Below are 142,782 nucleotides of genomic sequence, written 5' to 3'. Positions count from 1 at the left end.
AGTTGTGCCTAGGGGGGCATATTGGGGAGGGAATGCTGTCACCTCCAGGTAGGTGTTTGTCCCCCTGTGTGCTGAGGGTGTCAGGTTCTTGTCCAGTTCTGGCATTTAGGTCGCCACAGACTAGTACATGGAAATGATTGATTGTCTCTCCCTCTGTCTCTCTCTCTCTCTCTCTCTCTCTCCCTCCAGGTACTGGCTGAAAGGCCCCAAGGCTGGCACCAAGGAGGTCATCATGAGCAATATGCCTGGTTACCCTGACAACATCCGTCTTAGCGACCGTGGAACCTTCCTGGTTGGCATAACGACCACACGCTTCAGGAAGCTCATGCCTCCATTCCTGGACCTGATTGGTCCGTACCCAGCGGTCAAACGCTTTCTGGCTAAGGTTAGTTTCACCTTCATCATCATCATCATCATTCTGTGTTGTGAACAGTGTTAATGATTAGTGTTGTAAGGCTCTAGTCTTCATGGGTTTTTGTTCATATATCTGGCAGCTACATAGCAGAGCCATGGTATTATATACAGTGGGGTCTTTCACATGACTGCCAATGTCCAAGAGAATGACACAACGCTGAAACCTCTCTCCCACGCCCCTGTGTGTATCAGGGGGTTAGGGGTGTGTATCAGGGGGTTAGGGTTAGGGGTGTGTATCGGGGGTTAGGGGTGTGTATCAGGGGGTTAGGGGTGTGTATCAGGGGGTTAGGGTTAGGGGTGTGTATCAGGGGGTTAGGGGTGTGTGTCAGGGGGTTAGGGTTAGGGGTGTGTATCAGGGGGTTAGGGGTGTGTGTCAGGGGGTTAGGGTTAGGGGTGTGTATCGGGGGGTTAGGGGTGTGTATCAGGGGGTTAGGGGTGTGTATCAGGGGGTTAGGGGTGTGTGTCAGGGGGTTAGGGGTGTGTATCAGGGGGTTAGGGGTGTGTATCGGGGGTTAGGGGTGTGTATCAGGGGGTTAGGGGTGTGTATCAGGGGGTTAGGGGTGTGTATCAGGGGGTTAGGGGTGTGTATCAGGGGGTTAGGGTTAGGGGTGTGTGTCAGGGGGTTAGGGGTGTGTGTCAGGGGGTTAGGGGTGTGTATCAGGGGGTTAGGGGTGTGTGTCAGGGGGTTAGGGTTAGGGGTGTGTGTCAGGGGGTTAGGGTTAGGGGTGTGTATCAGGGGGTTAGGGGTGTGTATCAGGGGGTTAGGGTTAGGGGTGTGTGTCAGGGGGTTAGGGGTGTGTATCGGGGGTTAGGGGTGTGTGTCAGGGGGTTAGGGGTGTGTATCAGGGGGTTAGGGGTGTGTATCAGGGGGTTAGGGGTGTGTGTCAGGGGGTTAGGGTTAGGGGTGTGTATCAGGGGGTTAGGGGTGTGTATCAGGGGGTTAGGGGTGTGTATCAGGGGGTTAGGGGTGTGTATCAGGGGGTTAGGGGTGTGTATCAGGGGGTTAGGGGTGTGTATCAGGGGGTTAGGGGTGTGTATCAGGGGGTTAGGGGTGTGTGTCAGGGGGTTAGGGGTGTGTATCAGGGGGTTAGGGGTGTGTATCAGGGGGTTAGGGGTGTGTATCGGGGGTTAGGGGTGTGTATCAGGGGGTTAGGGGTGTGTGTCAGGGGGTTAGGGTTAGGGGTGTGTATCAGGGGGTTAGGGGTGTGTGTCAGGGGGTTAGGGGTGTGTATCAGGGGGTTAGGGGTGTGTGTCAGGGGGTTAGGGGTGTGTGTCAGGGGGTTAGGGGTGTGTATCAGGGGGTTAGGGGTGTGTATCAGGGGGTTAGGGGTGTGTGTCAGGGGGTTAGGGGTGTGTATCAGGGGGTTAGGGGTGTGTATCAGGGGGTTAGGGGTGTGTATCAGGGGGTTAGGGGTGTGTGTCAGGGGGTTAGGGGTGTGTATCAGGGGGTTAGGGGTGTGTATCAGGGGGTTAGGGGTGTGTATCAGGGGGTTAGGGGTGTGTATCAGGGGGTTAGGGGTGTGTGTCAGGGGGTTAGGGGTGTGTGTCAGGGGGTTAGGGGTGTGTATCAGGGGGTTAGGGGTGTGTGTCAGGGGGTTAGGGGTGTGTATCAGGGGGTTAGGGGTGTGTATCGGGGGTTAGGGGTGTGTATCAGGGGGTTAGGGGTGTGTATCAGGGGGTTAGGGGTGTGTATCAGGGGGTTAGGGGTGTGTATCAGGGGGTTAGGGGTGTGTATCAGGGGGTTAGGGGTGTGTATCGGGGGTTAGGGGTGTGTATCAGGGGGTTAGGGGTGTGTATCAGGGGGTTAGGGGTGTGTATCAGGGGGTTAGGGGTGTGTATCAGGGGGTTAGGGGTGTGTATCAGGGGGTTAGGGGTGTGTGTCAGGGGGTTAGGGGTGTGTATCAGGGGGTTAGGGGTGTGTATCAGGGGGTTAGGGGTGTGTATCAGGGGGTTAGGGGTGTGTGTCAGGGGGTTAGGGGTGTGTATCAGGGGGTTAGGGGTGTGTATCGGGGGTTAGGGGTGTGTATCAGGGGGTTAGGGGTGTGTATCAGGGGGTTAGGGGTGTGTATCAGGGGGTTAGGGGTGTGTATCAGGGGGTTAGGGGTGTGTATCAGGGGGTTAGGGGTGTGTATCGGGGGTTAGGGGTGTGTATCAGGGGGTTAGGGGTGTGTATCAGGGGGTTAGGGGTGTGTATCAGGGGGTTAGGGGTGTGTATCAGGGGGTTAGGGGTGTGTATCAGGGGGTTAGGGGTGTGTGTCAGGGGGTTAGGGGTGTGTATCAGGGGGTTAGGGGTGTGTATCGGGGGTTAGGGGTGTGTATCAGGGGGTTAGGGGTGTGTATCAGGGGGTTAGGGTTAGGGGTGTGTATGGGGGTTAGGGTTAGGGGTGTGTGTCAGGGGGTTATGGGTGTGTATCAGGGGGTTAGGGGTGTGTGTCAGGGGGTTAGGGGTGTGTATCAGGGGGTTAGGGGTGTGTATCAGGGGGTTAGGGGTGTGTATCAGGGGGTTAGGGGTGTGTATCAGGGGGTTAGGGGTGTGTGTCAGGGGGTTAGGGGTGTGTATCAGGGGGTTAGGGGTGTGTATCAGGGGGTTAGGGGTGTGTATCAGGGGGTTAGGGTTAGGGGTGTGTATCAGGGGGTTAGGGGTGTGTATCAGGGGGTTAGGGGTGTGTATCAGGGGGTTAGGGGTGTGTATCAGGGGGTTAGGGGTGTGTGTCAGGGGGTTAGGGGTGTGTGTCAGGGGGTTAGGGGTGTGTATCAGGGGGTTAGGGGTGTGTATCAGGGGGTTAGGGGTGTGTATCAGGGGGTTAGGGGTGTGTGTCAGGGGTTTAGGGGTGTGTATCAGGGGGTTAGGGTTAGGGGTGTGTATCAGGGGGTTAGGGGTGTGTGTCAGGGGGTTAGGGGTGTGTATCAGGGGGTTAGGGGTGTGTATCAGGGGGTTAGGGGTGTGTATCAGGGGGTTAGGGGTGTGTATCAGGGGGTTAGGGTTAGGGGTGTGTATCAGGGGGTTAGGGGTGTGTATCAGGGGGTTAGGGGTGTGTATCAGGGGGTTAGGGGTGTGTATCAGGGGGTTAGGGGTGCGTATCAGGGGGTTAGGGGTGCGTGTCAGGGGGTTAGGGGTGTGTATCAGGGGGTTAGGGGTGTGTATCAGGGGGTTAGGGGTGTGTGTCAGGGGGTTAGGGGTGTGTATCAGGGGGTTAGGGGTGTGTATCAGGGGGTTAGGGGTGTGTATCAGGGGGTTAGGGGTGTGTGTCAGGGGGTTAGGGGTGTGTATCAGGGGGTTAGGGGTGTGTATCAGGGGGTTAGGGGTGTGTGTCAGGGGGTTAGGGGTGTGTATCAGGGGGTTAGGGGTGTGTATCAGGGGGTTAGGGGTGTGTGTCAGGGGGTTAGGGGTGTGTATCAGGGGGTTAGGGTTAGGGGTGTGTATCAGGGGGTTAGGGTTAGGGGTGTGTATCAGGGGGTTAGGGGTGTGTATCAGGGGGTTAGGGGTGTGTATCAGGGGGTTAGGGGTGTGTGTCAGGGGGTTAGGGGTGTGTGTCAGGGGGTTAGGGGTGTGTATCAGGGGGTTAGGGGTGTGTATCAGGGGGTTAGGGGTGTGTATCAGGGGGTTAGGGGTGTGTGTCAGGGGGTTAGGGGTGTGTATCAGGGGGTTAGGTGTGTGTCAGGGGGTTAGGGGTGTGTATCAGGGGGTTAGGGGTGTGTATCAGGGGGTTAGGGGTGTGTATCAGGGGGTTAGGGGTGTGTATCAGGGGGTTAGGGGTGTGTATCAGGGGGTTAGGGGTGTGTGTCAGGGGGTTAGGGGTGTGTATCAGGGGGTTAGGGGTGTGTATCGGGGGTTAGGGGTGTGTATCGGGGGTTAGGGGTGTGTATCAGGGGGTTAGGGGTGTGTGTCAGGGGGTTAGGGGTGTGTATCAGGGGGTTAGGGGTGTGTATCAGGGGGTTAGGGTTAGGGGTGTGTATCAGGGGGTTAGGGGTGTGTATCAGGGGGTTAGGGGTGTGTATCAGGGGGTTAGGGGTGTGTATCAGGGGGTTAGGGGTGTGTATCAGGGGGTTAGGGGTGTGTGTCAGGGGGTTAGGGTTAGGGGTGTGTATCAGGGGGTTAGGGGTGTGTATCAGGGGGTTAGGGGTGTGTGTCAGGGGGTTAGGGTTAGGGGTGCGTATCAGGGGGTTATGGGTGTGTATCAGGGGGTTAGGGGTGTGTGTCAGGGTGTTAGGGGTGTGTATCAGGGGGTTAGGGGTGTGTATCAGGGGGTTAGGGGTGTGTATCAGGGGGTTAGGGGTGTGTGTCAGGGGGTTAGGGTTAGGGGTGTGTATCAGGGGGTTAGGGGTGTGTATCAGGGGGTTAGGGTTAGGGGTGTGTGTCAGGGGGTTAGGGGTGTGTGTCAGGGGGTTAGGGGTGTGTGTCAGGGGGTTAGGGTTAGGGGTGTGTGTCAGGGGGTTAGGGTTAGGGGTGTGTATCAGGGGGTTAGGGGTGTGTATCAGGGGGTTAGGGGTGTGTATCAGGGGGTTAGGGTTAGGGGTGTGTATCAGGGGGTTAGGGGTGTGTGTCAGGGGGTTAGGGGTGTGTATCAGGGGGTTAGGGGTGTGTATCAGGGGGTTAGGGTTAGGGGTGTGTATCAGGGGGTTAGGGGTGTGTGTCAGGGGGTTAGGGTTAGGGGTGTGTATCAGGGGGTTAGGGGTGTGTGTCAGGGGGTTAGGGGTGTGTATCAGGGGGTTAGGGGTGTGTGTCAGGGGGTTAGGGGTGTGTATCAGGGGGTTAGGGGTGTGTATCAGGGGGTTAGGGGTGTGTATCAGGGGGTTAGGGGTGTGTATCAGGGGGTTAGGGTTAGGGGTGTGTATCAGGGGGTTAGGGGTGTGTATCAGGGGGTTAGGGGTGTGTATCAGGGGGTTAGGGGTGCGTATCAGGGGGTTAGGGGTGCGTGTCAGGGGGTTAGGGGTGTGTATCAGGGGGTTAGGGGTGTGTATCAGGGGGTTAGGGGTGTGTGTCAGGGGGTTAGGGGTGTGTATCAGGGGGTTAGGGGTGTGTATCAGGGGGTTAGGGGTGTGTATCAGGGGGTTAGGGGTGTGTATCAGGGGGTTAGGGGTGTGTGTCAGGGGGTTAGGGGTGTGTATCAGGGGGTTAGGGGTGTGTGTCAGGGGGTTAGGGGTGTGTATCAGGGGGTTAGGGGTGTGTGTCAGGGGGTTAGGGGTGTGTATCAGGGGGTTAGGGGTGTGTATCAGGGGGTTAGGGGTGTGTATCAGGGGGTTAGGGGTGTGTATCAGGGGGTTAGGGGTGTGTATCAGGGGGTTAGGGGTGTGTATCAGGGGGTTAGGGGTGTGTATCAGGGGGTTAGGGTTAGGGGTGTGTATCAGGGGGTTAGGGGTGTGTATCAGGGGGTTAGGGGTGTGTATCAGGGGGTTAGGGGTGTGTATCAGGGGGTTAGGGGTGTGTGTCAGGGGGTTAGGGGTGTGTGTCAGGGGGTTAGGGGTGTGTATCAGGGGGTTAGGGGTGTGTATCAGGGGGTTAGGGGTGTGTATCAGGGGGTTAGGGTTAGGGGTGTGTATCAGGGGGTTAGGGGTGTGTGTCAGGGGGTTAGGGGTGTGTATCAGGGGGTTAGGGGTGTGTATCAGGGGGTTAGGGTTAGGGGTGTGTATCAGGGGGTTAGGGGTTTGTGTCAGGGGGTTAGGGGTGTGTATCAGGTGGTTAGGGGTGTGTGTCAGGGGGTTAGGGGTGTGTATCAGGGGGTTAGGGGTGTGTGTCAGGGGGTTAGGGTTAGGGGTGTGTATCAGGGGGTTAGGGGTGTGTGTCAGGGGGTTAGGGGTGTGTATCAGGGGGTTAGGGGTGTGTATCAGGGGGTTAGGGGTGTGTATCAGGGGGTTAGGGGTGTGTATCAGGGGGTTAGGGTTAGGGGTGTGTATCAGGGGGTTAGGGGTGTGTATCAGGGGGTTAGGGGTGTGTATCAGGGGGTTAGGGGTGTGTATCAGGGGGTTAGGGGTGCGTATCAGAGGGTTAAGGGTGCGTGTCAGGGGGTTAGGGGTGTGTATCAGGGGGTTAGGGGTGTGTATCAGGGGGTTAGGGGTGTGTGTCAGGGGGTTAGGGGTGTGTATCAGGGGGTTAGGGGTGTGTATCAGGGGGTTAGGGGTGTGTATCAGGGGGTTAGGGGTGTGTATCAGGGGGTTAGGGGTGTGTGTCAGGGGGTTAGGGGTGTGTATCAGGGGGTTAGGGGTGTGTGTCAGGGGGTTAGGGGTGTGTATCGGGGGGTTAGGGGTGTGTATCAGGGGGTTAGGGGTGTGTATCAGGGGGTTAGGGTTAGGGGTGTGTGTCAGGGGGTTAGGGGTGTGTATCAGGGGGTTAGGGGTGTGTATCAGGGGGTTAGGGGTGTGTGTCAGGGGTTTAGGGGTGTGTATCAGGGGGTTAGGGTTAGGGGTGTGTATCAGGGGGTTAGGGGTGTGTGTCAGGGGGTTAGGGGTGTGTATCAGGGGGTTAGGGGTGTGTGTCAGGGGGTTAGGGTTAGGGGTGTGTATCAGGGGGTTAGGGGTGTGTGTCAGGGGGTTAGGGGTGTGTATCAGGGGGTTAGGGGTGTGTATCAGGGGGTTAGGGGTGTGTGTCAGGGGGTTAGGGTTAGGGGTGTGTATCAGGGGGTTAGGGGTGTGTGTCAGGGGGTTAGGGGTGTGTATCAGGGGGTTAGGGGTGTGTATCAGGGGGTTAGGGGTGTGTATCAGGGGGTTAGGGGTGTGTATCAGGGGGTTAGGGTTAGGGGTGTGTATCAGGGGGTTAGGGGTGTGTATCAGGGGGTTAGGGGTGTGTATCAGGGGGTTAGGGGTGTGTATCAGGGGGTTAGGGGTGCGTATCAGAGGGTTAAGGGTGCGTGTCAGGGGGTTAGGGGTGTGTATCAGGGGGTTAGGGGTGTGTATCAGGGGGTTAGTGGTGTGTGTCAGGGGGTTAGGGGTGTGTATCAGGGGGTTAGGGGTGTGTATCAGGGGGTTAGGGGTGTGTATCAGGGGGTTAGGGGTGTGTATCAGGGGGTTAGGGGTGTGTGTCAGGGGGTTAGGGGTGTGTATCAGGGGGTTAGGGGTGTGTGTCAGGGGGTTAGGGGTGTGTATCAGGGGGTTAGGGGTGTGTATCAGGGGGTTAGGGGTGTGTATCAGGGGGTTAGGGTTAGGGGTGTGTGTCAGGGGGTTAGGGGTGTGTATCAGGGGGTTAGGGGTGTGTATCAGGGGGTTAGGGGTGTGTGTCAGGGGTTTAGGGGTGTGTATCAGGGGGTTAGGGTTAGGGGTGTGTATCAGGGGGTTAGGGGTGTGTGTCAGGGGGTTAGGGGTGTGTATCAGGGGGTTAGGGGTGTGTATCAGGGGGTTAGGGGTGTGTATCAGGGGGTTAGGGGTGTGTATCAGGGGGTTAGGGGTGTGTATCAGGGGGTTAGGGTTAGGGGTGTGTATCAGGGGGTTAGGGGTGTGTATCAGGGGGTTAGGGGTGTGTATCAGGGGGTTAGGGGTGTGTATCAGGGGGTTAGGGGTGTGTATCAGGGGGTTAGGGGTGTGTATCAGGGGGTTAGGGGTGCGTATCAGGGGGTTAGGGGTGCGTGTCAGGGGGTTAGGGGTGTGTATCAGGGGGTTAGGGGTGTGTATCAGGGGGTTAGGGGTGTGTGTCAGGGGGTTAGGGGTGTGTATCAGGGGGTTAGGGGTGTGTATCAGGGGGTTAGGGGTGTGTATCAGGGGGTTAGGGGTGTGTATCAGGGGGTTAGGGGTGTGTGTCAGGGGGTTAGGGGTGTGTATCAGGGGGTTAGGGGTGTGTGTCAGGGGGTTAGGGGTGTGTATCAGGGGGTTAGGGGTGTGTATCAGGGGGTTAGGGGTGTGTGTCAGGGGGTTAGGGGTGTGTATCAGGGGGTTAGGGTTAGGGGTGTGTATCAGGGGGTTAGGGTTAGGGGTGTGTATCAGGGGGTTAGGGGTGTGTATCAGGGGGTTAGGGGTGTGTATCAGGGGGTTAGGGGTGTGTGTCAGGGGGTTAGGGGTGTGTGTCAGGGGGTTAGGGGTGTGTATCAGGGGGTTAGGGGTGTGTATCAGGGGGTTAGGGGTGTGTATCAGGGGGTTAGGGGTGTGTGTCAGGGGGTTAGGGGTGTGTATCAGGGGGTTAGGTGTGTGTCAGGGGGTTAGGGGTGTGTATCAGGGGGTTAGGGGTGTGTATCAGGGGGTTAGGGGTGTGTATCAGGGGGTTAGGGGTGTGTATCAGGGGGTTAGGGGTGTGTATCAGGGGGTAGGGGTGTGTGTCAGGGGGTTAGGGGTGTGTATCAGGGGGTTAGGGGTGTGTATCAGGGGGTTAGGGGTGTGTATCAGGGGGTTAGGGGTGTGTGTCAGGGGGTTAGGGTTAGGGGTGTGTATCAGGGGGTTAGGGGTGTGTATCAGGGGGTTAGGGGTGTGTGTCAGGGGGTTAGGGTTAGGGGTGTGTATCAGGGGGTTAGGGGTGTGTATCAGGGGGTTAGGGGTGTGTGTCAGGGGGTTAGGGGTGTGTATCAGGGGGTTAGGGGTGTGTGTCAGGGGGTTAGGGTTAGCGGTGTGTATCAGGGGGTTAGGGGTGTGTGTCATGGGGTTAGGGTTAGGGGTGTGTATCAGGGGGTTAGGGTTAGCGGTGTGTATCAGGGGGTTAGGGGTGTGTGTCAGGGGGTTATGGGTGTGTGTCAGGGGGTTAGGGGTGTGTGTCAGGGGGTTATGGGTGTGTGTCAGGGGGTTAGGGGTGTGTATCAGGGGGTTAGGGGTGTGTGTCAGGGGGTTAGGGGTGTGTATCAGGGGGTTAGGGGTGTGTATCAGGGGGTTAGGGGTGTGTGTCAGGGGGTTAGGGGTGTGTATCAGGGGGTTAGGGGTGTGTGTCAGGGGGTTAGGGGTGTGTATCAGGGGGTTAGGGGTGTGTGTCAGGGGGTTAGGGTTAGGGGTGTGTATCAGGGGGTTAGGGGTGTGTATCAGGGGGTTAGGGGTGTGTATCAGGGGGTTAGGGGTGTGTGTCAGGGGGTTAGGGGTGTGTATCAGGGGGTTAGGGGTGTGTATCGGGGGGTTAGGGGTGTGTATCAGGGGGTTAGGGGTGTGTATCAGGGGGTTAGGGGTGTGTATCGGGGGGTTAGGGGTGTGTATCAGGGGGTTAGGGGTGTGTATCAGGGGGTTAGGGGTGTGTATCAGGGGGTTAGGGGTGTGTATCAGGGGGTTAGGGGTGTGTATCAGGGGGTTAGGGTTAGGGGTGTGTGTCAGGGGGTTAGGGGTGTGTATCAGGGGGTTAGGGGTGTGTGTCAGGGGGTTAGGGTTAGGGGTGTGTATCAGGGGGTTAGGGGTGTGTATCAGGGGGTTAGGGGTGTGTGTCAGGGGGTTAGGGTTAGGGGTGTGTATCAGGGGGTTAGGGGTGTGTATCAGGGGGTTAGGGGTGTGTGTCAGGGGGTTAGGGGTGTGTATCAGGGGGTTAGGGGTGTGTGTCAGGGGGTTAGGGGTGTGTATCAGGGGGTTAGGGGTGTGTATCAGGGGGTTAGGGGTGTGTGTCAGGGGGTTAGGGTTAGGGGTGTGTGTCAGGGGGTTAGGGTTAGGGGTGTGTATCAGGGGGTTAGGGGTGTGTGTCAGGGGGTTAGGGGTGTGTATCAGGGGGTTAGGGGTGTGTATCAGGGGGTTAGGGGTGTGTGTCAGGGGGTTAGGGTTAGGGGTGTGTGTCAGGGGGTTAGGGTTAGGGGTGTGTGTCAGGGGGTTAGGGGTGTGTGTCAGGGGGTTAGGGTTAGGGGTGTGTATCAGGGGGTTAGGGGTGTGTATCAGGGGGTTAGGGGTGTGTATCAGGGGTTAGGGTTAGGGGTGTGTATCAGGGGGTTAGGGGTGTGTGTCAGGGGGTTAGGGGTGTATATCAGGGGGTTAGGGGTGTGTGTCAGGGGGTTAGGGGTGTGTATCAGGGGGTTAGGGGTGTGTATCAGGGGGTTAGGGGTGTGTGTCAGGGGGTTAGGGGTGTGTATCAGGGGGTTAGGGGTGTGTGTCAGGGGGTTAGGGGTGTGTATCAGGGGGTTAGGGGTGTGTATCAGGGGGTTAGGGGTGTGTATCAGGGGGTTAGGGGTGTGTGTCAGGGGGTTAGGGTTAGCGGTGTGTATCAGGGGGTTAGGGGTGTGTGTCAGGGGGTTAGGGTTAGGGGTGTGTATCAGGGGGTTAGGGTTAGGGGTGTGTATCAGGGGGTTAGGGGTGTGTGTCAGGGGGTTAGGTGTGTGTGTCAGGGGGTTATGGGTGTGTGTCAGGGGGTTAGGGTTAGGGGTGTGTGTCAGGGGGTTAGGGGTGTGTATCAGGGGGTTAGGGGTGTGTATCAGGGGGTTAGGGGTGTGTATCAGGGGGTTCGGGGTGTGTATCAGGGGGTTAGGGGTGTGTGTCAGGGGGTTAGGGGTGTGTATCAGGGGGTTAGGGGTGTGTATCAGGGGGTTAGGGGTGTGTGTCAGGGGGTTATGGGTGTGTGTCAGGGGGTTAGGGTTAGGGGTGTGTATCAGGGGGTTAGGGGTGTGTGTCAGGGGGTTAGGGGTGTGTATCAGGGGGTTAGGGGTGTGTATCAGGGGGTTAGGGGTGTGTATCAGGGGGTTAGGGTTAGGGGTGTGTATCAGGGGGTTAGGCGTGTGTATCAGGGGGTTAGGGGTGTGTATCAGGGGGTTAGGGTTAGGGGTGTGTGTCAGGGGGTTAGGGGTGTGTATCAGGGGGTTAGGGTTAGGGGTGTGTATCAGGGGGTTAGGGTTAGGGGTGTGTATCAGGGGGTTAGGGGTGTGTGTCAGGGGGTTAGGGGTGTGTATCAGGGGGTTAGGGGTGTGTATCAGGGGGTTAGGGGTGTGTGTAGGGGGTTAGGGGTGTGTATCAGGGGGTTAGGGTTAGGGGTGTGTATCAGGGGGTTAGGGTTAGGGGTGTGTATCAGGGGGTTAGGGGTGTGTGTCAGGGGGTTAGGGGTGTGTATCAGGGGGTTAGGGGTGTGTATCGGGGGGTTAGGGGTGTGTATCAGGGGGTTAGGGTTAGGGGTGTGTATCAGGGGGTTAGGGGTGTGTATCAGGGGGTTAGGGGTGTGTATCAGGGGGTTAGGGGTGTGTATCAGGGGGTTAGGGGTGTGTATCAGGGGGTTAGGGGTGTGTATCAGGGGGTTAGGGGTGTGTATCAGGGGGTTAGGGGTGTGTATCAGGGGGTTAGGGTTAGGGGTGTGTGTCAGGGGGTTAGGGGTGTGTGTCAGGGGGTTAGGGGTGTGTGTCAGGGGGTTAGGGGTGTGTGTCAGGGGGTTAGGGGTGTGTATCAGGGGGTTAGGGGTGTGTATCAGGGGGTTAGGGGTGTGTATCAGGGGGTTAGGGGTGTGTATCAGGGGGTTAGGGGTGTGTATCAGGGGGTTAGGGGTGTGTATCAGGGGGTTATGGGTGTGTGTCAGGGGGTTAGGGTTAGGGGTGTGTATCAGGGGGTTAGGTGTGTGTGTCAGGGGGTTAGGGGTGTGTATCAGGGGGTTAGGGGTGTGTGTCAGGGGGTTAGGGGTGTGTGTCAGGGGGTTAGGGGTGTGTATCAGGGGGTTAGGGGTGTGTATCAGGGGGTTAGGGGTGTGTGTCAGGGGGTTAGGGTTAGGGGTGTGTATCAGGGGGTTAGGGGTGTGTGTCAGGGGGTTAGGGGTGTGTGTCAGGGGGTTAGGGGTGTGTATCAGGGGGTTAGGGGTGTGTGTCAGGGGGTTAGGGTTAGGGGTGTGTGTCAGGGGGTTAGGGGTGTGTATCAGGGGGTTAGGGGTGTGTGTCAGGGGGTTAGGGGTGTGTATCAGGGGGTTAGGGGTGTGTGTCATGGGGTTAGGGGTGTGTATCAGGGGGTTAGGGGTGTGTGTCAGGGGGTTAGGGTTAGGGGTGTGTGTCAGGGGGTTAGGGGTGTGTATCATGGGGTTAGGGTTAGGGGTGTGTGTCAGGGGGTTAGGGGTGTGTGTCAGGGGGTTAGGGGTGTGTATCAGGGGGTTAGGGGTGTGTGTCAGGGGGTTAGGGGTGTGTATCAGGGGGTTAGGGGTGTGTGTCAGGGGGTTAGGGTTAGGGGTGTGTGTCAGGGGGTTAGGGGTGTGTGTCAGGGGGTTAGGGGTGTGTATCAGGGGGTTAGGGGTGTGTGTCAGGGGGTTAGGGGTGTGTATCAGGGGGTTAGGGGTGTGTGTCAGGGGGTTAGGGTTAGGGGTGTGTGTCAGGGGGTTAGGGGTGTGTATCAGGGGGTTAGGGGTGTGTATCAGGGGGTTAGGGTTAGGGGTGTGTATCAGGGGGTTAGGGGTGTGTGTCAGGGGGTTAGGGGTGTGTATCAGGGGGTTAGGGGTGTGTGTCAGGGGGTTAGGGGTGTGTATCAGGGGGTTAGGGGTGTGTGTCAGGGGGTTAGGGGTGTGTATCAGGGGGTTATGGGTGTGTATCAGGGGGTTAGGGGTGTGTGTCAGGGGGTTAGGGTTAGGGGTGTGTATCAGGGGGTTAGGGGTGTGTGTCAGGGGGTTAGGGGTGTGTATCAGGGGGTTAGGGGTGTGTGTCAGGGGGTTAGGGTTAGGGGTGTGTATCAGGGGGTTAGGGGTGTGTATCAGGGGGTTAGGGGTGTGTGTCAGGGGGTTAGGGGTGTGTATCAGGGGGTTAGGGGTGTGTATCAGGGGGTTAGGGGTGTGTATCAGGGGGTTAGGGGTGTGTATCAGGGGGTTAGGGGTGTGTGTCAGGGGGTTAGGGGTGTGTATCAGGGGGTTAGGGGTGTGTGTCAGGGGGTTAGGGGTGTGTATCAGGGGGTTAGGGGTGTGTGTCAGGGGGTTAGGGGTGTGTGTCAGGGGGTTAGGGGTGTGTATCAGGGGGTTAGGGGTGTGTATCAGGGGGTTAGGGGTGTGTGTCAGGGGGTTAGGGGTGTGTATCAGGGGGTTAGGGGTGTGTGTCAGGGGGTTAGGGGTGTGTGTCAGGGGGTTAGGGGTGTGTATCAGGGGGTTAGGGGTGTGTGTCAGGGGGTTAGGGATGTGTGTCAGGGGGTTAGGGGTGTGTATCAGGGGGTTAGGGGTGTGTGTCAGGGGGTTAGGGGTGTGTATCAGGGGGTTAGGGGTGTGTGTCAGGGGGTTAGGGTTAGGGGTGTGTGTCAGGGGGTTAGGGGTGTGTATCAGGGGGTTAGGGGTGTGTATCAGGGGGTTAGGGGTGTGTATCAGGGGGTTAGGGGTGTGTGTCAGGGGGTTAGGGGTGTGTATCAGGGGGTTAGGGGTGTGTGTCAGGGGGTTAGGGGTGTGTATCAGGGGGTTATGGGTGTGTATCAGGGGGTTAGGGGTGTGTATCAGGGGGTTAGGGGTGTGTATCAGGGGGTTAGGGGTGTGTATCAGGGGGTTAGGGGTGTGTGTCAGGGGGTTAGGGGTGTGTATCAGGGGGTTAGGGGTGTGTATCAGGGGGTTAGGGTTAGGGGTGTGTATCAGGGGGTTAGGGGTGTGTATCAGGGGGTTAGGGGTGTGTATCAGGGGGTTAGGGGTGTGTATCAGGGGGTTAGGGGTGTGTATCAGGGGGTTAGGGGTGTGTATCAGGGGGTTAGGGGTGTGTGTCAGGGGGTTAGGGGTGTGTATCAGGGGGTTAGGGGTGTGTGTCAGGGGGTTAGGGGTGTGTATCAGGGGGTTATGGGTGTGTATCAGGGGGTTAGGGGTGTGTATCAGGGGGTTAGGGGTGTGTATCAGGGGGTTAGGGGTGTGTATCAGGGGGTTAGGGGTGTGTGTCAGGGGGTTAGGGGTGTGTATCAGGGGGTTAGGGGTGTGTATCAGGGGGTTAGGGTTAGGAGTGTGTGTCAGGGGGTTAGGGGTGTGTATCAGGGGGTTAGGGGTGTGTGTCAGGGGGTTAGGGGTGTGTATCAGGGGGTTAGGGGTGTGTATCAGGGGGTTAGGGGTGTGTATCAGGGGGTTAGGGTTAGGGGTGTGTGTCAGGGGGTTAGGGGTGTGTGTCAGGGGGTTAGGGGTGTGTGTCAGGGGGTTAGGGGTGTGTGTCAGGGGGTTAGGGGTGTGTATCAGGGGGTTAGGGTTAGGGGTGTGTATCAGGGGGTTAGGGGTGTGTATCAGGGGGTTAGGGGTGTGTATCAGGGGGTTAGGGGTGTGTATCAGGGGGTTAGGGGTGTGTATCAGGGGGTTAGGGGTGTGTGTCAGGGAGTTAGGGGTGTGTATCAGGGGGTTAGGGGTGTGTGTCAGGGGGTTAGGGTTAGGGGTGTGTGTCAGGGGGTTAGGGGTGTGTGTCAGGGGGTTAGGGTTAGGGGTGTGTATCAGGGGGTTAGGGGTGTGTGTCAGGGGGTTAGGGGTGTGTATCAGGGGGTTAGGGGTGTGTATCACGGGGTTAGGGGTGTGTATCGGGGGTTAGGGGTGTGTATCAGGGGGTTAGGGGTGTGTATCAGGGGGTTATGGGTGTGTATCAGGGGGTTAGGGGTGTGTATCAGGGGGTTAGGGGTGTGTATCAGGGGGTTAGGGGTGTGTATCAGGGGGTTAGGGGTGTGTATCAGGGGGTTAGGGGTGTGTGTCAGGGGGTTAGGGGTGTGTATCAGGGGGTTAGGGGTGTGTGTCAGGGGGTTAGGGGTGTGTATCAGGGGGTTTGGGTTAGGGGTGTGTGTCAGGGGTTTAGGGGTGTGTATCAGGGGGTTAGGGGTGTGTGTCAGGGAGTTAGGGGTGTGTATCAGGGGGTTAGGGGTGTGTGTCAGGGGGTTAGGGTTAGGGGTGTGTATCAGGGGGTTAGGGGTGTGTGTCAGGGGGTTAGGGGTGTGTATCAGGGGGTTAGGGGTGTGTATCAGGGGGTTAGGGGTGTGTGTCAGGGGGTTAGGGGTGTGTGTCAGGGGGTTAGGGTTAGGGGTGTGTATCAGGGGGTTAGGGGTGTGTATCAGGGGGTTAGGGGTGTGTATCAGGGGGTTAGGGGTGTGTGTCAGGGGGTTAGGGGTGTGTATCAGGGGGTTAGGGGTGTGTATCAGGGGGTTAGGGGTGTGTATCAGGGGGTTAGGGGTGTGTGTCAGGGGGTTAGGGTTAGGGGTGTGTATCAGGGGGTTAGGGGTGTGTATCAGGGGGTTAGGGGTGTGTATCAGGGGGTTAGGGGTGTGTATCAGGGGGTTAGGGGTGTGTGTCAGGGGTTTAGGGGTGTGTATCAGGGGGTTAGGGGTGTGTGTCAGGGAGTTAGGGGTGTGTATCAGGGGGTTAGGGGTGTGTGTCAGGGGGTTAGGGTTAGGGGTGTGTGTCAGGGGGTTAGGGGTGTGTGTCAGGGGGTTAGGGTTAGGGGTGTGTATCAGGGGGTTAGGGGTGTGTGTCAGGGGGTTAGGGGTGTGTATCAGGGGGTTAGGGGTGTGTATCACGGGGTTAGGGGTGTGTATCGGGGGTTAGGGGTGTGTATCAGGGGGTTAGGGGTGTGTATCAGGGGGTTATGGGTGTGTATCAGGGGGTTAGGGGTGTGTATCAGGGGGTTAGGGGTGTGTATCAGGGGGTTAGGGGTGTGTATCAGGGGGTTAGGGGTGTGTGTCAGGGGGTTAGGGGTGTGTATCAGGGGGTTAGGGGTGTGTGTCAGGGGGTTAGGGGTGTGTATCAGGGGGTTTGGGTTAGGGGTGTGTGTCAGGGGTTTAGGGGTGTGTATCAGGGGGTTAGGGGTGTGTGTCAGGGAGTTAGGGGTGTGTATCAGGGGGTTAGGGGTGTGTGTCAGGGGGTTAGGGTTAGGGGTGTGTATCAGGGGGTTAGGGGTGTGTGTCAGGGGGTTAGGGGTGTGTATCAGGGGGTTAGGGGTGTGTATCAGGGGGTTAGGGGTGTGTATCAGGCGGTTAGGGGTGTGTGTCAGGGGGTTAGGGTTAGGGGTGTGTATCAGGGGGTTAGGGGTGTGTATCAGGGGGTTAGGGGTGTGTATCAGGGGGTTAGGGGTGTGTGTCAGGGGGTTAGGGGTGTGTATCAGGGGGTTAGGGGTGTGTATCAGGGGGTTAGGGGTGTGTATCAGGGGGTTAGGGTTAGGGGTGTGTATCAGGGGGTTAGGGGTGTGTATCAGGGGGTTAGGGGTGTGTGTCAGGGGGTTAGGGGTGTGTGTCAGGGGGTTAGGGTTAGGGGTGTGTATCAGGGGGTTAGGGGTGTGTATCAGGGGGTTAGGGGTGTGTATCAGGGGGTTAGGGGTGTGTATCAGGGGGTTAGGGGTGTGTATCAGGGGGTTAGGGGTGTGTATCAGGGGGTTAGGGGTGTGTGTCAGGGGGTTAGGGGTGTGTGTCAGGGGGTTAGGGGTGTGTATCAGGGGGTTAGGGGTGTGTATCAGGGGGTTAGGGGTGTGTATCAGGGCGTTAGGGGTGTGTGTTAGGGGTGTGTATCAGGGGGTTACGGGTGTGTATCAGGGGGTTAGGGTTAGGGGTGTGTATCAGGGGGTTAGGGGTGTGTATCAGGGGGTTAGGGGTGTGTGTCAGGGGGTTAGGGGTGTGTATCAGGGGGTTAGGGTTGTGTATCAGGGGGTTAGGGGTGTGTATCAGGGGGTTAGGGTTAGGGGTGTGTATCAGGGGGTTAGGGTTAGGGGTGTGTATCAGGGGGTTAGGGTTGTGTATCAGGGGGTTAGGGTTAGGGGTGTGTATCAGGGGGTTAGGGGTGTGTATCAGGGGGTTAGGGGTGTGTGTCAGGGGGTTAGGGGTGTGTATCAGGGGGTTAGGGGTGTGTGTCAGGGGGTTAGGGGTGTGTATCAGGGGGTTAGGGGTGTGTATCAGGGGGTTAGGGGTGTGTGTCAGGGGGTTAGGGGTGTGTATCAGGGGGTTAGGGGTGTATCAGGGGGTTAGGGGTGTGTATCAGGGGGTTTGGGGTGTGTATCAGGGGGTTAGGGGTGTGTATCAGGGGGTTAGGGGTGTGTATCAGGGGGTTAGGGGTGTGTATCAGGGGGTTAGGGGTGTGTATCAGGGGGTTAGGGGTGTGTGTCAGGGGGTTAGGGGTGTGTATCAGGGGGTTAGGGGTTTGTGTCAGGGGGTTAGGGGTGTGTATCAGGGGGTTAGGGGTGTGTGTCAGGGGGTTAGGGGTGTGTATCAGGGGGTTAGGGGGGTGTATCATGGGGTTAGGGGTGTGTATCAGGGGGTTAGGGGTGTGTATCAGGGGGTTAGGGGTGTGTATCAGGGGGTTAGGGGTGTGTATCAGGGGGTTAGGGTTAGGGGTGTGTGTCAGGGGGTTAGGGGTGTGTATCAGGGGGTTAGGGGTGTGTATCAGGGGGTTAGGGGTGTGTGTCAGGGGGTTAGGGGTGTGTATCAGGGGGTTAGGGGTGTGTGTCAGGGGGTTAGGGGTGTGTATCAGGGGGTTAGGGGTGTGTGTCAGGGGGTTAGGGGTGTGTATCAGGGGGTTAGGGGTGTGTATCAGGGGGTTAGGGGTGTGTGTCAGGGGGTTAGGGGTGTGTATCAGGGGGTTAGGGTTAGGGGTGTGTGTCAGGGGGTTAGGGGTGTGTGTCAGGGGGTTAGGGGTGTGTGTCAGGGGGTTAGGGGTGTGTATCAGGGGGTTAGGGTTAGGGGTGTGTGTCAGGGGGTTAGGGGTGTGTGTCAGGGGGTTAGGGGTGTGTGTCAGGGGGTTAGGGGTGTGTATCAGGGGGTTAGGGTTAGGGGTGTGTATCAGGGGGGTTAGGGGTGTGTATCAGGGGGTTAGGGGTGTGTATCAGGGGGTTAGGGTTAGGGGTGTGTATCAGGGGGTTAGGGGTGTGTATCAGGGGGTTAGGGGTGTGTATCAGGGGGTTAGGGGTGTGTATCAGGGGGTTAGGGGTGTGTATCAGGGGGTTAGGGTTAGGGGTGTGTATCAGGGGGTTAGGGGTGTGTATCAGGGGGTTAGGGGTGTGTATCAGGGGGTTAGGGGTGTGTGTCAGGGGTTTAGGGGTGTGTATCAGGGGGTTAGGGGTGTGTGTCAGGGAGTTAGGGGTGTGTATCAGGGGGTTAGGGGTGTGTGTCAGGGGGTTAGGGTTAGGGGTGTGTGTCAGGGGGTTAGGGGTGTGTGTCAGGGGGTTAGGGTTAGGGGTGTGTATTAGGGGGTTAGGGGTGTGTGTCAGGGGGTTAGGGGTGTGTATCAGGGGGTTAGGGGTGTGTATCACGGGGTTAGGGGTGTGTATCGGGGGTTAGGGGTGTGTATCAGGGGGTTAGGGGTGTGTATCAGGGGGTTATGGGTGTGTATCAGGGGGTTAGGGGTGTGTATCAGGGGGTTAGGGGTGTGTATCAGGGGGTTAGGGGTGTGTGTCAGGGGGTTAGGGGTGTGTATCAGGGGGTTAGGGGTGTGTGTCAGGGGGTTAGGGGTGTGTATCAGGGGGTTTGGGTTAGGGGTGTGTGTCAGGGGTTTAGGGGTGTGTATCAGGGGGTTAGGGGTGTGTGTCAGGGAGTTAGGGGTGTGTATCAGGGGGTTAGGGGTGTGTGTCAGGGGGTTAGGGTTAGGGGTGTGTATCAGGGGGTTAGGGGTGTGTGTCAGGGGGTTAGGGGTGTGTATCAGGGGGTTAGGGGTGTGTATCAGGGGGTTAGGGGTGTGTATCAGGGGGTTAGGGGTGTGTGTCAGGGGGTTAGGGTTAGGGGTGTGTATCAGGGGGTTAGGGGTGTGTATCAGGGGGTTAGGGGTGTGTATCAGGGGGTTAGGGGTGTGTGTCAGGGGGTTAGGGGTGTGTATCAGGGGGTTAGGGTTAGGGGTGTGTATCAGGGGGTTAGGGGTGTGTATCAGGGGGTTAGGGGTGTGTATCAGGGGGTTAGGGGTGTGTATCAGGGGGTTAGGGGTGTGTATCAGGGGGTTATGGGTGTGTATCAGGGGGTTAGGGGTGTGTATCAGGGGGTTAGGGGTGTGTATCAGGGGGTTAGGGGTGTGTGTCAGGGGGTTAGGGGTGTGTGTCAGGGAGTTAGGGGTGTGTATCAGGGGGTTAGGGGTGTGTGTCAGGGGGTTAGGGTTAGGGGTGTGTATCAGGGGGTTAGGGGTTTGTGTCAGGGGGTTAGGGGTGTGTATCAGGGGGTTAGGGGTGTGTGTCAGGGGGTTAGGGGTGTGTATCAGGGGGTTAGGGGTGTGTATCAGGGGGTTAGGGGTGTGTATCAGGGGGTTAGGGGTGTGTATCAGGGGGTTAGGGGTGTGTATCAGGGGGTTAGGGTTAGGGGTGTGTGTCAGGGGGTTAGGGGTGTGTATCAGGGGGTTAGGGGTGTGTATCAGGGGGTTAGGGGTGTGTATCAGGGGGTTAGGGGTGTGTGTCAGGGGGTTAGGGGTGTGTATCAGGGGGTTAGGGGTGTGTGTCAGGGGGTTAGGGGTGTGTATCAGGGGGTTAGGGGTGTGTGTCAGGGGGTTAGGGTTAGGACCGTCATCTTTTGAATATTGGCTGCCCAATAGTAAAGCAGTACATGTGGAAGTGCCAATCCTCCATCTTGTCTCCTTCTTTGAAGTATTGCTCTACGTACAGTGCCTTGCAAAAGTATTCAACCCCCTTGGCGTTTTTCTTATTTTGTTGCATTACAACCTGTAATTTAAATTTGATTTTTATTTGGATTTCATGTAATGGACATACACAAAATAGTCCACATTGGTGAAGAGAAATGAAAAATTCTAAAAAAATTAATAACGGGAAAGTGGTGCGTGCACATGGATTCACCCCCTTTGCTATGAAGCCCCTAAATAAGATCTGTTGCAACTAATTACCTTCAGAAGTCACATAATTAGTTAAATAAAGTCCACCTGTGTGCAATCTAAGTGTCACATGATTTGCCACATGATCTCAGTGTATATATACACCTGTTCTGAATGACCCCAGAGTCTGCAACACCACTAAGCAAGGGGCACCACCAAGCAAGCGGCACCATGAAGACCAAGGAGCTCTCCAAACAGGTCAGGGACAAAGTTGTGGAGAACTACAGATCAGGGTTGGGTTATAAAAAAATATCAGAAACTTTGAACATCCCACGGAGCACCATTAAATCCATTATTAAAAATTGAAAGAATATGGCACCACAACAAACCTGCCAAGAGAGGGCTGCCCACCAAAACTCACGGACCAGGCAAGGAGGGCATTAATCAGAGAGGCAACAAAGAGACCAAAGATAACCCTGAAGGAGCTGCATAGCTCCACAGCGGAGATTGGAGTATCTGTCCATAGGACCACTTTAAGCCGTACACTCCACAGAGCTGGGCTTTACGGAAGAGTGGCCAGAAAAAAGCCATTGCTTAAAGACAAAAATAAGCAAACACGTTTGGTGTTCGCCAAAAGGCATGTGGGAGACTCCCCAAACATATGGAAGAAGGTACTCTGGTCAGATGAGACTTTTTGGCCATCAAGAAAAACGCTATGTCTGGCGCAAACCCAACACCTCTCATCACCCCGAGAACACCATCCCCACAGTGAAGCATGGTGGTGGCAGCATCATGCTGTGGGGATGTTTTTCATCGGCAGGGACTGGGAAACTGGTCAGAATTGAAGGAATGATGGATGGCGCTAAATACAGGGAAATTCTTGAGGGAAACCTGTTTCAGTCTTCCAGAGATTTGAGACTGGGACAGAGGTTCACCTTCCAGCAGGACAATGACCCTAAGCATACTGCTAAAGCAACACTCTAGTGGTTTAAGGGGAAACATTTAAATGTCTTGGAATGGCCTAGTCAAAGCCCAGACCTCAATCCAATTGAGAATCTGTGGTATGACTTAAAGATTGCTGTACACCAGCGGAACCCATCCAACTTGAACGAGCTGGAGCAGTTTTGCCTTGAAGAATGGGCAACAATCCCAGTGGCTAGATGTGCCAGGCTTATAGAGACATACCCCAAGGGATTTGCAGCTGTAATTGCTGCAAAAGGTGACTCTACAAAGTATTGACTTTGGGGGGTGAATAGTTATGCCCGCTCAAGTTTTCAGTTTTTTTGTCTTATTTCTTGTTTGTATCACAAACATTTTTATTTTGCATCTTCAAAGTGGTAGGCATGTTGTGTAAATCAAATGATACAAACCCCCCAAAAATCCATTTAAATTCCAGGTTGTAAGGCAGCAAAATAGGAAAAATGCCAAGTGGGGTGAATACTTTCGCAAGCCACTGTATCCTAGGTGATTTGCCTGCCCAGATAAAATGACTGATGAGCTTATCCAACTTGGTAAAAAATGATTTTGGCAGAAAGATCAGAAGACATTGAAAAAGGTATAGAAACCAAGGTAAAATGTTCATTTTAACAGATTGGATTCTGCCAGCTAAGGACAGAGGCAGAATATCCCAATGTTGTAAGTCTGCTTTAACTCGTGTGACTAGACTTGTAAAGTTAGTTTTATGGAGGGTAGCCAGAGAATGTGTTACATTCACACCTAAATAGGAAAAACCTGAGGCCGACAGACGGAAAGGCAGGGCTCCAGGGGGAATCTGCTTGGCAGCAGGGTTGACGGAAAGGCAGGGCTCTAGGGGGGAATCTGCTTGGCAGCGGGGTTGACGGAGAGGCTGGACTCCAGGGGGAATCTGCTTGGCAGCGGGGTTGACGGAAAGGCTGGGCTCCAGGGGGAATCTGCTTGGCAGCGGGGTTGACGGAAAGGCAGGGCTCCAGGGGGAATTTGCTTGGCAGCGGGGTTGATCTGAAAACATTCACTTTTCTGAATGTTCAATTTGTAACCTGAGAATGATCCAAATGTGTTTAAAATATGCAGTATGTTATCGACAGAGTTCACAGGGTTAGTGATATATAATAGTAGATCATCTGCATACAGTGACACTTTGTGTTCTTCACCAGCTCGGTGGATTCCAATGAATGATGATGATAATTTAAGGCCAAGGAAAGCAGTTCTATCGGAAGTGCAAAAAGGAGCGGGGACATGGGACACCCTTGACGGGTCCCTCTGGAGAGGGGGAAGTATTTTGAGTGTTGAGAGTTGATGTGTACGCTAGCCGTAGGAGCAGAATAGAGCAGACGTATCCATGAGATGAAACTGGACCCAAAACCAAATCTTCCCTAAATCTTAAATAAATAATCCCACTCCACCTGGTCGAAAGCCTTCTCCGCATCAAGAGAAACAACAATTTCGAGGTCTGGAGAGACAGAAGGAGAGTACAATGTTCAAAAGACGGTGTACATTGGAAAACATTTGTCGCCCTTTGATGGAACCCGTTTGATCATCAGATATGACATCCTAGAAGGTTCCAACCGGCATGCTAGAACCTTAGCTAATAATAGTTTAACATCAGCGTTCAAAAGTGAAATGGGCCGATATCCACCACATTCTGCCGGATCTTTATCTTTCTTGAGTATAAGTGAGATGGAGGCTTGAGTTAGCGCCGGGGGGGGGGGGGGGGGGGGTCAGCCCTGTGAACCTATCTACTAGTAATGGGGTCAGTTGATCTGATAATTTTTTATACAAATCGACAAGGAAGCCATCAGGCCTGGGGCCTTGCCACATTGCATTACCTTTAGACCCTTTGTTGTCTCATCTAGATGCAGAGGGTTGTCCAGAACTTTACTCATGTCCATATCAATGGATGGAATATCCAAGTTATCTAAAAAGTTGTCCATAGCCGTATTGTCTGATGGGGGTTTGGATTTGTAGAGGTTAGAATAAAAATGACACAAAAGTTGAATTATTATTATTAGAGGGATCACTACGGGAAGAGTCGTATACCTGAGAGATAAGATGAGATGCTGACTGGCGTTTAGGTTGGTGTATGAGATGCTGACTGGCGTTTAGGTTGGTGTATGAGATGCTGACTGGCGTTTAGGTTGGTGTATGAGATGCTGACTGGCGTTTAGGTTGGTGTATGAGATGCTGACTGGCGTTTAGGTTGGTGTATGAGATGCTGACTGGCGTTTAGGTTGGTGTATGAGATGCTGACTGGCGTTTAGGTTGGTCTGCCAAAAGGCGGCTGGCCTTGTCACCATATTTGTAGTACTTCCCCTTTGTTCGCTCCAACAGAAACTCTGCTTTATCAGTGGAAAGCAGATTAAATTGAGTTTGAAGTTTCAGCCTCTCTGCATATAATTCAGGGGATGGTGAAGTTGAATATTGGCAGTCTATTGACAGGCTTCAGTCCACCAGTTCTTGACGTTTCAGTTTTGCTTTGTTTGACATAATTACATTTACATTACATTTTAGTCATTTAGCAGACGCTCTTATCCAGAGCGACTTACAGGAGCAATTAGGGTTAAGTGCCTTGCTCAAGGGCACATTTACGTCATTTAGCAGACGCTCTTATCCAGAGCGACTCACCAATTGGTGCGTTCACCCTATAGCCAGTGGGATGACCACTTTACAATTTGGGGGGGGGGGTGGGGGGGGGGTGGGGGGGGGTAGAAGGATTACTTTATCCTATCCCAGGTATTCCTTAAAGAGGTGGGGTTTCAAATGCCTCCGGAAGGTGAGCATTGTAAGAAAGTATCTTTCCCCGTAATACAGCTTTGGATGAATACAGTGTCTCCCGAGTGGTGCAGTGGTCTAAGGCAGCTTTGGATGAATACAGTGTCTCCCGAGTGGTGCAGTGGTCTAAGGCAGCTCTGGATGAATACAGTGTCTCCCGAGTGGTGCAGTGGTCTAAGGCAGCTCTGGATGAATACAGTGTCTCCCGAGTGGTGCAGTGGTCTAAGGCAGCTCTGGATGAATACAGTGTCTCCCGAGTGGTGCAGTGGTCTAAGGCAGCTCTGGATGAATACAGTGTCTCCCGAGTGGTGCAGTGGTCTAAGGCAGCTCTGGATCAATACAGTGTCTCCCGAGTGGTGCAGTGGTCTAAGGCAGCTCTGGATCAATACAGTGTCTCCCGAGTGGTGCAGTGGTCTAAGGCAGCTCTGGATGAATACAGTGTCTCCCGAGTGGTGCAGTGGTCTAAGGCAGCTCTGGATGAATACAGTGTCTCCCGAGTGGTGCAGTGGTCTAAGGCAGCTCTGGATGAATACAGTGTCTCCCGAGTGGTGCAGTGGTCTAAGGCAGCTCTGGATGAATACAGTGTCTCCCGAGTGGTGCAGTGGTCTAAGGCAGCTCTGGATGAATACAGTGTCTCCCGAGTGGTGCAGTGGTCTAAGGCACTGCATCCCCGTAATACAGCTTTGGATGAATACATCAATGTTGGTTGGAATAAAGTCACAGAGTTCTTAGTTGGACAATAGGGCCGTGTTAAATCTCCAATTCGACTGTACTCGTTTGTGAATCACTATTGCTGTTCCCCTGACTTTGCCGTTAAAATTAGAATGAAAAACCTTTCCAACTCATGCTTTACACAATCTAGTATGGTCGTTAACACGTAGGTGCGTTTCTTGAAGAAATGCGATATCAGTATTCAGGCTCTTCAGATGTGAAAATACTCTGGAGCATTTAATTTGCCTGTCAGGGGTGCTGAAGGTGGGTGTGGTGCAGGAATCAAGCGCAGGACGCAGAAGCTTAGTCCAAAAGACTTTAGTGAGTTATTCACGTAGTACACGAGAACCATAAGCCCGGAGGCGAAATAAAGGCGCACACAGGCGTCAAACAAAAGGCGCACTAACATGTGGGAAAACCTCTCCAAACAACGGAGGGAAGTACGTAGCTCAGAACACCAAAACAGAAGAGCAATCACACACAACACCATACACACACAACGAGAACTAAATAGGACACTAATGAGGACTAACTAGACACAGGTGTACAACATCCAGACAAAACCAAACGAACATGAAACATAGATCGGTGGCAGCTAGTACTCCGGGGACGACGACCGCCGAAACCTGCCCGAACAAGGAGGAGGAGCAGCCTCGGCCGAAACCGTGACATTGCCCCCCACAACCGTGAATGTTCCATGTCACCAGTCTGACTGGAAGCCCCAAAATACCCCCCTGACTTGTTGAACTAGACATTAATCCTTATAAGAGGAGAAGTCAAAATACCATCCTGACTTGTTGTTGAACTAGACATTAATCCTTATAAGAGGAGAAGTCAAAATACCACCCTGACTTGTTGTTGAACTAGACATTAATCCTTATAAGAGGAGAAGTCAAAATACCACCCTGACTTGTTGTTGAACTAGACATTCATCCTTATAAGAGGAGAAGTCAAAATACCATCCTGACTTGTTGTTGAACTAGACATTAATCCTTATAAGAGGAGAAGTCAAAATACCATCCTGACTTGTTGTTGAACTAGACATTAATCCTTATAAGAGGAGAAGTCAAAATACCATCCTGACTTGTTGAACTAGACATTAATCCTTATAAGAGGAGAAGTCAAAATACCATCCTGACTTGTTGAACTAGACATTAATCCTTATAAGAGGAGAAGTCAAAATACCATCCTGACTTGTTGAACTAGACATTAATCCTTATAAGAGGAGAAGGGAGATTGAGGGAGGAGTAGCATGAAAAAAACCTTTAAAAAAGGAAACTCAAATCCTTTAGAGAAACGGAAACAGAGCACAAGAATCCTTGGGAAATCCTCTGATGCAGCACTCCATCACTCTCCTTCTTGGTCAAATAGCCCTTACACAGCCTAGAGGTGTGTTGGGTCATTGTCCTGTTGAAAATCAAATGATAGTCCCACTAAGCCAAACCAGGTGGGATGGCGTATCGCTGCAGAATGCTGTGGTAGCCATGCTGGTTAAGTGTGCCTTGAATTCTAAATAAATCACAGACAGTGTCACCAGCAAAGCTCCCCCACACCATAACACCTCCTCCTCCATGCTTTTACGGTGGGAACCACACATGCAGAGATCATCCGTTCACCTACTCTGGGTCTCACCAAGACACAGCGGTTGGAACCATAAATCTCAAATTTGGACTCATCAGACCAAAGGACAGATTTCCACCGTTCTAATGTCCATTGTTCGTGTTTCTTGGCCCAAGCAAGTCTCTTCTTATTATTGGTGTCCTTTAGTAGTGCTTTCTTTGCAGCAATTTGACCGTGAAGGCCTGATTCACGCAGTCTCCTCTGAACAGTTGATGTTGAAATGTGTCTGTTACTTGAACTCTTTGAAGCATTTATTTGGGCTGCAATTTCTGAGGCTGGTAACTCTAATGAACTTATCCTCTGCAGCAGAGGTAACTCTGGGTCATCCTTTCCTGTGACAGTGTCAAGGCGTCAGTGTGATGCGGTAGGACGAAGTCAGGCGAAGGACACAGAGCTAATCGAAAACGTATCTTAATGAACATACCTCCACGCAGGGAGGAAACAAACCCGCTCACATATGACAACCAAAACATGAACAAACACGCACAACACACAGTGTGAGACAGAGGGTTAAATAGGGATGACATAATTACATAACGGGAAACAGGTGAGACCAATACAGACAGAACCAGTAGAACTACTAGGAATTACTAGGACTAACGTTACTCCCATAATACAGGCAAGTAGTTTTGGAAAAATGGACCTCGCAGTTAAAGGTGACACAGAGACGGGCAGGATAAGTCAGCCCAAAGCGGATTCCCTTCTTGTACAGAGTGGACTTGATGTCATTGAATGCGGCCCATTTCTTCGCCAGGCTAGAAGTGAAATCCTGGTAGAACTTGATCTTTTGGAAAGTGATGTCGCCATGTTCCCTTGCCCACCGAAGGACGAGCTCCTTTTCTTTGTCTTGATGGAACCGCTGTCGGCCGCCTGGGCCAGGTTTCGGTGCCATGCTGCGGTGGGTTCTATCAAGTTCAGGAAGATTGGGAAAAGCCTCATTGCCCAAAACCTCCTTGAACAGCTCCGCCATGAACTGGGTTGGAGATCCTGTCTCAGAATCCTCTGGCAGTCCAATCACGCGGATATTCTGGCGTTTTGAACGTGAAATCAAATCCAGCCACTTTGTAACCTGGACCATTACAGTAGTGAGTCACTGAGTCACTTTGTAACCTGGACCATTACAGTAGTGAGTCACTGAGTCACTTTGTAACCTGGACCATTACAGTAGTGAGTCACTGAGTCACTTTGTAACCTGAACCAGGTGTCTGTGACGGACAATACAGCTCGGCTTGGAACGCTGCTCATCCAATCAGCATCCAGGATCCAAACAACCAGTTTTATAATGCTGATGGAATGTCTGCTTTTAATTCCATTTAGTACTCAGTCCTGTTCTGGAATGTACTATGCTATAGTAATATTATAGTATAGTACAATGGTATAATGCTAATAGTTCTGGTGGTTGTTTCCAGGTTTAACATGATACAGTATCCTGCTTGTATCCTGTGTTGTGGTGGTTTTATTCCAGGTATATGCACTGAGTGGACAAAACATTAAGGACACCTGCTCTTTCCATGACAGACTGACCAGGGGAATCCAGGTGAAAGCTATGATCCCTTATTGATGTCACCTGTTAAATCCACTTCAATCAGTGTAGATGAAGGGGAGGAGACCGGTTAAAGAAGATTTTTAAGCCTTGATACAATTGAGACATGGATTGTGTACGTGTTCCATTCAGAGGTTGAATGGGCAAGACAACATATTTAAGTGCCTTTGAACGGGGTATGGTAGTAGGTGCCAGGCGCACCGGTTTGTGTCAAGAACTGCAACGCTGCTGGGTTTTTCAGACTCAACAGTTTCCTGTGTGTATCAAGAATGGTCCACCACCCAAAGGACATCCAGCCAACTTGACACAACTGTGGGAAGCATTGGAGTCAACATGGGCCAGCATCCCTGTGGAACGCTTTCGACACCTTGTAGAGTCCATGACCCAACAAATTGAGGGAAAAAGGGGGTGCAACTCAACATTAGGAAGGTGTTCCTAATGTTTGGTATACTCAGTGGATCTCTATGATATAATGATATTCATATTAAAGCCTGTAACCTGTGTTCTGTTTTATTCCAGGTGGTTCCTCTGAGCTGGTACAACATGTTGTTGCCTAGATACGGCCTGGTGTTGGAGTTGGGTGGTGAAGGGGAGGTGGTGGGGAGTCTCCATGACCCTACAGGCACCCTGACCTGGGCCGTCAGCGACGTGTTCCCCCACCAGGGGAGACTCTACCTGGGTAGCACCGACCTGCCCTTCCTTCCTGTCCTGGAGGACTGGAGCTAACCGCTAGCTATCTACTGTAGATAACATGGAGGACTGGAGCTAACCGCTAGCTAGCTATCTACTGTAGATAACATGGAGGACTGGAGCTAACCGCTAGCTATCTACTGTAGATAACATGGAGGACTGGAGCTAACCGCTAGCTAGCTATCTACTGTAGATAACATGGAGGACTGGAGCTAACCGCTAGCTATCTACTGTAGATAACATGGAGGACTGGAGCTAACCGCTAGCTAGCTATCTACTGTAGATAACATGGAGGACTGGAGCTAACCGCTAGCTAGCTATCTACTGTAGATAACATGGAGAACTGGAGCTAACCGCTAGCTAGCTATCTACTGTAGATAACATGGAGGACTGGAGCTAACCGCTAGCTATCTACTGTAGATAACATGGAGGACTGGAGCTAACCGCTAGCTATCTACTGTAGATAACATGGAGGACTGGAGCTAACCGCTAGCTATCTACTGTAGATAACATGGAGGACTGGAGCTAACCGCTAGCTAGCTATCTACTGTAGATAACATGGAGGACTGGAGCTAACCGCTAGCTAGCTATCTACTGTAGATAACATGGAGGGACTGGAGCTAACCGCTAGCTAGCTATCTACTGTAGATAACAGACTGGAAGGAAGAGAAGGTACAGCAGAAGTGGTCCTAACCACTGATCCAGGACCAGGGATTCTCCTTTACCTATAAGGTTAGGAACTGTGGTTAGGACCAACTTCTGCCGCAGGCCTCTCTTACCAGGCCTGGGGGGAAGGGGTGAAAGGAGCAAGTTACCTGACTGTGACGTGTCCAGAGACTGCAGCAGTGATACCTGCCCATGGCCCTGGGTCTATTGCCAATCACAACCAGGTATCGTTTTCAGTCCATAGGGACAGGTTTCAGTTGATCTGCGACCTTTGTAATACAGATCATTTGGTTCCACAGTGCACTGAATGACCAAGAGACTGTTCAACTGAAAAACCATGTCTTTAGTTAGTTAATATGTTGGTCTAAAGTGTCTCCTCTGACCCGTACAGGGGACAGATTCTGTTGTAACTAGCCATGCTGGTTAGGCATCTGTCTGATGGGTGTTATAGGGGTCTAACCCAGCTGTAGTTAGTGTCTCCTCGGACCTCTACAGGGGAAGGAATGTTTTTGATCCAACAGACGATAAGGAAGGATGTTTTAAATGATCATAACATTGTTGTTATCTTTTGCCATAACTATCTGAAAGACCACTTAATAAAAAAACACTAATAATATCACAATTTTACTGTTCTGTGGACTCAGCTGATCTGAAGACATAAAGCGTATCTCAAGATATACCTGGTACTAACGTGTTGTTATTAACAAGATATACCTGGTACTAACGTGTTGTTATTAACAAGATATACCTGGTACTAACGTGTTGTTATTAACAAGATATACCTGGTACTAACATGTTGTTATTAACTAGATATACCTGGTACTAACGTGTTGTTATTAACTAGATATACCTGGTACTAACATGTTGTCATTAACAAGATATACCTGGTACTAACGTGTTGTTATTAACAAGATATACCTGGTACTAACGTGGTGTTATTAACAAGATATACCTGGTACTAACGTGTTGGTATTAACAAGATATACCTGGTACTAACGTGTTGATATTAACTAGATATACCTGGTACTAACGTGTTGTTATTAACAAGATATACCTGGTACTAACGTGTTGTTATTAACAAGATATACCTGGTACTAACATGTTATTAACAAGATATACCTGGTACTAACGTGTTGGTATTAACAAGATATACCTGGTACTAACGTGTTGTTATTAACAAGATATACCTGGTACTAACGTGTTGTTATTAACTAGATATACCTGGTACTAACGTGTTGTTATTAACAAGATATACCTGGTACTAACATGTTATTAACAAGATATACCTGGTACTAACATGTTGTTATTAACTAGATATACCTGGTACTAACGTGTTGTTATTAACTAGATATACCTGGTACTAACGTGTTGTTATTAACAAGATATACCTGGTACTAACATGTTATTAACAAGATATACCTGGTACTAACGTGTTGTTATTAACTAGATATACCTGGTACTAACGTGTTGTTATTAACAAGATATACCTGGTACTAACGTGGTGTCATTAACAAGATATACCTGGTACTAACGTGTTGTTATTAACTAGATATACCTGGTACTAACGTGTTGTTATTAACAAGATATACCTGGTACTAACGTGTTGTTATTAACTAGATATACCTGGTACTAACGTGTTGTTATTAACAAGATATACCTGGTACTAACATGTTATTAACAAGATATACCTGGTACTAACGTGTTGTTATTAACTAGATATACCTGGTACTAACGTGTTGTTATTAACAAGATATACCTGGTACTAACGTGGTGTCATTAACAAGATATACCTGGTACTAACGTGTTGTTATTAACAAGATATACCTGGTACTAACGTGTTGTCATTAACAAGATATACCTGGTACTAACGTGTTGTTATTAACTAGATATACCTGGTACTAACATGTTGGTATTAACAAGATATACCTGGTACTAACATGTTGGTATTAACAAGATATACCTGGTACTAACGTGTTGTTATTAACAAGATATACCTGGTACTAACGTGTTGTTATTAACAAGATATACCTGGTACTAACGTGTTGTTATTAACAAGATATACCTGGTACTAACGTGTTGTCATTAACAAGATATACCTGGTACTAACGTGTTGTCATTAACAAGATATACCTGGTACTAACGTGTTGTCATTAACAAGATATACCTGGTACTAACGTGTTGTTATTAACAAGATATACCTGGTACTAACGTGTTGTCATTAACAAGATATACCTGGTACTAACGTGTTGTCATTAACAAGATATACCTGGTACTAACGTGTTGTCATTAACAAGATATACCTGGTACTAACGTGTTGTCATTAACAAGATATACCTGGTACTAACGTGTTGTCATTAACAAGATATACCTGGTACTAACGTGTTGTCATTAACAAGATATACCTGGTACTAACGTGGTGTTATTAACTAGATATACCTGGTACTAACGTGTTGTCATTAACAAGATATACCTGGTACTAACGTGTTGTTATTAACAAGATATACCTGGTACTAACGTGTTGTCATTAAGAAGATATACCTGGTTCTAACGTGTTGTTATTAACTAGATATACCTGGTACTAACGTGTTGTTATTAACAAGATATACCTGGTACTAACGTGTTGTTATTAACTAGATATACCTGGTACTAACGTGTTGTCATTAACAAGATATACCTGGTACTAACGTATTGTCATTAACAAGATATACCTGGTACTAACGTGTTGTTATTAACAAGATATACCTGGTACTAACGTGTTGTTATTAACTAGATATACCTGGTACTAACGTGTTGTTATTAACTAGATATACCTGGTACTAACGTGTTGTTATTAACTAGATATACCTGGTACTAACGTGTTGTTATTAACTAGATATACCTGGTACTAACGTGTTGTTATTAACTAGATATACCTGGTACTAACGTGTTGTTATTAACAAGATATACCTGGTACTAACGTGTTGTCATTAACAAGATATACCTGGTACTAACGTGTTGTCATTAACAAGATATACCTGGTACTAACGTGTTGTTATTAACTAGATATACCTGGTACTAACGTGTTGTTATTAACAAGATATACCTGGTACTAACGTGTTGTTATTAACAAGATATACCTGGTACTAACGTGTTGTTATTAACAAGATATACCTGGTACTAACGTGTTGTTATTAACAAGATATACCTGGTACTAATGTGTTGTTATTAACAAGATATACCTGGTACTAACGTGTTGTTATTAACAAGATATACCTGGTATTAACGTGTTGTTATTAACAAGATATACCTGGTATTACAGTTTTTCTCCATTGGTTTGGCTCATTTCTTGAAACAGAAATTACATTCTCAAAACTACATGGACAAACCTCCAAACCACTTGGCAATTGTTCACAACAGAATTGAATTTGTCATTCATTTCATCAAATTGCAAATGTCTAAGTACATGTCTCAATGTCTCAGTACATCTTTGCAAATGATTAAGTACAGGTAGCCTACATTTAGCACAATTTCCAAGTGAATAGATCTTGTTGATCTAAACTGATTGTTGATTCTCAGTCTAATGGTTGTTCGCTCCAAAACGTGTCAGCGTCATTTCATTGTATAAGTCATCACATGCACAATAGTCTGTTCAATTGTCAAAATTAGTCAAGAACATAATACCATGAATACCATATATGAATCCCTTGGAACATTTGATAAATTTATTACAGCAATTGACAGTCAGGTGAAACTAGAACTTGACTAACGAAGGAGGACTTTCACACATCTCAGATGACCAATCAAACAGTATGTTTAGTTACCTGACAGGTGCTGTCCATGACTGTGAATGCTGCCAAACATGTATGTAAAGAGCTTGACCATGCAGGACCAGTACAATTTCTGAACATGGAGGCACCTGGCCAAGTAAATGAACAAGGGCAACTGCCTGCTCGAGGAAGAGGAAGAAGAAGAGGAGGAGGAGGAGTAAGGGTGCGTGGTGGTGGAATAGGGGGAAGAGGCCGAGGAGCACGAAGACACCATGCTGTCCCGGATGAAATTCGGGCCACAATTATAGACCATGTCATCAACCATGGCCTCACAATGGCGGAGGCAGGTCGCCGAGTGCAGCCTAATGTGCCTCGCTCAACAGTCTCCTCCATCATCCAAACCTTTCGCAGGGAAAACAGGTATGTAGTCAGTCAATGATGGAATTATATGTTGTATAGGACAGGACACTGTGCATAGAGCAAGAAATATATTTATTTACATATTTACCTATTCATTTAGTGTGTGTGTGTGATAGGCCTACAGTAATATCTTACCTCAATGGGATGTTATGATACTAAAAATGACAAGAAAAACATTGGAGAAAATAAACTATGGAATAGTTTATTTTCTACAGTATTGATGATACAGTTTACAGTAGTATTCCAGTCACTGTGCAGTGATGCATTAGAATTGTGGTAAAGTTACTGTAAGTAAAACAACAATACAATTACATAGGTAACTCATTCTGTAAGGAATACATAAGGTATACATTACGAATGGAGTGTTGTCCTTTGACTTCTATATCTAGGATTGGACGACAACCTTGCACAGGTGGCAGAGGAAAACTTCTCAATGAACAACAAGAACAAGAGATCTGTAACATGGTGATGGCAAATAATGCCATCACATTGAGACAGATCCGCGCTGCAATCCTACAAGACAATGCCATATTCCAAAATGTCAACTCTATAAGCATCTCCACAATAGACCGGATATTGAAGAAGCATCAGATGACAATGAAGCAAATTTACAGGGTACCATTTGAGAGGAACTCTGATAGAGTGAAAGAGCTGCGGTACCAGTATGTACATGTAAGTCAGTTACTGGTTGTCCATCATTATAACATTTTTACAATTAAGCAGTGGTTCCCAAACTTTTTTGGCTTCAGTACCCACTTTACCTGATTTGTGTATCCAGGTAATCGAGGTATGGAAGTATTTGATTTATCTGACTTCAACATTTCGCCTAAAAACTGCAGCTTACTGTATGATGCAATTATCATTATAATCCTTATTTTGAAGAATATAACATACAATAAGAAAAGGGGTCAAAGAGCTGCAATTAGTGCCTCCCATGTAAATCTATCTAATACTGTGGGTTTTACTGTAACATTTCAGTAAGTCTAGTCATTGATGATTTCCCCCCTCCCCTTTCTGTCAAATACCCCCTGTAGTACCTCTGCATAGGGGTACATGTACCCCAGGTTTGGAACCACTGGAGTAGTGGCCAGTAGTATATTGAACTTGTGGAGAACATAGAACATTCCTATGTAATTGTCTGTAACTGTAGTGTATGACTCTTCTGTATGACTGATTTGATGTTTTCTTTTTTTACGCTATTGTAGAGAATAATGGCATTGGAAGGAAACGAGACCCATCACATCCTCGTGTTTGTGGATGAAGCTGGCTTCAACCTGGCCAAGGGCCGAAGACGTGGCCGTAATATTATTGGCCACCGGGCCATGGTGGATGTCCCAGGCCAGCGAGGGGGCAATATAACTATGTGTGCTGCCATATCGGAGAATGGTGTGGCCACTCACATCCCCAGTCTTGGCCCATACAATACACAGAAGCTCCTCATCTTCTTGGACCGCCTTCATGTTGATTTGATCCCTGAAAATGAGAGCGGTCTCGTAGGGCCTCACCTACCACAATATGTCATTGTATGGGACAATGTGAATTTCCACCGTGGCCCACTCATCAGGGCCTGGTTCACTACTCATCCAAGGATGGTCATGGTGTTCCTACCACCTTACTCTCCTTTCCTCAATCCTATTGAGGAGTATTTCTCCGCTTGGAGGTGGAGAGTGTATGAGCATCGGGCTCAAGATCAGAGGTCCCTGCTCCATGCAATGGACGCTGCGTGTGAGGATATTACAGCAGATCAGTGTAGGGGATGGTTGCGACATGCACGCCGTTTCTTCCCTCGTTGCATCGCAAGGGAGAATATACGCTGTGATGTGGACGAGAATCTGTGGCCAGACAGACAGCAGCGTGTGGATGGCCAGGAGGGTGAGGACAGCGACCAGTGAAGAACTGTTAGTTGTGAAACTCCAGCTTTATTTACAGCACTGTAGGCTGCATATAATTTTCATTGTTTTTTGTTTGTGTGTTTATATTACAGTATATTATGCTGTATACATTTTATTTTTACTCTGATGTATGGAAGTTACTTTATGTGTGTGAATGATAATGGTTACAATTTCCTTGGCAGTATGAGTGCAATGTGTGATGTCAAACCTTGGAGGCTACTCTTACCCTAAAATCCTATTTATTTTTTTCAGTTTTATACACAATTGTATTCTGTTAGCTAGACAAAAAACAGTACAGTAACCATTGTCAATGAAGGACTGGGCTAAGACTGAAAGGTGGACATGAGGGATATTTCAATGGTCCTCTGCCATAGTGACAAAACATCTAAACATTTTGACTTGCAGTGCTTACACAATGCCAAAGGGACGAAGCATTTTGGGGGCACTGACTGTTTAAATGAGAAGGAAATTTAGTTTTGACACATGCGTGAACTGTTTTGGGAGAGGTATGAGCTTTTGCAGGTGAACCATGGTGTTGTGCCGAACCATCCACGTTATTTTGGCTAAAGCACCAAGAGTGTTGAGAACGTCCGGTCTGTTTCAAGAAATGAGCCAAAGCAATTGAGAAGGATCTTTGCCATTTTCGTGGCACTGACTCCTTATATGGGAAAGGAATTTAGTTTTGAAGCATGAGTGAACAGTTTTAGGAGAGATATGAGCTTTTGCAAGTGAGCTATAGTGTTGTGCTGAACTGTAAGACTGTTTTGCCAAATGATCTTAGAGTTTTGAGAATGTAATTTCTGTTTCAAGAAATGAGCCAAACCAATGGAGAAAAACTGTAACGTGTTGTTATTAACAAGATATACCTGGTACTAACGTGTTGTCATTAACAAGATATACCTGGTACTAACGTGTTGTCATTAACAAGATATACCTGGTACTAACGTGTTGTCATTAACAAGATATACCTGGTACTAACGTGTTGTCATTAACAAGATATACCTGGTACTAACGTGTTGTTATTAACAAGATATACCTGGTACTAACGTGTTGTCATTAACAAGATATACCTGGTACTAACGTGTTGTTATTAACTAGATATACATGGTACTAACGTGTTGTTATTAACAAGATATACCTGGTACTAACGTGTTGTTATTAACTAGATATACCTGGTACTAACGTGTTGTTATTAACAAGATATACCTGGTACTAACGTGTTGTTATTAACAAGATATACCTGGTACTAACGTGTTGTTATTAACAAGATATACCTGGTACTAACGTGTTGTTATTAACAAGATATACCTGGTACTAACGTGTTGTTATTAACTAGATATACCTGGTACTAACGTGTTGTTATTAACTAGATATACCTGGTACTAACGTGTTGTTATGAACAAGATATACCTGGTACTAACGTGTTGTTATTAACAAGATATACCTGGTACTAACGTGTTGTTATGAACAAGATATACCTGGTACTAACGTGTTGTTATTAACAAGATATACCTGGTACTAACGTGTTGTTATTAACTAGATATACCTGGTACTAACGTGTTGTTATTAACAAGATATACCTGGTACTAACGTGTTGTTATTAACTAGATATACCTGGTACTAACGTGTTGGTATTAACAAGATATACCTGGTACTAACGTGTTGTTATTAACTAGATATACCTGGTACTAACGTGTTGTTATTAACTAGATATACCTGGTACTAACGTGTTGTCATTAACAAGATATACCTGGTACTAACGTGTTGTTATTAACAAGATATACCTGGTACTAACGTGGGTCATTTGTCCTGATCTTGTCTACATTTTCATCTGATTGTCCCACATTTCCAGAAATGTCAACACATGGTATCGTCTCTTATCTATCCACTGTCTCTGCATTGTGCCCACATTTCCTGGTCCCTTATGCAAATCATTTCACAGCTAGTCTTTCCAAATAATATTTATTTATTGTAAGATGTAAGGTGACAGTGCATTCGCAAAGTATTCAGACCCCTTGACTTTTTCCACATTTTGTTACGTTGCAGCCTTATACTAAAATGGATTAAATTGTTTGCCGCTGAAAAACATCCCCACAGCATGATGCTGCCACCACCATGCTTCACCGTAGTGATGGTGCCAGGTTTCCTCCAGACGTGACGCTTGGCATTCAGGCCAAAGAGTTCAATCTTGGTTTCATCGGACCAGAGAATCTTGTTTCTCATGGTCTGAGAGTCTTTAGGTGCCTTTTGGCAAACTCCAAGCAGGCTGTCATGTGCCTTTTACTGAGGAGTGGCTTCCGTCTGGCCAGTCTACCATAAAGGCCTTATTGGTGGAGTGCTGCAGAGATGGTTGTCCTTCTGGAAGGTTCTCCCATCTCCACAGAGGAACTCTGGAGTTCTGTCAGTGACCTTCGGGTTCTTGGTCACCTCCCTGACCAAGGCCCTTCTCCCCTGATTGCTCAGTTTGGCCGGGCGGCCAGCTCTAGGAAGAGTCTTGGTGGTTCCAAACTTCTTCCATTTAAGAATGATGGAGGCCACTGTGTTCTTGGGGACCTTCAATGCTCCAGACATTTTTTGGTACCCTTCACCAGATCTGTACCTCGACCCAATCCTGTCTCGGAGCTCTGCGGACAATTCCTTCGACCTCATGGCTTGGTTTTTGCTCTGACATGCACGATCAACTGTGGGACCTTATATAGACAGGTGTGTGCCTTTCCAAATCATGTCCAATCAATTGAATTTACCACAGGTGGACTCCAATCAAGTTGTAGAAACAGCTCAAGGATGATCAATGGAAACAGGATGCACCTGAGCTCAATTTCGAGTCTCATAGCAAAAGGTCTGAATACTTATGTAAATAAGGTATGTTTATTATTTTAAATAAATTTTCAAAAAAAATTAAAACCTGTTTTCGCTTTGTCATTATGGGGTATTGTGTGTAGATTGATGAGGATTTATTTGTACTTAATCCATGTTAGAATAAGGCTGTAACGTAACAAAATGTGGAAAAAGGGAAGGGGTCTGAATGCACTAAGATACATATTGATGTAGTCAGTCAACGTTTCCCAACCCTGGTCCCCAAACAGTACACATTTTTATTGTAACCCTGGACAAGAGCACCTGATTTTGGTATTTTGGTATTTTATTAGGATCCCCATTAGCTGTTTGCGAAAGCAGCAGCTAATCTTCCTGGGGTCCACACAAAACATGAAACATGACATAATACAGAACATTAATAGACAAGAACAGCTCAAGGACAGAACTACATACATTTTAAAAAAGGCACACGTAGCCAACATATCAATACACACACACAAACTATCTAGGTCAAATAGGGGAGAGGCGTTGGTCAACTAATCATCAAACCCTCAATGAGTTGGTGTGTTTGTCAAGAACTACAACAAAACTGTGTACTGTTGGGGGACTGGAGGACCAGGCTTGGGAAACACTGGTCTACACAATGTCTGTCTGACTACCTCCGGAGCTGGGCAGGATGATCTGTCTGACTACCTCCGGAGCTGGGCAGGATGATCTGTCTGACTACCTCCGGAGCTGGGCAGGATGATCTGTCTGACTCCCTCCGGAGCTGGGCAGGATGATCTGATCACGATGTGTCTTTTGACTGTCTACACCGGTCTAAAAATGTGGGCACAATCAGCGTGTGGACCAGATCAGGACAAAGGATGCAATTTAGAACCAGGTGTAAAACGGGGCTAGGGTCTCTTCCTCATGACTTCCTGCTCTGACTGAGGTTCACCACTATGACCAGTAGAGGGCAGCAGAGAGGCAAGGAGCAGAGAGAGAACAGCAGTGGTCTCGAAAACATTTCTCGTTCCCCAACCCTGCTCCGTTTCAGACTTTAGCTCCAACACACCTGGTTCTGGCAGTGTTCCTGTTTGAGGTAAGTTAGTGCTGTGCTGGAACAAAAGCCTGCACCCTCTCTCTAGGACCAGGGTTAGTGACCGCTGAGGTACAGTGAGGGAAAAAAGTATTTGATCCCCTGCTGATTTTGTACGTTTGCCCACTGACAAAGACATGATCAGTCTATAATTTTAATGGTAGGTTTATTTGAACAGTGAGAGACAGAATAACAACAACAAAATCCAGAAAAACGCATGTCAAAAACGTTATAAATTGATTTGCATTTTAATGAGGGAAATAAGTATTTGACCCCTCTGCAAAACATGACTTAGTACTTGGTGGCAAAACCCTTGTTGGCAATCGCAGAGGTCAGACGTTTCTTGTAGTTGGCCACCAGGTTTGCACACATCTCAGGAGGGATTTTGTTCCACTCCTCTTTGAATGGCGCCGGAGAAGATGGCTGCCGTTTTACAGCCCTCTAACCAATTGTACTATTATGTGTGTTTTTCCGCGTTATTTGTAATTTATTTTGTACATAATGTTTCTGCCATCGTCTCTTATAACCAAAAAGAGCTTCTGGATATCAGGACAGCGATTACTCACCTCATATTGGACGAAGATTTTTTCTTCAACGAGGCGGCCGCGAAGGATATCCTACAGACACCCGACAAGGCCCAAATCCCCGTCATTCGCAGGAGAAAGAGACGGAGATATCGTGGACGTAGGTCGGGGTGCCTTGTAAGGATCCAACGGCGAGCGAGTAAAATGCCTCTCCCATCAATCCTATTAGCCAATCTTCAATCATTTGAGAATAAATTGGATGACCTACGATTACGGTTATCCTACCAACGGGACATAAAAACTGTAATATCTTATGTTTCACCGAGTCGTGGCTGAACGACGACATGGACAACATACAGCTGACGGGATGTACGCTACATCGGCAGGATAGAACGGCTGACTCCGGTAAGACAAGGGGTGGCGGTCTGTGTATATTTGTAAATAACAGCTGGTGCACAAACTCTAATATTAAGGAAGTCTCAAGGTTTTGCTCGCCTGAGGTAGAGTATCTTATGATAAGCTGTAGACCACACTATTTACCAAGAGAGTTTTCATCTATATTTTTCATTGCTGTCTATTTACCACCACAAGCAGGCAGCGCTCCTAGTGGGAAACTTAAATCCGTTCTACCTAATTTCTACCAGCATGTTACAGTGGGGAAAAAACGTATTTAGTCAGCCACCAATTGTGCAAGTTCTCCCACTTAAAAAGATGAGAGAGGCCTGTAATTTTCATCATAGGTACACGTCAACTATGACAGACAAAATGAGGAAAAAAATCCAGATAATCACATTGGAGGATTTTTAATGAATTTATTAGCAAATTATGGTGGAAAATAAGTATTTGGTCAATAACAAAAGTTTCTCAATACTTTGTTATATACCATTTGTTGGCAATGACACAGGTCAAACGTTTTCTGTAAGTCTTCACAAGGTTTTCACACACTGTTGCTGGTATTTTGGCCCATTCCTCCATGCAGATCTCCTCTAGAGCAGTGATGTTTTGGGGCTGTCGCTGGGCAACACGGACTTTCAACTCCCTCCAAAGATTTTCTATGGGGTTGAGATCTGGAGACTGGCTAGGCCACTCCAGGACCTTGAAATGCTTCTTACGAAGCCACTCCTTCGTTGCCCGGGCGGTGTGTTTGGGATCATTGTCATGTTGAAAGACCCAGCCACGTTTCATCTTCAATGCCCTTGCTGATGGAAGGAGGTTTTCACTCCAAATCTCACGATACATGGCCCCATTCATTCTTTCCTTTACACGGATCAGTCGTCCTGGTCCCTTTGCAGAAAAACAGCCCCAAAGCATGATGTTTCCACCCCCATGCTTCACAGTAGGTATGGTGTTCTTTGGATGCAACTCAGCATTCTTTGTCCTCCAAACACGACGAGTTGAGTTTTTACCAAAAAGTTCTATTTTGGTTTCATCTGACCATATGACATTCTCCCAATCCTCTTCTGGATCATCCAAATGCACTCTAGCAAACTTCAGACGGGCCTGGACATGTACTGGCTTAAGCAGGGGGACACGTCTGGCACTGCAGGATTTGAGTCCCTGGCGACGTAGTGTGTTACTGATGGTAGGCTTTGTTACTTTGGTCCCAGCTCTCTGCAGGTCATTCACTAGGTCCCCCCGTGTGGTTCTGGGATTGTTGCTCACCGTTCTTGTGATCATTTTGACCCCACGGGGTGAGATCTTGTGTGGAGCCCCAGATATAGGGAGATTATCAGTGGTCTTGTATGTCTTCCATTTCCTAATAATTGCTCCCACAGTTGATTTCTTCAAACCAAGCTGCTTACCTATTGCAGATTCAGTCTTCCCAGCCTGGTGCAGGTCTACAATTTTGTTTCTGGTGTCCTTTGACAGCTCTTTGGTCTTGGCCATAGTGGAGTTTGGAGTGTGACTGTTTGAGGTTGTGGACAGGTGTCTTTTATACTGATAACAAGTTCAAACAGGTGCCATTAATACAGGTAACGAGTGGAGGACAGAGGAGCCTCTTAAAGAAGTTGTTACAGGTCTGTGAGCTCCAGAAATCTTGCTTGTTTGTAGGTGACCAAATACTTATTTTCCACCATAATTTGCAAATAAATTCATTAAAAATCCTACAATGTGATTGTCTGGATTTATTTTTCTCAATTTGTCTGTCATAGTTGACGTGTACCTATGATGAAAATTACAGGCCTCTCTCATCTTTTTAAGTGGGAGAACTTGCACAATTGGTGGCTGACTAAATACTTTTTTTCCCCACTGTAAATGTGCAACCAGAGGGAAAAAAACTCTAGACCACCTTTACTCCACACACAGAGACGCATACAAAGCTCTCCCTCGCCCTCCATTTGGCAAATCTGACCATAACTCTATCCTCCTGATTCCTGCTTATAAGCTAAAACTAAAGCAGGAAGTACCAGTGACTCGGTTAATAAAAAAAAGTGGTCAGATGACGCAGATGCTAAGCTACAGGACTGTTTTGCTAGCACAGACTGGAATATGTTCCGGGATTCTTCAGATAGCATTGAGGAGTACACCACATCAGACACTGGTAAGTGCATCGACGATGTCGTCCCCACAGTGACCGTATGTACATACCCCAACCAGAAGCCATGGATTACAGGCAACATCCGCACTGAGCTAAAGGGTAGAGCTGCCGCTTTCAAGGAGCGGGACTCTAACCCGGACGCTTATACGAAATCCCGCTATGCCCTCCGACGAACCATCAAACAGGCAAAGAGTCAATACAGGACTAAGATTGAATCGTACTACACCGGCTCTGATGCTCGTCGGATGTGGCAGGGCTTGAAAACTATTACAGACTACAAAGGGAAGCACAGCCGCGACCTGCCCAGTGACACAAGACTTCCAGACGAGCTAAACCACTTCTATGCTCGCTTCGAGGCAAGCAACACTGAAGCATGCATGAGAGCACCAGCTGTTCCGGATGACTATGTGATCACGCTCTCCGTAGCCGATGTGAGTAAGACTTTTAAGCAGGTCAACATTCAGATGGATTACCAGGACGTATACTCCGAGCATGTGCTGACCAACTGGCAAGTGTCTTCACTGACATTTTCAACATGTCCCTGACTGAGTCTGTAATACCAACATGTTTCAAGCAGACCACCATAGTCCCCGTGCCCAAGGACTCTAAGATAACCTGCCTAAATGACTACCGACCCGTAGCACTGACGTCTGTAGCCATGAAGTGCTTTGAAAGGCATGGCTCACATCAACACCATTATTCCAGAAACCCTAGACCCACTCCAATTTGCATACCGCCCCAACAGATCCACAGATGATGCAATCTCTATTGCACTCCACACTGCCCTTTCCCACCTGGACAAGAGGAACACATACGTGAGAATGCTATTCATTTACAGCTCAGCATTCAACACCATAGTGCCCTCAAAGCTCATCACTAAGCTAAGGATCCTGGGACTAAACACCTCCCTCTGCAACTGGATCCTGGAGGTAAGGGTAGGTAACAACACATCTGCCACGCTGATCCTCAACACGGGGGCCCCTCAGGGGTGCGTGCTCAGTCCCCTCCTGTACTCCCTGTTCACCCATGACTGCATGGCCAGGCACGACTCCAACACCATCATTAAGTTTGCCGACGACACAACAGTGGTAGGCCTGATCACCGACAACGATGAGACAGCCTATAGGGAGGAGGTCAGAGACCTGGCCGTGTGGTGCCAGGATAACAACCTCTCCCTCAACGTGACCAAGACAAAGGAGATGATTGTGGACTACAGGAAAAAAAAAGAGGACTGAGCACGCCCCCATTCTCATCGACGGGGCTGTAGTGGAACAGGTTGAGAGCTTCAAGTTCCTTGGTGTCCACATCACCAACTAACTATCATGGTCCAAACACACCAAGACAGTCGTGAAGAGGGCACGACAAAGGCTATTCCCCCTCAGGAGACTGAAAAGATTTGGCATGGGTCCTCAGATCCTCAAAAAATTATACAGCTGCACCATCGAGAGCATCCTGACTGGTTGCATCACCGCCTGGTATGGCAACTGCTTGGCCTCCGACCGCAAGGCACTACAGAGGGTAGTGCGTACGGCCCAGTACATCACTGGGGCCAAGCTTCCTGCCAGCCAGGACCTCTATACCAGGCGGTGTCAGAGGAAGGCCCTCAAAATTGTCAAAGACTCCAGCCACCCTAGTCATAGACTGTTCTCTCTGCTACCGCACGGCAAGCGGTACCGGAGTGCCAAGTCTAGGTCCAAAAGACTTCTCAACAGCTTCTACCCCCAAGCCATAAGACTCCTGCACAGCTAATCATGGCTACCCAGACTATTTGCACTGCCCCCCCACCCCATCTTTTTACGCTGCTGCTACTCTGTTAATTATTTATGCATAGTCACTTTAACTCTACCCACATGTACATATTACTTCAACTACCTCAACTAGCCGGTGCCCCCGCACATTGATTTGAGATCTTCTCCAAGTCATTAAGGTTTCGAGGCTGACATTTGGCAACTCGAACCTTCAGCTCCCTCCACAGATTTTCTATGGGATTAAGGTCTGGAGACTGGCTAGGCCACTCCAGGACCTTAATGTGCTTCTTCTTGAGCCACTCCTTTGTTGCCTTGGCCGTGTGTTTTGGGTCATTGTCATGCTGGAATACCCATCCACGACCCATGGTCAATGCCCTGGCTGAGGGAAGGAGGTTCTCACCCAAGATTTGACGGTACATGGCCCCATCCATCGTCCCTTTGATGCGGTGAAGTTGTCCTGTCCCCTTAGCAGAAAAACACCCCCAAAGCATAATGTTTCCACCTCCATGTTTGACGGTGGGGATGGTGTTCTTGGGGTCATAGGCAGCATTCATCCTCCTCCAAACACGGCGAGTTGAGTTGATGCCAAATAGCTAGATTTTGGTCTCATCTGACCACAACACTTTCACCCAGTTCTCCTCTGAATCATTCAGATGTTCATTGGCAAACTTCAGACGGGCCTGTATATGTGCTTTCTTGAGCAGGGGGACCTTGCGGGCGCTGCAGGATTTCAGTCCTTTACGGCGTAGTGTGTTACCAATTGTTTTCTTGGTGACTATGGTCCCAGCTGCCTTGAGATCATTGACAAGATCCTCCCGTGTAGTTCTGGGCTGATTCCTCACCGTTCTCATGGTCATTGCAACTCCATGAGGTGAGATCTTGCATGGAGCCCCAGGCCGAGGGAGATTGACAGTTCTTTTGGGTTTCTTCCATTTGCGAATAATCGCACCAACTGTTGTCACCTTCTCACCAAGCTGCTTGGTGATGGTCTTGTAATCCATTCCAGCCTTGTGTAGGTCTACAATCGTGTCCCTGACATCCTTGGAGAGCTCTTTGGTCTTGGCCATGGTGGAGAGTTTGGAATCTGATTGATTGATTGCTTCTGTGGACAGGTGTCTTTTACACAGGTAACAAACTGAGATTAGGAGCACTCCCTTTAAGAGTGTGCTCCTAATCTCAGCTCGTTACCTGTATAAAAGACACCTGGGAGCCAGAAATCTTTCTGATTGAGAGGGGGTCAAATACTTATTTCCCTCATTAAAATGCAAATCAATTTATAACATTTTTGACATGCGTTATTCTGGATTTTGTTGTTGTTAGTCTGTCTCTCACTGTTCAAATAAACCTACCATTAAAATTATAGACTGATCATTTCTTTGTCAGTGGGCAAACGTACAAAATCAGCAGGGGATCAAATACTTATTTCCCTCACTGTACATGTTTAACTATGACTGTGGTAAGATCTCGGTTTTCCAACAGTACATTTTAAACACACTGAAAAAAAAATGCCACGAACCAGGCAGTGATTTCAGAATACCTTTAGTTTATTGGACAAGCAACGCAAGCCAGAAATGTATAACAATTGTATAACAAAAACTACTAAATCGGGGGGAAAAAATGTGCAAAACCATGGAACCGTTTGGACAGATTGGAAAGTGCATCAGTGAGCTGAGACAGAGGGTTAGGGACAATGGATACTGAGATGGTTGGATTTATGTGATTGACAGGTTAGCTGTGTGATTGACAGGTTAGCTGTGATTGACAGGTTAGCCGTGTGATTGACAGGTTAGCTGTGTGATTGACAGGTTAGCCGTGTGATTGACAGGTTAGCTGTGTGATTGACAGGTTAGCCGTGTGATTGACAGGTTAGCCGTGTGATTGACAGGTTAGCCGTGTGATTGACAGGTTAGCCGTGTGATTGACAGGTTAGTATGTGATTGACAGGTTAGCTGTGTGATTGACAGGTTAGCCGTGTGATTGACAGGTTAGCTGTGTGATTGACAGGTTAGCCGTGTGATTGACAGGTTAGCCGTGATTGACAGGTTAGCCGTGTGATTGACAGGTTAGCCGTGTGATTGACAGGTTAGCTGTGATTGACAGGTTAGCTGTGTGATTGACAGGTTAGCCGTGTGATTGACAGGTTAGCCGTGTGATTGACAGGTTAGCCGTGTGATTGACAGGTTAGCCGTGTGATTGACAGGTTAGCCGTGTGATTGACAGGTTAGTATGTGATTGACAGGTTAGCTGTGTGATTGACAGGTTAGCTGTGATTGACAGGTTAGCCGTGTGATTGACAGGTTAGCCGTGTGAGTGACAGGTTAGCTGTGTGAGTGACAGGTTAGCTGTGTGATTGACAGGTTAGCCGTGTGATTGACAGGTTAGCCGTGTGATTGACAGGTTAGCCGTGTGATTGACAGGTTAGCCGTGTGATTGACAGGTTAGTATGTGATTGACAGGTTAGCTGTGTGATTGACAGGTTAGCTGTGATTGACAGGTTAGCCATGTGATTGACAGGTTAGCTGTGTGAGTGACAGGTTAGCTGTGTGAGTGACAGGTTAGCCGTGTGATTGACAGGTTAGCCGTGTGATTGACAGGTTAGCCGTGTGATTGACAGGTTAGCCGTGTGATTGACAGGTTAGCCGTGTGATTGACAGGTTAGTATGTGATTGACAGGTTAGTATGTGATTGACAGGTTAGTATGTGATTGACGTTTATTTCTGTAAAATAGCTAAATGCACCCTGTAGCTAGCTAGCAATAAAGATGTTGCTGAAAAGATCAGGAGTTATAGTCAACAAGAAACTATCTGGGAATTCCAAACACACAAAGTTGATGCTGGTTGCAAATCTCTGACCTTACAGCCACGGCAGCACATCATCATAACATATTCAGTTAGTTTAAAAGGCCCTCCGTCTCCCTGACCGCTCCACTGTTTCCGGCCGTACCACTACAGATACATGTCTCAGAACTGTAAGGTCTGTAAATATGTCCAAATGACGCCACAACAGTACATACAGTGATCTCCAAAAGGATTGAGACAGTGACACATTTCTGTTTGTTTTGGCTCTGTACACTCCAACACTTGATACAATGACTGTGAGGTTAAAGTGCAGACTGTCAGCTTTAATTTGAGGGTGAACCGTTCAGAAATTACAGCACTTTTTGTACATAGTTCCCCCCCCCCCCCCCATTTTAGGGTACCAAAAGTATTGGGACAAATTCACTTGTGTGTGTATTAAAGTAGTCCAAATGTAAGTATTTGGTCCCATATTCCTAGAACACAATGACTACATTAACCTTGTGACTCTACAAACTGGTTGGATGCATTTGCTGTTTGTTTTGGTTGTGTTTCAGATGATCTTGTGAAATGAACGGGAAATAAAAGTGTCATTTTGGAGTCACGTTTATTGTAAATAAGAATATAATGTTTCTAAACAGTTCTACATGATTAAATGTGGAATTATTCACGCTTCATTCTGGATTAACCGTAACCATGGTAGCATCCACATTAATGTAGAACTGTTTAGAAACATTATATTACTATTTACAATAAAAGTGACTCCAGAATGACCCAATCCATTATCTCTAGTCCTGCTGTAGCCGGTCACGACTTGTTAATGATTTGGAAAAACAGCTGATTTGTAGTAATTTATTTTACTCACATAATTAGCGAACACAACATGTCAAATTAAATCAGTCAAACCATGTCTTAAAATTAACAGAATCACTGGGTGCTACTGTACACACACACACACACACACACACACACACACACACACACACAGGGTAGACGGGGTGTGTTGTGTACAGACAAAGGCCTCCCTGTTAAAAGTGCTGTAGTGTGGAGTGGACAGCAGGTCCCCCTCTGACCCCAACTGGGCTGAAGTCTCAGCCACTAGGTAACAGCAGGATGGGCTCAGACAGCCCTCCTCTCTCTCTCTCTCCTCCCTCTCTAGGTAACAGCAGGATGGGCTCAGACAGCCCTCCTCTCTCTCTCTCCTCCCTTTCTCTCTCTCTCATCTCCTTATTTCAGGCCCCGTCTCAGCCTGTTGCTCCGGTGGCTCCTGTTACTGAACATCAGACGAGGATCAAAATTATACCTGCAGAGAGAAGAGGAGAGGAGAGGGTTAGAGCTGGGTGGTCTGTAGAGAGGAGAGGGTTAGAGCTGGGTGGTCTGTAGAGAGGAGAGGGTTAGAGCTGGGTGGTCTGAGGAGAGGAGAGGGTTAGAGCTGGGTGGTCTGAGGAGAGGAGAGGACAGGGTTAGAGCTGGGTGGTCTGTAGAGAGGAGAGGGTTAGAGCTGGGTGGTCTGAGGAGAGGGTTAGAGCTGGGTGTTCTGAGGAGAGGAGAGGGTTAGAGCTGGGTGGTCTGTAGAGAGGAGAGGGTTAGAGCTGGGTGGTCTGAGGAGAGGAGAGGGTTAGAGCTGGGTGGTCTGAGGAGAGGAGAGGGTTAGAGCTGGGTGGTCTGAGGAGAGGAGAGGGTTAGAGCTGGGTGGTTGGTCTGTGTACTGTGCGTGGTGGTGGTGGTGGTGTCGTTGGTCTGTGTACTGTGCGTGGTGGTGGTGGTGGTGTCGTTGGTCTGTGTACTGTGCGTGGTGGTGGTGGTGTGGTGGTGGTGTCGTTGGTCTGTGTACTGTGCGTGGTGGTGGTGTGTCTGTGCGTACCGTGTGTCGTAGACTCCAGGGGTCCTACAGGACGGTCCAGAACAGGACTGCAGCATCATCAGTCTGTGGTTCATCTTCTCCAGGACCTCCTGGTCAATGGTCTTCGCCAGGTTACTGAGCTGGTAGGGGTCTGCTGTCATGTTATATACCTCTACAAACACCTGGGACACAGACAGACAGACAGACAGACAGACAGACAGACAGACAGACAGACAGACAGACAGACAGACAGACAGACAGACAGACAGAGAGAGAGAGAGAGTTAGTTAGTAGGGTGGACTGGCGGCCATGTTGAGTGTCCCCATAGCAGTAAAGCAGGAACTTCATTCTATTTCTATGGGTGGACTGGCGGCCATGTTGAGTGTCCCCATAGCAGTAAAGCAGGAACATCATTCTATTTCTATGGGTGGACTGGCGGCCATGTTGAGTGTCCCCATAGCAGTAAAGCAGGAACTTCATTATATTTCTATGGGTGGACTGGCGTCCATGTTGAGTGTCCCCATAGCAGTACAGCAGGAACTTCATTCTATTTCTATGGGTGGACTGGCGGCCATGTTGAGTGTCCCCATAGCAGTAAAGCAGGAACTTCATTCTATTTCTATGGGTGGACTGGCGGCCATGTTGAGTGTCCCCATAGCAGTACAGCAGGAACTTCATTCTATTTCTATGGGTGGACTGGCGGCCATGTTGAGTGTCCCCATAGCAGTAAAGCAGGAACTTCATTCTATTTCTATGGGTGGACTGGCGGCCATGTTGAGTGTCCCCATAGCAGTACAGCAGGAACTTCATTCTATTTCTATGGGTGGACTGGCGGCCATGTTGAGTGTCCCCATAGCAGTAAAGCAGGAACTTCATTCTATTTCTATGGGTGGACTGGCGTCCATGTTGAGTGTCCCCATAGCAGTACAGCAGGAACTTCATTCTATTTCTATGGGTGGACTGGCGTCCATGTTGAGTGTCCCCATAGCAGTACAGCAGGAACTTCATTCTATTTCTATGGGTGGACTGGCGGCCATGTTGAGTGTCCCCATAGCAGTAAAGCAGGAACTTCATTCTATTTCTATGGGTGGACTGGCGGCCATGTTGAGTGTCCCCATAGCAGTACAGCAGGAACTTCATTCTATTTCTATGGGTGGACTGGCGGCCATGTTGAGTGTCCCCATAGCAGTAAAGCAGGAACTTCATTATATTTCTATGGGTGGACTGGCGGCCATGTTGAGTGTCCCCATAGCAGTACAGCAGGAACTTCATTCTATTTCTATGGGTGGACTGGCGGCCATGTTGAGTGTCCCCATAGCAGTAAAGCAGGAACTTCATTCTATTTCTATGGGTGGACTGGCGGCCATGTTGAGTGTCCCCATAGCAGTACAGCAGGAACATCATTCTATTTCTATGGGTGGACTGGCGGCCATGTTGAGTGTCCCCATAGCAGTACAGCAGGAACTTCATTCTATTTCTATGGGTGGACTGGCGGCCATGTTGAGTGTCCCCATAGCAGTACAGCAGGAACTTCATTCTATTTCTATGGGTGGACTGGCGGCCATGTTGAGTGTCCCCATAGCAGTACAGCAGGAACTTCATTCTATTTCTATGGGTGAGACATATACACATCCCTAACACAAACATATTGTGACTAAAGGTGATAGTTCTCTCCCTCTGTTACCTCGTTGTCATCAAACTCGCAGTACTGGAGGTTGGTAAAGGGGCTGACGGTCCGAACGCAGGCGTACGTGTTGTTAAAGGAATCCTCACACACACAGTCAGGGAAACACTCGGAGACCCCCGGGCCCAGCAGGGGGCAAGCTGGATCAGCCACATCAGACCCCTCCCCTTCATACTCCACCAGGAAGTCTGTCCTCCAGGTTGAGCTGTTCACTGATCCCCCCTGACACACACAGAACACACACACAGGATTCAGATGAATACCAGTTACACACTGTTCACAGAACACACAACTACCACCATGTCTAGACTGTGTTGTACTAGACTGTGTTGTACTAGACTGTTGTAATAGACTGTGTTGTACTAGACTGTGTTGTAATAGACTGTGTTGTAATAGACTGTGTTGTAATAGACTGTGTTGTACTAGGCTGTGTTGTACTAGGCTGTGTTGTACTAGACTGTGTTGTACTAGACTGTTGTAATAGACTGTTGTACTAGACTGTGTTGTACTAGACTGTGTTGTACTAGACTGTGTTGTACTAGACTGTGTTGTACTAGACTGTTGTAATAGACTGTGTTGTAATAGACTGTGTTGTACTAGACTGTGTTGTAATAGACTGTGTTGTACTAGACTGTTGTAATAGACTGTGTTGTACTAGACTGTGTTGTACTAGACTGTGTTGTAATAGACTGTGTTGTACTAGACTGTGTTGTAATAGACTGTGTTGTACTAGACTGTGTTGTACTAGACTGTTGTACTAGACTGTGTTGTACTAGACTGTTGTACTAGACTGTTGTACTAGACTGTGTTGTACTAGACTGTGTTGTACTAGACTGTGTTGTACTAGACTGTGTTGTACTAGACTGTGTTGTACTAGACTGTTGTAATAGACTGTGTTGTACTAGGCTGTGTTGTAATAGACTGTGTTGTACTAGACTGTGTTGTACTAGACTGTGTTGTACTAGACTGTTGTACTAGGCTGTGTTGTAATAGACTGTTGTACTAGGCTGTGTTGTACTAGACTGTGTTGTACTAGACTGTGTTGTACTAGACTGTGTTGTAATAGACTGTGTTGTAATAGACTGTGTTGTAATAGACTGTGTTGTAATAGACTGTGTTGTAATAGACTGTGTTGTAATAGACTGTGTTGTAATAGACTCTGTTGTACTAGACTGTGTTGTACTAGACTGTTGTAATAGACTGTGTTGTACTAGACTGTGTTGTACTAGACTGTGTTGTACTAGACTGTTGTACTAGACTGTGTTGTACTAGACTGTGTTGTACTAGACTGTGTTGTAATAGACTGTGTTGTAATAGACTGTGTTGTCATAGACTGTGTTGTACTAGACTGTGTTGTACTAGACTGTGTTGTAATAGACTGTTGTACTAGACTGTGTTGTACTAGACTGTGTTGTACTAGACTGTGTTGTACTAGACTGTTGTACTATACTTGTTGTACTAGACTGTGTTGTACTAGACTGTGTTGTGTCAGACTGTTGTACTAGACTGTGTTGTACTAGACTGTGTTGTACTAGGCTGTGTTGTACTAGACTGTGTTGTAATACTGTTGTAATAGACTGTTGTAATAGACTGTTGTAATAGACTGTGTTGTACTAGACTGTGTTGTACTAGACTGTTGTACTAGACTGTGTTGTAATAGACTGTTGTACTAGACTGTGTTGTACTAGACTGTGTTGTACTACACTGTGTTGTACTACACTGTGTTGTACTAGACTGTGTTGTACTAGACTGTGTTGTACTAGACTTGTTGTAATAGACTGTGTTGTACTAGACTTGTTGTACTAGACTGTGTTGTAATAGACTGTTGTACTAGGCTGTGTTGTACTAGGCTGTGTTGTACTAGGCTGTTGTCATAGACTGTTGTCATAGACTGTGTTGTAATAGACTGTGTTGTACTAGACTGTTGTACTAGACTGTTGTACTAGACTGTGTTGTACTAGACGTTGTAATAGACTGTTGTACTAGACTGTGTTGTAATAGACTGTGTTGTACTAGACTTGTTGTAATAGACTGTGTTGTAATAGACTGTTGTAATAGACTGTGTTGTAATATACTGTGTTGTACTAGACTGTGTTGTACTAGACTGTGTTGTACTAGACTGTGTTGTACTAGACTGTGTTGTACTAGACTGTGTTGTACTAGACTGTGTTGTACTAGACTGTTGTACTAGGCTGTGTTGTACTAGGCTGTGTTGTACTAGGCTGTGTTGTACTAGGCTGTTGTCATAGACTGTTGTCATAGACTGTGTTGTAATAGACTGTGTTGTACTAGACTGTTGTACTAGACTGTGTTGTAATAGACTGTTGTACTAGACTGTGTTGTAATAGACTGTGTTGTAATAGACTGTTGTACTAGGCTGTGTTGTACTAGGCTGTGTTGTACTAGACTGTGTTGTACTAGACTGTTGTACTAGACTGTGTTGTACTAGACTGTGTTGTACTAGACTGTGTTGTACTAGACTGTTGTACTAGACTGTGTTGTACTAGACTGTGTTGTACTAGACTGTGTTGTAATAGACTGTGTTGTACTAGACTGTGTTGTACTAGACTGTGTTGTACTAGACTGTGTTGTACTAGACTGTGTTGTAATAGACTGTGTTGTAATAGACTGTGTTGTAATAGACTGTGTTGTAATAGACTGTGTTGTACTAGACTGTGTTGTACTAGACTGTGTTGTACTAGACTGTGTTGTACTAGACTGTGTTGTACTAGGCTGTGTTGTACTAGACTGTGTTGTAATAGACTGTGTTGTAATAGACTGTGGTGTACTAGACTGTGTTGTACTAGACTGTGTTGTACTAGACTGTTGTACTAGACTGTGTTGTACTAGACTGTGTTGTACTAGACTGTTGTACTAGACTGTGTTGTACTAGACTGTGTTGTAATAGACTGTGTTGTCATAGACTGTTGTAATAGACCGTGTTGTACTAGACTGTGTTGTACTAGACTGTGTTGTACTAGACTGTGTTGTACTAGACCGTGTTGTACTAGACCGTGTTGTACTAGACTGTTGTACTAGACTGTGTTGTACTAGACTGTGTTGTACTAGACTGTGTTGTACTAGACTGTGTTGTACTAGACTGTGTTGTAATAGACTGTGTTGTAATAGACTGTGTTGTCATAGACTGTGTTGTCATAGACTGTTGTCATAGACTGTGTTGTAATAGACTGTGTTGTAATAGACTGTTGTACTAGACTGTTGTACTAGACTGTGTTGTACTAGACTGTGTTGTACTAGACTGTGTTGTACTAGGCTGTGTTGTACTAGGCTGTTGTCATAGACTGTTGTCATAGACTGTGTTGTACTAGACTGTGTTGTAATAGACTGTGTTGTACTAGACTGTGTTGTAATAGACTGTGTTGTAATAGACTGTGTTGTAATAGACTGTGTTGTACTAGACTGTTGTCATAGACTGTTGTCATAGACTGTGTTGTACTAGACTGTGGTACTAGACTGTGTTGTACTAGACTGTGTTGTACTAGACTGTGTTGTAATAGACTGTGGTGTACTAGACTGTGGTGTACTAGACTGTTGTACTAGGCTGTGTTGTACTAGACTGTGTTGTACTAGACTGTGGTGTACTAGACTGTGGTGTACTAGACTGTGTTGTACTAGGCTGTGTTGTACTAGACTGTTGTACTAGACTGTGTTGTACTAGACTGTGTTGTAATAGACTGTGGTGTACTAGACTGTGGTGTACTAGACTGTTGTACTAGGCTGTGTTGTACTAGACTGTGTTGTACTAGACTGTGGTGTACTAGACTGTGGTGTACTAGACTGTGTTGTACTAGGCTGTGTTGTACTAGACTGTTGTACTAGACTGTGTTGTACTAGACTGTGTTGTACTAGACTGTGTTGTACTAGACTGTGTTGTAATAGACTGTGTTGTACTAGACTGTTGTAATAGACTGTGTTGTACTAGACTGTGTTGTAATAGACTGTGTTGTAATAGACTGTGTTGTACTAGGCTGTGTTGTAATAGACTGTGTTGTACTAGACTGTGTTGTACTAGGCTGTGTTGTACTAGACTGTGTTGTACTAGACTGTGTTGTAATAGACTGTGTTGTAATAGACTGTGTTGTAATAGACTGTGTTGTACTAGACTGTGTTGTACTAGACTGTGTTGTACTAGACTGTGTTGTACTAGGCTGTGTTGTACTAGGCTGTGTTGTAATAGACTGTGTTGTACTAGACTGTGTTGTACTAGGCTGTGTTGTACTAGACTGTTGTAATAGACTGTGTTGTACTAGACTGTGTTGTACTAGGCTGTGTTGTACTAGACTGTGTTGTAATAGACTGTGTTGTACTAGACTGTGTTGTACTAGGCTGTGTTGTACTAGACTGTGTTGTAATAGACTGTGTTGTACTAGGCTGTGTTGTAATAGACTGTGTTGTACTAGGCTGTGTTGTACTAGGCTGTGTTGTAATAGACTGTGTTGTACTAGACTGTTGTACTAGACTGTGTTGTACTAGACTGTGTTGTACTAGGCTGTGTTGTACTAGGCTGTGTTGTAATAGACTGTTGTACTAGACTGTTGTACTAGGCTGTGTTGTACTAGGCTGTGTTGTACTAGGCTGTGTTGTAATAGACTGTGTTGTACTAGGCTGTGTTGTAATAGACTGTGGTGTACTAGGCTGTGTTGTACTAGGCTGTGTTGTAATAGACTGTGGTGTACTAGGCTGTGTTGTACTAGGCTGTGTTGTACTAGACTGTGGTGTACTAGGCTGTGTTGTAATAGACTGTGTTGTAATAGACTGTGTTGTACTAGGCTGTGTTGTACTAGGCTGTGTTGTAATAGACTGTGGTGTACTAGGCTGTGTTGTAATAGACTGTTGTACTAGGCTGTGTTGTACTAGGCTGTGTTGTAATAGACTGTGTTGTACTAGGCTGTGTTGTACTAGGCTGTGTTGTAATAGACTGTGTTGTACTAGGCTGTGTTGTACTAGGCTGTGTTGTAATAGACTGTGGTGTACTAGGCTGTGTTGTACTAGGCTGTGTTGTACTAGGCTGTGTTGTAATAGACTGTGTTGTACTAGGCTGTGTTGTAATAGACTGTGGTGTACTAGGCTGTGTTGTACTAGATTGTGTTGTACTAGACTGTGTTGTAATAGACTGTGGTGTACTAGACTGTGGTGTACTAGACTGTGTTGTACTAGACTGTGTTGTACTAGACTGTGTTGTACTAGACTGTGTTGTACTAGACTGTGGTGTACTAGACTGTGGTGTACTAGGCTGTGTTGTACTAGACTGTGGTGTACTAGGCTGTGTTGTACTAGACTGTGTTGTACTAGGCTGTGTTGTACTAGACTGTGTTGTACTAGACTGTGGTGTACTAGACTGTGGTGTACTAGACTGTGTTGTACTAGACTGTGTTGTACTAGACTGTGGTGTACTAGACTGTGTTGTACTAGACTGTGGTGTACTAGACTGTGGTGTACTAGACTGTGGTGTACTAGACTGTGTTGTACTAGACTGTGGTGTACTAGACTGTGGTGTACTAGACTGTGGTGTACTAGACTGTGGTGTACTAGACTGTGGTGTACTAGACTGTGTTGTACTAGACTGTGTTGTACTAGACTGTGTTGTACATTTACATTTACATTTTAGTCATTTAGCAGACGCTCTTATCCAGAGCGACTTACAGTTAGTGAGTGAATACATTTTATATATATTTTTATAATTTTTTTCATACTGGCCCCCCGTGGGAAACGAACCCACAACCCTGGCGTTGCAAACGCCATGCTCTACAAACATCCCTGCCGGCCATTCCCTCCCCTACCCTGGACGACGCTGGGCCAATTGTGCGCCGCCCCATGGGTCTCCCGGTCGCGGCCAGCTACGACAGAGCCTGGATTCGAACCAGGATCTCTAGTGGCACAGCTAGCACTGCAATGCAGTGCCTTAGACCACTGTGCCACTCGGGAGATCGCAGTGGTCTAAGACTGCGTTGTACTAGACTGTGTTGTACTAGACTGTGTTGTACTAGACTGTGTTGTACTAGACTGTGTTGTACTAGACTGTGTTGTAATAGACTGTGTTGTACTAGACTGTGTTGTACTAGACTGTGTTGTAATAGACTGTTGTAATAGACTGTGTTGTACTAGGCTGTGTTGTAATAGACTGTGTTGTACTAGACTGTGGTTTTGTGTACTTGGTGTGATAGTATAGTTGTGGTTGCTGTATGGATTCTCACCAGGACAGGCAGGAAGGACATGCCATCCATGGTAGTCTTGTTGACGTTATAACCAGCCATGTCCAGGATGGTAGGACCCAGGTCAACGTTCTGGACCGCTAGCCCGGTGGTCTGGTTAGGCTTGATGTTGGGCCCTCGGATCAGTAGAGGAACTCTTATATCAGACTCATACAGCTGCCTCTTATCCAGGGGGAGAGAGAACTGACCTGGGGGGAGAGAGCTGCCTCTTATCCAGGGGGAGAGAGAACTGACCTGGGGGGGAGAGAGAGCTGCCTCTTATCCAGGGGGAGAGAGAACTGACCTGGGGGGGAGAGAGCTGCCTCTTATCCAGGGGGAGAGAGAACTGACCTGGGGGGGGAGAGAGCTGCCTCTTATCCAGGGGGAGAGAGAACTGACCTGGGGGGGGAGAGCTGCCTCTTATCCAGGGGGAGAGAGAACTGACCTGGGGGGGGGGGAGCTGCCTCTTATCCAGGGGGAGAGAGAACTGACCTGGGGGGGAGAGAGCTGCCTCTTATCCAGGGGGAGAGAGAACTGACCTGGGGGGGAGAGAGCTGCCTCTTATCCAGGGGGAGAGAGAACTGACCTGGGGGGAGAGAGCTGCCTCTTATCCAGGGGGAGAGAGAACTGACCTGGGGGGGAGAGAGAGCTGCCTCTTATCCAGGGGGAGAGAGAACTGACCTGGGGGGGGTGAGAGCTGCCTCTTATCCAGGGGGAGAGAGAACTGACCTGGGGGGAGAGAGCTGCCTCTTATCCAGGGGGAGAGAGAACTGACCTGGGGGGAGAGAGCTGCCTCTTATCCAGGGGGAGAGAGAACTGACCTGGGGGGGAGAGTGAACTGACCTGGGGGGGAGAGAGAACTGACCTGGGGGGGGAGAGAGCTGCCTCTTATCCAGGGGGAGAGAGAACTGACCTGGGGGGGAGAGAGCTGCCTCTTATCCAGGGGGAGAGAGAACTGACCTGGGGGGGGAGAGAGCTGCCTCTTATCCAGGGGGAGAGAGAACTGACCTGGGGGGGGAGAGCTGCCTCTTATCCAGGGGGAGAGAGAACTGACCTGGGGGGGAGAGAGCTGCCTCTTATCCAGGGGGAGAGAGAACTGACCTGGGGGGGAGAGAGAACTGACCTGGGGGGGGAGAGAGCTGCCTCTTATCCAGGGGGAGAGAGAACTGACCTGGGAGGGGGGGGGGAGAGTCAGCGGAGTGACAGCTATCCTCTTAGAGGTGGAGATGTTTACTTTTCTGTATGCGGTGTGTGTGGGGCATGAGTACCTGTGTCTGTGTGTGTGTGTGTGTGTGTGTGTGTGTGTGTGTGTGTGTGTGTGTGTGTGTGTGTGTGTGTGTGTGTGTGTGTGTGTGTGTGAGAAATGAGTACCTGTGTCTGTGTGTGTGTGTCTGTGTACCTGTCTGTGAGAGGTGTGTGTACCTGTGTGGTATCCGTTGTCTGAGGTGAAGATGATGTAAGTGTTCTCCAATTCACCTCTGACCTCTAACCTCTTAACCACCTTCTCCACCAGGTCATCCACTGACAGCAGAGTACGCCACCTAGTGGGGGGGGGGGGGAGACACACATTATAACTCATAAAGGTGACTCGTTTCAGGAAACTAGGCGTATGTCGCACATCACTAGTTCACAGGAGAGGCATTTAAACAATTTTTTTTTTTTTTTATCAATATGCGTTTTTGGGCAGAAATGCCTTCTGGAACGTGAACTTTCATGTGCCTTAATAACAAACTTGTATGGGATCTGTAAATACAAATACAATTCTTAAATTACGAGCCCGGTTGGTTTAACCACGGAAACAGAGAATAACCTTCCCGCTAGCCATGATTGGCTGAGATAATGGATGGACTGGTCATGCTGAGAGATGAGTTCGGATTGGCAGAACTGCAAAAAACACCTGTCTCCGGATTACATCTTCAAACTAAGGGCAACCATGGCATCCGTGACAGAGAGGGAGAAGTGTCCATCCATGTATACGGGTAAGAGAGTCTAGCTAGCTACATTTTCAGATATTATATGTTTCAAATTTTGTCAGAAAATCGTTTTCAATGCAAGTTAAAGCGTACTGTTAGCTAGCTAGCTAACGTTAGCTGGCAGACTCGCTAGCTAACGTTACGTGTATAATCTGTGTAGTAATATTATCGTATCTCAGAGCCATTTGTATTGCTAGTTATAGCCTAATGTTAGCTAGCTAGCTAACATTGAACCTAGTTGGTTAGCTTTAGCTACCTGTAGATTCATGCAGGGTAGTAACGAGTTGTGATTATGATTAATTGTTTAGCTAGCTAGCTACATGTGTAAACAAAAGACTCCACTATGCAAGTAACCATTTCAATGTACCATTTACACCTTCTGTATCCTGTGTATGTGACAAATAAACTTAAAATGGGATATAGTGTGTGTTTAATAATAATAATAATATGCCATTTAGCAGACGCTTTTATCCAAAGCGACTTACAGTCATGTGTGCATACATTTTTACGTATGGGTGGTCCCGGGGGCAGTTTACCAGAGATGGTAATGTAAAGAACAACATGATCTGCACCAAAGTCATATTAGGAAATAACGTTAAGCCAACGAGGCAGTGTCCAAGTTCTACACTTCTCTGGTAGAATGCCCTGCTTTTATGGCTGAGAACTGTGGTCCTCTGTAGCTCAGCTGGTAGAGCACGGTGCTTGTAACGCCAGGGTAGTGGGTTTGATCCCCGGGACCACCCATACGTAAAAATGTATGCACACATGACTGTAAGTCGCTTTGGATAAAAGTGTCTGCTAAATGGCATATTATTATTATTATTTAGTCCCACTCCCAACTGTAAGCTATTTTCTGTAATTAGCTCACCATTAACTTGTAAATAATGACCTTATTGTGAGTTTATTTTCCTGTAATAATGAATACAAATTAGCCAATGTAAAGACGTTGTCAGCTATATGATATGGTCATTATTTGAACTGGCTAGCCAGCTAACTTAACGTTAGCTAGCTGGCTAACAAGCTAGAAACGAACCAAAACATTGTTTAGAAAGTTGCTTTTAGTTGCCTGGTTTGCTAGATTGACATGGGGTGGGAAAGGGAACCAGCTCCAGAAGAGTAAAAGAGGAGGTGGTGGTCCGGGAGGAAGAGGAAGAACAGGAGGAGGAGACAGGAGGAGAGAGAAGACAGGAGGAGGAGAGAGAAGACAGCAGGAGGAGGAGGAGGAGGAGGAGAGAGAAGACAGCAGGAGGAGGAGGAGAGAGAAGACAGCAGGAGGAGGAGGAGGAGGAGGAGGAGAGAGAAGACAGGAGGAGGAGGAGGAGAGAGAAGACAGCAGGAGGAGGAGGAGAGAGAAGACAGCAGGAGGAGGAGGAGAGAGAAGACAGCAGGAGGAGGAGAGAGAAGACAGGAGGAGGAGGAGGAGAGAGAAGACAGCAGGAGGAGGAGGAGGAGAGAGAAGACAGCAGGAGGAGGAGAGAGAAGACAGGAGGAGGAGGAGGAGGAGAGAGAAGACAGCAGGAGGAGGAGGAGGAGAGAGAAGACAGCAGGAGGAGAGAGAAGACAGCAGGAGGAGGAGAGAGAAGACAGCAGGAGGAGGAGAGAGAAGACAGGAGGAGAGAGAAGACAGGAGGAGGAGGAGAGAGAAGACAGCAGGAGGAGGAGGAGGAGAGAGAAGACAGCAGGAGGAGGAGGAGGAGAGAGAAGACAGCAGGAGGAGGAGAGAGAAGACAGGAGGAGAGAGAAGACAGGAGGAGGAGGAGAGAGAAGACAGCAGGAGGAGGAGGAGGAGAGAGAAGACAGCAGGAGGAGGAGAGAGAAGACAGGAGGAGGAGAGAGAAGACAGCAGGAGGAGGAGAGAGAAGACAGCAGGAGGAGGAGAGAGAAAACAGGAGGAGGAGGAGGAGGAGAGAGAAGACAGGAGGAGAGAGAAGACAGGAGGAGGAGGAGAGAGAAGACAGCAGGAGGAGGAGAGAGAAGACAGGAGGAGGAGGAGAGAGAAGACAGCAGGAGGAGGAGGAGAGAGAAGACAGCAGGAGGAGGAGAGAGAAGACAGGAGGAGGAGGAGGAGAGAGAAGACAGCAGGAGGAGGAGAGAGAAGACAGCAGGAGGAGGAGGAGGAGAGAGAAGACAGCAGGAGGACGAGGAGAGAGAAGGCAGGAGGAGAGAGAAGACAGGAGGAGAGAGAAGACAGGAGGAGGAGGAGGAGGAGAGAAGACAGCAGGAGGAGGAGGAGGAGAGAGAAGACAGGAGGAGAGAGAAGACAGGAGGAGGAGGAGAGAAGACAGCAGGAGGAGGAGGAGAGAAGACAGACGGAGGAGGAGGAGGAGAGAGAAGACAGGAGGAGAGAGAAGACAGGAGGAGAGAGAAGACAGCAGGAGGAGGAGGAGGAGAGAGAAGACAGGAGGAGAGAGAAGACAGGAGGAGGAGGAGAGAGAAGACAGGAGGAGGAGGAGAGAGAAAACAGGAGGAGAGAGAAGAGGAGTAGAGAGGTGCTACTAACCGTTTCCTGAAGGCATCATCCAGTAACTCAATAGAGGAGTTGGTCATAGGAGTCTTAGCCTGTCTGATCAACCAGTGCTTGTCCTGGAGGAGGGGGGAGCGGAGAAAGGGGGAGAGGGAGAGGGAGGAAGGGGGAGAGGGAGAGGGAGGGAGGGGGAGAGGGAGAGGAAGGGAGGGAGGGGGAGAGGGAGAGGGAGGGGGGAGCGGAGAGGGAGGGAGGAGGAGAGGGAGAGGGAGGGGGAGGGAGGGGGAGAGTGAGGGGGGTTGAGAGATGGGCAAGAGATGATGGTTATTATGGTAAAGAGAGAGCAGTTCTTAACTGGTAGGTCTCTATGGTTTGGTGAGAGTTCAGACATGGCCATCAGACAGTTGGAAAGGGAAAGGAAGGGGGATATCTAGTCAGTTGTACAACTGAATGCATTCAACTGAAATGTGTCTTCCACATTTAACCCCACCCCTCTGAATCAGAGAGGTGCGGGGGGCTGCCTTAATCCACGTCCACGTCATCAGAGCCCGGGAAGCAGTTGTTGTTAGGGTTAACTGCCTTGCTCAAGAGAAGAACGTCTCGGGGCTTCAAACCAGCGACCTTTCGGTTAGGTCCTGGAGTGTGCTGGTGTTGGGGTTAGGTGCTGTAGTGTGGTGGTATGGTGGTGTTAGGTGCTGTAGTGTGGTGGTGTTGGGGTTAGGTGCTGTAGTGTGGTGGTGTTAGATGCTGTAGTGGTGTTGGGGTTAGGTGCTGTAGTGTGGTGGTGTTGGGGTTAGGTGCTGTAGTGTGGTGGTGTTGGGGTTAGGTGCTGTAGTGTGGTGGTATGGTGGTGTTGGGGTTAGGTGCTGTAGTGTGGTGGTGTTGGGGTTAGGTGCTGTAGTGTGGTGGTGTTGGGGTTAGGTACTGTAGTGTGGTGGTGTTGGGGTTAGGTGCTGTAGTGTGGTGGTGTTGGGGTTAGGTGCTGTAGTGTTGGGGTTAGGTGCTGTAGTGTGGTGGTATGGTGGTGTTGGGGTTAGGTGCTGTAGTGTGGTGGTGTTGGGGTTAGGTGCTGTAGTGTGGTGGTATGGTGGTGTTGGGGTTAGGTGCTGTAGTGTGGTGGTGTTGGGGTTAGGTAATGTAGTGTGGTGGTGTTGGGGTTAGGTGCTGTAGTGTGGTGGTGTTGGGGTTAGGTGCTGTAGTGTTGGGGTTAGGTGCTGTAGTGTGGTGGTATGGTGGTGTTGGGGTTAGGTGCTGTAGTGTGGTGGTGTTGGGGTTAGGTGCTGTAGTGTGGTGGTGTTGGGGTTAGGTGCTGTAGTGTGGTGGTATGGTGGTGTTGGGGTTAGGTGCTGTAGTGTGGTGGTGTTGGGGTTAGGTGCTGTAGTGTGGTGGTGTTGGGGTTAGGTGCTGTAGTGTGGTGGTGTTGGGGTTAGGTGCTGTAGTGTGGTGGTGTTGGGGTTAGGTGCTGTAGTGTTGGGGTTAGGTGCTGTAGTGTGGTGGTATGGTTGTGTTGGGGTTAGGTGCTGTAGTGTGGTGGTGTTGGGGTTAGGTGCTGTAGTGTGGTGATGTTGGGGTTAGGTGCTGTAGTGTGGTGATGTTGGGGTTAGGTGCTGTAGTGTGGTGGTGTTGGGGTTAGGTGCTGTAGTGTTGGGGTTAGGTGCTGTAGTGTGGTGGTATGGTGGTGTTGGGGTTAGGTGCTGTAGTGTGGTGGTGTTGGGGTTAGGTGCTGTAGTGTGGTGGTGTTGGGGTTAGGTGCTGTAGTGTGGTGGTATGGTGGTGTTGGGGTTAGGTGCTGTAGTGTGGTGGTGTTGGGGTTAGGTGCTGTAGTGTGGTGGTGTTGGGGTTAGGTGCTGTAGTGTGGTGGTGTTGGGGTTAGGTGCTGTAGTGTGGTGGTGTTGGGGTTAGGTGCTGTAGTGTGGTGGTGTTGGGGTTAGGTGCTGTAGTGTGGTGGTGTTGGGGTTAGGTGCTGTAGTGTGGTGGTATGGTGGTGTTGGGGTTAGGTGCTGTAGTGTGGTGATGTTGGGGTTAGGTGCTGTAGTGTGGTGATGTTGGGGTTAGGTGCTGTAGTGTGGTGGTATGGTGGTTAGGTGCTGTAGTGTGGTGGTATGGTGGTTAGGTGCTGTAGTGTGGTGGTGTTGGGGTTAGGTGCTGTAGTGTGGTGGTGTTGGGGTTAGGTGCTGTAGTGTGGTGGTGTTGGGGATAGGTGCTGTAGTGTGGTGGTGTTGGGGTTAGGTGCTGTAGTGTGGTGGTGTTGGGGTTAGGTGCTGTAGTGTGGTGGTGTTGGGGTTAGGTGCTGTAGTGTGGTGGTGTTGGGGTTAGGTGCTGTAGTGTGGTGGTATGGTGGTATGGTGGTGTTAGGGTTAGGTGCTGTAGTGTTGGGGTTAGGTGCTGTAGTGTGGTGGTATGGTGGTGTTGGGGTTAGGTGCTGTAGTGTTGAGGTTAGGTGCTGTAGTGTGGTGGTGTTGGTGTTAGGTGCTGTAGTGTGGTGGTGTTGGGGTTAGGTGCTGTAGTGTGGTGGTGTTGGGGTTAGGTGCTGTAGTGTGGTGGTGTTGGGGTTAGGTGCTGTAGTGTGGTGGTGGTGGGGTTAGGTGCTGTAGTGTGGTGGTATGGTGGTGTTAGGGTTAGGTGCTGTAGTGTTGGGGTTAGGTGCTGTAGTGTGGTGGTGTTGGGGTTAGGTGCTGTAGTGTGGTGGTGTTGGGGTTAGGTGCTGTAGTGTGGTGGTGTTGGGGTTAGGTGCTGTAGTGTGGTGGTATGGTGGGGTTAGGTGCTGTAGTGTTGTGGTTAGGTGCTGTAGTGTGGTGGTGTTGGGGTTAGGTGCTGTAGTGTGGTGGTGTTGGGGTTAGGTGCTGTAGTGTGGTGGTGTTGGGGTTAGGTGCTGTAGTGTGGTGGTGTTGGGGTTAGGTGCTGTAGTGTGGTAGTGTTGGGGTTAGGTGCTGTAGTGTGGTGGTGTTGGGGTTAGGTGCTGTAGTGTGGTGGTGTTGGGGTTAGGTGCTGTAGTGTGGTGGTGGTGGGGTTAGGTGCTGTAGTGTGGTGGTGTTGGGGTTAGGTGCTGTAGTGTGGTGGTGTTAGGTGCTGTAGTGTGGTGGTGTTGGGGTTAGGTGCTGTAGTGTGGTGGTGTTGGGGTTAGGTGCTGTAGTGTGGTGGTGTTGGGGTTAGGTGCTGTAGTGTGGTGGTGTTGGGGTTAGGTGCTGTAGTGTGGTGGTGTTGGGGTTAGGTGCTGTAGTGTGGTGGTATGGTGGTGTTGGGGTTAGGTGCTGTAGTGTTGGGGTTAGGTGCTGTAGTGTGGTGGTGTTGGGGTTAGGTGCTGTAGTGTGGTGGTGTTGGGGTTAGGTGCTGTAGTGTGGTGGTGTTGGGGTTAGGTGCTGTAGTGTGGTGGTGGTGGGGTTAGGTGCTGTAGTGTGGTGGTGTTGGGGTTAGGTGCTATAGTGTGGTGGTGTTAGGTGCTGTAGTGTGGTGGTGTTGGGGTTAGGTGCTGTAGTGTGGTGGTGTTGGGGTTAGGTGCTGTAGTGTGGTGGTGTTGGGGTTAGGTGCTGTAGTGTGGTGGTGTTGGGGTTAGGTGCTGTAGTGTTGTGGTATGGTGGTGTTGGGGTTAGGTGCTGTAGTGTTGGGGTTAGGTGCTGTAGTGTGGTGGTGGTGGGGTTAGGTGCTGTAGTGTTGGGGTTAGGTGCTGTAGTGTGGTGGTGGTGGGGTTAGGTGCTGTAGTGTGGTGGTGTTGGGGTTAGGTGCTGTAGTGTGGTGGTGTTAGGTGCTGTAGTGTGGTGGTGTTGGGGTTAGGTGCTGTAGTGTGGTGGTGTTGGGGTTAGGTGCTGTAGTGTGGTGGTGTTGGGGTTAGGTGCTGTAGTGTGGTGGTGTCTGGGTTAGGTGCTGTAGTGTGGTGGTATGGTGGTGTTGGGGTTAGGTGCTGTAGTGTTGGGGTTAGGTGCTGTAGTGTGGTGGTGTTGGGGTTAGGTGCTGTAGTGTGGTGGTATGGTGGTGTTGGGGTTAGGTGCTGTAGTGTTGTGGTTAGGTGCTGTAGTGTGGTGGTGTTGGGGTTAGGTGCTGTAGTGTGGTGGTGTTGGGGTTAGGTGCTGTAGTGTGGTGGTGTTGGGGTTAGGTGCTGTAGTGTGGTGGTGTTGGGGTTAGGTGCTGTAGTGTGGTGGTATGGTGGTGTTGGGGTTAGGTGCTGTAGTGTGGTGGTGTTGGGGTTAGGTGCTGTAGTGTGGTGGTGTTGGGGTTAGGTGCTGTAGTGTGGTGGTGTTGGGGTTAGGTGCTGTAGTGTGGTGGTGTTGGGGTTAGGTGCTGTAGTGTTGGGGTTAGGTGCTGTAGTGTGGTGGTATGGTTGTGTTGGGGTTAGGTGCTGTAGTGTGGTGGTGTTGGGGTTAGGTGCTGTAGTGTGGTGATGTTGGGGTTAGGTGCTGTAGTGTGGTGATGTTGGGGTTAGGTGCTGTAGTGTGGTGGTGTTGGGGTTAGGTGCTGTAGTGTTGGGGTTAGGTGCTGTAGTGTGGTGGTATGGTGGTGTTGGGGTTAGGTGCTGTAGTGTGGTGGTGTTGGGGTTAGGTGCTGTAGTGTGGTGGTGTTGGGGTTAGGTGCTGTAGTGTGGTGGTATGGTGGTGTTGGGGTTAGGTGCTGTAGTGTGGTGGTGTTGGGGTTAGGTGCTGTAGTGTGGTGGTGTTGGGGTTAGGTGCTGTAGTGTGGTGGTGTTGGGGTTAGGTGCTGTAGTGTGGTGGTGTTGGGGTTAGGTGCTGTAGTGTGGTGGTGTTGGGGTTAGGTGCTGTAGTGTGGTGGTGTTGGGGTTAGGTGCTGTAGTGTGGTGGTATGGTGGTGTTGGGGTTAGGTGCTGTAGTGTGGTGATGTTGGGGTTAGGTGCTGTAGTGTGGTGATGTTGGGGTTAGGTGCTGTAGTGTGGTGGTATGGTGGTTAGGTGCTGTAGTGTGGTGGTATGGTGGTTAGGTGCTGTAGTGTGGTGGTGTTGGGGTTAGGTGCTGTAGTGTGGTGGTGTTGGGGTTAGGTGCTGTAGTGTGGTGGTGTTGGGGATAGGTGCTGTAGTGTGGTGGTGTTGGGGTTAGGTGCTGTAGTGTGGTGGTGTTGGGGTTAGGTGCTGTAGTGTGGTGGTGTTGGGGTTAGGTGCTGTAGTGTGGTGGTGTTGGGGTTAGGTGCTGTAGTGTGGTGGTATGGTGGTATGGTGGTGTTAGGGTTAGGTGCTGTAGTGTTGGGGTTAGGTGCTGTAGTGTGGTGGTATGGTGGTGTTGGGGTTAGGTGCTGTAGTGTTGAGGTTAGGTGCTGTAGTGTGGTGGTGTTGGTGTTAGGTGCTGTAGTGTGGTGGTGTTGGGGTTAGGTGCTGTAGTGTGGTGGTGTTGGGGTTAGGTGCTGTAGTGTGGTGGTGTTGGGGTTAGGTGCTGTAGTGTGGTGGTGGTGGGGTTAGGTGCTGTAGTGTGGTGGTATGGTGGTGTTAGGGTTAGGTGCTGTAGTGTTGGGGTTAGGTGCTGTAGTGTGGTGGTGTTGGGGTTAGGTGCTGTAGTGTGGTGGTGTTGGGGTTAGGTGCTGTAGTGTGGTGGTGTTGGGGTTAGGTGCTGTAGTGTGGTGGTATGGTGGGGTTAGGTGCTGTAGTGTTGTGGTTAGGTGCTGTAGTGTGGTGGTGTTGGGGTTAGGTGCTGTAGTGTGGTGGTGTTGGGGTTAGGTGCTGTAGTGTGGTGGTGTTGGGGTTAGGTGCTGTAGTGTGGTGGTGTTGGGGTTAGGTGCTGTAGTGTGGTAGTGTTGGGGTTAGGTGCTGTAGTGTGGTGGTGTTGGGGTTAGGTGCTGTAGTGTGGTGGTGTTGGGGTTAGGTGCTGTAGTGTGGTGGTGGTGGGGTTAGGTGCTGTAGTGTGGTGGTGTTGGGGTTAGGTGCTGTAGTGTGGTGGTGTTAGGTGCTGTAGTGTGGTGGTGTTGGGGTTAGGTGCTGTAGTGTGGTGGTGTTGGGGTTAGGTGCTGTAGTGTGGTGGTGTTGGGGTTAGGTGCTGTAGTGTGGTGGTGTTGGGGTTAGGTGCTGTAGTGTGGTGGTGTTGGGGTTAGGTGCTGTAGTGTGGTGGTATGGTGGTGTTGGGGTTAGGTGCTGTAGTGTTGGGGTTAGGTGCTGTAGTGTGGTGGTGTTGGGGTTAGGTGCTGTAGTGTGGTGGTGTTGGGGTTAGGTGCTGTAGTGTGGTGGTGTTGGGGTTAGGTGCTGTAGTGTGGTGGTGGTGGGGTTAGGTGCTGTAGTGTGGTGGTGTTGGGGTTAGGTGCTATAGTGTGGTGGTGTTAGGTGCTGTAGTGTGGTGGTGTTGGGGTTAGGTGCTGTAGTGTGGTGGTGTTGGGGTTAGGTGCTGTAGTGTGGTGGTGTTGGGGTTAGGTGCTGTAGTGTGGTGGTGTTGGGGTTAGGTGCTGTAGTGTTGTGGTATGGTGGTGTTGGGGTTAGGTGCTGTAGTGTTGGGGTTAGGTGCTGTAGTGTGGTGGTGGTGGGGTTAGGTGCTGTAGTGTTGGGGTTAGGTGCTGTAGTGTGGTGGTGGTGGGGTTAGGTGCTGTAGTGTGGTGGTGTTGGGGTTAGGTGCTGTAGTGTGGTGGTGTTAGGTGCTGTAGTGTGGTGGTGTTGGGGTTAGGTGCTGTAGTGTGGTGGTGTTGGGGTTAGGTGCTGTAGTGTGGTGGTGTTGGGGTTAGGTGCTGTAGTGTGGTGGTGTCTGGGTTAGGTGCTGTAGTGTGGTGGTATGGTGGTGTTGGGGTTAGGTGCTGTAGTGTTGGGGTTAGGTGCTGTAGTGTGGTGGTGTTGGGGTTAGGTGCTGTAGTGTGGTGGTATGGTGGTGTTGGGGTTAGGTGCTGTAGTGTTGTGGTTAGGTGCTGTAGTGTGGTGGTGTTGGGGTTAGGTGCTGTAGTGTGGTGGTGTTGGGGTTAGGTGCTGTAGTGTGGTGGTGTTGGGGTTAGGTGCTGTAGTGTGGTGGTGTTGGGGTTAGGTGCTGTAGTGTGGTGGTGGTGGGGTTAGGTGCTGTAGTGTGGTGGTGTTGGGGTTAGGTGCTGTAGTGTGGTGGTGTTAGGTGCTGTAGTGTGGTGGTGTTGGGGTTAGGTGCTGTAGTGTGGTGGTGTTGGGGTTAGGTGCTGTAGTGTGGTGGTGTTGGGGTTAGGTGCTGTAGTGTGGTGGTGTTGGGGTTAGGTGCTGTAGTGTGGTGGTGTTGGGGTTAGGTGCTGTAGTGTGGTGGTATGGTGGTGTTAGGTGCTGTAGTGTTGGGGTTAGGTGCTGTAGTGTGGTGGTGTTGGGGTTAGGTGCTGTAGTGTGGTGGTGTTGGGATTAGGTGCTGTAGTGTGGTGGTGTTGGGGTTAGGTGCTGTAGTGTGGTGGTGTTGGGGTTAGGTGCTGTAGTGTGGTGGTGTTAGGTGCTGTAGTGTGGTGGTGGTGGTGTTGGGGTTAGGTGCTGTAGTGTGGTGGTATTGGGGTTAGGTGCTGTAGTGTGGTGGTGTTGGGGTTAGGTGCTGTAGTGTGGTGGTGTTGGGGTTAGGTGCTGTAGTGTGGTGGTGTTGGGGTTAGGTGCTGTAGTGTGGTGGTATGGTGGTGTTGGGGTTAGGTGCTGTAGTGTTGGGGTTAGGTGCTGTAGTGTGGTGGTGTTGGGGTTAGGTGCTGTAGTGTGGTGGTGGTGGTGTTAGGTGCTGTAGTGTGGTGGTGGTGGTATTGGGGTTAGGTGCTGTAGTGTGGTGGTGTTGGGGTTAGGTGCTGTAGTGTGGTGGTATTGGGGTTAGGTGCTGTAGTGTGGTGGTGTTGGGGTTAGGTGCTGTAGTGTGGTGGTGTTGGGGTTAGGTGCTGTAGTGTGGTGGTGTTGGGGTTAGGTGCTGTAGTGTGGTGGTATGGTGGTATGGTGGTGTTGGGGTTAGGTGCTGTAGTGTTGGGGTTAGGTGCTGTAGTGTGGTGGTGTTGGGGTTAGGTGCTGTAGTGTGGTGGTATGGTGGTATGGTGGTGTTGGGGTTAGGTGCTGTAGTGTGGTGGTGTTGGGGTTAGGTGCTGTAGTGTGGTGGTATGGTGGTATGGTGGTGTTGGGGTTAGGTGCTGTAGTGTTGGGGTTAGGTGCTGTAGTGTGGTGGTATGGTGGGGTTAGGTGCTGTAGTGTGGTGGTGTTGGGGTTAGGTGCTGTAGTGTGGTGGTATGGTGGTGTTGGGGTTAGGTGCTGTAGTGTTGGGGTTAGGTGCTGTAGTGTGGTGGTATGGTGGTATGGTGGTGTTAGGTGCTGTAGTGTGGTGGTGTTGGGGTTAGGTGCTGTAGTGTGGTGGTGTTGGGGTTAGGTGCTGTAGTGTTGGGGTTAGATGCTGTAGTGTGGTGGTGTTGGGGTTGCCATGTTTGGAGCCTACCTTCCCATGGACGTTGAAGTTGGGGTCTCGGGGGGCCTTGAGATCCTTGAAGCGGTCCTGGTACTGCGGGGCGGAGGTCCATGGGGAGTGGGGGGCTGGGGTCGACACCATCATGAAAAACGGGCGGTAGTTAGACTTATACTGGAGGAAGTCTAGAGACATGTTGGTCTAGAGAGGACAGAGGTAGAGGTAGTTACACACAAGTTGATCCCAGATTGATGCTGTAGTGATCTGACCATGAGTTAGTGGACAGGGACAGTCGTTTCCAGTAATGCAGGGTATTCTGTGTCCTTCAGCAGGACTACTAACAGCTGTACTCACCAGTACGTCTGTCAGGTAGTCTTCGCTGTAGTTCCCTCCATGTTTCTTAGGCTTCCCATTCACAGACAGAGTATAGTTGTAGTACTTAGAGTTCCTCTCCTGAATAGAACAGAGACAGAGTATAGTTGTAGACTACTGAGGTGAAGTGTTGTTGTTCTCACCAGAGTCTAGACTGATATAGTGGATAATCTAATCTCCCCAGAGTCTAGACTGATATAGTGGATAATTTAATCTCCCCAGAGTCTAGACTGATATAGTGGATAATCTAATCTCACCAGAGTCTAGACTGATATAGTGGATAATCTAATCTCCCCAGAGTCTAGACTGATATAGTGGATAATCTAATCTCCCCAGAGTCTAGACTGATATAGTGGATAATCTAATATCCCCAGAGTCTAGACTGATATAGTGGATAATCTAATCTCGCCAGAGTCTAGACTGATATAGTGGATAATCTAATCTCCCCAGAGTCTAGACTGATATAGTGGATAATCTAATCTCACCAGAGTCTAGACTGATATAGTGGATAATCTAATCTCCCCAGAGTCTAGACTGATATAGTGGATAATCTAATCTCCCCAGAGTCTAGACTGATATAGTGGATAATCTAATCTCCCCAGAGTCTAGACTGATATAGTGGATAATCTAATCTCCCCAGAGTCTAGACTGATATAGTGGATAATCTAATCTCCCCAGAGTCTAGACTGATATAGTGGATAATCTAATCTCCCCAGAGTCTAGACTGATATAGTGGATAATCTAATCTCCCCAGAGTCTAGACTGATATAGTGGATAATCTAATCTCCCCAGAGTCTAGACTGATATAGTGGATAATCTAATCTCACCAGAGTCTAGACTGATATAGTGGATAATCTAATCTCCCCAGAGTCTAGACTGATATAGTGGATAATCTAATCTCCCCAGAGTCTAGACTGATATAGTGGATAATCTAATCTCCCCAGAGTCTAGACTGATATAGTGGATAATCTAATCTCACCAGAGTCTAGACTGATATAGTGGATAATCTAATCTCCCCAGAGTCTAGACTGATATAGTGGATAATCTAATCTCACCAGAGTCTAGACTGATATAGTGGATAATCTAATCTCCCCAGAGTCTAGACTGATATAGTGGATAATCTAATCTCCCCAGAGTCTAGACTGATATAGTGGATAATCTAATCTCCCCAGAGTCTAGACTGATATAGTGGATAATCTAATCTCCCCAGAGTCTAGACTGATATAGTGGATAATCTAATCTCCCCAGAGTCTAGACTGATATAGTGGATAATCTAATCTCACCAGAGTCTAGACTGATATAGTGGATAATCTAATCTCCCCAGAGTCTAGACTGATATAGTGGATAATCTAATCTCACCAGAGTCTACACTGATATAGTGTATAATCTAATCTCACCAGAGTCTAGACTGATATAGTGGATAATCTAATCTCCCCAGAGTCTAGACTGATATAGTGGATAATCTAATCTCCCCAGAGTCTAGACTGATATAGTGGATAATCTAATCTCCCCAGAGTCTAGACTGATATAGTGGATAATCTAATCTCCCCAGAGTCTAGACTGATATAGTGGATAATCTAATCTCCCCAGAGTCTAGACTGATATAGTGGATAATCTAATCTCCCCAGAGTCTAGACTGATATAGTGGATAATCTAATCTCCCCAGAGTCTAGACTGATATAGTGGATAATCTAATCTCACCAGAGTCTAGACTGATATAGTGGATAATCTAATCTCACCAGAGTCTAGACTGATATAGTGGATAATCTAATCTCCCCAGAGTCTAGACTGATATAGTGGATAATCTAATCTCCCCAGAGTCTAGACTGATATAGTGGATAATCTAATCTCCCCAGAGTCTAGACTGATATAGTGGATATTCTAATCTCCCCAGAGTCTAGACTGATATAGTGGATAATCTAATCTCCCCAGAGTCTAGACTGATATAGTGGATAATCTAATCTCCCCAGAGTCTAGACTGATATAGTGGATAATCTAATCTCACCAGAGCGATCCAGTAGTCCCATCCCAGAGGAACATGCTCCACTCCTCCTGCATCTGGGTTCCCATACTGAAACAGAGAGAGAGTCTGTTTCTATACTAAACCACATGTATAGTCAGTTTCCATACTGAAACACAGAGACAGAGTCTGTTTCTATACTAAACCACATGTATAGTCAGTTTCCATACTGAAACAGAGACAGAGTCAGTTTCTATACTAAACCACATGTATAGTCAGTTTCCATACTGAAACAGAGAAAGAGTCAGTTTCTATACTAAACCACATGTATAGTCAGTTTCCATACTGAAACAGAGACAGAGTCAGTTTCTATACTAAACCACATGTATAGTCAGTTTCCATACTGAAACACAGAGACAGAGTCAGTTTCTATACTAAACCACATGTATAGTCAGTTTCCATACTGAAACCGAGACAGAGTCTGTTTCTATACTAAACCACATGTATAGTCAGTTTCCATACTGAAACACAGAGACAGAGTCAGTTTCTATACTAAACCACATGTATAGTCAGTTTCCATACTGAAACAGAGACAGAGTCAGTTTCTATACTAAACCACATGTATAGTCAGTTTCCATACTGAAACAGAGAGAGTCAGTTTCTATACTAAACCACATGTATAGTCAGTTCCCATACTGAAACACAGAGTCTGTTTCTATACTAAACCACATGTATAGTCAGTTTCCATACTGAAACAGAGACAGAGACAGTTTCTATACTAAACCACATGTATAGTCAGTTTCCATACTGAAACACAGAGACAGAGTCAGTTTCTATACTAAACCACATGTATAGTCAGTTTCCATACTGAAACAGAGACAGAGTCAGTTTCTATACTAAACCACATGTATAGTCAGTTTCCATACTGAAACAGAGACAGAGTCAGTTTCTATACTAAACCACATGTATAGTCAGTTTCCATACTGAAACAGAGACAGAGTCAGTTTCTATACTAAACCACATGTATAGTCAGTTTCCATACTGAAACAGAGACAGAGTCAGTTTCTATACTAAACCACATGTATAGTCAGTTCCCATACTGAAACACAGAGTCTGTTTCTATACTAAACCACATGTATAGTCAGTTTCCATACTGAAACAGAGACAGAGTCTGTTTCTATACTAAACCACATGTATAGTCAGTTTCCATACTGAAACACAGAGACAGAGTCAGTTTCTATACTAAACCACATGTATAGTCAGTTTCCATACTGAAACACAGAGACAGAGTCTGTTTCTATACTAAACCACATGTATAGTCAGTTTCCATACTGAAACCGAGACAGAGTCTGTTTCTATACTAAACCACATGTATAGTCAGTTTCCATACTGAAACACAGAGACAGAGTCAGTTTCTATACTAAACCACATGTATAGTCAGTTTCCATACTGAAACAGAGACAGAGTCAGTTTCTATACTAAACCACATGTATAGTCAGTTTCCATACTGAAACAGAGACAGAGTCTGTTTCTATACTAAACCACATGTATAGTCAGTTTCCATACTGAAACAGAGACAGAGTCTGTTTCTATACTAAACCACATGTATAGTCAGTTCCCATACTGAAACACAGAGACAGAGTCAGTTTCTATACTAAACCACATGTATAGTCAGTTTCCATACTGAAACACAGAGACAGAGACAGTTTCTATACTAAATCACATGTATAGTCAGTTTCCATACTGAAACAGAGACAGAGTCAGTTTCTATACTAAACCACATGTATAGTCAGTTTCCATACTGAAACAGAGACAGAGTCAGTTTCTATACTAAACCACATGTATAGTCAGTTTCCATACTGAAACACAGAGACAGAGTCAGTTTCTATATTAAACCACATGTATAGTCAGTTTCCATACTGAAACAGAGACAGAGTCAGTTTCTATACTAAACCACATGTATAGTCAGTTTCCATACTGAAACAGAGACAGAGTCAGTTTCTATACTAAACAACATGTATAGTCAGTTCCCATACTGAAACACAGTCTGTTTCTATACTAAACCACATGTATAGTCAGTTTCCATACTGAAACAGAGACAGAGACAGTTTCTATACTAAACCACATGTATAGTCAGTTTCCATACTGAAACACAGAGACAGAGTCAGTTTCTATACTAAACCACATGTATAGTCAGTTTCCATACTGAAACAGAGACAGAGTCAGTTTCTATACTAAACCACATGTATAGTCAGTTTCCATACTGAAACAGAGACAGAGTCTGTTTCTATACTAAACCACATATATAGTCAGTTTCCATACTGAAACACAGAGACAGAGTCAGTTTCTATACTAAACCACATGTATAGTCAGTTTCCATACTGAAACACAGAGACAGAGTCAGTTTCTATACTAAACCACATGTATAGTCAGTTTCCATACTGAAACACAGAGACAGAGTCAGTTTCTATACTAAACCACATGTATAGTCAGTTTCCATACTGAAACACAGAGACAGAGTCAGTTTCTATACTAAATCACATGTATAGTCAGTTTCCATACTGAAACACAGAGACAGAGTCTGTTTCTATACTAAACCACATGTATAGTCAGTTCCCATACTGAAACACAGTCTGTTTCTATACTAAACCACATGTATAGTCAGTTTCCATACTGAAACAGAGACAGAGTCTGTTTCTATACTAAACCACATGTATAGTCAGTTTCCATACTGAAACACAGAGACAGAGTCAGTTTCTATACTAAACCACATGTATAGTCAGTTTCCATACTGAAACACAGAGACAGAGTCTGTTTCTATACTAAACCACATGTATAGTCAGTTTCCATACTGAAACCGAGACAGAGTCTGTTTCTATACTAAACCACATGTATAGTCAGTTTCCATACTGAAACACAGAGACAGTCAGTTTCTATACTAAACCACATGTATAGTCAGTTTCCATACTGAAACCGAGACAGAGTCAGTTTCTATACTAAACCACATGTATAGTCAGTTTCCATACTGAAACACAGAGACAGAGTCAGTTTCTATACTAAACCACATGTATAGTCAGTTTCCATACTGAAACAGAGACAGAGTCAGTTTCTATACTAAACCACATGTATAGTCAGTTTCCATACTGAAACAGAGAGAGAGTCAGTTTCTATTCTAAACCACATGTATAGTCAGTTTCCATACTGAAACAGAGACAGAGTCAGAGAGACAGAAAGAGAGTCAGTTCACAGAGATTCAGAGCCAGACAGGGTGAGTTCCTATACATTGATCCATAGTGTGTGAGTCGGGGGGGGGGGGGGGGGGTCTATACATTGATCCATAGTGTGTGAGTCGGGGGGGGGGGGGGGGTCTATACATTGATCCATAGTGTGTGAGTCGAGGGGGGGGGGGGGTCTATACATTGATCCATAGTGTGTGAGTCGGGGGGGGGGGGGGGGTCTATACATTGATCCATAGTGTGTGAGTCGAGGGGGGGGGGGGGTAAACTGAGTGTTACTCAGAGGACCTGCTGCTACTCTGAGATAAAGCCATTCGTACATGTCCTCCGAGAGTTAGGGAGGTGTGGGAACAGATCATCACCCTTACAGTGTAATCTACATACATGATAGGACATGATGACGTGAAGATGCTGTGTGTGGTGTGGTTGTGGTATGGTTGTGGTATGGTTGTGGTATGGTTGTGGTATGGTTGTGGTATGGTTGTGGCATGCTGTCATATTGTTGCAGACTCTTACCTTGTCCAAAGTAATTGCCCCTTTGGGATAAATACCGTTTTTTAAAATTGAATTGGTTGAGGTATTTCCCAGTGAAGGAGGTCTGGTAGCCAGCGTAGGGTTAGTGGTAGAGTTAGGTGAGGTCTAGTTACCTGGTTGAGGTACTTCCCAGCGAAGGAGGTCTGGTAGCCAGCGTAGGGTTAGTGGTAGAGTTAGGTGAGGTGTAGTTACCTGGTTGAGGTACTCCCCAGTGAAGGAGGGGTCTGGTAGCCAGCGTAGGGTTAGTGGTAGAGTTAGGTGAGGTGTAGTTACCTGGTTGAGGTACTCCCCAGTGAAGGAGGGGTCTGGTAGCCAGCGTAGGGTTAGTGGTAGAGTTAGGTGAGGTGTAGTTACCTGGTTGAGGTACTCCCCAGTGAAGAAGGTCTGGTAGCCAGCGTAGGGTTAGTGGTAGAGTTAGGTGAGGTGTAGTTACCTGGTTGAGGTACTCCCCAGTGAAGGAGGGGTCTGGTAGCCAGCGTAGGGTTAGTGGTAGAGTTAGGTGAGGTGTAGTTACCTGGTTGAGGTACTTCCCAGTGAAGAAGGTCTGGTAGCCAGCGTAGGGTTAGTGGTAGAGTTAGGTGAGGTGTAGTTACCTGGTTGAGGTACTCCCCAGTGAAGGAGGGGTCTGGTAGCCAGCGTAGGGTTAGTGGTAGAGTTAGGTGAGGTGTAGTTACCTGGTTGAGGTACTCCCCAGTGAAGGAGGGGTCTGGTAGCCAGCGTAGGGTTAGTGGTAGAGTTAGGTGAGGTGTAGTTACCTGGTTGAGGTACTTCCCAGTGAAGGAGGGGTCTGGTAGCCAGCGTAGGGTTAGTGGTAGAGTTAGGTGAGGTGTAGTTACCTGGTTGAGGTACTCCCCAGTGAAGGAGGGGTCTGGTAGCCAGCGTAGGGTTAGTGGTAGAGTTAGGTGAGGTGTAGTTACCTGGTTGAGGTACTCCCCAGTGAAGGAGGGGTCTGGTAGCCAGCGTAGGGTTAGTGGTAGAGTTAGGTGAGGTGTAGTTACCTGGTTGAGGTACTTCCCAGTGAAGGAGGGGTCTGGTAGCCAGCGTAGGGTTAGTGGTAGAGTTAGGTGAGGTGTAGTTACCTGGTTGAGGTACTCCCCAGTGAAGAAGGTCTGGTAGCCAGCGTAGGGTTAGTGGTAGAGTTAGGTGAGGTGTAGTTACCTGGTTGAGGTACTCCCCAGTGAAGGAGGGGTCTGGTAGCCAGCGTAGGGTTAGTGGTAGAGTTAGGTGAGGTGTAGTTACCTGGTTGAGGTACTCCCCAGTGAAGGAGGGGTCTGGTAGCCAGCGTAGGGTTAGTGGTAGAGTTAGGTGAGGTGTAGTTACCTGGTTGAGGTACTCCCCAGTGAAGGAGGTCTGGTAGCCAGCGTAGGGTTAGTGGTAGAGTTAGGTGAGGTGTAGTTACCTGGTTGAGGTACTCCCCAGTGAAGGAGGGGTCTGGTAGCCAGCGTAGGGTTAGTGGTAGAGTTAGGTGAGGTGTAGTTACCTGGTTGAGGTATTTCCCAGCGAAGAAGGTCTGGTAGCCAGCGTAGGGTTAGTGGTAGAGTTAGGTGAGGTGTAGTTACCTGGTTGAGGTATTTCCCAGCGAAGAAGGTCTGGTAGCCAGCGTAGGGTTAGTGGTAGAGTTAGGTGAGGTGTAGTTACCTGGTTGAGGTACTTCCCAGCGAAGAAGGTCTGGTAGCCAGCGTAAGCCTGCAGTAGAGCAGGGAAGGTCTGGGGCTCTTGGGTCTTCTGCCAGGCCGGGCTGCTGCAGTTCCCTTCCAGAGTGTTGTTGATCACATGGTGGTTATGGGGATACTTCCCTGTTAGGATGCTGGCTCTGCTGGGACAGCACAGTGGGCTGGCTACAAACTGGAGAGAACACAACAAGATACCCCCATCAGGTAAGATAACCCAAACTCTAACTAAGTGTTAGGATGCTGGCTACAAACTGGAGAGAACACAACAAGATACCCCCATCAGGTAAGATAACCCAAACTCTAACTAAGTGTTAGGATGCTGGCTCTGCTGGGACAGCACAGTGGGCTGGCTACAAACTGGAGAGAACACAACAAGATACCCCCATCAGGTAAGATAACCCAAACTCTAACTAAGTGTTAGGATGCTGGCTCTGCTGGGACAGCACAGTGGGCTGGCTACAAACTGGAGAGAACACAACAAGATACCCCCATCAGGTAAGATAACCCAAACTCTAACTAAGTGTTAGGATGCTGGCTACAAACTGGAGAGAACACAACAAGATACCCCCATCAGGTAAGATAACCCAAACTCTAACTAAGTGTTAGGATGCTGGCTCTGCTGGGACAGCACAAGTGGGCTGGCTACAAACTGGAGAGAACACAACAAGATACCCCCATCAGGTAAGATAACCCAAACTCTAACTAAGTGTTAGGATGCTGGCTCGGCTGGGACAGCACAGTGGGCTGGCTACAAACTGGAGAGAACACAACAAGATACCCCCATCAGGTAAGATAACCCAAACTCTAACTAAGTGTTAGGATGCTGGTTCTGCTGGGACAGAGGTCGAGCTGACAGGGACAGGAAAACCAGGCCTACTGGCTGTAGAATGGCCTGAGCAGAGATATTATGATAAAATTCCACTCAGCATGTCTCCTGGTGTCAAAGTCTAACTTCTGTTTTGTTTTCAGATTTAAAAACTGTAAAACAGGTCAAATATCTGCTTCATCGGGTGCTAGATCATGGTTGATCACGCGTTGGAAATATTATTAACCAGGATACTCACAGCGTTGGAGACCAACCGTAACCCCTAACTCTGACCCCAAGGCCCTCCAGAGGGTGGTGAAGACTGTCCAGGACATCACTGGGACCGTGCTCCCACCCATCCAGGACATCACTGGGACCGTGCTCCCACCCATCCAGGACATCACTGGGACCGTGCTCCCACCCATCCAGGACATCACTGGGACCATGCTCCCACCCATCCAGGACATCACTGGGACCGTGCTCCCACCCATCCAGGACATCACTGGGACCGTGCTCCCACCCATCCAGGACATCACTGGGACCGTGCTCCCACCCACCCAGGACATCACTGGGACCGTGCTCCCACCCATCCAGGACATCACTGGGACCGTGCTCCCACCCCATCCAGGACATCACTGGGACCATGCGCCAACCCATCCAGGACAATACTGGGACCGTGCTCCCACCCATCCAGGACATCACTGGGACCGTGCTCCCACCCATCCAGGACATCACTGGGACCGTGCTCCCACCCATCCAGGACATCACTGGGACCGTGCTCCCACCCATCCAGGACATCACTGGGACCGTGCTCCCACCCATCCAGGACATCACTGGGACCGTGCTCCCACCCATCCAGGACATCACTGGGACCGTGCTCCCACCCATCCAGGACATCACTGGGACCGTGCTCCCACCCATCCAGGACATCACTGGGACCGTGCTCCCACCCATCCAGGACATCACTGGGACCGTGCTCCCACCCATCCAGGACATCACTGGGACCGTGCTCCCACCCATCCAGGACATCCCTGGGACCGTGCTCCCACCCATCCAGGACATCACTGGGACCGTGCTCCCACCCATCCAGGACATCACTGGGACCGTGCTCCCACCCATCCAGGACATCACTGGGACCGTGCTCCCACCCATCCAGGACATCCCTGGGACCGTGCTCCCACCCATCCAGGACATCCCTGGGACCGTGCTCCCACCCATCCAGGACATCACTGGGACCGTGCTCCCACCCATCCAGGACATCACTGGGACCGTGCTCCCACCCATCCAGGACATCACTGGGACCGTGCTCCCACCCATCCAGGACATCACTGGGACCGTGCTCCCACCCATCCAGGACATCACTGGGACCATGCTCCCACCCATCCAGGACATCACTGGGACCGTGCTCCCACCCATCCAGGACATCACTGGGACCGTGCTCCCACCCATCCAGGACATCACTGGGACCATGCGCCAACCCATCCAGGACATCCCTGGGACCGTGCTCCCACCCATCCAGGACATCACTGGGACCGTGCTCCCACCCATCCAGGACATCACTGGGACCGTGCTCCCACCCACCCATCCAGGACATCACTGGGACCGTGCTCCCACCCACCCATCCAGGACATCCCTGGGACCGTGCTCCCACCCATCCAGGACATCTCTGGGACCGTGCTCCCACCCATCCAGGACATCACTGGGACCGTGCTCCCACCCATCCAGGACATCACTGGGACCGTGCTCCCACCCATCCAGGACATCACTGGGACCGTGCTCCCACCCATCCAGGACATCTACTCAAAATGGTGCCTGAGGAAGGCCCGCAGCATCATCAAGGACCCAACACACCCTCCAGCCACGAGCTGTTCTCTCCCTTACCATCAGACGGACGGTATCGGAGCATGAGGTCTGATACCAACAGGCTCAGAGACAGTTTCTATCTACAAGCCATCAGACTGTATTGGAGCATGAGGTCTGATACCAACAGGCTCAGAGACAGTTTCTATCTACAAGCCATCAGACTGTATCGGAGCATGAGGTCTGATACCAACAGGCTCAGAGACAGTTTCTATCTACAAGCCATCAGACTGTATCGGAGCATGAGGTCTGATACCAACAGGCTCAGAGACAGTTTCTATCTACAAGCCATCAGACTGTATTGGAGCATGAGGTCTGATACCAACAGGCTCAGAGACAGTTTCTATCTACAAGCCATCAGACTGTATTGGAGCATGAGGTCTGATACCAACAGGCTCAGAGACAGTTTCTATCTACAAGCCATCAGACGGTACCGGAGCATGAGGTCTGATACCAACAGGCTCAGAGACAGTTTCTATCTACAAGCCATCAGACTGTATCGGAGCATGAGGTCTGATACCAACAGGCTCAGAGACAGTTTCTATCTACAAGCCATCAGACTGTATTGGAGCATGAGGTCTGATACCAACAGGCTCAGAGACAGTTTCTATCTACAAGCCATCAGACTGTATTGGAGCATGAGGTCTGATACCAACAGGCTCAGAGACAGTTTCTACCTGCCAGCCATCAGACTGTATTGGAGCATGAGGTCTGATACCAACAGGCTCAGAGACAGTTTCTATCTACAAGCCATCAGACTGCTGAACACTTCAACTAGACTGACCACCTGCTGATTCTCTGCACCTCAGCACCTCCCAGCTGCTGCTACCAGACTCTTATGGGGGCGGCAGGTAGCTTAGTGGGTATGAGCGTTGTGCCAGTAACCGAAAGGTCTCTGGTTCTAATCCCCGAGCCGACTAGGTGAAAAATCTGTCGATGTGCCCTTAAGAAAGGCACTTAACCCTAATTGCTCCTGTAAGTCGCTCTGGATAAGAGCGTCTGCTAAATGACTAAAAATGTAAATGTAAATATTCTACTGCTCAGTTTATCCACTGCCCCCATCCCCCCCTTCCCCAATACACATGGAAATATTGGACTACAAATAGTTCCTTCCTGTATTATGCTATGCTAAATTGTTAATTTTATTCTACTACCATTTCCTTTATGTTCCTGTTATTGTTGTTCCCTGTCTGACCCCGCTCCACCCCACTGTCCTGTTATTGTTGTTCCCTGTGTGACCCCGCTCCACCCCACTGTCCTGTTATTGTTGTTCCCTGTGTGACCCCGCTCCACCCCACTGTCCTGTTATTGTTGTTCCCTGTCTGACCCCGCTCCACCCCACTGTCCTGTTATTGTTGTTCCCTGTGTGACCCCGCTCCACCCCACTGTCCTGTTATTGTTGTTCCCTGTCTGACCCCGCTCCACCCCACTGTGACCCCGCTCCACCCCACTGTCCTGTTATTGTTGTTCCCTGTGTGACCCCGCTCCACCCCACTGTCCTGTTATTGTTGTTCCCTGTCTGACCCCGCTCCACCCCACTGTGACCCCGCTCCACCCCACTGTGACCCCGCTCCACCCCACTGTCCTGTTATTGTTGTTCCCTGTGTGACCCCGCTCCACCCCACTGTCCTGTTATTGTTGTTCCCTGTGTGACCCCGCTCCACCCCACTGTCCTGTTATTGTTGTTCCCTGTCTGACCCCGCTCCACCCCACTGTCCTGTTATTGTTGTTCCCTGTGTGACCCCGCTCCACCCCACTGTCCTGTTATTGTTGTTCCCTGTCTGACCCCGCTCCACCCCACTGTCCTGTTATTGTTGTTCCCTGTCTGACCCCGCTCCACCCCACTGTCCTGTTATTGTTGTTCCCTGTGTGACCCCGCTCCACCCCACTGTCCTGTTATTGTTGTTCCCTGTCTGACCCCGCTCCACCCCACTGTCCTGTTATTGTTGTTCCCTGTGTGACCCCGCTCCACCCCACTGTCCTGTTATTGTTGTTCCCTGTCTGACCCCGCTCCACCCCACTGTCCTGTTATTGTTGTTCCCTGTCTGACCCCGCTCCACCCCACTGTCCTGTTATTGTTGTTCCCTGTGTGACCCCGCTCCACCCCACTGTCCTGTTATTGTTGTTCCCTGTGTGACCCCGCTCCACCCCACTGTCCTGTTATTGTTGTTCCCTGTCTGACCCCGCTCCACCCCACTGTCCTGTTATTGTTGTTCCCTGTCTGACCCCGCTCCACCCCACTGTGACCCCGCTCCACCCCACTGTGACCCCGCTCCACCCCACTGTGACCCCGCTCCACCCCACTGTGACCCCGCTCCACCCCACTGTACTGTATAACTCTACAATCTAAATAACTGAACTGTCTCCTCATTTCAATACGTAGCCTATAAATATCCTGCTCCATGACCACTGGCCTTATGTACCGTCCTCCTAAAGCTAATGAATCATTCCTGTCTGAACCACTCCCCCTCGCTTACTGTTGCTTGGCGATGTGAATATTCACATGGACTCATCAAACCCAAAACTTGCCTCTGATTTTCATTGCTGTTCTGGGCTATTTCAATATCACCCAACATGTCAATGTTCCCATTCACATCAAGGGACATATACTAGACTCATCTGCTCTGTTGACCTCAACCTAACCCATATTACCTCATATGTATATACTGTATTCTATAATATTCCACTGTATCTTAGTCCATGCCGCTCTGTCATTGCTTGTCCATATATGTATATTTTCTTAAATTCCATTCCTTACTAGATTTGTGTGTATAGGGTATATGTTGTGAAATTGTTAGATATTACTGCACTGTCGGAGCTAGAAGCACAAGCATTTCGCTACACCCGCTATAAAATCTGCTAAACACGTGTATGTGACAAATAAAATTTGATTTGGTTTGATGACCGAGTCGCATTACCACGGTAACCTCCCGCCCTTAAAGGGGCAGGTGACATTTTGTGTCTCATCTGTGATATTTTGGTTAAAAGAAATTAAACAATATACCACATGACTTCTTACTAGTAATACATTTATTGTTTTAGAAACATTACAAAGCATGTTTTTCTGTGTTTTGTTGGTGTAATTTTTGTGAAAAGCAATATTTGTGAAGATAGTAAATCTGAGTGACACAGTGGCTGGTGGACCCAAACATATATTTTAGGCCCTGCCACTCCAACTACAAAACAGCTGCAGTCAACCAGTCTTATAAAAAGCCTGGACTGGACTCCACCATCCGCCCCATTTCCAACCTCCCCTTCCTTATAAAAGCCTGGCCTGGACACCACCATCCGCCCCATTTCCAACCTCCCCTTCCTTATAAAAGCCTGGCCTGGACACCACCATCCGCCCCATTTCCAACCCCCCCTTCCTTATAAAAGCCTGGCCACCACCATCCGCCCCATTTCCAACCCCCCCTTCCTTATAAAAGCCTGGCCTGGACACCACCATCCGCCCCATTTCCAACCCCCCCTTCCTTATAAAAGCCTGGCCTGGACACCACCATCCGCCCCATTTCCAACCTCCCCTTCCTTATAAAAGCCTGGCCTGGACACCACCATCCGCCCCATTTTCAACCCCCCCTTCCTTATAAAAGCCTGGCCTGGACTCCACCATCCGCCCCATTTCCAACCTCCCCTTCCTTATAAAAGCCTGGCCTGGACACCACCATCCGCCCCATTTCCAACCCCCCCTTCCTTATAAAAGCCTGGCCTGGACACCACCATCCGCCCCATTTCCAACCTCCCCTTCCTTATAAAAGCCTGGCCTGGACACCACCATCCGCCCCATTTCCAACCTCCCCTTCCTTATAAAAGCCTGGCCTGGACACCACCATCCGCCCCATTTCCAACCTCCCCTTCCTTATAAAAGCCTGGCCTGGACACCACCATCCGCCCCATTTCCAACCTCCCCTTCCTTATAAAAGCCTGGCCTGGACACCACCATCCAGCTGCAGTCAACCCATCTTTAAAAAGCCTGGCCTGGACACCACCATCCAGCTGCAGTCAACCCATCTTTAAAAAGCCTGGCCTGGACACCACCATCCGCCCCATTACCAACCTCCCCTTCCTTATAAAAGCCTGGCCTGGACACCACCATCCGCCCCATTTCTAACCCCCCCTTCCTTATAAAAGCCTGGCCTGGACACCACCATCCGCCCCATTTCCAACCTCCCCTTCCTTATAAAAGCCTGGCCTGGACACCACCATCCGCCCCATTTCCAACCTCCCCTTCCTTATAAAAGCCTGGCCTGGACACCACCATCCGCCCCATTTCCAACCTCCCCTTCCTTATAAAAGCCTGGCCTGGACACCACCATCCCCCCCATTTCCAACCTCCCCTTCCTTATAAAAGCCTGGCCTGGACACCACCATCCAGCTGCACTCAACCCATCTTTAAAAAGCCTGGCCTGGACACCACCATCCGCCCCATTTCCAACCTCCCCTTCCTTATAAAAGCCTGGCCTGGACACCACCATCCGCCCCATTTCCAACCTCCCCTTCCTTATAAAAGCCTGGACTGGACACCACCATCCGCCCCATTTCCAACCTCCCCTTCCTTATAAAAGCCTGGACTGGACACCACCATCCACCCCATTTCCAACCTCCCCTTCCTTATAAAAGCCTGGCCTGGATTCCACCATCCGCCCCATTTCCAACCTCCCCTTCCTTATAAAAGCCTGGACTGGACTCCACCATCCGCCCCATTTCCAACCTCCCCTTCCTTATAAAAGCCTGGCCTGGACTCCACCATCCGCCCCATTTCCAACCTCCCCTTCCTTATGAAGACTCTGGAGCTAACCCTAACCCTAACCCTGGCCTGGACTCCACCATCCGCCCCATTTCCAACCTCCCCTTCCCTATGAAGACTCTGGAGCTAACCCTAACCCTAACCCTGGCCTGGACTCCACCATCCGCCCCATTTCCAACCTCCCCTTCCTTATGAAGACTCTGGAGCTAACCCTAACCCTAACCCTGGCCTGGACTCCACCATCCGCCCCATTTCCAACCTCCCCTTCCTTATGAAGACTCTGGAGCTAACCCTAACCCTAACCCTGGCCTGGACTCCACCATCCGCCCCATTTCCAACCTCCCCTTCCTTATGAAGACTCTGGAGCTAACCCTAACCCTAACCCTGGCCTGGACTCCACCATCCGCCCCATTTCCAACCTCCCCTTCCTTATGAAGACTCTGGAGCTAACCCTAACCCTAACCCTGGCCTGGACTCCACCATCCGCCCCATTTCCAACCTCCCCTTCCTTATAAAAGCCTGGCCTGGACACCACCATCCGCCCCATTTCCAACCTCCCCTTCCTTATAAAAGCCTGGCCTGGACACCACCATCCGCCCCATTTCCAACCTCCCCTTCCTTATAAAAGCCTGGCCTGGACACCAGCATCCAGCTGCAGTCAACCCATCTTTAAAAAGCCTGGCCTGGACACCACCATCTGCCCCATTTCCAACCTCCCCTTCCTTATGAAGACTCTGGAGCTAACCCTAACCCTAACCCTGGCCTGGACTCCACCATCCGCCCCATTTCCAACCTCCCCTTCCTTATGAAGACTCTGGAGCTAACCCTAACCCTAACCCTGGCCTGGATTCCACCATCCGCCCCATTTCCAACCTCCCCTTCCTTATGAAGACTCTGGAGCTAACCCTAACCCTGGCCTGGACTCCACCATCCGCCCCATTTCCAACCTCCCCTTCCTTATGAAGACTCTGGAGCTAACCCTAACCCTAACCCTGGCCTGGACTCCACCATCCGCCCCATTTCCAACCTCCCCTTCCTTATGAAGACTCTGGAGCTAACCCTAACCCTAACCCTGGCCTGGACTCCACCATCCGCCCCATTTCCAAACTCCCCTTCCTTATGAAGACTCTGGAGCTAACCCTAACCCTAACCCTGGCCTGGACTCCACCATCCGCCCCATTTCCAACCTCCCCTTCCTTATGAAGACTCTGGAGCTAACCCTAACCCTAACCCTGGCCTGGACTCCACCATCCGCCCCATTTCCAACCTCCCCTTCCTTATAAAAGCCTGGCCTGGACACCACCATCCGCCCCATTTCCAACCTCCCCTTCCTTATAAAAGCCTGGCCTGGACACCACCATCCGCCCCATTTCCAACCTCCCCTTCCTTATAAAAGCCTGGCCTGGACACCACCATCCGCCCCATTTCCAACCTCCCCTTCCTTATAAAAGCCTGGCCTGGACACCACCATCCAGCTGCAGTCAACCCATCTTTAAAAAGCCTGGCCTGGACACCACCATCCAGCTGCAGTCAACCCATCTTTAAAAAGCCTGGCCTGGACACCACCATCCGCCCCATTACCAACCTCCCCTTCCTTATAAAAGCCTGGCCTGGACACCACCATCCGCCCCATTTCCAACCCCCCCTTCCTTATAAAAGCCTGGCCTGGACACCACCATCCGCCCCATTTCCAACCTCCCCTTCCTTATAAAAGCCTGGCCTGGACACCACCATCCGCCCCATTTCCAACCTCCCCTTCCTTATAAAAGCCTGGCCTGGACACCACCATCCGCCCCATTTCCAACCTCCCCTTCCTTATAAAAGCCTGGCCTGGACACCACCATCCGCCCCATTTCCAACCTCCCCTTCCTTATAAAAGCCTGGCCTGGACACCACCATCCAGCTGCAGTCAACCCATCTTTAAAAAGCCTGGCCTGGACACCACCATCCGCCCCATTTCCAACCTCCCCTTCCTTATAAAAGCCTGGCCTGGACACCACCATCCGCCCCATTTCCAACCTCCCCTTCCTTATAAAAGCCTGGCCTGGACACCACCATCCGCCCCATTTCCAACCTCCCCTTCCTTATGAAGACTCTGGAGCTAACCCTAACCCTAACCCTGGCCTGGATTCCACCATCCGCCCCATTTCCAACCTCCCCTTCCTTATGAAGACTCTGGAGCTAACCCTAACCCTAACCCTGGCCTGGATTCCACCATTCGCCCCATTTCCAACCTCCCCTTCCTTATGAAGACTCTGGAGCTAACCCTAACCCTGGCCTGGACACCACCATCCGCCCCATTTCCAACCTCCCCTTCCTTATAAAAGCCTGGCCTGGACACCACCATCCGCCCCATTTCCAACCTCCCCTTCCTTATAAAAGCCTGGCCTGGACACCACCATCCGCCCCATTTCCAACCTCCCCTTCCTTATAAAAGCCTGGCCTGGACACCACCATCCAGCTGCAGTCAACCCATCTTTAAAAAGCCTGGCCTGGACACCACCATCCAGCTGCAGTCAACCCATCTTTAAAAAGCCTGGCCTGGACACCACCATCCGCCCCATTACCAACCTTCCCTTCCTTATAAAAGCCTGGCCTGGACACCACCATCCGCCCCATTTCCAACCCCCCCTTCCTTATAAAAGCCTGGCCTGGACACCACCATCCGCCCCATTTCCAACCTCCCCTTCCTTATAAAAGCCTGGCCTGGACACCACCATCCGCCCCATTTCCAACCTCCCCTTCCTTATAAAAGCCTGGCCTGGACACCACCATCCGCCCCATTTCCAACCTCCCCTTCCTTATAAAAGCCTGGCCTGGACACCACCATCCGCCCCATTTCCAACCTCCCCTTCCTTATAAAAGCCTGGCCTGGACACCACCATCCAGCTGCAGTCAACCCATCTTTAAAAAGCCTGGCCTGGACACCACCATCCGCCCCATTTCCAACCTCCCCTTCCTTATAAAAGCCTGGCCTGGACACCACCATCCGCCCCATTTCCAACCTTCCCTTCCTTATAAAAGCCTGGCCTGGACACCACCATCCGCCCCATTTCCAACCTCCCCTTCCTTATAAAAGCCTGGCCTGGACACCACCATCCAGCTGCAGTCAACCCATCTTTAAAAAGCCTGGCCTGGACACCACCATCCGCCCCATTTCCAACCTCCCCTTCCTTATAAAAGCCTGGCCTGGACACCACCATCCGCCCCATTTCCAACCTCCCCTTCCTTATAAAAGCCTGGCCTGGACACCACCATCCGCCCCATTTCCAACCTCCCCTTCCTTATAAAAGCCTGGCCTGGACACCACCATCCGCCCCATTTCCAACCTCCCCTTCCTTATAAAAGCCTGGACTGGACACCACCATCCGCCCCATTTCCAACCTCCCCTTCCTTATAAAAGCCTGGACTGGACACCACCATCCACCCCATTTCCAACCTCCCCTTCCTTATAAAAGCCTGGCCTGGATTCCACCATCCGCCCCATTTCCAACCTCCCCTTCCTTATAAAAGCCTGGACTGGACTCCACCATCCGCCCCATTTCCAACCTCCCCTTCCTTATAAAAGCCTGGCCTGGACTCCACCATCCGCCCCATTTCCAACCTCCCCTTCCTTATGAAGACTCTGGAGCTAACCCTAACCCTAACCCTGGCCTGGACTCCACCATCCGCCCCATTTCCAACCTCCCCTTCCCTATGAAGACTCTGGAGCTAACCCTAACCCTAACCCTGGCCTGGACTCCACCATCCGCCCCATTTCCAACCTCCCCTTCCTTATGAAGACTCTGGAGCTAACCCTAACCCTAACCCTGGCCTGGACTCCACCATCCGCCCCATTTCCAACCTCCCCTTCCTTATGAAGACTCTGGAGCTAACCCTAACCCTAACCCTGGCCTGGACTCCACCATCCGCCCCATTTCCAACCTCCCCTTCCTTATGAAGACTCTGGAGCTAACCCTAACCCTAACCCTGGCCTGGACTCCACCATCCGCCCCATTTCCAACCTCCCCTTCCTTATGAAGACTCTGGAGCTAACCCTAACCCTAACCCTGGCCTGGACTCCACCATCCGCCCCATTTCCAACCTCCCCTTCCTTATGAAGACTCTGGAGCTAACCCTAACCCTAACCCTGGCCTGGACTCCACCATCCGCCCGATTTCCAACCTCCCCTTCCTTATGAAGACTCTGGAGCTAACCCTAACCCTAACCCTGGCCTGGACTCCACCATCCGCCCCATTTCCAACCTCCCCTTCCTTATAAAAGCCTGGCCTGGACACCACCATCCGCCCCATTTCCAACCTCCCCTTCCTTATAAAAGCCTGGCCTGGACACCACCATCCGCCCCATTTCCAACCTCCCCTTCCTTATAAAAGCCTGGCCTGGACACCACCATCCAGCTGCAGTCAACCCATCTTTAAAAAGCCTGGCCTGGACACCACCATCCGCCCCATTTCCAACCTCCCCTTCCTTATGAAGACTCTGGAGCTAACCCTAACCCTAACCCTGGCCTGGACTCCACCATCCGCCCCATTTCCGACCTCCCCTTCCTTATGAAGACTCTGGAGCTAACCCTAACCCTAACCCTGGCCTGGATTCCACCATCCGCCCCATTTCCAACCTCCCCTTCCTTATGAAGACTCTGGAGCTAACCCTAACCCTGGCCTGGACTCCACCATCCGCCCCATTTCCAACCTCCCCTTCCTTATGAAGACTCTGGAGCTAACCCTAACCCTAACCCTGGCCTGGACTCCACCATCCGCCCCATTTCCAACCTCCCCTTCCTTATGAAGACTCTGGAGCTAACCCTAACCCTGGCCTGGACTCCACCATCCGCCCCATTTCCAACCTCCCCTTCCTTATGAAGACTCTGGAGCTAACCCTAACCCTAACCCTGGCCTGGACTCCACCATCCGCCCCATTTCCAACCTCCCCTTCCTTATGAAGACTCTGGAGCTAACCCTAACCCTAACCCTGGCCTGGACTCCACCATCCGCCCCATTTCCAACCTCCCCTTCCTTATAAAAGCCTGGCCTGGACACCACCATCCGCCCCATTTCCAACCTCCCCTTCCTTATAAAAGCCTGGCCTGGACACCACCATCCGCCCCATTTCCAACCTCCCCTTCCTTATAAAAGCCTGGCCTGGACACCACCATCCGCCCCATTTCCAACCTCCCCTTCCTTATAAAAGCCTGGCCTGGACACCACCATCCAGCTGCAGTCAACCCATCTTTAAAAAGCCTGGCCTGGACACCACCATCCAGCTGCAGTCAACCCATCTTTAAAAAGCCTGGCCTGGACACCACCATCCGCCCCATTACCAACCTCCCCTTCCTTATAAAAGCCTGGCCTGGACACCACCATCCGCCCCATTTCCAACCCCCCCTTCCTTATAAAAGCCTGGCCTGGACACCACCATCCGCCCCATTTCCAACCTCCCCTTCCTTATAAAAGCCTGGCCTGGACACCACCATCCGCCCCATTTCCAACCTCCCCTTCCTTATAAAAGCCTGGCCTGGACACCACCATCCGCCCCATTTCCAACCTCCCCTTCCTTATAAAAGCCTGGCCTGGACACCACCATCCGCCCCATTTCCAACCTCCCCTTCCTTATAAAAGCCTGGCCTGGACACCACCATCCAGCTGCAGTCAACCCATCTTTAAAAAGCCTGGCCTGGACACCACCATCCGCCCCATTTCCAACCTCCCCTTCCTTATAAAAGCCTGGCCTGGACACCACCATCCGCCCCATTTCCAACCTCCCCTTCCTTATAAAAGCCTGGCCTGGACACCACCATCCGCCCCATTTCCAACCTCCCCTTCCTTATAAAAGCCTGGCCTGGACACCACAATCCAGCTGCAGTCAACCCATCTTTAAAAAGCCTGGCCTGGACACCACCATCCGCCCCATTTCCAACCTCCCCTTCCTTATAAAAGCCTGGCCTGGACACCACCATACGCCCCATTTCCAACCTCCCCTTCCTTATAAAAGCCTGGCCTGGACACCACCATCCGCCCCATTTCCAACCTCCCCTTCCTTATAAAAGCCTGGCCTGGACACCACCATCCGCCCCATTTCCAACCTCCCCTTCCTTATAAAAGCCTGGACTGGACACCACCATCCGCCCCATTTCCAACCTCCCCTTCCTTATGAAGACTCTGGAGCTAACCCTAACCCTAACCCTGGCCTGGATTCCACCATCCGCCCCATTTCCAACCTCCCCTTCCTTATGAAGACTCTGGAGCTAACCCTAACCCTAACCCTGGCCTGGATTCCACCATCCGCCCCATTTCCAACCTCCCCTTCCTTATGAAGACTCCGGAGCTAACCCTAACCCTGGCCTGGACTCCACCATCCGCCCCATTTCCAACCTCCCCTTCCTTATGAAGACTCTGGAGCTAACCCTAACCCTAACCCTGGCCTGGACTCCACCATCCGCCCCATTTCCAACCTCCCCTTCCTTATGAAGACTCTGGAGCTAACCCTAACCCTAACCCTGGCCTGGACTCCACCATCCGCCCCATTTCCAACCTCCCCTTCCTTATGAAGACTCTGGAGCTAACCCTAACCCTAACCCTGGCCTGGACTCCACCATCCGCCCCATTTCCAACCTCCCCTTCCTTATGAAGACTCTGGAGCTAACCCTAACCCTAACCCTGGCCTGGACTCCACCATCCGCCCCATTTCCAACCTCCCCTTCCTTATAAAAGCCTGGCCTGGACACCACCATCCGCCCCATTTCCAACCTCCCCTTCCTTATAAAAGCCTGGCCTGGACACCACCATCCGCCCCATTTCCAACCTCCCCTTCCTTATAAAAGCCTGGCCTGGACACCAGCATCCAGCTGCAGTCAACCCATCTTTAAAAAGCCTGGCCTGGACACCACCATCTGCCCCATTTCCAACCTCCCCTTCCTTATGAAGACTCTGGAGCTAACCCTAACCCTAACCCTGGCCTGGACTCCACCATCCGCCCCATTTCCAACCTCCCCTTCCTTATGAAGACTCTGGAGCTAACCCTAACCCTAACCCTGGCCTGGATTCCACCATCCGCCCCATTTCCAACCTCCCCTTCCTTATGAAGACTCTGGAGCTAACCCTAACCCTGGCCTGGACTCCACCATCCGCCCCATTTCCAACCTCCCCTTCCTTATGAAGACTCTGGAGCTAACCCTAACCCTAACCCTGGCCTGGACTCCACCATCCGCCCCATTTCCAACCTCCCCTTCCTTATGAAGACTCTGGAGCTAACCCTAACCCTAACCCTGGCCTGGACTCCACCATCCGCCCCATTTCCAAACTCCCCTTCCTTATGAAGACTCTGGAGCTAACCCTAACCCTAACCCTGGCCTGGACTCCACCATCCGCCCCATTTCCAACCTCCCCTTCCTTATGAAGACTCTGGAGCTAACCCTAACCCTAACCCTGGCCTGGACTCCACCATCCGCCCCATTTCCAACCTCCCCTTCCTTATAAAAGCCTGGCCTGGACACCACCATCCGCCCCATTTCCAACCTCCCCTTCCTTATAAAAGCCTGGCCTGGACACCACCATCCGCCCCATTTCCAACCTCCCCTTCCTTATAAAAGCCTGGCCTGGACACCACCATCCGCCCCATTTCCAACCTCCCCTTCCTTATAAAAGCCTGGCCTGGACACCACCATCCAGCTGCAGTCAACCCATCTTTAAAAAGCCTGGCCTGGACACCACCATCCAGCTGCAGTCAACCCATCTTTAAAAAGCCTGGCCTGGACACCACCATCCGCCCCATTACCAACCTCCCCTTCCTTATAAAAGCCTGGCCTGGACACCACCATCCGCCCCATTTCCAACCCCCCCTTCCTTATAAAAGCCTGGCCTGGACACCACCATCCGCCCCATTTCCAACCTCCCCTTCCTTATAAAAGCCTGGCCTGGACACCACCATCCGCCCCATTTCCAACCTCCCCTTCCTTATAAAAGCCTGGCCTGGACACCACCATCCGCCCCATTTCCAACCTCCCCTTCCTTATAAAAGCCTGGCCTGGACACCACCATCCGCCCCATTTCCAACCTCCCCTTCCTTATAAAAGCCTGGCCTGGACACCACCATCCAGCTGCAGTCAACCCATCTTTAAAAAGCCTGGCCTGGACACCACCATCCGCCCCATTTCCAACCTCCCCTTCCTTATAAAAGCCTGGCCTGGACACCACCATCCGCCCCATTTCCAACCTCCCCTTCCTTATAAAAGCCTGGCCTGGACACCACCATCCGCCCCATTTCCAACCTCCCCTTCCTTATGAAGACTCTGGAGCTAACCCTAACCCTAACCCTGGCCTGGATTCCACCATCCGCCCCATTTCCAACCTCCCCTTCCTTATGAAGACTCTGGAGCTAACCCTAACCCTAACCCTGGCCTGGATTCCACCATCCGCCCCATTTCCAACCTCCCCTTCCTTATGAAGACTCTGGAGCTAACCCTAACCCTGGCCTGGACACCACCATCCGCCCCATTTCCAACCTCCCCTTCCTTATAAAAGCCTGGCCTGGACACCACCATCCGCCCCATTTCCAACCTCCCCTTCCTTATAAAAGCCTGGCCTGGACACCACCATCCGCCCCATTTCCAACCTCCCCTTCCTTATAAAAGCCTGGCCTGGACACCACCATCCGCCCCATTTCCAACCTCCCCTTCCTTATAAAAGCCTGGCCTGGACACCACCATCCAGCTGCAGTCAACCCATCTTTAAAAAGCCTGGCCTGGACACCACCATCCAGCTGCAGTCAACCCATCTTTAAAAAGCCTGGCCTGGACACCACCATCCGCCCCATTACCAACCTTCCCTTCCTTATAAAAGCCTGGCCTGGACACCACCATCCGCCCCATTTCCAACCCCCCCTTCCTTATAAAAGCCTGGCCTGGACACCACCATCCGCCCCATTTCCAACCTCCCCTTCCTTATAAAAGCCTGGCCTGGACACCACCATCCGCCCCATTTCCAACCTCCCCTTCCTTATAAAAGCCTGGCCTGGACACCACCATCCGCCCCATTTCCAACCTCCCCTTCCTTATAAAAGCCTGGCCTGGACACCACCATCCGCCCCATTTCCAACCTCCCCTTCCTTATAAAAGCCTGGCCTGGACACCACCATCCAGCTGCAGTCAACCCATCTTTAAAAAGCCTGGCCTGGACACCACCATCCGCCCCATTTCCAACCTCCCCTTCCTTATAAAAGCCTGGCCTGGACACCACCATCCGCCCCATTTCCAACCTTCCCTTCCTTATAAAAGCCTGGCCTGGACACCACCATCCGCCCCATTTCCAACCTCCCCTTCCTTATAAAAGCCTGGCCTGGACACCACCATCCAGCTGCAGTCAACCCATCTTTAAAAAGCCTGGCCTGGACACCACCATCCGCCCCATTTCCAACCTCCCCTTCCTTATAAAAGCCTGGCCTGGACACCACCATCCGCCCCATTTCCAACCTCCCCTTCCTTATAAAAGCCTGGCCTGGACACCACCATCCGCCCCATTTCCAACCTCCCCTTCCTTATAAAAGCCTGGCCTGGACACCACCATCCGCCCCATTTCCAACCTCCCCTTCCTTATAAAAGCCTGGACTGGACACCACCATCCGCCCCATTTCCAACCTCCCCTTCCTTATAAAAGCCTGGACTGGACACCACCATCCACCCCATTTCCAACCTCCCCTTCCTTATAAAAGCCTGGCCTGGATTCCACCATCCGCCCCATTTCCAACCTCCCCTTCCTTATAAAAGCCTGGACTGGACTCCACCATCCGCCCCATTTCCAACCTCCCCTTCCTTATAAAAGCCTGGCCTGGACTCCACCATCCGCCCCATTTCCAACCTCCCCTTCCTTATGAAGACTCTGGAGCTAACCCTAACCCTAACCCTGGCCTGGACTCCACCATCCGCCCCATTTCCAACCTCCCCTTCCCTATGAAGACTCTGGAGCTAACCCTAACCCTAACCCTGGCCTGGACTCCACCATCCGCCCCATTTCCAACCTCCCCTTCCTTATGAAGACTCTGGAGCTAACCCTAACCCTAACCCTGGCCTGGACTCCACCATCCGCCCCATTTCCAACCTCCCCTTCCTTATGAAGACTCTGGAGCTAACCCTAACCCTAACCCTGGCCTGGACTCCACCATCCGCCCCATTTCCAACCTCCCCTTCCTTATGAAGACTCTGGAGCTAACCCTAACCCTAACCCTGGCCTGGACTCCACCATCCGCCCGATTTCCAACCTCCCCTTCCTTATGAAGACTCTGGAGCTAACCCTAACCCTAACCCTGGCCTGGACTCCACCATCCGCCCCATTTCCAACCTCCCCTTCCTTATAAAAGCCTGGCCTGGACACCACCATCCGCCCCATTTCCAACCTCCCCTTCCTTATAAAAGCCTGGCCTGGACACCACCATCCGCCCCATTTCCAACCTCCCCTTCCTTATAAAAGCCTGGCCTGGACACCACCATCCAGCTGCAGTCAACCCATCTTTAAAAAGCCTGGCCTGGACACCACCATCCGCCCCATTTCCAACCTCCCCTTCCTTATGAAGACTCTGGAGCTAACCCTAACCCTAACCCTGGCCTGGACTCCACCATCCGCCCCATTTCCGACCTCCCCTTCCTTATGAAGACTCTGGAGCTAACCCTAACCCTAACCCTGGCCTGGATTCCACCATCCGCCCCATTTCCAACCTCCCCTTCCTTATGAAGACTCTGGAGCTAACCCTAACCCTGGCCTGGACTCCACCATCCGCCCCATTTCCAACCTCCCCTTCCTTATGAAGACTCTGGAGCTAACCCTAACCCTAACCCTGGCCTGGACTCCACCATCCGCCCCATTTCCAACCTCCCCTTCCTTATGAAGACTCTGGAGCTAACCCTAACCCTGGCCTGGACTCCACCATCCGCCCCATTTCCAACCTCCCCTTCCTTATGAAGACTCTGGAGCTAACCCTAACCCTAACCCTGGCCTGGACTCCACCATCCGCCCCATTTCCAACCTCCCCTTCCTTATGAAGACTCTGGAGCTAACCCTAACCCTAACCCTGGCCTGGACTCCACCATCCGCCCCATTTCCAACCTCCCCTTCCTTATAAAAGCCTGGCCTGGACACCACCATCCGCCCCATTTCCAACCTCCCCTTCCTTATAAAAGCCTGGCCTGGACACCACCATCCGCCCCATTTCCAACCTCCCCTTCCTTATAAAAGCCTGGCCTGGACACCACCATCCGCCCCATTTCCAACCTCCCCTTCCTTATAAAAGCCTGGCCTGGACACCACCATCCAGCTGCAGTCAACCCATCTTTAAAAAGCCTGGCCTGGACACCACCATCCAGCTGCAGTCAACCCATCTTTAAAAAGCCTGGCCTGGACACCACCATCCGCCCCATTACCAACCTCCCCTTCCTTATAAAAGCCTGGCCTGGACACCACCATCCGCCCCATTTCCAACCCCCCCTTCCTTATAAAAGCCTGGCCTGGACACCACCATCCGCCCCATTTCCAACCTCCCCTTCCTTATAAAAGCCTGGCCTGGACACCACCATCCGCCCCATTTCCAACCTCCCCTTCCTTATAAAAGCCTGGCCTGGACACCACCATCCGCCCCATTTCCAACCTCCCCTTCCTTATAAAAGCCTGGCCTGGACACCACCATCCGCCCCATTTCCAACCTCCCCTTCCTTATAAAAGCCTGGCCTGGACACCACCATCCAGCTGCAGTCAACCCATCTTTAAAAAGCCTGGCCTGGACACCACCATCCGCCCCATTTCCAACCTCCCCTTCCTTATAAAAGCCTGGCCTGGACACCACCATCCGCCCCATTTCCAACCTCCCCTTCCTTATAAAAGCCTGGCCTGGACACCACCATCCGCCCCATTTCCAACCTCCCCTTCCTTATAAAAGCCTGGCCTGGACACCACAATCCAGCTGCAGTCAACCCATCTTTAAAAAGCCTGGCCTGGACACCACCATCCGCCCCATTTCCAACCTCCCCTTCCTTATAAAAGCCTGGCCTGGACACCACCATACGCCCCATTTCCAACCTCCCCTTCCTTATAAAAGCCTGGCCTGGACACCACCATCCGCCCCATTTCCAACCTCCCCTTCCTTATAAAAGCCTGGCCTGGACACCACCATCCGCCCCATTTCCAACCTCCCCTTCCTTATAAAAGCCTGGACTGGACACCACCATCCGCCCCATTTCCAACCTCCCCTTCCTTATGAAGACTCTGGAGCTAACCCTAACCCTAACCCTGGCCTGGATTCCACCATCCGCCCCATTTCCAACCTCCCCTTCCTTATGAAGACTCTGGAGCTAACCCTAACCCTAACCCTGGCCTGGATTCCACCATCCGCCCCATTTCCAACCTCCCCTTCCTTATGAAGACTCCGGAGCTAACCCTAACCCTGGCCTGGACTCCACCATCCGCCCCATTTCCAACCTCCCCTTCCTTATGAAGACTCTGGAGCTAACCCTAACCCTAACCCTGGCCTGGACTCCACCATCCGCCCCATTTCCAACCTCCCCTTCCTTATGAAGACTCTGGAGCTAACCCTAACCCTAACCCTGGCCTGGACTCCACCATCCGCCCCATTTCCAACCTCCCCTTCCTTATGAAGACTCTGGAGCTAACCCTAACCCTAACCCTGGCCTGGACTCCACCATCCGCCCCATTTCCAACCTCCCCTTCCTTATGAAGACTCTGGAGCTAACCCTAACCCTAACCCTGGCCTGGACTCCACCATCCGCCCCATTTCCAACCTCCCCTTCCTTATAAAAGCCTGGCCTGGACACCACCATCCGCCCCATTTCCAACCTCCCCTTCCTTATAAAAGCCTGGCCTGGACACCACCATCCGCCCCATTTCCAACCTCCCCTTCCTTATAAAAGCCTGGCCTGGACACCACCATCCGCCCCATTTCCAACCTCCCCTTCCTTATAAAAGCCTGGCCTGGACACCACCATCCAGCTGCAGTCAACCCATCTTTAAAAAGCCTGGCCTGGACACCACCATCCAGCTGCAGTCAACCCATCTTTAAAAAGCCTGGCCTGGACACCACCATCCGCCCCATTACCAACCTCCCCTTCCTTATAAAAGCCTGGCCTGGACACCACCATCCGCCCCATTTCCAACCCCCCCTTCCTTATAAAAGCCTGGCCTGGACACCACCATCCGCCCCATTTCCAACCTCCCCTTCCTTATAAAAGCCTGGCCTGGACACCACCATCCGCCCCATTTCCAACCTCCCCTTCCTTATAAAAGCCTGGCCTGGACACCACCATCCGCCCCATTTCCAACCTCCCCTTCCTTATAAAGGCCTGGCCTGGACACCACCATCCGCCCCATTTCCAACCTCCCCTTCCTTATAAAAGCCTGGCCTGGACACCACCATCCAGCTGCAGTCAACCCATCTTTAAAAAGCCTGGCCTGGACACCACCATCCGCCCCATTTCCAACCTCCCCTTCCTTATAAAAGCCTGGCCTGGACACCACCATCCGCCCCATTTCCAACCTCCCCTTCCTTATAAAAGCCTGGCCTGGACACCACCATCCGCCCCATTTCCAACCTCCCCTTCCTTATAAAAGCCTGGCCTGGACACCACCATCCAGCTGCAGTCAACCCATCTTTAAAAAGCCTGGCCTGGACACCACCATCCGCCCCATTTCCAACCTCCCCTTCCTTATAAAAGCCTGGCCTGGACACCACCATCCGCCCCATTTCCAACCTCCCCTTCCTTATAAAAGCCTGGCCTGGACACCACCATCCGCCCCATTTCCAACCTCCCCTTCCTTATAAAAGCCTGGCCTGGACACCACCATCCGCCCCATTTCCAACCTCCCCTTCCTTATAAAAGCCTGGACTGGACACCACCATCCGCCCCATTTCCAACCTCCCTTCCTTATAAAAGCCTGGACTGGACACCACCATCCACCCCATTTCCAACCTCCCCTTCCTTATAAAAGCCTGGCCTGGATTCCACCATCCGCCCCATTTCCAACCTCCCCTTCCTTATGAAGTCTCTGGAGCTAACCCTAACCCTAACCCTGGCCTGGACTCCACCATCCGCCCCATTTCCAACCTCCCCTTCCTTATGAAGACTCTGGAGCTAACCCTAACCCTAACCCTGGCCTGGACTCCACCATCCGCCCCATTTCCAACCTCCCCTTCCTTATGAAGACTCTGGAGCTAACCCTAACCCTAACCCTGGCCTGGACTCCACCATCCGCCCCATTTCCAACCTCCCCTTCCTTATGAAGACTCTGGAGCTAACCCTAACCCTAACCCTGGCCTGGACTCCACCATCCGCCCCATTTCCAACCTCCCCTTCCTTATGAAGACTCTGGAGCTAACCCTAACCCTAACCCTGGCCTGGACTCCACCATCCGCCCCATTTCCAACCTCCCCTTCCTTATGAAGACTCTGGAGCTAACCCTAACCCTAACCCTGGCCTGGACTCCACCATCCGCCCCATTTCTACCCTCCCCTTCCTTATGAAGACTCTGGAGCTAACCCTAACCCTAACCCTGGCCTGGACTCCACCATCCGCCCCATTTCCAACCTCCCCTTCCTTATGAAGACTCTGGAGCTAACCCTAACCCTAACCCTGGCCTGGACTCCACCATCCGCCCCATTTCCAACCTCCCCTTCCTTATGAAGACTCTGGAGCTAACCCTAACCCTAACCCTGGCCTGGAATCCACCATCCGCCCCATTTCCAACCTCCCCTTCCTTATAAAAGCCTGGCCTGGACACCACCATCCGCCCCATTTCCAACCTCCCCTTCCTTATAAAAGCCTGGCCTGGACACCACCATCCGCCCCATTTCCAACCTCCCCTTCCTTATAAAAGCCTGGCCTGGACACCACCATCCAGCTGCAGTCAACCCATCTTTAAAAAGCCTGGCCTGGACACCACCATCCGCCCCATTTCCAACCTCCCATTCCTTATAAAAGCCTGGCCTGGACACCACCATCCGCCCCATTTCCAACCTCCCCTTCCTTATAAAAGCCTGGCCTGGACACCACCATCCGCCCCATTTCCAACCTCCCCTTCCTTATAAAAGCCTGGCCTGGACACCACCATCCGCCCCATTTCAAACCTCCCCTTCCTTATAAAAGCCTGGCCTGGACACCACCATCCAGCTGCAGTCAACCCATCTTTAAAAAGCCTGGCCTGGACACCACCATCCAGCTGCAGTCAACCCATCTTTAAAAAGCCTGGCCTGGACACCACCATCCGCCCCATTTCCAACCTCCCCTTCCTTATAAAAGCCTGGCCTGGACACCACCATCCGCCCCATTTCCAACCCCCCTTCCTTATAAAAGCCTGGCCTGGACACCACCATCCGCCCCATTTCCAACACCCCCTTCCTTATAAAAGCCTGGCCTGGACACCACCATCCGCCCCATTTCCAACCTCCCCTTCCTTATAAAATCCTGGCCTGGACACCACCATCCGCCCCATTTCCAACCCCTCCTTCCTTATAAAAGCCTGGCCTGGACTCCACCATCCGCCCCATTTCCAACCTCCCCTTCCTTATAAAAGCCTGGCCTGGACACCACCATCCGCCCCATTTCCAACCTCCCCTTCCTTATAAAAGCCTGGCCTGGACACCACCATCCGCCCCATTTCCAACCTCCCCTTCCTTATAAAAGCCTGGCCTGGACACCACCATCCGCCCCATTTCCAACCTCCCCTTCCTTATAAAAGCCTGGCCTGGACACCACCATCCGCCCCATTTCCAACCTCCCCTTCCTTATAAAAGCCTGGCCTGGACACCACCATCCGCCCCATTTCCAACCTCCCCTTCCTTATAAAAGCCTGGCCTGGACACCACCATCCAGCTGCAGTCAACCCATCTTTAAAAAGCCTGGCCTGGACACCACCATCCAGCTGCAGTCAACCCATCTTTAAAAAGCCTGGCCTGGACACCACTATCCGCCCCATTACCAACCTCCCCTTCCTTATAAAAGCCTGGCCTGGACACCACCATCCGCCCCATTTCCAACCCCCCCTTCCTTATAAAAGCCTGGCCTGGACACCACCATCCGCCCCATTTCCAACCTCCCCTTCCTTATAAAAGCCTGGCCTGGACACCACCATCCGCCCCATTTCCAACCTCCCCTTCCTTATAAAAGCCTGGCCTGGACACCACCATCCGTCCCATTTCCAACCTCCCCTTCCTTATAAAAGCCTGGCCTGGACACCACCATCCGCCCCATTTCCAACCTCCCCTTCCTTATAAAAGCCTGGCCTGGACACCACCATCCAGCTGCAGTCAACCCATCTTTAAAAAGCCTGGCCTGGACACCACCATCCGCCCCATTTCCAACCTCCCCTTCCTTATAAAAGCCTGGCCTGGACACCACCATCCGCCCCATTTCCAACCTCCCCTTCCTTATAAAAGCCTGGCCTGGACACCACCATCCGCCCCATTTCCAACCTCCCCTTCCTTATAAAAGCCTGGCCTGGACACCACCATCCAGCTGCAGTCAACCCATCTTTAAAAAGCCTGGCCTGGACACCACCATCCGCCCCATTTCCAACCTCCCCTTCCTTATAAAAGCCTGGCCTGGACACCACCATCCGCCCCATTTCCAACCTCCCCTTCCTCATAAAAGCCTGGCCTGGACACCACCATCCGCCCCATTTCCAACCTCCCCTTCCTTATAAAAGCCTGGCCTGGACACCACCATCCGCCCCATTTCCAACCTCCCCTTCCTTATAAAAGCCTGGACTGGACACCACCATCCGCCCCATTTCCAACCTCCCCTTCCTTATAAAAGCCTGGACTGGACACCACCATCCACCCCATTTCCAACCTCCCCTTCCTTATAAAAGCCTGGCCTGGATTCCACCATCCGCCCCATTTCCAACCTCCCCTTCCTTATAAAAGCCTGGACTGGACACCACCATCCACCCCATTTCCAACCTCCCCTTCCTTATAAAAGCCTGGCCTGGATTCCACCATCCGCCCCATTTCCAACCTCCCCTTCCTTATGAAGACTCTGGAGCTAACCCTAACCCTAACCCTGGCCTGGACTCCACCATCCGCCCCATTTCCAACCTCCCCTTCCCTATGAAGACTCTGGAGCTAACCCTAACCCTAACCCTGGCCTGGACTCCACCATCCGCCCCATTTCCAACCTCCCCTTCCTTATGAAGACTCTGGAGCTAACCCTAACCCTAACCCTGGCCTGGACTCCACCATCCGCCCCATTTCCAACCTCCCCTTCCTTATGAAGACTCTGGAGCTAACCCTAACCCTAACCCTGGCCTGGACTCCACCATCCGCCCCATTTCCAACCTCCCCTTCCTTATGAAGACTCTGGAGCTAACCCTAACCCTAACCCTGGCCTGGACTCCACCATCCGCCCCATTTCCAACCTCCCCTTCCTTATGAAGACTCTGGAGCTAACCCTAACCCTAACCCTGGCCTGGACTCCACCATCCGCCCCATTTCCAACCTCCCCTTCCTTATGAAGACTCTGGAGCTAACCCTAACCCTAACCCTGGCCTGGACTCCACCATCCGCCCCATTTCCAACCTCCCCTTCCTTATGAAGACTCTGGAGCTAACCCTAACCCTAACCCTGGCCTGGACTCCACCATCCGCCCCATTTCCAACCTCCCCTTCCTTATGAAGACTCTGGAGCTAACCCTAACCCTAACCCTGGCCTGGACTCCACCATCCGCCCCATTTCCAACCTCCCCTTCCTTATCAATCAATTTTCAATCAATTTTATTTTATATAGCCCTTCTTACATCAGCTAATATCTCGAAGTGCTGTACAGAAACCCAGCCTAAAACCCCAAACAGCTAGTAATGCAGGTGTAGAAGCACGGTGGCTAGGAAAAACTCCCTAGAAAGGCAAAACCTAGGAAGAAACCTAGAGAGGAACCAGGCTATGAGGGGTGGCCAGTCCTCTTCTGGCTGTGCCGGGTGGAGATTATAACAGAACCATGCCAAGATGTTCAAAAATGTTCATAAGTGACAAGCATGGTCAAATAATAATCAGGAATAAATCTCAGTTGGCTTTTCATAGCCGATCATTAAGAGTTGAAAACAGCAGGTCTGGGACAGGTAGGGGTTCCATAACCGCAGGCAGAACAGTTGAAACTGGAATAGCAGCAAGGCCAGGCGGACTGGGGACAGCAAGGAGTCACCACGGCCGGTAGTCCCGGCGTATGGTCCTAGGGCTCAGGTCTCTCAGTTGGCTTTTCATAGCCGATCATTAAGAGTTGAAAACAGCAGGTCTGGGACAGGTAGGGGTTTCGTAGCCGCAGGCAGAACAGTTGAAACTGGAATAGCAGCAAGGCCAGGCGGACTGGGGACAGCAAGGTGTCATCATGCCCGGTAGTCCTGACGTATGGTCCTAGGGCTCAGGTTCTCAGAGAGAAAGAGAGAACGAGAGAATTAGAGAGAGCATACTTAAATTCACACAGGACACTGGATAAGACAGGAGAAGTACTCCAGGTATAACCAACTAACCCCAGCCCCCCGACACATAAACTACTGCAGCATAAATACTGGAGGCTGAGACAGGAGCGGTCCGGAGACACTGTGGCCCCATCCGAAGAAACCCCCGGACAGGGCCAAACAGGAAGGATATAACCCCACCCACTCCGCCAAAGCACAGCCCCCGCACCACTAGAGGGATATCCCCAACCACCAACTTACAATCCTGAGACAAGGCCGAGTATAGCCCACAGAGGTCTCCACCACAGCACAAACCAAGGGGGGGGCGCCAACCCAGACAGGAAGATCACGTCAGTAACTCAACCCACTCAAGTGACGCACCCCTCCCAGGGACGGGCCTCTGGAGCAAACCCTAACCCTAACCCTGGCCTGGACTCCACCATCCGCCCCATTTCCAACCTCCCCTTCCTTATGAAGACTCTGGAGCTAACCCTAACCCTAACCCTGGCCTGGACTCCACCATCCGCCCCATTTCCAACCTCCCCTTCCTTATAAAAGCCTGGCCTGGACACCACCATCCGCCCCATTTCCAACCTCCCCTTCCTTATAAAAGCCTGGCCTGGACACCACCATCGGCCCCATTTCCAACCTCCCCTTCCTTATAAAAGCCTGGCCTGGACACCACCATCCAGCTGCAGTCAACCCATCTTTAAAAAGCCTGGCCTGGACACCACCATCCGCCCCATTTCCAACCTCCCATTCCTTATAAAAGCCTGGCCTGGACACCACCATCCACCCCATTTCCAACCTCCCCTTCCTTATAAAAGCCTGGCCTGGACACCACCATCCGCCCCATTTCCAACCTCCCCTTCCTTATAAAAGCCTGGCCTGGACACCACCATCCGCCCCATTTCCAACCTCCCCTTCCTTATAAAAGCCTGGCCTGGACACCACCATCCAGCTGCAGTCAACCCATCTTTAAAAAGCCTGGCCTGGACACCACCATCCAGCTGCAGTCAACCCATCTTTAAAAAGCCTGGCCTGGACACCACCATCCGCCCCATTTCCAACCTCCCCTTCCTTATAAAAGCCTGGCCTGGACACCACCATCCGCCCCATTTCCAACCCCCCCTTCCTTATAAAAGCCTGGCCTGGACACCACCATCCGCCCCATTTCCAACCCCCCCTTCCTTATAAAAGCCTGGCCTGGACACCACCATCCGCCCCATTTCCAACCCCCCCTTCCTTATAAAAGCCTGGCCTGGACACCACCATCCGCCCCATTTCCAACCTCCCCTTCCTTATAAAAGCCTGGCCTGGACACCACCATCCGCCCCATTTCCAACCCCCCCTTCCTTATAAAAGCCTGGCCTGGACTCCACCATCCGCCCCATTTCCAACCTCCCCTTCCTTATAAAAGCCTGGCCTGGACACCACCATCCGCCCCATTTCCAACCCCCCCTTCCTTATAAAAGCCTGGCCTGGACACCACCATCCGCCCCATTTCCAACCTCCCCTTCCTTATAAAAGCCTGGCCTGGACACCACCATCCGCCCCATTTCCAACCTCCCCTTCCTTATAAAAGCCTGGCCTGGACACCACCATCCGCCCCATTTCCAACCTCCCCTTCCTTATAAAAGCCTGGCCTGGACACCACCATCCGCCCCATTTCCAACCTCCCCTTCCTTATAAAAGCCTGGCCTGGACACCACCATCCAGCTGCAGTCAACCCATCTTTAAAAAGCCTGGCCTGGACACCACCATCCAGCTGCAGTCAACCCATCTTTAAAAAGCCTGGCCTGGACACCACCATCCGCCCCATTACCAACCTCCCCTTCCTTATAAAAGCCTGGCCTGGACACCACCATCCGCCCCATTTCCAACCCCCCCTTCCTTATAAAAGCCTGGCCTGGACACCACCATCCGCCCCATTTCCAACCTCCCCTTCCTTATAAAAGCCTGGCCTGGACACCACCATCCGCCCCATTTCCAAACTCCCCTTCCTTATAAAAGCCTGGCCTGGACACCACCATCCGCCCCATTTCCAACCTCCCCTTCCTCATAAAAGCCTGGCCTGGACACCACCATCCGCCCCATTTCCAACCTCCCCTTCCTTATAAAAGCCTGGCCTGGACACCACCATCCAGCTGCAGTCAACCCATCTTTAAAAAGCCTGGCCTGGACACCACCATCCGCCCCATTTCCAACCTCCCCTTCCTTATAAAAGCCTGGCCTGGACACCACCATCCGCCCCATTTCCAACCTCCCCTTCCTTATAAAAGCCTGGCCTGGACACCACCATCCGCCCCATTTCCAACCTCCCCTTCCTTATAAAAGCCTGGCCTGGACACCACCATCCAGCTGCAGTCAACCCATCTTTAAAAAGCCTGGCCTGGACACCACCATCCGCCCCATTTCCAACCTCCCCTTCCTTATAAAAGCCTGGCCTGGACACCACCATCCGCCCCATTTCCAACCTCCCCTTCCTCATAAAAGCCTGGCCTGGACACCACCATCCGCCCCATTTCCAACCTCCCCTTCCTTATAAAAGCCTGGCCTGGACACCACCATCCGCCCCATTTCCAACCTCCCCTTCCTTATAAAAGCCTGGACTGGACACCACCATCCGCCCCATTTCCAACCTCCCCTTCCTTATAAAAGCCTGGACTGGACACCACCATCCACCCCATTTCCAACCTCCCCTTCCTTATAAAAGCCTGGCTTGGATTCCACCATCCGCCCCATTTCCAACCTCCCCTTCCTTATGAAGACTCTGGAGCTAACCCTAACCCTAACCCTGGCCTGGACTCCACCATCCGCCCCATTTCCAACCTCCCCTTCCTTATGAAGACTCTGGAGCTAACCCTAACCCTAACCCTGGCCTGGACTCCACCATCCGCCCCATTTCCAACCTCCCCTTCCTTATGAAGACTCTGGAGCTAACCCTAACCCTAACCCTGGCCTGGACTCCACCATCCGCCCCATTTCCAACCTCCCCTTCCTTATGAAGACTCTGGAGCTAACCCTAACCCTAACCCTGGCCTGGACTCCACCATCCGCCCCATTTCCAACCTCCCCTTCCTTATGAAGACTCTGGAGCTAACCCTAACCCTAACCCTGGCCTGGACTCCACCATCCGCCCCATTTCCAACCTCCCCTTCCTTATGAAGACTCTGGAGCTAACCCTAACCCTAACCCTGGCCTGGACTCCACCATCCGCCCCATTTCCAACCTCCCCTTCCTTATGAAGACTCTGGAGCTAACCCTAACCCTAACCCTGGCCTGGACTCCACCATCCGCCCCATTTCCAACCTCCCCTTCCTTATAAAAGCCTGGCCTAGACACCACCATCCGCCCCATTTCCAACCTCCCCTTCCTTATAAAAGCCTGGCCTGGACACCACCATCCGCCCCATTTCCAACCTCCCCTTCCTTATAAAAGCCTGGCCTGGACACCACCATCCAGCTGCAGTCAACCCATCTTTAAAAAGCCTGGCCTGGACACCACCATCCGCCCCATTTCCAACCTCCCATTCCTTATAAAAGCCAGGCCTGGACACCACCATCCGCCCCATTTCCAACCTCCCCTTCCTTATAAAAGCCTGGCCTGGACACCACCATCCGCCCCATTTCCAACCTCCCCTTCCTTATAAAAGCCTGGCCTGGACACCACCATCCGCCCCATTTCCAACCTCCCCTTCCTTATAAAAGCCTGGACTGGACACCACCATCCGCCCCATTTCCAACCTCCCCTTCCTTATAAAAGCCTGGACTGGACACCACCATCCACCCCATTTCCAACCTCCCCTTCCTTATAAAAGCCTGGCCTGGACTCCACCATCCGCCCCATTTCCAACCTCCCCTTCCTTATGAAGACTGGAGCTAACCCTAACCCTAACCCTGGCCTGGACTCCACCATCCGCCCCATTTCCAACCTCCCCTTCCTTATGAAGACTCTGGAGCTAACCCTAACCCTAACCCTGGCCTGGACTCCACCATCCGCCCCATTTCCAACCTCCCCTTCCTTATGAAGACTCTGGAGCTAACCCTAACCCTAACCCTGGCCTGGACTCCACCATCCGCCCCATTTCCAACCTCCCCTTCCTTATGAAGACTCTGGAGCTAACCCTAACCCTAACCCTGGCCTGGACTCCACCATCCGCCCCATTTCCAACCTCCCCTTCCTTATGAAGACTCTGGAGCTAACCCTAACCCTAACCCTGGCCTGGACTCCACCATCCGCCCCATTTCCAACCTCCCCTTCCTTATAAAAGCCTGGACTGGACACCACCATCCGCCCCATTTCCAACCTCCCCTTCCTTATAAAAGCCTGGACTGGACACCACCATCCACCCCATTTCCAACCTCCCCTTCCTTATAAAAGCCTGGCCTGGATTCCACCATCCGCCCCATTTCCAACCTCCCCTTCCTTATGAAGACTCTGGAGCTAACCCTAACCCTAACCCTGGCCTGGACTCCACCATCCGCCCCATTTCCAACCTCCCCTTCCTTATGAAGACTCTGGAGCTAACCCTAACACTAACCCTGGCCTGGACTCCACCATCCGCCCCATTTCCAACCTCCCCTTCCTTATGAAGACTCTGGAGCTAACCCTAACCCTGGCCTGGACTCCACCATCCGCCCCATTTCCAACCTCCCCTTCCTTATGAAGACTCTGGAGCTAACCCTAACCCTAACCCTGGCCTGGATTCCACCATCCGCTCCATTTCCAACCTCCCCTTCCTTATGAAGACTCTGGAGCTAACCCTAACCCTAACCCTGGCCTGGACTCCACCATCCGCCCCATTTCCAACCTCCCCTTCCTTATGAAGACTCTGGAGCTAACCCTAACCCTAACCCTGGCCTGGACTCCACCATCCGCCCCATTTCCAACCTCCCCTTCCTTATGAAGACTCTGGAGCTAACCCTAACCCTAACCCTGGCCTGGACTCCACCATCCGCCCCATTTCCAACCTCCCCTTCCTTATGAAGACTCTGGAGCTAACCCTAACCCTAACCCTGGCCTGGACTCCACCATCCGCCCCATTTCCAACCTCCCCTTCCTTATGAAGACTCTGGAGCTAACCCTAACCCTAACCCTGGCCTGGACTCCACCATCCGCCCCATTTCCAACCTCCCCTTCCTTATGAAGACTCTGGAGCTAACCCTAACCCTAACCCTGGCCTGGACTCCACCATCCACCCCATTTCCAACCTCCCCTTCCTTATGAAGACTCTGGAGCTAACCCTAACCCTAACCCTGGCCTGGACTCCACCATCCGCCCCATTTCCAACCTCCCCTTCCCTATTAAGACTCTGGAGCTTAGGGTTGCCTCCCAATTCCAAACCCACCCGCTAATCAACAACCTGTTGGAGCCCCTCCAGTCTGGTTTCCGCCCCATCCACAGTCCTGAAACCGCCCTCCTCAAAGTGATCAATGACCTCCTGACCTCTGCTGATGCTGGTACCCTCAACATCCTGATTCTCCTGGACCTGAGTGCTGCTTTTGACACAGTGAGCCATCAGATCCTCCTCACCAGGGTTGAGGGCATGGGTGTTGAGGGCACCGCACTCTCCTGGCTACAATCATACCTCACAAACCGGACCCACTATATCTCACTCAATGGCCACACCTCAGACTCAGCTGCAGGTCTACAGGGTGTCCCCCAGGGCTCAGACTCAGCTGCAGTTCTACAGGGTGTCCCCCAGGGCTCAGACTCAGCTGCAGTTCTACAGGGTGTCCCCCAGGGCTCAGACTCAGCTGCAGTTCTACAGGGTGTCCCCCAGGACTCAGACTCAGCTGCAGTTCTACAGGGTGTCCCCCAGGGCTCAGACTCAGCTGCAGTTCTACAGGGTGTCCCCCAGGGCTCAGACTCAGACTCAGCTGCAGTTCTACAGGGTGTCCCCCAGGGCTCAGACTCAGCTGCAGTTCTACAGGGTGTCCCCCAGGGCTCTGACTCAGCTACAGTTCTACAGGGTGTCCCCCAGGACTCAGACTCAGCTGCAGGTCTACAGGGTGTCCCCCAGGGCTCTGACTCAGCTGCAGTTCTACAGGGTGTCCCCCAGGACTCAGACTCAGCTGCAGGTCTACAGGGTGTCCCCCAGGGCTCAGACTCAGACTCAGCTGCAGGTCTACAGGGTGTCCCCCAGGGCTCAGACTCAGCTGCAGGTCTACAGGGTGTCCCCCAGGACTCAGACTCAGCTGCAGTTCTACAGGGTGTCCCCCAGGGCTCAGACTCAGCTGCAGTTCTACAGGGTGTCCCCCAGGACTCAGACTCAGCTGCAGTTCTACAGGGTGTCCCCCAGGACTCAGACTCAGACTCAGCTGCAGTTCTACAGGGTGTCCCCCCAGGGCTCTGACTCAGACTCAGCTGCAGGTCTACAGGGTGTCCCCCAGGGCTCTGACTCAGCTGCAGTTCTACAGGGTGTCCCCCAGGGCTCTGACTCAGCTGCAGTTCTACAGGGTGTCCCCCAGGACTCAGACTCAGACTCAGCTGCAGTTCTACAGGGTGTCCCCCAGGACTCAGACTCAGCTGCAGGTCTACAGGGTGTCCCCCAGGGCTCAGACTCAGACTCAGCTGCAGGTCTACAGGGTGTCCCCCAGGGCTCTGACTCAGCTGCAGTTCTACAGGGTGTCCCCCAGGGCTCTGACTCAGCTGCAGTTCTACAGGGTGTCCCCCAGGACTCAGACTCAGACTCAGCTGCAGTTCTACAGGGTGTCCCCCAGGACTCAGACTCAGCTGCAGGTCTACAGGGTGTCCCCCAGGGCTCAGACTCAGACTCAGCTGCAGGTCTACAGGGTGTCCCCCAGGGCTCAGACTTAGCTGCAGTTCTACAGGGTGTCCCCCAGGGCTCTGACTCAGCTACAGTTCTACAGGGTGTCCCCCAGGGCTCTGACTCAGCTGCAGGTCTACAGGGTGTCCCCCGGGGCTCAAACTCAGACTCAGCTGCAGGTCTACAGGGTGTCCCCCAGGGCTCAGACTCAGCTGCAGGTCTACAGGGTGTCCCCCAGGACTCAGACTCAGCTGCAGTTCTACAGGGTGTCCCCCAGGGCTCAGACTCAGCTGCAGTTCTACAGGGTGTCCCCCAGGACTCAGACTCAGCTGCAGTTCTACAGGGTGTCCCCCAGGACTCAGACTCAGACTCAGCTGCAGTTCTACAGGGTGTCCCCCCAGGGCTCAGACTCAGACTCAGCTGCAGGTCTACAGGGTGTCCCCCAGGGCTCAGACTCAGCTGCAGTTCTACAGGGTGTCCCCCAGGGCTCTGACTCAGCTACAGTTCTACAGGGTGTCCCCCAGGGCTCTGACTCAGCTGCAGTTCTACAGGGTGTCCCCCAGGACTCAGACTCAGACTCAGCTGCAGTTCTACAGGGTGTCCCCCAGGACTCAGACTCAGCTGCAGGTCTACAGGGTGTCCCCCAGGGCTCAGACTCAGACTCAGCTGCAGGTCTACAGGGTGTCCCCCAGGGCTCTGACTCAGCTGCAGGTCTACAGGGTGTCCCCCAGGGCTCAGACTCAGCTACAGTTCTACAGGGTGTCCCCCAGGGCTCAGACTCAGACTCAGCTGCAGGTCTACAGGGTGTCCCCCAGGGCTCAGACTCAGACTCAGCTGCAGGTCTACAGGGTGTCCCCCAGGGCTCTGACTCAGCTGCAGTTCTACAGGGTGTCCCCCAGGGCTCAGACTCAGCTGCAGGTCTACAGGGTGTCCCCCAGGGCTCAGACTCAGCTGCAGCTCTACAGGGTGTCCCCCAGGGCTCAGACTCAGCTGCAGTTCTACAGGGTGTCCCCCAGGTCTACAGGGTGTCCCCCAGGTCTACAGGGTGTCCCCCAGGGCTCTGACTCAGCTGCAGTTCTACAGGGTGTCCCCCAGGGCTCTGTGCTGGGTCCCTTACTCTTCATCATCTACGTTCTCCATCTTGTTCAGATCCTCCGTCACTTCAACCTTGACTTCCACTGCTATGCCGATGACACCCAGATCTACCTCAGCACCAAATCCCTCCTCAACCCACCTCTGACCCCCACTGAATCCTGCCTCTCTACAATAAAACATGGATGAAACAAAACTTTCTCAACCTCAACAGTGATAAAACAACAGAAGTCCTCCTCATAGGCACCAAGTCCACCCTCACCAAACCTGGCAACCTCACCAAACCTGGCAACCTCACCAAACCTGGCAACCTCACCAAACCACCCTCACCAAAACCTGGCAACCTCACCAAACCTGGCAACCTCACCAAACCTGGCAACCTCACCACTGACGACACCTCTGTCTCTCCCTCCATGCAACGCAACCTTAGTGTCTCCTTTGACCACCACATAAGACAGACAGTCAAGTCCTCATTCTTCCACCTCCACAACACTGTCAAAGTCAGACCCTCCCTCTCCAGTTCTGCTGCTGAAACCCTCAGACATGCATTCATCTCCTCCAGAAGGAACCTGCCAGTAAGCATTTCGTTGGACCATGTACACCATGCGTATCCCGTACATACGGCTAATACAACTTGAAACCTGACTAGGATACTCAACAGCGTTGGAGACCAACACTAACCCCTTAACTCTGAACAGGATACTCACAGCGTTGGAGACCAACCCTAACCCCTTAACTCTGACCAGGATACTCACAGCGTTGGAGACCAACCCTAACCCCTTAACTCTGACCAGGATACTCACAGCGTTGGAGACCAACCCTAAGCCCTTAACTCTGAACAGGATACTCACAGCGTTGGAGACCAACCCTAACCCCTTAACTCTGAACAGGATACTCACAGCGTTGGAGACCAACCCTAAGCCCTTAACTCTGAACAGGATACTCACAGCGTTGGAGACCAACCCTAAGCCCTTAACTCTGAACAGGATACTCACAGCGTTGGAGACCAACCCTAACCTCTTAACTCTGAACAGGATACTCACAGCGTTGGAGACCAACCCTAACCCCTTAACTCTGAACAGGATACTCACAGCGTTGGTGAAGGAGATCCCTGCATCACCAATCAGCTTCCTGGTCTTGTTCAGTGGGGTCTGAAGAAACACAATACAGGGGTTAGAATGACGTCCCATTCTGAAACCTCAGCTCACAGACAAACCTGTTCAGGGAACGTATTTCACACTGCTCTGTCATCCTCATCAACATCTGCCTGTTCTAAACTCTAGAATAGTAAAGTGAGAAAATTTAGCTGAATTACATCAAACAGGATCATAAGATTCTCCTGGCCAGACTTCTAGTAGACCTACTCAACCCTCTGGACTAGTTCCGGTGAGGAGAGAGACTGGCTGCCAAATACCTGGACTGTGAGAGCAGGCCCCTGCTACAGAATAGGGTGAGAACAGAACGAACTGAAAACAATGGATGTTTGACTTGGGATTTAGGCTGGTTTAGAGAGGAGGAACTAATCCCGTGTTTATGAAGGGCCTGGTCATCTGCTGTAGCGCTGGAACCGTATGTATCAAGAGTCTCAGAGTAGGATTGCCTGATCAAGGATCAGGTCCCCCCCTCTCCATGTAATCTTATTAATTATGGAGAAAAAAAACTAAACTGATCCTATATCAGCAGCACTCCTCCTCTGACACATACAGTCATGATGTGATTGTTCTGTAGGCTGATGAGATCAGGGACATGATTAGGCTCGGCAGGCCTGAGGGGGTAGATAACCGAGCAGGTCATGATCAACACACCCTCAACATAGCTGGCCTATATGGGATGGCTAGGCTATCTGGCTAACGTTAGCTACATGTAAACATAGCTGGCCTATATGGGATGGCTAGGCTATCTGGCTAACGTTAGCTACATGTAAACATAGCTGGCCTATATGGGATGGCTAGGCTATCTGGCTAACGTTAGCTAAATGTAAACACTGCGCGCATCAGCCCACAGCAGTCTAACTTAACGTTAGTTCTACCAATATACCACCAATAGATTCAACTAATGTTGTAAACTCATTTACCATGCCCCCAATAGCGACGTCCAGGTCATCCGTGAGGATCAAAACAATGTTGGGTCTGTGATACCACTTGGCAACAACACAACATCGGTTATTCAATAGCAAAGTGACGCAGATTACGAGTAAATTAAATAACGTTGGCAGACTTAACCGGACCGAGGCCATTTTCACTGTGAAATTAAAAACAGTCCAGACTGCGTCTTCTCGCTGCGATTCCTAAATTGGTAAAAACGTGAAACGTAGTTAGGAAAATGTTCCTGTAAAGGGATTAGAATGACACCCCTGTAAAGCAGGCGAGAATAAGTCAGGACACGGATTTTTACACTCCTTCAGAATAAGAGTCAAATCAAATCAGGTTTTATTTATACAGCACATTTCAGACATGGAATGCAACCACAACGCAATAGAGTACCACAGTATGAGTCATATTACCCATAAACCCTAGTGGTCAAACAAGGAAATGGTTCTAATCGTTTCTATGGGGATTTTAGAAACCCTTAAAATAAGGGCTGTTTTGATAACCGTGTAAATATCTCTAGGACAAGGTGCCTTGCGGAGGTTGCGGTTAATTGCGGAAGACACATTTTAGTTGAACGCATTCAGTTGTTCAACTGATTAGGTATCCCCTTTCCCCTCTAATTAGCTACATCCTCATATTGATGGTTAGAAAAGGCCTTTTACACATTTAAAATCAACAATTCCAACAGCATGCTTGGCAAAAACTGCTGGGGTTTCAAACAACAATTAATTATGTAGCCTAATATAGCCCAGGCTTCAATCATATCCGTCTAAATTAGAGTATAATTTTTTCCCGGTACTTTACAAATGTTCCATCTAGAGAATAAATCACTTTTCTCGCTGGGTAACCCGGTATTTCCCGCCAAACCAGAAGTGTTATTCAAAAGCATTATAAAGCATATAAATATGTCTGGATTTGATTAGAGCTTTGATCATTATGAAAATTAAAACCTGATGCTACCTGAGCCTGATGAGCCATATATTAAATACATTTTATTATTTAGCCCTACATTAATGACGTTTAACGAGCCCAAACCCAAGCCACAAAAAGCCCAAATTATTGTGCTGTTATCCAATACATATATGGGCAACTGCACATTAGGCATGACAGAAAAACATAAAAGCCCATAGATGTAGCTAGCTATATAAAGCCCATAGATGTAGCTAGCTATATAAAGCCCATAGATGTAGCTCACTATATAAAGCCCATAGATGTAGCTCGCTATATAAAGCCCATAGATGTAGCTAGCTATATAAAGCCCATAGATGTAGCTAGCTATATAAAGCCCATAGATGTAGCTCGCTATATAAAGCCCATAGATGTAGCTAGCTATATAAAGCCCATAGATGTAGCTCGCTATATAAAGCCCATAGATGTAGCTCGCAATATAAAGCCCATAGATGTAGCTAGCTATATAAAGCCCATAGATGTAGCTAGCTATATAAAGCCCATAGATGTAGCTAGCTATATAAAGCCCATAGATGTAGCTAGCTATATAAAGCCCATATATGTAGCTAGCTATATAAAGCCCATAGATGTAGCTAGCTATATAAAGCCCATAGATGTAGCTCGCTATATAAAGCCCATAGATGTAGCTAGCTATATAAAGCCCAAAGATGTAGCTAGCTATATAAAGCCCATAGATGTAGCTCGCTATATAAAGCCCATAGATGTAGCTAGCTATATAAAGCCCGTAGATGTAGCTAGCTATATAAAGCCCATAGATGTAGCTCGCTATATAAAGCCCATAGATGTAGCTCGCTATATAAAGCCCATAGATGTAGCTAGCTATATAAAGCCCATAGATGTAGCTAGCTATATAAAGCCCATAGATGTAGCTAGCTATATAAAGCCCATAGATGTAGCTAGCTATATAAAGCCCATAGATGTAGCTAGCTATATAAAGCCCATAGATGTAGCTAGCTATATAAAGCCCATAGATGTAGCTAGCTATATAAAGCCCGTAGATGTAGCTAGCTATATAAAGCCCATAGATGTAGCTCGCTATATAAAGCCCATAGATGTAGCTCGCTATATAAAGCCCATAGATGTAGCTAGCTATATAAAGCCCATAGATGTAGCTAGCTATATAAAGCCCATAGATGTAGCTAGCTATATAAAGCCCATAGATGTAGCTAGCTATATAAAGCCCATAGATGTAGCTAGCTATATAAAGCCCATAGATGTAGCTAGCTATATAAAGCCCATAGATGTAGCTAGCTATATAAAGCCCATAGATGTAGCTAGCTATATAAAGCCCATAGATGTAGCTAGCTATATAAAGTCCATAGATGTAGCTCGCTATATAAAGCCCATAGATGTAGCTAGCTATATAAAGCCCATAGATGTAGCTAGCTATATAAAGCCCATAGATGTAGCTAGCTATATAAAGCCCATAGATGTAGCTAGCTATATAAAGCCCATAGATGTAGCTAGCTATATAAAGCCCATAGATGTAGCTAGCTATATAAAGCCCATAGATGTAGCTAGCTATATAAAGCCCATAGATGTAGCTCGCTATATAAAGCCCATAGATGTAGCTAGCTATATAAAGCCCATAGATGTAGCTAGCTATATAAAGCCCATAGATGTAGCTAGCTATATAAAGCCCATAGATGTAGCTAGCTATATAAAGCCCATAGATGTAGCTAGCTATATAAAGCCCATAGATGTAGCTAGCTATATAAAGCCCATAGATGTAGCTAGCTATATAAAGCCCATAGATGTAGCTAGCTATATAAAGCCCATAGATGTAGCTAGCTATATAAAGCCCATAGATGTAGCTAGCTATATAAAGCCCATAGATGTAGCTAGCTATATAAAGCCCATAGATGTAGCTAGCTATACGCTTTCTTAGGTAAATAAATGAAACTACTGTAGCTCCAGTAGGCTAATATTTTCGAGTGTGAACTGTATTGCATTATACTGTATTACTGTACTACATTGTATTATACTGTACTACTATACTGTATTATATTGTACTATTATACGGACTGGAATTACACACATCGTTCAAACCTTGATGGAGTGGAAGAGAACATGTGATTCTGGTGCAGCACATACAGACTACATTTATATTTACGTCATTTAGCAGACGCTCTTATCCAGAGCCACTTACAGTTAGTGAGTGCATACATTTTTCATACTGGCCCCCCGTGGGAATCAAACCCACAACCCTGGCGTTGCAAGCGCCATGCTCTACCAACTGAGCAACTGAGCTACACGGGGCCTACACGGGGACTACAAAGTTACAAGTATAGGCTAGCGAATTGATTTACATTTTTAAATAGCCTATAATGTATTATTAGTAGGCTGATGCATATATACCTTTCATAATATTTCCCCTAATGTTATTAGCCTACCTCCTCTCTCTCTCTCTATTGTTGCTTCATTCCTTCCTCGCTTTCAACAGTTAAATTAAATATGTTTCATTGTCCTTATCTTCATCATTCTAATGACATCCTTGAATAATACAGGACTAGAATGAGATGCGGAAGGCTTTCACTTCTCTTCATGAGGATTCAGTGGTTACGGGTCTGAATAAATAACTGCTATAGCCTTCCACCATCGCACGTTCGCTCTTCTTTCAAGTTCTATTGGCTGCTGCAATTAGCATTCAGCAAAAAAAAGAGCTTGCGTCCCTCTTCGAACAGTCTATTGGTGTAAGAAATGCTAAAAAAATATAATGCCCAGCAAGCTATTCTAGTGTATCTTGTCCTGCGTGGGACTCCAAGAGCTAAGGAGCGTTTCTTAAGGAAAGAGGCCAGCGGAGCCCAGGTGCGTGCGTATTGGCCAAGAGACAGAGGCTATAAGTTAGAAGCTTATTATCCATAACCCATCATTCATTAGCTCAATATAAGACTAATACTGAATTGAATGTATTACCTGAAAGAGGTGGGCTAGGAGATCTATATCTATAGGGCTGTATTACAGGGCTGACTTACCTGGACCCCTTTTGAGATGTGCCTTTTAAGTAAACCAGGTGTTAAATGAGGTTAAAAGGAGACTGAAGTGTCAACGCTATTGTCAATATTGTTAATGCTATAATATTATGTGTGCTATTAAGGCTGTTATCTATTTTCCTTTTTTGATATTGTTTAACTACATTCTAAGTCTGCTAACATTTCCTAATAAAATGTAACACATTTCGACTATTTGTATAATTTTTTTACGATCGTCATTTTGGGACTTTTATTTTGAAGGAGAATGGTGCTGCTTGACAACGGAAGCTCGGATCAGATGATCTACCATGTGCGCTGTGCACCCGAACTACTTGGGGTAGGACGTCAGAATGTGGAAAACGTTTAATTGAACATGTCAATGCGATCGGCAGGTTTTCTTATCATGGTCTTTCATTTATAAGCCTAATTTTTCTCCACACAGCTATTAGTCCCGTGTAGCTCAGTTGGTAGAGCGTGGCGCTTGCAACGCCAGGGTGGTGGGTTCGTTTCCCACGGGGGGCCAGTATGAAAATGTATGCACTCACTAACTGTAAATCGCTCTGGATAAGAGCGTCTGCTAAATGACTGAAAACGTAGAAATATTATATATGGGATAATCTAGACATTTTGTATAAAAATACTTTGTTTTTAGATATTGGTTCCGAAGTAATATCCTATTGGTGAGGCAACTTGTAAATGCAGAGGGTCTTTTACTTAATTAGAAGGAATTCTTATCCCTTTACACCTAAATATTTTGCGATTGTTCTAGACGCCATTCCCTCAGGTGTTGCTTTATTATTCAGGAAGGTGTCAAGACCCTCAGAACATACCTCCGATGAACCCTGTCGACTCATCAGTAGGAAAGATTAGTTTTTATTTTGACCATTCAACAACAATAGAGCAATACGAGCCTTGTTTCAGCAGGCTGTTGTATCTATACCTTACGTCATGCCTTATTATAATGGTTTTATTTATAATATCTGTTGGGAAAAAAGTTTGGATGTTGCTACACACAAACCTACTTATTAACACAATTAAGGAAGTTTCTTTATAAATTATTCATAAATATTATCCTGCCAACCGCTCTATGAAGAAGTTTAAGAAAAACATACATTCAAATTGTACCTTTTGTAATGACCACCCAGAAACGGTGTTGCATCTTTTATGGCATTGTATTCATGTAAGGAATCTGTGGCAAGACATCAGTAGATTTATAATTGAACACATTTATGAAGATTTTCCACTATTATGGAGAGATGTACTGCTTGGATTCTTTACCTACTATAGAAATAAGTTGAAACAATTTTATATAATTAATTTAATTATTATATGGCCAAATTTCACATTCACAAATGTAAATGTACAAACAAAACACCACATTTCTTACCTTACAAAAAGAAATTGAACTATATTTTAAGACAATTAAATACTCTACCAACAAAAAATCTGTTAGAATTATAAATGTGTGTATGACCCTTAAGGTCCCTGTGTAATGTGATATTTTCCCCCCTAGCCCACTGGTCCTTTGTCCCTGTGTAATGTGATATTGTCCCCCCTAGCCCACTGGTCCTTTGTCCCTGTGTAATGTGATATTGTCCCCCCTAGCCCACTGGTCCTTTGTCCCTGTGTAATGTGATATTGTCCCCCCTAGCCCACTGGTCCTTTGTCCCTGTGTAATGTGATATTGTTCCCCCTAGCCCACTGGTCCTTTGTCCCTGTGTAATGTGATATTGTCCCCCCTAGCCCACTGGTCCTTTGTCCCTGTGTAATGTGATATTGTCCCCCCTAGCCCACTGGTCCTTTGTCCCTGTGTAATGTGATATTGTCCCCCCTAGCCCACTTGTCCTTTGTCCCTGTGTAATGTGATATTGTCCCCCCTAGCCCACTGGTCCTTTGTCCCTGTGTAATGTGATATTGTCCCCCCTAGCCCACTGGTCCTTTGTCCCTGTGTAATGTGATATTGTTCCCCCTGGCCCACTGGTCCTTTACATATTCTTTATATATACTTGTGTTCCCCCCATGTCCTTTTTGTATTGATTTGTTGTTAATAATTAAAAAATAAACATGTCAATGCTAAAATAATTGTTTTATTGGAACTTGTTGATAGGTCTATTGTTTAGGCTACATTGAGGTAGGCCTATAAAATGTACCTTATTTGGACTGGATAGTTCAATATTTTAGTGTCACAAACCACGTTTCCATCTACAGTTTTTATGCGAGTAAAGTCATATCATATATATTTTTAAATCATGACAACTGTGATGGAAACAGGAAGGTTCGGTACAATTGTATAAATGTAGAAGGATTACTTTATCCTATCCCAGGTATCAAAGTAAACTTGGAGTCATGCAATGAATGGTGTCTCCCACTACATCATCTCCCACTATGACTCGGGAAACCATGCAGTTTATTAGGCTACAGGTGAAATTAATTATATGATGAACATCACAGGGTGGTGAAGGTGCGTGGTGATGAGTTTGACGATACTTTCCAATAAATATCCAGGATCTTATTCTGGTGACGTGATGATCAATGCTTGACTGCCGTTTGACGAATAAAACTCTCGCTCTGATCCATAATAATCTCATCATGTAGACTAGCCTACCCACACTGGTGGGGAAAAGCGCTTATCATCCGGATTTATGAATATTCACATGAAAATCTATCGCCAATGGGATGAAAACCTAGCTATAGTAATGAAACTATACCGTTTAAACAGTTGACTATATCACAGGGATACAAAACAGGGAGAAAGCAGATTGATAAAGGTATTTTCTTAATGCCATGTTTTTACTTGATTCTAACATGAGGAATTAGGCCTAAAGAATCCTCTAAATCCTCATCAATAAACGTTTATTCGCTGTAAATGGTAAATTCTCCCCCTACACCGCTCTGCTGAGATGACAGGGCACTGTTTGGCTCCTCTCCGAATGGTCAGGTGTGTCTTGATCTGGAGGAGCGCGGCAGCACTGGAAACATTTGGCGGTGCGGCAAGATAAGTTTGATCAGTCCTATAACTCCTACCCTCACCCTAACCATTTTAAAATGTCAAATTGAATAGGGGGACGTCCCAAGGATCCCGGATAGCATGGACAGAAGACGTTTCCAGTGGGCTGGACTAGACTATTCACTCCGGAGGGGCGGCAGATTTGCGCTACGAACTTTCAGGAAGGAAACTAGTAGCTCGGGAGCACAGCCCTACCTCCCGAGGAGAGGAATGGAATGCACCCGGAACTCACTTCCTCTTCAAGACGTGTATTGAATTAAGAAAGCAGTTGCACCTGTTCGCATGAAACGTTCATGTTTGGAGAGATGGCAACTTGAGAAGCGCAAGAACAACGGTAGCGAACGGGATCAGCGTGTTGAAATGTCGTCCCAGGTTGGGAACGTGGCGGAACTTTTAGAAATAGACATCTGTGACGGCGACATCTGTTCGGAGGGGGAAAGCGGAGTGTTCATCAACTCCGATACAGGTGCGTCACTCTCAGACGGCTTCTCGGCGTTTCAGCAGTGGACTAGACCTGGTTGTCGTTCCACTTCAGGCCACAACAACACAGGCTCTGTCTCAGAGAGACCGAGAGACTGCTCCAGCGACACATCATCGTCATGCCCGAGTCTGCATCCCCAGAACGGCCTGGGGTCTGGAACCGGTGATCGTGTGACCCTTGGCGACCTCCAGGGCGAGGATGTCCGAGCCCCCCGCTCCTCCATAGTGGACTGTCTGTTGGTGGAGCTTTATGATACCTACAGCAGCGCCCGGCTCAGTGTGGACAGCCCGGATAGCAGCACCGAGGCGTCCAGCTCTGAGCTGTTCTGCCGCAGTAATACTGGATCCAGCTTCCTCCAGGAGCTACAGGAGAAACACACCAGGAGACACCAGGTCAACTACCTGTCTCAGAAAGGTGAGTTTTATACACGCAGACACACAGAGAGAGACACAGACAGGTCAACTACCTGTCTCAGAAAGGTGAGTTTTATACACACAGACACACAGAGAGAGACACAGACAGGTCAACTACCTGTCTCAGAAAGGTGAGTTTTATACACACAGACACACAGAGAGAGAGAGACATACAGGTCAACTACCTGTCTCAGAAAGGTGAGTTTTATACACACAGACACACAGAGAGAGGTCAACTACCTGCGTGTTAAATACACCATGACATTTTACTGGAGGGTTTTATCAATGACACTAACTAGGTTTCCATCCGATTGGCGACAGATTTTCATGGGAATTTTCTAGAATCCGCATAAAGAAAAAGTGAATTTTCCCATCAGTGGTGTGTTTCCACCAAACGGACTTGTTGCGGTCATGTACAGAATAAAAATCTAAAGTTCAATGTGTTTCCATCGCATTTTCAACTCTACCGATTTTAGTTTTGTGTGTTTTGTCCAAAAAAACTGTTGCGTTAAATAGGCAATGTGCCTAGTCTGGTCTCTAGCGGATAAGAGCGATAATATCAGTAATTGTCAAACGGCAGTCGATCATCATGTCACTAGATCTTGACATTGATTGGAAAGCAGCATCAATCTCATAGTGTGTACTTTCAACACCCTGTGAAGTTCATCATTTATTTAATCTGCAGCCTAAGAAACTGCATGGTTTCCCCAGTCCTAGTCGGAGGACTGCACACCCATATCATCGTGTGACTCCCAAATTTGCTTCGATATGATAGTTATTATATTAGTATTTGCGCATAAAGGCATTTTCCACTGCCATTTCTCACATAATACATTTTACCGATACAAAAAGATCCCATCATGTTGAATTAACAAATTATCTGTAAGCATTTATAAAATTGTACTGGAACTTCCTGTTTCCATCACAGCTGTTATGATTGTATTTATTTATATGGTATGACTTTACTGCATAAAAACTGTGGATGGAAACCTGGTTACTGGCCATAAAACCTACTAAGATAACATTAACTACTACTGGTAGTCTACTACAGGGCAATATAACACTAAACCATAAGATAACATTAAAACTACTACTGGTAGTCTACTACAGGGCAATATAACACTAAACCATAAGATAACATTAAAACTACTACTGGTAGTCTACTACAGGGCAATATAACACTAAACCATAAGATAACATTAACTACTACTGGTAGTCTACTACAGGGCAATATAACACTAAACCATAAGATAACATTAAAACTACTACTGGTAGTCTACTACAGGGCAATATAACACTAAACCATAAGATAACATTAAACTACTACTGGTAGTCTACTACAGGGCAATATAACATTAAAACTACTACTGGTAGTCTACTACAGGGCAATATAACACTAAACCATAAGATAACATTAAAACTACTACTGGTAGTCTACTACAGGGCAATATAACACTAAACCATAAGATAACATTAAAACTACTACTGGTAGTCTACTACAGGGCAATATAACACTAAACCATAAGATAACATTAAAACTACTACTGGTAGTCTACTACAGGGCAATATAACACTAAACCATAAGATAACATTAAAACTACTACTGGTAGTCTACTACAGGGCAATATAACACTAAACCATAAGATAACATTAAAACTACTACTGGTAGTCTACTACAGGGCAATATAACACTAAACCATAAGATAACATTAAAACTACTACTGGTAGTCTACTACAGGGCAATATAACACTAAACCATAAGATAACATTAAAACTACTACTGGTAGTCTACTACAGGGCAATATAACACTAAACCATAAGATAACATTAAAACTACTACTGGTAGTCTACTATAGGGCAATATAACACTAAACCATAAGATAACATTACAACTACTACTGGTAGTCTGCTACAGGGCAATATAACACTAAACCATAAGATAACATTAAAACTACTACTGGTAGTCTACTACAGGGCAATATAACACCAAACCATAAGATAACATTAAAACTACTACTGGTAGTCTACTACAGGGCAATATAACACTAAACCATAAGATAACATTAACTACTACTGGTAGTCTACTACAGGGCAATATAACACTAAACCATAAGATAACATTAAAACTACTACTGGTAGTCTACTACAGGGCAATATAACACTAAACCATAAGATAACATTAACTACTACTGGTAGTCTACTACAGGGCAATATAACACTAAACCATAAGATAACATTAAAACTACTACTGGTAGTCTACTACAAGGCAATATAACACTAAACCATAAGATAACATTAAAACTACTACTGGTAGTCTACTACAGGGCAATATAACACTAAACCATAAGATAACATTAAAACTACTACTGGTAGTCTACTACAGGGCAATATAACACTAAACCATAAGATAACATTAAAACTACTACTGGTAGTCTACTACAGGTCAATATAACACTAAACCATAAGATAACATTAAAACTACTACTGGTAGTCTACTACAGGTCAATATAACACTAAACCATAAGATAACATTAAAACTACTACTGGTAGTCTACTACAGGGCAATATAACACTAAACCATAAGATAACATTAAAACTACTACTGGTAGTCTACTACAGGGCAATATAACACTAAACCATAAGATAACATTAAAACTACTACTGGTAGTCTACTACAGGGCAATATAACACTAAACCATAAGATAACATTAAAACTACTACTGGTAGTCTACTACAGGGCAATATAACACCAAACCATAAGATAACATTAAAACTACTACTGGTAGTCTACTACAGGGCAATATAACACTAAACCATAAGATAACATTAACTACTACTGGTAGTCTACTACAGGGCAATATAACACTAAACCATAAGATAACATTAAAACTACTACTGGTAGTCTACTACAGGGCAATATAACACTAAACCATAAGATAACATTAACTACTACTGGTAGTCTACTACAGGGCAATATAACACTAAACCATAAGATAACATTAAAACTACTACTGGTAGTCTACTACAAGGCAATATAACACTAAACCATAAGATAACATTAAAACTACTACTGGTAGTCTACTACAAGGCAATATAACACTAAACCATAAGATAACATTAAAACTACTACTGGTAGTCTACTACAGGTCAATATAACACTAAACCATAAGATAACATTAAAACTACTACTGGTAGTCTACTACAGGGCAATATAACACTAAACCATAATATAACATTAACTACTACTGGTAGTCTACTACAGGGCAATATAACACTAAACTATAAGATAACATTAACTACTACTGGTAGTCTACTACAGGGCAATATAACACTAAACCATAAGATAACATTAAAACTACTACTGGTAGTCTACTACAGGGCAATATAACACTAAACCATAAGATAACATTAAAACTACTACTGGTAGTCTACTACAGGGCAATATAACACTAAACCATAAGATAACATTAAAACTACTACTGGTAGTCTACTACAGGGCAATATAACACTAAACCATAAGATAACATTAACTACTACTGGTAGTCTACTACAGGGCAATATAACACTAAACCATAAGATAACATTAACTACTACTGGTAGTCTACTACAGGGCAATATAACACTAAACCATAAGATAACATTAAAACTACTACTGGTAGTCTACTACAGGGCAATATAACACTAAACCATAAGATAACATTAAAACTACTACTGGTAGTCTACTACAGGGCAATATAACACTAAACCATAAGATAACATTAACTACTACTGGTAGTCTACTACAGGGCAATATAACACTAAACCATAAGATAACATTAAAACTACTACTGGTAGTCTACTACAGGGCAATATAACACTAAACCATAAGATAACATTAAACTACTACTGGTAGTCTACTACAGGGCAATATAACACTAAACCATAAGATAACATTAAAACTACTACTGGTAGTCTACTACAGGGCAATATAACACTAAACCATAAGATAACATTAAAACTACTACTGGTAGTCTACTACAGGGCAATATAACACTAAACCATAAGATAACATTAAAACTACTACTGGTAGTCTACTATAGGGCAATATAACACTAAACCATAAGATAACATTACAACTACTACTGGTAGTCTGCTACAGGGCAATATAACACTAAACCATAAGATAACATTAAAACTACTACTGGTAGTCTACTACAGGGCAATATAACACTAAACCATAAGATAACATTAAAACTACTACTGGTAGTCTACTACAGGGCAATATATCACTAAACCATAAGATAACATTAACTACTACTGGTAGTCTACTACAGGGCAATATAACACTAAACCATAAGATAACATTAAAACTACTACTGGTAGTCTACTACAGGTCAATATAACACTAAACCATAAGATAACATTAAAACTACTACTGGTAGTCTACTACAGGGCAATATAACACTAAACCATAAGATAACATTAAAACTACTACTGGTAGTCTACTACAGGGCAATATAACACTAAACCATAAGATAACATTAAAACTACTACTGGTAGTCTACTACAGGGCAATATAACACTAAACCATAAGATAACATTAAAACTACTACTGGTAGTCTACTACAGGGCAATATAACACTAAACCATAAGATAACATTAAAATTACTACTGGTAGTCTACTACAGGGCAATATAACACTAAACCATAAGATAACATTAAAACTACTACTGGTAGTCTACTACAGGGCAATATAACACTAAACCATAAGATAACATTAAAACTACTACTGGTAGTCTACTACAGGGCAATATAACACTAAACCATAAGATAACATTAACTACTACTGGTAGTCTACTACAGGGCAATATAACACTAAACCATAAGATAACATTACAACTACTACTGGTAGTCTACTACAGGGCAATATAACACTAAACCATAAGATAACATTAACTACTACTGGTAGTCTACTACAGGGCAATATAACACTAAACCATAAGATAACATTAAAACTACTACTGGTAGTCTACTACAGGGCAATATAACACTAAACCATAAGATAACATTACAACTACTACTGGTAGTCTACTACAGGGCAATATAACACTAAACCATAAGATAACATTAAACTACTACTGGTAGTCTACTACAGGGCAATATAACACTAAACCATAAGATAACATTAAAACTACTACTGGTAGTCTACTACAGGGCAATATAACACTAAACCATAAGATAACATTAAAACTACTACTGGTAGTCTACTACAGGGCAATATAACACTAAACCATAAGATAACATTAACTACTACTGGTAGTCTACTACAGGGCAATATAACACTAAACCATAAGATAACATTAACTACTACTGGTAGTCTACTACAGGGCAATATAACACTAAACCATAAGATAACATTAACTACTACTGGTAGTCTACTACAGGGCAATATAACACTAAACCATAAGATAACATTAAAACTACTACTGGTAGTCTACTACAGGGCAATATAACACTAAACCATAAGATAACATTAACTACTACTGGTAGTCTACTACAGGGCAATATAACACTAAACCATAAGATAACATTAACTACTACTGGTAGTCTACTACAGGGCAATATAACACTAAACCATAAGATAACATTAACTACTACTGGTAGTCTACTACAGGGCAATATAACACTAAACCATAAGATAACATTAACTACTACTGGTAGTCTACTACAGGGCAATATAACACTAAACCATAAGATAACATTAACTACTACTGGTAGTCTACTACAGGGCAATATAACACTAAACCATAAGATAACATTAACTACTACTGGTAGTCTACTACAGGGCAATATAACACTAAACCATAAGATAACATTAACTACTACTGGTAGTCTACTACAGGGCAATATAACACTAAACCATAAGATAACATTAACTACTACTGGTAGTCTACTACAGGGCAATATAACACTAAACCATAAGATAACATTAACTACTACTGGTAGTCTACTACAGGGCAATATAACACTAAACCATAAGATAACATTAACTACTACTGGTAGTCTACTACAGGGCAATATAACACTAAACCATAAGATAACATTAACTACTACTGGTAGTCTACTACAGGGCAATATAACACTAAACCATAAGATAACATTAACTACTACTGGTAGTCTACTACAGGGCAATATAACACTAAACCATAAGATAACATTAAAACTACTACTGCCAGTCTACTACAGGGCAATATAACACTAAACCATAAGATAACATTAAAACTACTACTGGTAGTCTACTACAGGGCAATATAACACTAAACCATAAGATAACATTAAAACTACTACTGGTAGTCTACTACAGGGCAATATAACACTAAACCATAAGATAACATTAAAACTACTACTGGTAGTCTACTACAGGGCAATATAACACTAAACCATAAGATAACATTAACTACTACTGGTAGTCTACTACAGGGCAATATAACACTAAACCATAAGATAACATTAAAACTACTACTGCCAGTCTACTACAGGGCAATATTACACTAAACCATAAGATAACATTAAAACTACTACTGGTAGTCTACTACAGGGCAATATAACACTAAACCATAAGATAACATTAAAACTACTACTGGTAGTCTACTACAGGGCAATATAACACTAAACCATAAGATAACATTAACTCTACTGGTAGTCTACTACAGGGCAATATAACACTAAACCATAAGATAACATTAACTACTACTGGTAGTCTACTACAGGGCAATATAACACTAAACCATAAGATAACATTAACTACTACTGGTAGTCTACTACAGGGCAATATAACACTAAACCATAAGATAACATTAAAACTACTACTGGTAGTCTACTACAGGGCAATATAACACTAAACCATAAGATAACATTAAAACTACTACTGCCAGTCTACTACAGGGCAATATTACACTAAACCATAAGATAACATTAAAACTACTACTGGTAGTCTACTACAGGGCAATATAACACTAAACCATAAGATAACATTAAAACTACTACTGGTAGTCTACTACAGGGCAATATAACACTAAACCATAAGATAACATTAACTAGTACTGGTAGTCTACTACAGGGCAATATAACACTAAACCATAAGATAACATTAAAACTACTACTGGTAGTCTACTACAGGGCAATATAACACTAAACCATAAGATAACATTAACTACTACTGGTAGTCTACTACAGGGCAATATAACACTAAACCATAAGATAACATTAAAACTACTACTGCCAGTCTACTACAGGGCAATATAACACTAAACCATAAGATAACATTAACTACTACTGGTAGTCTACTACAGGGCAATATAACACTAAACCATAAGATAACATTAAAACTACTACTGCCAGTCTACTACAGGGCAATATAACACTAAACCATAAGATAACATTAAAACTACTACTGGTAGTCTACTACAGGGCAATATAACACTAAACCATAAGATAACATTAACTACTACTGGTAGTCTACTACAGGGCAATATAACACTAAACCATAATATAACATTAAAACTACTACTGGTAGTCTACTACAGGGCAATATAACACTAAACCATAAGATAACATTAAAACTACTACTGGTAGTCTACTACAGGGCAATATAACACTAAACCATAATATAACATTAAAACTACTACTGGTAGTCTACTACAGGGCAATATAACACTAAACCATAAGATAACATTAAAACTACTACTGGTAGTCTACTACAGGGCAATATAACACTAAACCATAAGATAACATTAACTACTACTGGTAGTCTACTACAGGGCAATATAACACTAAACCATAAGATAACATTAAAACTACTACTGGTAGTCTACTACAGGGCAATATAACACTAAACCATAAGATAACATTAACTACTACTGGTAGTCTACTACAGGGCAATATAACACTAAACCATAAGATAACATTAAAGTTACTACTGGTAGTCTACTACAGGGCAATATAACACTAAACCATAAGATAACATTAAAACTACTACTGGTAGTCTACTACAGGGCAATATAACACTAAACCATAAGATAACATTAACTACTACTGGTAGTCTACTACAGGGCAATATAACACTAAACCATAAGATAACATTAAAACTACTACTGGTAGTCTACTACAGGGCAATATAACACTAAACCATAAGATAACATTAACTACTACTGGTAGTCTACTACAGGGCAATATAACACTAAACCATAAGATAACATTAACTACTACTGGTAGTCTACTACAGGGCAATATAACACTAAACCATAAGATAACATTAAAACTACTACTGGTAGTCTACTACAGGGCAATATAACACTAAACCATAAGATAACATTAAAACTACTACTGGTAGTCTACTACAGGGCAATATAACACTAAACCATAAGATAACATTAAAACTACTACTGGTAGTCTACTACAGGGCAATATAACACTAAACCATAAGATAACATTAAAACTACTACTGGTAGTCTACTACAGGGCAATATAACACTAAACCATAAGATAACATTAAAACTACTACTGGTAGTCTACTACAGGGCAATATAACACTAAACCATAAGATAACATTAAAACTACTACTGGTAGTCTACTACAGGGCAATATAACACTAAACCATAAGATAACATTAAAACTACTACTGGTAGTCTACTACAGGTCAATATAACACTAAACCATAAGATAACATTAAAACTACTACTGGTAGTCTACTACAGGGCAATATAACACTAAACCATAAGATAACATTAAAACTACTACTGGTAGTCTACTACAGGGCAATATAACACTAAACCATAAGATAACATTAAAACTACTACTGGTAGTCTACTACAGGGCAATATAACACTAAACCATAAGATAACATTAACTACTACTGGTAGTCTACTACAGGGCAATATAACACTAAACCATAAGATAACATTAAAACTACTACTGGTAGTCTACTACAGGGCAATATAACACTAAACCATAAGATAACATTAAAACTACTACTGGTAGTCTACTACAGGGCAATATAACACTAAACCATAAGATAACATTAAAACTACTACTGGTAGTCTACTACAGGGCAATATAACACTAAACCATAAGATAACATTAAAACTACTACTGCCAGTCTACTACAGGGCAATATAACACTAAACCATAAGATAACATTAAAACTACTACTGGTAGTCTACTACAGGGCAATATAACACTAAACCATAAGATAACATTAAAACTACTACTGGTAGTCTACTACAGGGCAATATAACACTAAACCATAAGATAACATTAAAACTACTACTGGTAGTCTACTACAGGGCAATATAACACTAAACCATAAGATAACATTAAAACTACTACTGGTAGTCTACTACAGGGCAATATAACACTAAACCATAAGATAACATTAACTACTACTGGTAGTCTACTACAGGGCAATATAACACTAAACCATAAGATAACATTAAAACTACTACTGGTAGTCTACTACAGGGCAATATAACACTAAACCATAAGATAACATTAACTACTACTGGTAGTCTACTACAGGGCAATATAACACTAAACCATAAGATAACATTAAAACTACTACTGGTAGTCTACTACAGGGCAATATAACACTAAACCATAATATAACATTAAAACTACTACTGGTAGTCTACTACAGGGCAATATAACACTAAACCATAAGATAACATTAAAACTACTACTGGTAGTCTACTACAGGGCAATATAACACTAAACCATAATATAACATTAAAACTACTACTGGTAGTCTACTACAGGGCAATATAACACTAAACCATAAGATAACATTAAAACTACTACTGGTAGTCTACTACAGGGCAATATAACACTAAACCATAAGATAACATTAACTACTACTGGTAGTCTACTACAGGGCAATATAACACTAAACCATAAGATAACATTAAAACTACTACTGGTAGTCTACTACAGGGCAATATAACACTAAACCATAAGATAACATTAACTACTACTGGTAGTCTACTACAGGGCAATATAACACTAAACCATAAGATAACATTAAAACTACTACTGGTAGTCTACTACAGGGCAATATAACACTAAACCATAAGATAACATTAAAACTACTACTGGTAGTCTACTACAGGGCAATATAACACTAAACCATAAGATAACATTAAAACTACTACTGGTAGTCTACTACAGGGCAATATAACACTAAACCATAAGATAACATTAAAACTACTACTGCCAGTCTACTACAGGGCAATATAACACTAAACCATAAGATAACATTAAAACTACTACTGGTAGTCTACTACAGGGCAATATAACACTAAACCATAAGATAACATTAAAACTACTACTGGTAGTCTACTACAGGGCAATATAACACTAAACCATAAGATAACATTAAAACTATTACTGGTAGTCTACTACAGGGCAATATAACACTAAACCATAAGATAACATTAAAACTACTACTGGTAGTCTACTACAGGGCAATATAACACTAAACCATAAGATAACATTAACTACTACTGGTAGTCTACTACAGGGCAATATAACACTAAACCATAAGATAACATTAAAACTACTACTGGTAGTCTACTACAGGGCAATATAACACTAAACCATAAGATAACATTAACTACTACTGGTAGTCTACTACAGGGCAATATAACACTAAACCATAAGATAACATTAAAACTACTACTGGTAGTCTACTACAGGGCAATATAACACTAAACCATAATATAACATTAAAACTACTACTGGTAGTCTACTACAGGGCAATATAACACTAAACCATAAGATAACATTAAAACTACTACTGGTAGTCTACTACAGGGCAATATAACACTAAACCATAATATAACATTAAAACTACTACTGGTAGTCTACTACAGGGCAATATAACACTAAACCATAAGATAACATTAAAACTACTACTGGTAGTCTACTACAGGGCAATATAACACTAAACCATAAGATAACATTAACTACTACTGGTAGTCTACTACAGGGCAATATAACACTAAACCATAAGATAACATTAAAACTACTACTGGTAGTCTACTACAGGGCAATATAACACTAAACCATAAGATAACATTAACTACTACTGGTAGTCTACTACAGGGCAATATAACACTAAACCATAAGATAACATTACAACTACTACTGGTAGTCTACTACAGGGCAATATAACACTAAACCAGAAGATAACATTAAAACTACTACTGGTAGTCTACTACAGGGCAATATAACACTAAACCATAAGATAACATTACAACTACTACTGGTAGTCTACTACAGGGCAATATAACACTAAACCATAAGATAACATTAAAACTACTACTGGTAGTCTACTACAGGGCAATATAACACTAAACCATAAGATAACATTAAAACTACTACTGGTAGTCTACTACAGGGCAATATAACACTAAACCATAAGATAACATTAAAACTACTACTGGTAGTCTACTACAGGGCAATATAACACTAAACCATAAGATAACATTAACTACTACTGGTAGTCTACTACAGGGCAATATAACACTAAACCATAAGATAACATTAACTACTACTGGTAGTCTACTACAGGGCAATATAACACTAAACCATAAGATACATTAAAACTACTACTGGTAGTCTACTACAGGGCAATATAACACTAAACCATAAGATAACATTAACTACTACTGGTAGTCTACTACAGGGCAATATAACACTAAACCATAAGATAACATTAACTACTACTGGTAGTCTACTACAGGGCAATATAACACTAAACCATAAGATAACATTAAAACTACTACTGGTAGTCTACTACAGGGCAATATAACACTAAACCATAAGATAACATTAAAACTACTACTGGTAGTCTACTACACGGCAATATAACACTAAACCATAAGATAACATTAACTACTACTGGTAGTCTACTACAGGGCAATATAACACTAAACCATAAGATAACATTAAAACTACTACTGGTAGTCTACTACAGGGCAATATAACACTAAACCATAAGATAACATTAAAACTACTACTGGTAGTCTACTACAGGGCAATATAACACTAAACCATAAGATAACATTAAAACTACTACTGGTAGTCTACTAAAGGTCAATATAACACTAAACCATAAGATAACATTAAAACTACTACTGGTAGTCTACTACAGGGCAATATAACACTAAACCATAAGATAACATTAAAACTACTACTGGTAGTCTACTACAGGGCAATATAACACTAAACCATAAGATAACATTAAAACTACTACTGGTAGTCTACTACAGGGCAATATAACACTAAACCATAAGATAACATTAACTACTACTGGTAGTCTACTACAGGGCAATATAACACTAAACCATAAGATAACATTAAAACTACTACTGGTAGTCTACTACAGGGCAATATAACACTAAACCATAAGATAACATTAACTACTACTGGTAGTCTACTACAGGGCAATATAACACTAAACCATAAGATAACAACATTAAAACTACTACTGGTAGTCTACTACAGGGCAATATAACACTAAACCATAAGATAACATTAAAACTACTACTGCCAGTCTACTACAGGGCAATATTACACTAAACCATAAGATAACATTAAAACTACTACTGGTAGTCTACTACAGGGCAATATAACACTAAACCATAAGATAACATTAACTACTACTGGTAGTCTACTACAGGGCAATATAACACTAAACCATAAGATAACATTAAAACTACTACTGCCAGTCTACTACAGGGCAATATAACACTAAACCATAAGATAACATTAAAACTACGACTGGTAGTCTACTACAGGGCAATATAACACTAAACCATAAGATAACATTAACTACGACTGGTAGTCTACTACAGGGCAATATAACACTAAACCATAAGATAACATTAAAACTACTACTGGTAGTCTACTACAGGGCAATATAACACTAAACCATAAGATAACATTAACTACTACTGGTAGTCTACTACAGGGCAATATAACACTAAACCATAAGATAACATTAACTACTACTGGTAGTCTACTACAGGGAAATATAACACTAAACCATAAGATAACATTAAAACTACTACTGGTAGTCTACTACAGGGCAATATAACACTAAACCATAAGATAACATTAACTACTACTGGTAGTCTACTACAGGGCAATATAACACTAAACCATAAGATAACATTAAAACTACTACTGCCAGTCTACTACAGGGCAATATAACACTAAACCATAAGATAACATTAAAACTACTACTGGTAGTCTACTACAGGGCAATATTACACTAAACCATAAGATAACATTAACTACTACTGGTAGTCTACTACAGGGCAATATAACACTAAACCATAAGATAACATTAAAACTACTACTGGTAGTCTACTACAGGGCAATATAACACTAAACCATAAGATAACATTAAAACTACTACTGGTAGTCTACTACAGGGCAATATAACACTAAACCATAAGATAACATTAACTACTACTGGTAGTCTACTACAGGGCAATATAACACTAAACCATAAGATAACATTAAAACTACTACTGGTAGTCTACTACAGGGCAATATAACACTAAACCATAAGATAACATTAACTACTACTGGTAGTCTACTACAGGGCAATATAACACTAAACCATAAGATAACATTAACTACTACTGGTAGTCTACTACAGGGCAATATAACACTAAACCATAAGATAACATTAACTACTACTGGTAGTCTACTACAGGGCAATATAACACTAAACCATAAGATAACATTAACTACTACTGGTAGTCTACTACAGGGCAATATAACACTAAACCATAAGATAACATTAACTACTACTGGTAGTCTACTACAGGGCAATATAACACTAAACCATAAGATAACATTAACTACTACTGGTAGTCTACTACAGGGCAATATAACACTAAACCATAAGATAACATTAAAACTACTACTGCAGTCTACTACAGGGCAATATAACACTAAACCATAAGATAACATTAAAACTACTACTGGTAGTCTACTACAGGGCAATATAACACTAAACCATAAGATAACATTAAACTACTACTGGTAGTCTACTACAGGGCAATATAACACTAAACCATAAGATAACATTAAAACTACTACTGGTAGTCTACTACAGGGCAATATAACACTAAACCATAAGATAACATTAAAACTACTACTGGTAGTCTACTACAGGGCAATATAACACTAAACCATAAGATAACATTAAACTACTACTGGTAGTCTACTACAGGGCAATATAACACTAAACCATAAGATAACATTAAACTACTACTGGTAGTCTACTACAGGGCAATATAACACTAAACCATAAGATAACATTAAACTACTACTGGTAGTCTACTACAGGGCAATATAACACTAAACCATAAGATAACATTAACTACTACTGGTAGTCTACTACAGGGCAATATAACACTAAACCATAAGATAACATTAACTACTACTGGTAGTCTACTACAGGGCAATATAACACTAAACCATAAGATAACATTAAAACTACTACTGGTAGTCTACTACAGGGCAATATAACACTAAACCATAAGATAACATTAACTACTACTGGTAGTCTACTACAGGGCAATATAACACTAAACCATAAGATAACATTAAAACTACTACTGGTAGTCTACTACAGGGCAATATAACACTAAACCATAAGATAACATTAACTACTACTGGTTGTCTACTACAGGGCAATATAACACTAAACCATAATATAACATTAAAACTACTACTGGTAGTCTACTACAGGGCAATATAACACTAAACCATAAGATAACATTAAAACTACTACTGGTAGTCTACTACAGGGCAATATAACACTAAACCATAATATAACATTAAAACTACTACTGGTAGTCTACTACAGGGCAATATAACACTAAACCATAAGATAACATTAAAACTACTACTGGTAGTCTACTACAGGGCAATATAACACTAAACCATAAGATAACATTAACTACTACTGGTAGTCTACTACAGGGCAATATAACACTAAACCATAAGATAACATTACAACTACTACTGGTAGTCTACTACAGGGCAATATAACACTAAATAAGATAACATTAAACTACTACTGGTAGTCTACTACAGGGCAATATAACACTAAACCATAAGATAACATTAAACTACTACTGGTAGTCTACTACAGGGCAATATAACACTAAACCATAAGATAACATTAAACTACTACTGGTAGTCTACTACAGGGCAATATAACACTAAACCATAAGATAACATTAAACTACTACTGGTAGTCTACTACAGGGCAATATAACACTAAACCATAAGATAACATTAAACTACTACTGGTAGTCTACTACAGGGCAATATAACACTAAACCATAAGATAACATTAAAACTACTACTGGTAGTCTACTACAGGGCAATATAACACTAAACCATAAGATAACATTAAACTACTACTGGTAGTCTACTACAGGGCAATATAACACTAAACCATAAGATAACATTAAACTACTACTGGTAGTCTACTACAGGGCAATATAACACTAAACCATAAGATAACATTAAACTACTACTGGTAGTCTACTACAGGGCAATATAACACTAAACCATAAGATAACATTAAACTACTACTGGTAGTCTACTACAGGGCAATATAACACTAAACCATAAGATAACATTAAACTACTACTGGTAGTCTACTACAGGGCAATATAACACTAAACCATAAGATAACATTAAAACTACTACTGGTAGTCTACTACAGGGCAATATAACACTAAACCATAAGATAACATTAAAACTACTACTGGTAGTCTACTACAGGGCAATATAACACTAAACCATAAGATAACATTAAACTACTACTGGTAGTCTACTACAGGGCAATATAACACTAAACCATAAGATAACATTAAACTACTACTGGTAGTCTACTACAGGGCAATATAACACTAAACCATAAGATAACATTAAACTACTACTGGTAGTCTACTACAGGGCAATATAACACTAAACCATAAGATAACATTAAACTACTACTGGTAGTCTACTACAGGGCAATATAACACTAAACCATAAGATAACATTAAACTACTACTGGTAGTCTACTACAGGGCAATATAACACTAAACCATAAGATAACATTAAACTACTACTGGTAGTCTACTACAGGGCAATATAACACTAAACCATAAGATAACATTAAACTACTACTGGTAGTCTACTACAGGGCAATATAACACTAAACCATAAGATAACATTAAACTACTACTGGTAGTCTACTACAGGGCAATATAACACTAAACCATAAGATAACATTAAACTACTACTGGTAGTCTACTACAGGGCAATATAACACTAAACCATAAGATAACATTAAACTACTACTGGTAGTCTACTACAGGGCAATATAACACTAAACCATAAGATAACATTAAACTACTACTGGTAGTCTACTACAGGGCAATATAACACTAAACCATAAGATAACATTAAACTACTACTGGTAGTCTACTACAGGGCAATATAACACTAAACCATAAGATAACATTAAAACTACTACTGGTAGTCTACTACAGGGCAATATAACACTAAACCATAAGATAACATTAAACTACTACTGGTAGTCTACTACAGGGCAATATAACACTAAACCATAAGATAACATTAAACTACTACTGGTAGTCTACTACAGGGCAATATAACACTAAACCATAAGATAACATTAAACTACTACTGGTAGTCTACTACAGGGCAATATAACACTAAACCATAAGATAACATTAAACTACTACTGGTAGTCTACTACAGGGCAATATAACACTAAACCATAAGATAACATTAAACTACTACTGGTAGTCTACTACAGGGCAATATAACACTAAACCATAAGATAACATTAAAACTACTACTGGTAGTCTACTACAGGGCAATATAACACTAAACCATAAGATAACATTAAACTACTACTGGTAGTCTACTACAGGGCAATATAACACTAAACCATAAGATAACATTAAACTACTACTGGTAGTCTACTACAGGGCAATATAACACTAAACCATAAGATAACATTAAACTACTACTGGTAGTCTACTACAGGGCAATATAACACTAAACCATAAGATAACATTAAACTACTACTGGTAGTCTACTACAGGGCAATATAACACTAAACCATAAGATAACATTAAAACTACTACTGGTAGTCTACTACAGGGCAATATAACACTAAACCATAAGATAACATTAAACTACTACTGGTAGTCTACTACAGGGCAATATAACACTAAACCATAAGATAACATTAAAACTACTACTGGTAGTCTACTACAGGGCAATATAACACTAAACCATAAGATAACATTAAACTACTACTGGTAGTCTACTACAGGGCAATATAACACTAAACCATAAGATAACATTAAACTACTACTGGTAGTCTACTACAGGGCAATATAACACTAAACCATAAGATAACATTAAACTACTACTGGTAGTCTACTACAGGGCAATATAACACTAAACCATAAGATAACATTAAAACTACTACTGGTAGTCTACTACAGGGCAATATAACACTAAACCATAAGATAACATTAAAACTACTACTGGTAGTCTACTACAGGGCAATATAACACTAAACCATAAGATAACATTAAAACTACTACTGGTAGTCTACTACAGGGCAATATAACACTAAACCATAAGATAACATTAAAACTACTACTGGTAGTCTACTACAGGGCAATATAACACTAAACCATAAGATAACATTAAACTACTACTGGTAGTCTACTACAGGGCAATATAACACTAAACCATAAGATAACATTAAACTACTACTGGTAGTCTACTACAGGGCAATATAACACTAAACCATAAGATAACATTAAACTACTACTGGTAGTCTACTACAGGGCAATATAACACTAAACCATAAGATAACATTAAACTACTACTGGTAGTCTACTACAGGGCAATATAACACTAAACCATAAGATAACATTAAAACTACTACTGGTAGTCTACTACAGGGCAATATAACACTAAACCATAAGATAACATTAAACTACTACTGGTAGTCTACTACAGGGCAATATAACACTAAACCATAAGATAACATTAAACTACTACTGGTAGTCTACTACAGGGCAATATAACACTAAACCATAAGATAACATTAAACTACTACTGGTAGTCTACTACAGGGCAATATAACACTAAACCATAAGATAACATTAAAACTACTACTGGTAGTCTACTACAGGGCAATATAACACTAAACCATAAGATAACATTAAAACTACTACTGGTAGTCTACTACAGGGCAATATAACACTAATAAGATAACATTAAACTACTACTGGTAGTCTACTACAGGGCAATATAACACTAAACCATAAGATAACATTAAAACTACTACTGGTAGTCTACTACAGGGCAATATAACACTAAACCATAAGATAACATTAAACTACTACTGGTAGTCTACTACAGGGCAATATAACACTAAACCATAAGATAACATTAAACTACTACTGGTAGTCTACTACAGGGCAATATAACACTAAACCATAAGATAACATTAAAACTACTACTGGTAGTCTACTACAGGGCAATATAACACTAAACCATAAGATAACATTAAACTACTACTGGTAGTCTACTACAGGGCAATATAACACTAAACCATAAGATAACATTAAACTACTACTGGTAGTCTACTACAGGGCAATATAACACTAAACCATAAGATAACATTAAAACTACTACTGGTAGTCTACTACAGGGCAATATAACACTAAACCATAAGATAACATTAAAACTACTACTGGTAGTCTACTACAGGGCAATATAACACTAAACCATAAGATAACATTAAACTACTACTGGTAGTCTACTACAGGGCAATATAACACTAAACCATAAGATAACATTAAAACTACTACTGGTAGTCTACTACAGGGCAATATAACACTAAACCATAAGATAACATTAAAACTACTACTGGTAGTCTACTACAGGGCAATATAACACTAAACCATAAGATAACATTAAAACTACTACTGGTAGTCTACTACAGGGCAATATAACACTAAACCATAAGATAACATTAAACTACTACTGGTAGTCTACTACAGGGCAATATAACACTAAACCATAAGATAACATTAAACTACTACTGGTAGTCTACTACAGGGCAATATAACACTAAACCATAAGATAACATTAAACTACTACTGGTAGTCTACTACAGGGCAATATAACACTAAACCATAAGATAACATTAAACTACTACTGGTAGTCTACTACAGGGCAATATAACACTAAACCATAAGATAACATTAAAACTACTACTGGTAGTCTACTACAGGGCAATATAACACTAAACCATAAGATAACATTAAACTACTACTGGTAGTCTACTACAGGGCAATATAACACTAAACCATAAGATAACATTAAAACTACTACTGGTAGTCTACTACAGGGCAATATAACACTAAACCATAAGATAACATTAAACTACTACTGGTAGTCTACTACAGGGCAATATAACACTAAACCATAAGATAACATTAAAACTACTACTGGTAGTCTACTACAGGGCAATATAACACTAAACCATAAGATAACATTAAACTACTACTGGTAGTCTACTACAGGGCAATATAACACTAAACCATAAGATAACATTAAAACTACTACTGGTAGTCTACTACAGGGCAATATAACACTAAACCATAAGATAACATTAAACTACTACTGGTAGTCTACTACAGGGCAATATAACACTAAACCATAAGATAACATTAAACTACTACTGGTAGTCTACTACAGGGCAATATAACACTAAACCATAAGATAACATTAAACTACTACTGGTAGTCTACTACAGGGCAATATAACACTAAACCATAAGATAACATTAAAACTACTACTGGTAGTCTACTACAGGGCAATATAACACTAAACCATAAGATAACATTAAACTACTACTGGTAGTCTACTACAGGGCAATATAACACTAAACCATAAGATAACATTAAAACTACTACTGGTAGTCTACTACAGGGCAATATAACACTAAACCATAAGATAACATTAAAACTACTACTGGTAGTCTACTACAGGGCAATATAACACTAAACCATAAGATAACATTAACTACTACTGGTAGTCTACTACAGGGCAATATAACACTAAACCATAAGATAACATTAAACTACTACTGGTAGTCTACTACAGGGCAATATAACACTAAACCATAAGATAACATTAAACTACTACTGGTAGTCTACTACAGGGCAATATAACACTAAACCATAAGATAACATTAAACTACTACTGGTAGTCTACTACAGGGCAATATAACACTAAACCATAAGATAACATTAAAACTACTACTGGTAGTCTACTACAGGGCAATATAACACTAAACCATAAGATAACATTAACTACTACTGGTAGTCTACTACAGGGCAATATAACACTAAACCATAAGATAACATTAAAACTACTACTGGTAGTCTACTACAGGGCAATATAACACTAAACCATAAGATAACATTAAACTACTACTGGTAGTCTACTACAGGGCAATATAACACTAAACCATAAGATAACATTAACTACTACTGGTAGTCTACTACAGGGCAATATAACACTAAACCATAAGATAACATTAACTACTACTGGTAGTCTACTACAGGGCAATATAACACTAAACCATAAGATAACATTAAACTACTACTGGTAGTCTACTACAGGGCAATATAACACTAAACCATAAGATAACATTAAACTACTACTGGTAGTCTACTACAGGGCAATATAACACTAAACCATAAGATAACATTAAACTACTACTGGTAGTCTACTACAGGGCAATATAACACTAAACCATAAGATAACATTAAACTACTACTGGTAGTCTACTACAGGGCAATATAACACTAAACCATAAGATAACATTAACTACTACTGGTAGTCTACTACAGGGCAATATAACACTAAACCATAAGATAACATTAAAACTACTACTGGTAGTCTACTACAGGGCAATATAACACTAAACCATAAGATAACATTAAACTACTACTGGTAGTCTACTACAGGGCAATATAACACTAAACCATAAGATAACATTAAACTACTACTGGTAGTCTACTACAGGGCAATATAACACTAAACCATAAGATAACATTAAAACTACTACTGGTAGTCTACTACAGGGCAATATAACACTAAACCATAAGATAACATTAAAACTACTACTGGTAGTCTACTACAGGGCAATATAACACTAAACCATAAGATAACATTAACTACTACTGGTAGTCTACTACAGGGCAATATAACACTAAACCATAAGATAACATTAAAACTACTACTGGTAGTCTACTACAGGGCAATATAACACTAAACCATAAGATAACATTAAAACTACTACTGGTAGTCTACTACAGGGCAATATAACACTAAACCATAAGATAACATTAAACTACTACTGGTAGTCTACTACAGGGCAATATAACACTAAACCATAAGATAACATTAAAACTACTACTGGTAGTCTACTACAGGGCAATATAACACTAAACCATAAGATAACATTAAACTACTACTGGTAGTCTACTACAGGGCAATATAACACTAAACCATAAGATAACATTAAACTACTACTGGTAGTCTACTACAGGGCAATATAACACCTAAACCATAAGATAACATTAAACTACTACTGGTAGTCTACTACAGGGCAATATAACACTAAACCATAAGATAACATTAAAACTACTACTGGTAGTCTACTACAGGGCAATATAACACTAAACCATAAGATAACATTAAAACTACTACTGGTAGTCTACTACAGGGCAATATAACACTAAACCATAAGATAACATTAAAGTTACTACTGGTAGTCTACTACAGGGCAATATAACACTAAACCATAAGATAACATTAAAACTACTACTGGTAGTCTACTACAGGGCAATATAACACTAAACCATAAGATAACATTAACTACTACTGGTAGTCTACTACAGGGCAATATAACACTAAACCATAAGATAACATTAAAACTACTACTGGTAGTCTACTACAGGGCAATATAACACTAAACCATAAGATAACATTAAACTACTACTGGTAGTCTACTACAGGGCAATATAACACTAAACCATAAGATAACATTAAACTACTACTGGTAGTCTACTACAGGGCAATATAACACTAAACCATAAGATAACATTAAACTACTACTGGTAGTCTACTACAGGGCAATATAACACTAAACCATAAGATAACATTAAAACTACTACTGGTAGTCTACTACAGGGCAATATAACACTAAACCATAAGATAACATTAAACTACTACTGGTAGTCTACTACAGGGCAATATAACACTAAACCATAAGATAACATTAAACTACTACTGGT

At 47.3% G+C, this 142,782-nt stretch overlaps 2 protein-coding genes and 1 long non-coding RNA gene across 4 annotated transcripts; 2 read left to right on the top strand and 1 right to left on the bottom strand.

The window, feature by feature from the left end:
- Positions 1 to 189: 189 nt before the first annotated feature.
- LOC311115920 (adipocyte plasma membrane-associated protein-like) lies at positions 190 to 29,478 on the top strand (the record flags this gene model as incomplete). Its single annotated transcript, XM_084191044.1, has 2 exons — positions 190 to 385; positions 28,032 to 29,478. Coding segments are annotated over 2 exons (403 nt in total), but the record flags the coding sequence as incomplete, so codon positions are not given.
- Positions 29,479 to 45,158: 15,680 nt separating this feature from the next.
- Positions 45,159 to 112,743, bottom strand: LOC311115921 (N-acetylglucosamine-6-sulfatase-like). Its single transcript, XM_084191045.1, has 12 exons — positions 112,447 to 112,743; positions 111,464 to 111,523; positions 76,626 to 76,832; positions 71,263 to 71,328; positions 69,240 to 69,338; positions 68,919 to 69,086; positions 60,643 to 60,725; positions 57,592 to 57,710; positions 56,173 to 56,378; positions 49,958 to 50,179; positions 48,295 to 48,455; positions 45,159 to 47,733 (listed from the first exon to the last, which is right to left on the bottom strand). The coding sequence occupies exons 1-12, from the start codon at positions 112,606 to 112,608 to the stop codon at positions 47,658 to 47,660; spliced, it is 1,629 nt and encodes a 542-aa protein (XP_084047171.1). The 5' UTR covers positions 112,609 to 112,743; the 3' UTR covers positions 45,159 to 47,657.
- LOC311115923 lies at positions 61,340 to 63,355 on the top strand. Of its 2 annotated transcripts, none has more exons than XR_014611324.1 (3): positions 61,340 to 61,709; positions 61,797 to 62,603; positions 62,968 to 63,355. It is a non-coding gene; the product is annotated as an uncharacterized lncRNA (long non-coding RNA). The 2 variants fall into 2 exon arrangements; XR_014611325.1 differs by having other exon boundaries at positions 61,340 to 61,949; positions 62,066 to 62,603.
- Positions 112,744 to 142,782: the final 30,039 nt, after the last annotated feature.

This window comes from Coregonus lavaretus (assembly GCF_964263955.1).
Source record: "Coregonus lavaretus genome assembly, contig: HAP1_SCAFFOLD_1259, whole genome shotgun sequence".
Taxonomy (NCBI): Eukaryota; Metazoa; Chordata; class Actinopteri; order Salmoniformes; family Salmonidae; genus Coregonus; species Coregonus lavaretus.
The sequence above is the reverse complement of the archived record's forward strand: the minus strand, read 5'-3'. Positions and strand labels throughout refer to the sequence as shown.

Coding starts and splice junctions, on each gene's coding strand:
- LOC311115921 (XM_084191045.1), bottom strand. CDS start 112,608: ATGGCCTCGGTCCGGTTAAGTCTGCCAACGTTATTTAATTTACTCGTA. Junction 69,087..69,239: donor ACTACCTGACAGACGTACTG/GTGAGTACAGCT, acceptor TGTCCTCTCTAG/ACCAACATGTCTCTAGACTT. Junction 47,734..48,294: donor CCTGGAGTCTACGACACACG/GTACGCACAGAC, acceptor TTCTCTCTGCAG/GTATAATTTTGATCCTCGTC.